At 45.0% G+C, this 144,179-nt stretch overlaps 1 protein-coding gene across 1 annotated transcript; it reads left to right on the top strand.

Annotated features, from left to right (window-relative positions):
- The first annotated feature begins 25,065 nt into the window (after positions 1–25,065).
- On the top strand, positions 25,066–73,301 carry LOC147747418 (uncharacterized). The gene is made up of 3 exons (XM_086925581.1): positions 25,066–25,217; positions 62,371–62,600; positions 72,496–73,301. Exons 1-3 carry the CDS (start codon positions 25,066–25,068, stop codon positions 73,299–73,301), a joined length of 1,188 nt encoding a protein of 395 aa, XP_086781707.1.
- Positions 73,302–144,179: the final 70,878 nt, after the last annotated feature.

The raw sequence follows: 144,179 nt of genomic DNA, 5'->3' as shown, positions 1-144,179 counted from the left end.
TGTAAAAATAATGCAATGTGTAATGCAACAATCAGGACTTTGTAATGTAAGAATAATGTAATGCATAATGCAACAATCAGGTGCTTTGTTATGCATTAATAATGCAATGCATAATACACTAATTAGGTAGTTCGTTATGCAGGAATTATGCTATGCGTAATACACTAATCAGGTTGATCATTATGAAGGAATAATGCAATGCGTAATACACTAATCAGGTAGTTCGTTATGTAGAAATGATGCAATGTGTAATATGACAATTGGGTATTTCGTATGCAGAAATAATGCAATGCGTAATACACTCCGGCACTGATCATGGTGCCTTAGGCGGCCTCTCCACTCCTCCTGCTGACTCACAGTCAGCCTCTGTCAACAGTTGCTCCCAACACGGGTCTGGTGTAACAAAAAGTGCAGCTCCCCACTACGGCCCCGGTACTGCCACTCCCTTGGAAAGTACAGGCCGCGATATGAGCCAAGGCAGAGGCTCGTGCTGCCAGAATGAGAGAGGCAGAAAGATTCTCCTGCCAGACCCACACCCCGCCTCAGGCGCCGTCATCACACGTTACTTGGGGGTGCCACCTCACTCTTCTCTCCCAGCGACTTGGGCCTCAGATGCAATCTTTGTGAGTTCTGGGCAGAGGGACTTGGCCCTCCCTCAACGAGGTTGGCTCGAGGTCCTGCTCTGGCAATGGCAGGCTCGGGCCAGCGGCTCAGCTCCTCCAGGGCTGCCGGTCCAGGCCACTACTGCTTCGAAGATCTCAGGCTTCCACAGGGCACACGCCCACAGCGTCGCTGAGACTCCCTTGAGCTTTGGGTGCACGACCATAGGGCACTCCACAGGAAGGTCTCAGGCTGCACGAAGATCACACCCACAGTGTCGCTGAGACTCACTTTAACTCCAGGTGCACGTTAACAAGGCAATCCTCATGAAGGTCTCACGTTGCAAAAAGCACATGCACACAGTGTTGATGAGACACCCTTGGACTCTGGGTGCACGATAACAAGGCAACCCTTCTGAAGGTCTCACGTTGCACAAAGCACACTTACACAGCATCAATAAGACTTACTTGGATTCCAGCTGTGCACAAGAACAAAGCAATCCTCACAAAGGTCTCACGTTGCACAAAGCACACGCACACAGCGTCGATGAGACTCACATGGATTCCGGTGCACACGATAACTGGACAATCCTCACAAAGGGGTTTAGGCTGCAAAAAGCACACACACACAGCGTCAGTAATCCTTGCTTGGACTCCAGGTGCCCATGAGCACAGGGCACAACTTACAAGGGTCGCAGGCTACAAAATGCACATGCACACAGCGCTGTTGAGACTCTCCTGGAAACCTTTGTGTTCCTGAGTTTCCACAAAAGGGAGCCAGCTCACCTATGGCCCTTGGGGATAAGTTACTCCAGGACAAAACAAAAGCAAAGTCCTTTCAAGCAGGGGGACACAGCACACAGCAAAGTCCCTTTTACCTTTCCTTGGATAATACAGCAAACTGCAGGCCAGCCCCAGAACACACAGCAAGGGTCAGTCCTTTCCTTCAGTCTTGTCAGTTGTTTCTTACTTGGCAAAGGTTCTTCTTGACCATTAAGTACTTCCAGTCTTGTTCTGTCCAGATCAAGCCATTCTCCATAGTTCAGGGGCTTCAGTTATCATAGTTATACCCCTCAATGGCTTCAAAGGATTTGTGTTCAGGGGGGCACTGACCCCTGCCTCCCAGCCAGTGACACCTTCTTCCTTTGATTAGTGGGAATCTTTATTCTCACTCACTCAGCAGGAGATGGGCCAATTGTTTTATAGCAGCAACCCAGGCCTCTTCACCTCTAGGGGCTACTCCTCCCCTACACTCCAGATGCAGGTCAGACTGTTGCTGTCTCACCTCCTCCCCGGTTCAAGACATTTCCCAGATCCTATCGCTTTCAATTCCAGACAGTCAATCCACAACCAGGCAGAGACACACAGAAATGTTAGAGCACAAAAACCCAGCCACTTCTAAAAGAGTAGATAATAAAAACATATTGCAATAACCACGTACATAAAAAAATGTGTTATTACTTTGTGAGTTCAGGCATACTAAACTTGCCCTTTCCACCTTAAGCCTTTGGGAAGATAGGCTGGAAAACATATTACACAGCCTTCTCATTCTATCCTATGGGCAAAATGGCCTTTCAACAGTGAAAAACAAAATGGAGATTATTTCACTGTCAGGACATGGTACACACCTTGGAACATGTCCTACCTTTGACATGCACTGCACCCTGCCCGGGGGTATCCTAGACCTACCATAGGGATGTCTGATGTGCATAGAAAGGGAACGGTAAGGGCCGGCAAGTGAGTGCACTTGTCAGAACAACATGGCAGTTTATCAAACTGCATGCAACCAATGCAATGGCAGGTCTGAGTTCCATTTTTAAGGATACTTGTGTGGGTGGCACAATAAGTGCTGCAGGCCCATTAGTAGCATTTGCATTACCAGCCCTGGCACACATAGTGTACTCTACTAGAGACTTTATTAATAAGGCAAACATACCAATCATAGACAACCAATTACCATTCCACGTTATACAGGGAGCACTTGCACTTTGAAACTGTTTAGCAGTGGCAAAGTGTCCAAAGCATCTAAGATGGCAACACCATGTCTGAAAAAAGGTCTAGAGGGAAAGCAAAAAGTTTAGGGAACTTTAGCCAAAAAAGGCCAAGTCCTACACAACCCCCTCCCAGCCAAAATCCAGGGTAGACCAATCAACTACCTTGATGGACTTCCCTGCATGCGGAGATAGAACACGGACGCAGGCCCGCTACCACAGAAACACCCTCCGGCTCTATGCCTTCCTGACCCCAGGGGATTCTCTTGGTCACTACTTCTTGAGCCAACTATGCCTCCCCATGGGTACTTCCAGACAGTTGGGACCTCTCTTGGGGTGTTGGTCCCTTGCCAACCCCCACCTAGAGACGTATCACAGGAAGACCCAACAGCCAGGATGATGTCCCCAGTTATACTGTCCTCCAGGTTAGACATGGGTGTACCCTGGTCACTCCTAGGAGACCCAGCCCTACTGGCTGGACACAGTCCCACTGGTTTTCCCACAGAGGGACACCTTCCTCCCTATCCTTCCATTTAGATTTCTGTGTCTGCCATTTAGGAATGGCACCCACAAACTTCAGGACCGCTGGAGCTCCCATGACAGATGCCCCACGCCCTCCTGATGCTAGGTTTTCTTCCTCGCACAGCTGGAAAGAAGGCACTAGGCCTCCTACCTGGTGCTCCTGTAAGGAACCCTCCAGTCTCTGGGGTGGGGTGGTGAACCCTTGGGGACACTGCTTACACTCCCTCCCTCTCCTTTGAGACAGGGTGCTAGCACACATGCCCCCCTACTAATCTGGGCCCAAACAGTTTTACTTAACCTCTCTTCACTCTCTCAGGCCTTATCAGGCCCTTGGACCCATACCCAGGGTTCCGGCTCTTGTGCCAGCTTCCGGTAATCAAAGAGCTCTCACCCTAAAACGGGGTGGCGCAATCCTGGAAAACAATTATTAGGCCTAGGCTCCCTAGGGGTAAGGTTGAGCAACCCCTTCAAATCATTTGCCATGCTCACCAACACCCAGTTATCCAGTGCACACTTGTACTCATATTTTATTTATTTATTATTATTTAGCAACTTGTATAGCGCCTGGTGACCCGAAGGCATCCCCGCGCTGTTAAGCTTGAGTCCTGCTGAGGGGAAGGGGTGGAGGGTTTATTTAGGAAACAGAAGGGTTTTAAGTTTTTTCCTGAACGTCAGGTGGTTGGACTCCAGTCTGAGGGAGCGTGGGAGAGAGTTCCAACCCGCAGAGGCTTTTACAGTGAAACGTCGGCCTCCAGTACGTGTTCTCTTGAATTTGGGGATGTTGGCCAGGTGCTCGTTCTCAGACCGTAGGGCCCTCGGTGCAATGTAGGGAGTGACCAAACCGCTGAGGATCGCAGGTCCCGATCCATTGATTAGTTTATGGGCCGTGCACATGGCCTTAAACTCCACCCTTTGGCGGACTGGCAGCCAGTGCAGAGCCTTGATGGCGGGTTTGGCGGACACTCTAGGAGGTAAGCTCATGATTAAGCAAGCTGCAGCATTCTGGGTTCTTTGCAGTCTTGCTAAGGTGGCTTCCGGCGCACCTAGGTAGACCAAATTGCTGTAGTCTAACCGCGACATTATGAGGCCCTGTACTAGTAGTTTCCTGGATACGGGCGGTAGGAGGGGGAGAATTTTGCGGATAGTCCGCAGAAGCCCAAGACAGGTCCCAGCGGTTTTGGCCGCTTGGGTCTTCATTGAGAGGTCGGGTTCTAGCCAGACTCCGAGGGTCTTGATTTCGTGTTTCGGGGAGGGGATTTCCCCGAACACGTCTGGCCAGATCGACGGGGGGATAGTCGCACATTGTTTGCCCATGAGCATCACCTCGGTTTTGGAACCGTTGAGTTTCAATGACGATTCACACATCCACCCGTGAATTTCATAGTCACTTGGCACTGTCTGTACGGTGCCAACATTCAAACTGGACTCTGCCTTTTTAACCTTACTGTCCAGTTCCCTCAGGCTTAACTCATGAGCAAAGAGAATTTTTTTATCTTCGAAGGCCAGAGTGTTCCTGCTCTCCTCTGCTCGCTTTTCACTTTCAATGAGCAGCTTCTTCTCTTCTGTTTGAGTTTTAAGTTTTAAAACCTCCAACTCATGCTCTCTGACTCTTCGCTTTTCCTCCAACTCCTCTGGTGTAAAACTCCTCCCTGAATGGCTACTACCAGCCCCTGAAGCTGGTCCAACCACTGGCACATCCTGTGGACCAAATCCATTCCCAGAGGCATCCTCATCTACCTCAACATCACCCACCTCCAGAGCCCCTTTAGCTTCCCAAAAGGCCCTCAAGGCACTTTGCAGCTCCTTCTTCTTGGCGCTACTTTTCATGGGACATCCCAAAGCACTGCAGAATTGCCTCAATTGATCAACTTTGTAGGTAAGCAATGCTTCAATGTCGAACTCTAAATCTGCAGCCTCACTGGCAACTTGACTGCTTCGAGATATGATGTGTGGTTTAAAGGTTGCTCAAAAATAAAACCAAAAAATCAAAAACAAAATATGTGGTTGTGTTGTGGTCTACTCTATACTTGTGAGGTACACCAATCACTGTGGGTGCATTTGCAAATACACATTCAAATCCCACACCGCTGACCTCCAAATGTTAGAACTGGGATCCCTGGTTGGCTGAAGTAGGTACCTTCGGCCAAATAGGGACCCTAGTTTCCACGTCAGAGAAAAGAAGGACAGCTTCTCAGATAGCCCCTGCTTGCCCCCTTGGTAGCTAGGCAGGAGCCACCAGGCTTATCTTTAAGGCAAATGTGTAAAGTATTTGCAACCACGCTCACAGCAACCCAGTGGTGACACCACAAATAGACTACACACGAGTTTCATAAGAACGAGTATAAATTCATATAAAAATGTATACGATCAGACCACACAATATTAATCCAACATATGCGTATTTGTCATATTCCTCCTGGCGGGTTATTAGGCCACAGAACTAAACACTTAATCGGAGGGTCCTAGGGCAAGTTTAACGACCCAAACTAGATACATACCCCAATATAAAACACTTATAACATAAATAGTATCTAGGAGTCCGATAATAATGTAACTCAACTGTGGATAAAGACCTCAACAGAATGGGAAGACACAGTGGAGACCCAAAAGTGCAACAAAGTGTGACAAGATTGAGCTAAGACTCAAGGGCATGGGTGAATATTCCCACCAACAGCAGACCCCACCGAACTCAAAAACTACCGCCCCATCTCGCTTCTTCCATTCCCGGCCGAAGTCATCGAGAAAGCCGTCAACAACCAGCTCGCCGCCTTCCTCGAAGCCAACAAATCACTCGACCCCTCACAATCTGGCTTCCGAGCCAAACACAGCACTGAGACCGCCCTCATCGCAGCAACAGACGACATTCGAACTCTACTGGACAATGGAGACACAGTCGCCCTCATCCTCCTCGACCTCTCTGCAGCCTTCGACACAGTCTGCCACAGCACCCTTTTACAACGCCTCAGAAACATCGGAATCCAAGGAAAAGCACTGGAATGGATCACCTCGTTCCTCACCGGAAGAACCCAGAGAGTCCGCCTCCCACCATTCAAGTCCGAGGCCTCTGAAATCATCTGCGGCGTACCTCAAGGATCCTCACTCAGTCCCACCCTCTTCAACGTATACATGAGCCCCCTCGCGGCCATCGCCCGCCAACACAACCTCAACATCATCTCTTACGCGGACGACACTCAACTGATCCTTTCTCTCACCAAGGACCCCAGCACCGCCAAAACTAACCTACACGAAGGAATGAAAGAAGTCGCCGAATGGATGAAACAAAGCCGCCTGAAACTGAATTCAGACAAAACAGAAGTCCTCATCTTAGGTACATCCCCCTCTGCATGGGACGACTCCTGGTGGCCGGAAGCCCTCGGAAAAGCACCCATCCCGACAGACCACGCACGGAACCTTGGCGTCATCCTGGATTCTTCACTCTCCATGAACAGACAAGTCAACGCCGTATCCTCTTCCTGCTTTAACATTCTTCGCATGCTCAGAAAAACATTTAGCTGGATCCCCTCCGAAACAAGAAAAACAGTCACCCACGCTCTAGTCACGAGCCGACTGGACTACGGAAACACCCTCTACGCAGGCACCACCGCTAAACTCCAGAAGAAACTACAACGAATCCAAAACGCCTCAGCCAGGCTCATACTAGACATCCCACGCAACGAACACATCTCTGGTCACCTTAAAGACCTCCACTGGCTACCCGTCAATAAGAGGATCACTTTCCGACTGCTTACCCACGCACACAAATCACTCTACGACATCGGACCAGATTGCCTCAACTCTCGACTGTCCTTCTACACCCCCTCCCGCCAACTTCGCTCTTCCAGCCAAGCCTTCGCCACTGTACCTCGCATCAACAAGACCACCATGGGAGGCAGATCCTTTTCATACCTGGCTGCCAAAACATGGAACTCACTCCCCGCTTACCTTCGCCTCACCCAGAATCACCTAGCGTTCAGAAAGCAGCTTAAAACGTGGATATTTGACAAATAATCCTCCTCCCCTTCCTAAGCGCCTTGAAACCCTCTGGGTATGTAGTGCGCTATACAAATTTTATGACTTGACTTGACTTGACATCAGAAGCCACTTTGTAGCGCCCTTTTTAACATCATGGGGGTTCTCCTTGCCCAGGAGACAAAGAACACAACCTACAGTTATTCTCAAGGCTGTGTTAGAACCTTAACAAAATGTGTTACCGAGAAGGGTGGTTACGTGAAGAATTTTTAATTGTAAATCGCCATTGTATAAGCAGTGCTAAAAGTGAGTGAAACAATAATATTCAGTGAAAACGAGTAACATTGGATAAACTGAGTAGATGTTTAAGTTTAATATTATCTCCCAGTTCTCCAAGTTTAAAACCTAACGTGAAATAACAGATTTAACATAATATCTGTGAGTAATAATGGTCGACATGTTTCAGCATTTAAGTGGAAATGTACCAATGCTTTCTTTAGGACCTGATGTTAACTACTGCTTAATGTGCAAATAAAAATATCAAATATCACCTGCAATTTTCAGGTTATGTACTCCACCACAGACTATCACCACATCACATTGAGGACATGGCACCCACAGGAGAAACATTAGACATAAAACAGAAAATTGACAAGATTATGTCAAATTAACAATGCATTAATGTGTTAAGTTTGTAACATCATGTTAGACTATCACTGTATATCATAATTATAGTACTACAGGATATATGTTGCCACTCACCCATTAGTTGTGGTGATTGCGCTTCACCCCACCCGACTGCAGCTCAGGTATAGAGGAGCACCGCTCTGGATTAAAAATAGAGAGTCATTCAAAAGGCTATGTCATTGTTATGTAAAGTGAGTCACATATTTGTAAAATACAGGACTCAACCAATCTCATAATCATTTCTTAAACGTTGATGGTACACCATATTTCTTACATCAATGTCACCTTGATTACATATTCTGCTACATAGTGTTATTTATACGGACCATTTGAGATTGTGTTCCTCACATCAACCCGGAACAATAACATTTAAACTTTAAACATGCTTGCTGATAAAATCTTAAGCCATTGTTTAGTTGATATGGAATGATCTTAGTATACACGCTCACTTAAAAAGGAGCTGTAATTGCGGCCCGGCTTATAGACAGACGCATGCCTACTCCTTCGTACTCGTTCAATGTTTGTCGTCTCAGCCCATTATTGTCTTGCCGCAACTTGCAACACAATTAGACAATGTTGCATGAGCTGTAATTGCGGACCGGCTTATAGACAAACGCATGCCTACTCGTTCGTGCTCATTTAATGTTTGTGATTTCAGCCCGTTATTGTCTTGCCGCAACTTATAACACAATAAGACAATATTGTATTTGCAGCCAGTTATCAGTTATCATATCCCGAGTGAAGGTGAAAACAAAAAAGTAAGTGTTTATTGTGGCTACCTTCTTTGGAAAAAGCCACACACAACTCTTCATTTTGCAGTTTTTGTAAAGCGGAACAATAAAGTTTCCATTCAAATGGCTGCCATCTTAGAAGAAAACCCCACTAGCAACCCTTATCTTATCGGCCCAGTGCAAAGCGGAACGATAAAGTTTTGTCGACAGTGATGCAAGAGTTCCACTATTGCTTCTCTTTATGCTCACGCTTAAATTAAGACCACCACGACTACATGTGTAACCCCGCACTCACCTGACCGTCGGTGTCTCCGGACTAGCGTCTGCGCTCTCTGGGGAGGCACCGAAGGGTCGGTAAAAGCCGTTTTTAATTCCTATTGGGGTAGAGACATGTGACACACAAAACCGCCATGCTGGGAATTGTGGTTTTTTGTAGTTTTCAACCAGTCGACTTACGATCACCTGGTCATGCAGGCATGCTGGGAGTTGTAGTTTCTTGTAGTTTTCAGCCAATATGCTCCATATTTGTTATTAATTTTAAAGAAATTGATCATAATATTCACGATGTATATAGAAAAGATGTAAATAGAAAAGATGTCATTACATCTTAGAGACAATAACCATTAGCAAAATTTCATGTAAAACACGCGATCATTTGGCCCTGCAGTCACACCGGGGATCATAGTTTAAGGCCAATGCCAGCATTTAAGCAATATTCTTCTTACTAATAGATGTAATTCGTGGATTTCAACCTACGAATAAGAAGAAAAATAAGAAAAATAATGACATCCCTATGCTTGGGGACTCATGGCAGGATCACATTTGTGCGGATAATGTCCATACATATTGCCAGCAGTCGCATGACCATACATACTGTGGCAAATGGTCTTCATTCTTCGTGGCTGATAATAGTTCCCAATATTTGGCTCATGTGTGTCTAGCAACAGTTCACCGAGAGATATTATGATAAGTACTGGCTGACATAACAGCACATTCGCTAAGTGTACAAGTACAATAAGTCACTCCATCTTATTTACCTCAACTCACCATATATAAGAGGTACAGGATATGTAATTATCAGAAATAATAATGTCAAAAAACAACTAGATGTTGCAAATAGTGTGCCTACAGACTCAGTCAACTCCACCAGTCTAAAAACAGAAAAAAAGCAGTAGTAGAGCATTGGAATCAAATTTCTACTGCTTAAGTCTATTGTTATTAGTGGGATTTGTCACATACTGTGGGACTGGAACCTCAGAAAAGTCACTTAGATGTTATTAAAACATAATGGGGTCATATTCCCTACAATCGTCTGACATATGGTGTATGTCTTACAGGGTCTGTAGGAGCAAAGAGGCAAAAACCCTCAGAGAGACATCCAGGGTATTGGTTCATTAAGCCCATCTTTGTCGCAGTTTAACTTGTAGACCCATTTTTGTTGCTTCTTGAACAGAAATTTGCCAACATCAGGGCAATGTTCTGATAACAGAGGCTCTTCAAGAACGGTCCAAAGGAAATCATTAGGACCGTGTCCGACCTCGAGGAAATGAGATGTCAATCTAGTTGCTTGTTTGCGGCAACGTACCGTACTTTTATGTTCCAGTATTCTTGTTCTTATTTTCCTTGTTGTCATGCCCACGTATCTTTTCTCACATGGACATGTGATTAAATAAATGAGGTTCTCACTATTGCAGTTTGTAAAACTGCGTTGTTGCCAGGGTCTAGTAGTGCCTATATCCACAGTTACTGATTTACGTGTTTGTGGGCAAACAGAACAAGTCCCGCAAGGATGATGGCCTTGTACTAGCGGTAAATCCCACAAAGTGCCTACTTGTCTGGGTCCCTTGTTTTTTGGCCTTGTATGGACTAGTTGATCTTTCAAGCTCTGTCCTCTCTTGAACGCAAACAGGGGCTGAGGGATTTCATCGCCGCCTGTATTCAAGATAGACCAGTGTCTCAGAATGATCTTTTGCACCTGATTAGACTGTGTAATAAAAGTATTCACAAATGTGATCCGATTGGACTTCTCTTTAGGTGCATTCACTCCGAGAAGGGCTTCTCGTTTGTTATTGGATGCCCGTTTTTTGGACTGGCGAATGATCTTCTCTGGGTACTTCTTTTCTCGAAGGTTCTTCTCCAAGATCTTTGAATGGACATTGAATGCTTCTTTGTTAGAACAATTTCTCTGGTCCCTGAGGAACTGACCAAAAGGCAAGTTGTTCCTCAGGGCCCTAGGATGACAGCTTTCATAGCTCAGTAAAGCATTCTTGGATATGGGCTTCCAGTAGAGCTCAGATTCTAGCCCACTTGCTGTTGCAATGATTTTGAGGTATAGAAAGGCTAATTCAGTGCTACTGTACTCCACAGTAAATTTTAAATACGCATTGCGACTGTTAAGCCATCGATGGAAGGCCAGTAAGTCATCTTCAGTCCCCCGCCATACAACAAGTATGTCGTCTATATATCGCTTCCAGATTTGAAGCGATAATAGATATGGGTTTGTCGGTGTTAGTATCTCAACTTGCTCAAAGTTGTGTACATACAGATTAGCGAGACATGGAGCGAAGACACTACCCATACTGGTCCCAGATGTTTGTAGGTAGGTAGTGTCTTTGAACCTGAAGTAGTTGTCTTTCATCGCTATTTCTGCTAAGCCCATGATGAAAGATACAGGCGTAACGGACTGGAGATCCCTCTGTTCTAATAAATGCCCCACAACTGCAAGTGTTTCCGTTTGGGGTATCGGGTACAAAGACTCCACGTCAAAGGAATCTAAAATGTCCGTTTTGTTGTCAAATTGTATTTCTGGAAGCAACCTCAAGACATCCTTGGTGTCTTGAAGAAATGTTGGCATTTCTTTGACCATCGGGTTTAAAAAGTGATCCACAAAAGTGGAAAGTGGTTCTAAAACAGAACCGATTCCAGAAATAATTGGTCGCCCCGGTGGTGGTTTCTGGGGTTTATGGACTTTGGGGAGGCAATAGAAATATGGAATGGTTGGGTGAGTGGTTTGAAGATATTGACCCTCCTGGCATGTTATCCACCCTTCAGAGGTTACCTCTTCTACCATGTGCCAAATGGTATTCTGTAGCCGTTCAGTAGGATCCTCCATGAGCGGGCGATAGGCATTCCGGTCCAGTAATTGCCTCAAACATTTGTTTCGGTAGGTATCGGTGTCCAGAATGACAATAGCACCGCCTTTGTCAGCCGGCTTGATTTTAATATTTTCATTTGATGTTAGTGTTCGGAAAGCCAACTGTTCCTTTTTTGACAAATTAAAAAAGGGCTTGTTCTCAGTCTGGTAAAGGTTGTGTATGTCATTCTCTACCACCTCTTTAAAGGTCAATACCTTAGCTGGTAGACCGATGGCAGGTGGATTGAATGTTGAGGGTTTCTTTAAACCAGTATTTTAATCCATTTCCATTTCAACACTCGTTGGTTTGGCAAAAAAATAGTGAAGCCTAACTTTCCTAAAAAATGTGGCTAATTCAATCTGTGCCAAAAACGGGTCTCCTTTTTAAATCGCTACAAAGCCTAGGCCTTTATTCAGAAACCTCATTTATTTAATCACATGTCCATGTGAGAAACGATACGTGGGCATGACAACAAGGAAAATAAGAACAAGAATACTGGAACATAAAAGTACGGTACGTTGCCGCAAACAAGCAACTAGATTGGCATCTCATTTCCTCGAGGTCAGACACGGTCCTAATGATTTCCTTTGGACCTTTCTTGAACAGCCTCTGTTACCAGAACATTGCCCTGATGTTGGCAAATTTCTGTTCAAGAAGCAACAAAAATGGGTCTACAAGTTAAACAGCGACAAAGATGGGCTTAATGAACCAATACCCTGGATGTCTCTCTGAGGGTTTTTACCTCTTTGCTCCTGCAGACCCTGTAAGACATACACCATATGTCAGACGATTGTTGGGAATATGACCCTATTATGTTTTAATGACATCTAAGTGACTTTTCTTATGTTCTAGTCCCACCGTATGTGACAAATCCCACTAATAACAATAGACTTAAGCAGTAGAAATTTGATTCCAATGCTCTACTACTGCTTTTTTCTGTTTTAGACGGCTGGAGTTGACTGAGTCTATAGGCACACTATTTGCAACATCTAGTAGTTTTTTGACATTATTATTTCTTATAATATTATATCCTGTACCTCTTATATATGGTAAGTTGAGGTAAATAAGATGGAGTCACTCCTTTTACTCGTACACTTAGCGAATGTGCTGTTAAGTGTCAGCCAGTACTTATCATAATATCTCTCTGTGAACCGTTGCTAGACACACATGAGCCAAATATTGGGAACTATTATCAGCCACCAAAAATGAAGACCATTTGCCACAGTATGTATGGTCATGCGACTGCTGGCAATATGTATTGACATTATCCGCATAAATATGATCCTGCCATGAGTCCCCAAGCGTAGGGATGTCATTATTATTCGTATTTTTCTTCTTATTCGTCCGTTGAAATCCACTAATTACATCTATTAGTAAGAAGAATATTGCTTAAATGCTGGCATTGGCCTTAAACTATGATCCCTGGTGTGACTTCAGGGCCAAATGATTGCGTGTTTTACATTAAATTTTGCTAATGGTCATTGGCTCTAAGATGTAATGAAATCTTTTCTATATACATCTTTTCGATATACATCATGAATATTATGATCTATTTCTTTAAAATTAATAACGGATATGGAGCGTATTGGCTGAAAACTACAAAAAACTACAACTCCCAGCATGCCTGCATGACCAGGTGATCGTAAGTCGACTGGTTGAAAACTACAAAGAAACACAATTCCCAGCATTCCGGTTTTGTGTGTCACATGAAAAAGGCTTTTACCGACCCTTCGGTGCCTCTCCAGAGAGCGCAGACGCTAGTCCGGAGAAACCGACGGTCAGGTGACTGCGGGGTTACACATGTAGTCGTGGCGGTCTTAATTTAAGCGTGAGCATGAAGAGAAGCGATAGTGGAACTCTTGCTCCACTGTCGACTAAACTTTATCGTTCCGCTTTGCACTTGGCCGATAAGATAAGTGTTGCTAGTGGCGTTTTCTTCTAAGATGGCAGCCATTTGAATGGAAACTTTATTGTTCCGCTTTACAAAAACTCCAAAATGAAGAGTTGTGTGTGGCTTTCTCCAAAGAATTTGTGGTATCGGGTTCCCAAGGCCTACATGCTCCGCAGATAACCCACTTACACCGAAAGAACTGTTGGCACGGAAACTGAAAAGTACAAAGGACAAGTTTATTAAGACCCCATGGGGTGGTGGTACATTCCTACAGCAGCCTTCGGCAATGCAAGAAGTATCACACCGAACGTTGGTGTGAGTCCTTCTTTTATACACTTTACAAGTAATAAAAAGATAGGCGGTACAAGGTTACAAAGTTTATGTACATATATGGTCATTTTTGGAGCACAGCCAACTCATGGGAGGGGTTACAACCCCACTGGTCAGTTTGGCGGCACATTCCTGAGGGGTGACTGGTCAGTTGGAACTGCGCATGTACAGGCTTGACCGTTACTAAAAATAGCCTGTTGCTGGGCAAACTCGAGTGGTCAGTGGTACGGACAACGGACTAAGGGGCATGCTGACCACGAGGCCGCTCATTCCCTAAAATGGCCGCCGTAATATAAAAAATGGCGTTTTCGAGTAAGGCCAAGTTAAGGGAAATAACGTGTAGCAAAGCTAAGCACTAACCCGGCCATTGTCAAATTACGACAGACGACCCTTTTAGCGTTTAGCTGAAGCTACCTCATAGTGGATGTAATCGGGATACTCATCTTCAATATCAATTAGCATTATTTGAGCTACTTCTGTATGAAGCATCATTTCTTTTTGGGCAAGAGCTCGTCTAGATGGAATACACACTGATAAACACATAGAACATAAGGAAGGGCCACATTGTATACATAAACAGACAAAGAATAGTATCCCAACTACAATACATAAAATTGTCAACAGCTTCCAACCCGATGTGCTAAGCATTGACCAGAACCACCCTGAAAGAGTCCAAGTGCCATTGTCCGGGTGTATTTCAGCAGCTATCTTGTGAAGTTTTGAAATTGCATCATAAACAGATGGCGAATTATCTGGCACGTATACGCAACAGCTACTTCCGATAATTCTACATGCCCCCCCTCGATCAGCTAGAACCACATCAAGAACCATGCGATTTTGAAGCGTAACAATTCTAGAAATTTGCAGTTCTTCTGTGATATTCCCTAGGGCAATTGCAGTGTCATTAGCTACAGCCTCAACTACACGAGTCAATCGTCGTATTTTCCGACTATTCAAGCAGCCCCCACAAAAGAGAACAATCCCAGATTAAAATCTACATACTGTTGTAAGGCAGTATCGGTCTGGTCAATATCATCCAAGACCACAGCACGCTTAACACGATTTAGTACAAAGTCATGGTAGAGCACATAATCATTATGGTACATTGGTGGGGCAATGAATACAGGGGGCAATACAAAAGATACATAACATGTGCCTAACCATCCTAAAGGGAGCTGATGATAACCTTTATTTCCACAGATAAAGTAGGTATTTCGAGATGCCACAAATGATATGCCATTCGGACTGTCAAATGTAAGTGTGGTGTTACATTCACTTTTCCCCACCAGGATTGTACCTTTATTACATATGCAGAGATCAGCCTTAGTATTAATGACATTAATAACATGTGAACTGGACATATTAATATTCCTTTGATTGCTGTAAACGCGGGGTGCAGATACATTATCGGGGTGGTACTCTTCCCATTCAAATCGAGTACCCTCAGCTCGTGGATACCCATCCCGGTCATGATAACAAATCTCGTTCAAACGGAAAAGCACCCCCCCTTTCGTTGGCCATCGTAAAGTGAATAGAAGAGTATACCAGGCGTTGCAGGAACCATTGTGTGAGAATGGGAGTGGGATGAGCGGGGTGCCCCCTTTTTTCTGATGACCAGGCAACATCCCACACACCCAACAGTTAGAAGTGTTCGTCATATTGTGAGTATGATGCAAGATTTGAATGAAGCTATTGTTCAAGTAAGTCTGTTGGTGCCGCTCTTCATGGTAGGGTAAGGTGAAGTGAAAATGTTCAGATGGAGCCGGGGTAGTCGGCAGCAAATGTTCTCGTACAGGCACCACAAGTTCTACTACCCAGGCTATTACTGCTATCACCACAATTGTCAGTACGAACAAAATGGCACCAAGAATTCTCTTGTCTCGTGATGCAGAAGAAGCCATAGTTCAAAGTTCACAATGTCTCAAATAGTCTCGAATATACAACTACAAAAATTAAAAACAAAACAGTGCTGCTGAGCTCCGAGGTAGCCGTTGTTTTCTTCTCCAGGGTCAAGACGGGTGTCGCTACTCTTGGCAGAACGGATCCCCCCCCCTTGAGATTCCCGGCTTCCATTTCACAAACCCCAGAGCGGTAACCAACCAGTCTCGCACAAAAAAAAAATCTTCTTCCTATCTCGGCCGCAGATTGTAGCGCTGTCGTCCAGAAACAGTGTGGTCCGGGAAGGCTCCCTCAGCTTCGGCCGATGTCGCAGCTGGGCTCTTTTCTTTATCCAAAATTTCTTTGTAGTTGGACAGCACGGTAGGATTTACCAGGTCCGGAGAGAAGCGACGGCAGTGAGTTGAATGCACCCACCGCTTTCTGTTGGTCACTCGCACAGCCGTTCGAGTTGCCAGGAGGACTTGCTCGGGGCCACGCCACCTCGGTTCCAAGCTATTTGCCCTCTCAAACGACTTCACCATCACAAAGTCGCCAGGACGAAGATTGTGAGCCTCTCCAATGGAATTGTCAGGGAGCGCTTCTCGAACCTGTTGATGGATAGAAAGCAAATCATTTGTTAATCGTGCCAAATAATCGTTCATCATTATACAAGGCACATCATGTATCAATCGCGGCTTAGGAACTCCCCATATGTTCATAGGCCTTCCAAACACCACTTCATATGGTGTGAGGCCAGTTCGAGCGTGGGGCACTGATCTAAGAGAAAGCAATGCTAACGGCAAGGCATCCGGCCACTTCAATGACGTGGACACCACAATCTTAGCCAGTTTCAACTTCAACGTAGCATTGTACCGCTCGACAAGACCTGCTGACTGAGGGTGGAACACAGCATGAAACTTCTGCTGGATCCCCAGCCCCTTCAGTACATACTCCACAATTTTCCCAACGAAATGGGGACCATTATCGCTCCACAAAAATTTGCAAACTCCAAATCGAGGGAAGTACTCTTTGAGCAAAACCTTAGCTGTTGTCAAAGCTGTATTATCTTTCGTGGGGAAGGCCTCGACCCATTTGCTAAAGGCACACACCACCACTAAGACATACTTAAGGTTATTGCAGCGCTCAAGCTGGATATAATCCATTTGAAGTACCTCGAATGGTGCAGAAGGTGGAACGAAACCTCCTTTCGGAGTATGCGTCCCTTTCGCAGGATTGTGTTGTAAACATATCAAACAGGTCTGCACTACTCTCTTAGCAGTATTGGCAATCTCAGGATGCTCCCAAACTCGCGTTAACAATCGAGTAATTGCGAGAGCCCCCACATGCGCTAACCCGTGTGTCATCTGAACCATCACCTGCAAGTAAGCTGCGGGCAATTTCCATCTCTCCATGTCCTTACTCCTCCAACAACCCTCGTCATCCAGTATCCCTTCGGCTGCCCATGTTACAAGTTCTGCTTCAGTCGCTGATTTTTGGATATCTAGTATCTCTGTTCTAGCATCGTGCCATCGCTCGGCCTGCGACTTCACTGCGTACATGGGGGAGTCATTTCGAGACATAGCTGTTTGTCTTGCTATACTGTCTGCAAAAGCATTGCCCTGTCCTACTTCATCAGTGATCTTTTTATGTGCACTGCATTTAATTATCGCTACTTTCTTTGGGCAAAGCAACGCATTTAGGAGATCACGCACCAATTCTCCGTGCATAATGTGAACTCCAGGAGAGGTCAAAAACCCACGTTCTCTCCAGAGTAGCCCGAAGTCATGCGCTACTCCGAAGGCGTACCGGCTGTCTGTGTAGATGTTCAAACATAGGCCAGCACTCAGTTCGCAGGCTCTTGTCAAGGCTATCAGCTCTGCTGCTTGAGCCGATTTCTGTGGTATTCGTGCTGTTTCTACCACTGTCTTAAGTGTCGTGATCGCATATGCTGCGGAAGTCGTGCCATCTGGCAGCCTCAAACACAATCCATCAACCCACAGTTCCCCATCCACATCTGGAAGTGGCATATCCTGTAAGTCGACACAACCTTTTGTCTGTTCCTCGGTCAGGAAAACACAATCATGATGTTTGTCTTCCTGCCCCTCTTCAACCAGATAGGGCAATAAAGTGGCAGGGTTCAGAGTAGCACATCTTTTTAGTGTGATATGTGGTGCCAAAAGAGTAAGCTCAAATCCTGTTAAACGTGCACTGGTAAGATATTGAGTCTTTGTCTGATTTAACAGGGCATCTACTGCATGGGAAACTAGCACCAACAGTTTGTGCGATAACACTATTCCCTCACTCTGCCGTATAGCTACTGCTGTTGCTGCAACTGCTCGAAAACACCCAGGTAATCCTCGTGCTACAGGATCAAGAATGGCTGAGAAATACGCGCATGGCCTCTGCTTATCCCTGTGTGCTTGCACTAACACTGATAACGCGCACCCATCCTTCTCGTGCACGTACAATGTGAAAATCTTTGAGTAGTCTGGTGTACCTAACACGGGTGCAGAGCCAAGGGCCTGTCTCAATTGTTCAAAAGCATTTTGACATTCATCTGTCCATTCAAGGGGCATTGGTGTAGTTTTGGACAATAATGCTAACAAAGGTTTTATAATGTGCGAACACCCCATGATCCACTGTCTACAAAAGGACGTTAATCCTATGAAGGCGCGTACATCTCTTTGAGTACGGGGGATTGGTGTGTCTAGAATTGACTGAATTCGATCTGATGTTAATGCGCGCCCCTCCTTAGACAAAAGATGACCGAGGTAGGTCACCTTGGGTCTACAATATTGAAGCTTTTTTCTAGAGACTTTATGATTGTTCTGAGCAAGAAAGGAAAGTAAAGCCAGTGTACTCTCCTCACATTGTGCATAAGTGTCTGCAGCCAACAGGAGGTCGTCAACATACTGTATAAGGGCTACACCAGATTGCAATTCGAAAGAATCAAGCTGTCTTTTTAAAGCCTGACTATAGATGCTAGGACTTTCTGTGTAACCTTGAGGAACACGACAAAATCTATACGATTTATTATTTAACGTAAAGCCAAATAAATATCTACTGTTGGGATGGATGGGAATGGAAAGGAATGCATTTTTTAAATCAATTACAGTGAAGGTCGTCGCTGTTGGGGGGACAAATGTAAGCAATGTCGTGATATCAGACACCACCGGGTATTGGGGAACGACAATGTTGTTAATTTCTCTCAAATCAATAATAAATCGATAGATTTTGTTGTCAGTATCTTTCTTAAGGATCGGAAGAATAGGGCTGTTACAAACATTGTAAGGAACTTCCTCCACTACTCCTGCAACGATCAAATCCTGAACGATATGTGTGAAGGCAATTTCACCTTCCCTAGAAATCTTATACTGTGGTACACGTGGCAAAAGTACTCCCTCCTTGACAGTAATTCGAATAGGTGGAATAAGGATCTGTCCCACATCCGTATCTGAGGTCGCCCACAACGTGTGAGGGAGAGAGGCTAATGCTTCAATTTCCTTCATGGTACAAAATCTGTCTGAATCTGGGTAATTGTCATTCAAAATAACCCGCACTCCTTCGGGAGCGCAGCGTATCGTTGCTCGAAAGTATTTAAGCAAATCAATGCCCATAATGTTATCTGGGGTGTGAGGTGACAACAAAAATGGACCAAAACTGAAAAAATTGTCTATGCAAAGTGCAAGAGGTTGTGATGCACACCGGCTCATGAGGCATTGCTACCTACTGCACAACCAACACCCCTGAAAGAGCATCACCTAATCTCCCTGTCGCCTCAGCTCCGAGAAAGGCGCAGGGAATTTTGGAACAATTCCTTCGTGCAACTGTTGCACCAACACAACCTTGCTGCAAATGCTACGAACTGCTGGATCTGCGGGTTGCTCCCGCATGCCACTGGACACTCCATCCCCTTCATCCCTTCTCCTTTCTCAGTGCACGGCTCCTGCCTCGCCTGGTTGATCCTCATGCAAGAGAGCCACAAGGACAACGCCACTTCCAGCCAGACAGTGTCGCACTTCTACTCTGGGTTCTGGTTGAACAAAACCGGAAAGACCACTGCTGCCCTGTGTCCTGCGCTCACAGGCGCCACCTTCCTTAAAGACATTCCAGCCAAAGAACGAGTCGAAGTACAGGTACTCCACAATCCAGCTAGATCCACCTTCTCTCATCTGCGAAAACAAACTACCGCCACTCTGACTGTGGCTCTGTCTGTTATCAATGTCACAGGTCTTGTGTGTCTCGAAGGCCAGGGAACACAGCTGGTGGGTCACAGTTCCTGCCGAATCACCAGAACATTGGACTCAGTTGATCCCCCTTCCTTTGTTGCTTCTCCAAATATGTACTTTGTGTGTGGCACCAAAGCTTACACCTGGCTCCCGAAAGGTTGGAAGGGTATCTGTTACATTGCCTTCGTTCTTCCCCCCACGTATGTAGCCCCTGCCAACCATCACCGGCGGAGGCGCGCAGATGACATTGGACAAGCCGACTCCACTGGAGCACAGTTCCTAGATGCAGCAAAGGGACTTGTTCCTCTGTGGGGCCCAATGGCAAACAGCCGCGCTATCCGACACCTGACCCAGGCAGTGGAAACAACGATCAACATCACGGCTGGCATCCTGGCTAACAACACAGCGGAGCTTCAGGCGGTCCGCCTTGTGACCCTTCAAAACCGCCTTGTTCTAGATGTGGTCCTAGCCGATCGAGGAGGAGCATGCCGCATCATCGGATCTAGCTGCTGCACCTACGTGCCAGATAACTCGCCTTCCGTATACAAAGCAATTGAGCACCTCCACAGACTTTCCTCGGAGGTTCACCAAGAACAAGACGGATGGTCGCTTGGGAGCTGGTTTTGGGACACTTTGAAGGACTGGGGTTGGAGGTTGTTTTCCTTCATACTGATACCTGTTGTGATACTATGTGGGTGTTGTTTAGGTATCCAATGTCTGCCATCTTTGTGCAGTTTAGTTTCTAACTATATGTGCCCAAAGACTTTGGACTTCCGAAATGAGCACATGAGTCCCCTTTATGAAGTATAAATACGTGGCCTTATGGGGATAAATCCGAACTGACAAGTTGGCGAGACATGTTAAAAGGGAGGACTGTGGAATTTTAGTTTTCGAGCTGAACATCATCTGCGCCAGCTTGTCACCCACGTACAGCGCGCACAACGGCCATTTTAGGTATCATGGTCTCCCTGTCCGCGATCTATCGCCAGCGCACCCCTCTGACCCAGCAAGCATCCTCCGCGCATCCTGGCTCCCCCTCCCTCCCTCTCATGAGCCTAACCCTTCTGCATGACCCTGTCCTTGGGAGTCACGCCTGCGCCTGACCAGCACCTCCTCTCCTCCCATGAATGCCCCTCTGTTGATAAACCTTCCCTCCGCGCTCAATTGTCCACGCGGCATGAATACCACTCCTTTGATGACCCCTTACCCCGTGCCCGACTGTCCACACAGGTCCGAGGCCATCACCTAAGCCGGGAGATACCATTTACTGCCCCTCATTGTATGGAGTCGCCCCTCTTCAAAGGACACACTGTTGATCAGGGCCTCCCCACCCCCTGGGATATGATCAGGTGCACACATCCTAAGACTTGGCGGAACACTCAGCTGCGTGATGACCCCCTCCTCTTATCAGCAGGTTGAGGACCTCTATTGTGAAGGTATATGGGGGTGGGATTGACACGAGGATTATGGGGATGTCTTTTCCCTTACTTCACAATGTTATGATTGTAATAAAGAAAGGTGACATGCCATAAACCAGTGTATAAGAGGCCAGGCCTCAGAGAGGCTGTGAGAGCACCTTGAGACGATACCTTGTTGTCTGATCTGATGTGTTCTGCTCCGTCGGAATAAAACTTCTGTTTCCTGCCTTCTGGTCTCCGGCGCCTGCCTCATTGCTTGGTAATTTGAATGGTACAAAGGCGGTTAGCGCCGGGCAAATCCTGAAAAAGGTCATAGCCCTACCTTTTTCCACAGGCAAGGGCCAAGACCTTAAAAGTAATTCTCTTAGAGACTGGGAGCCAATGCAGTCTCTTGAGTAGCTCCGAAGCTCTTGCCCTTCGCAAGAAGGGCAAGAGCTTCGGAGCTACTCAAGAGACTGCATTGGCTCCCTGTCCCTGCCAAGTTTTATATACAGGTGAGGCTGCACAGGGTACATGTGGTCCTCCTTCAGAATTGCAGAGTAGACAATTTAGCTCATGAAACGCTCTAGAAATCCATATACTCTCCCTAATATAATTGAGGAATTTTCATCAGAACCCAGGGCGATACCCTCTAAACCTCGTAGAAAGCTGGTTAACAGGGGTAAATATCAATCTTTACACATGCTAGGCAGCAAGGAAAAATCCCTAACTAGTAAACATCCCTGCACACTGAGTGATTTAAGTAAGTTAAATGCCAAATTGTATGCACTAGATGACTACTTGAGAGTTACCCTAACTAATTTTACAAGTAGAGTCTGAGCCTTGGAAGAATCTTTAACTACATGCATGGATGACTGCAAGTTAAATGTTAAGCAAGTGACATCCCTTAACAACAGTGGTAGAAGTGGGCGGGGACGGAAGGGCACGGCGTGCCCCTTTTTCTAAAAATTATTTCAGTCCGTTTCCCTACTTCTTTCTTCCAAAATATCGACCCAGGACGGCAAACGATAACTTTTTCATTCAGCTTCCAGGTGCTGCTCGCACTTCTCAGTTGAACTCCAGAGGCTGTAGCAGCCCCTCCCTGAGCTCGCACAGACGGAGGGCAGGCCTATTGTCATTGCGATTGAGGCTGATTATCTCCCTTCGAATGACAATGCGCTCGCTCTCAGCCTTTAGCATATCAAGTGCCAGTGATATTAGAGTTGGTGATTACAGATGAGCTTTCCCCAAACAGAGTACTTTGGGGAATTTGACACCTTGTGTAATTTGTCACTGTTGTGCACAGAGTGAACTGGGCAGGAGCAGTGACTGGTTAGAAGAAACGACAGGAAAGGAGAGGTACTAGGGCAGGAGAGGTGACCGGGCAGGAGAAGTGACAGGCCAGCAGAGTTGACGGGGCAGGAGAGTTGACGGGGCAGGGGAGGTGACGGGGCAGGGGAGGTGACGGGGCAGGGGAGATGACGGGGCATAAGCTAGAGCGGTAACTGGGCGGGAGCAGTAAACGGGGCAGGAGCGGTGAACGGGCCAGGAGCAGTGAGCGGGGCTGGAGCAGTGAGCAGGGCAGGAGCAGTGATTGGGGCTGGACGGTGAACGGGGCAGGAGCAGTCAGTGGGGCAGGAACAGTGAGAGGGGCCTGAGCATTGAGCGGGGCAGGAGCAGTGAGCGGTGAGAGGGACAGGAGCACTGAGCGGTGAATGGGGCAGGAGCGGTGAACGGGGCAGGATTAGTGAGTGGTGAACGGGGCAGGAGCAGTGAGCAGTGAACGGAGCAGGAGCAGTGAGTGGTGAATGGGGCTGGAGCAGTGAGCGGTGAATGGGGTAGGAGCAGCGAGCAGTGAACGGGGCAGGAGCAGTGAGCGGTGAAGGGGGCACAAGCAGTGAATAGGGCAGGAGCAGTGAACGGGCAGGAGCAGTGAACGGGGCAGGAGCAGTGAACGGTGAATGGGGCAGGAGCAGTGAACCAGCCAGGAGCAGTGAACGGGCCAGGAGAAATGAATTGCCAGGAGAAGTGAACTGCCAGGAGAAGTGAACAGCCAGGAGAAGTGAACGGCCAAGAGAAGTGAACGGCCAGGAGAAGTGACGGGCCAGAAGAAGGGAAGGGACAGGGGAATTGACGAAGCAGGAGTGTTGATCGAGCATGAGTAGGAGTACTGACTGGAGAGGAGCAGTGAAAGGGCAGGAGTAGGCGTTTCACAGGGCGACTGGAAGGGTAGGGGGCAGTTTAGTTTGGGGGTACCGGTTTTGTACAAGTGCAAGTACAGGAGTTTTAAAAACACTGCAAAGTTTTTTATATATTTTTTTATATTCAGCGGTTTTCGGTCAACAATGCAAGTGCCAAGATAATGTTGGTGATCAATGTACCTGCTGGAGAGAGAGATGGGAGCATATTTTGTCTAGTGGCTGTTTTACTCAATTAAGGTAGAGCAGAGGGTTAATATGCCTGCTGCAAAGAACATGTACCATTCATATCAAAGAGCAATATGTTATGTGCATAGTTCAGTGGGTACTGCTTTGTGTTCACTTCCTGAATGAAAGAACACTTGAATACATATGGCCTGGAAGGTCGGGCTGGACTGTTCACATTAGGTGCAGGATCAAGACTGATTTGCATATGGCTGGGTCCAAACTGGAATGGCATGGTGAGCAAAAAAACAATGGATTTAGGTCCAGATCTCTGTACTGTGGTGAATGTATGGTATTGTTCTGCATTCTTTCCACCAGTTGTTCTTTTTGTTATATTATGATTGAGCAGCTAGCTGGCTGACATGAATATGAAGGAGCCTTTGTGGGGTTCCGTGAGTCTAGATTCTCCTGAAGAGTCCCTTTCTCTTCTGAGCCCTGCTTAACACATGTGTACAGAAGGAGCCCTGTATTCATATCCTCAATGTTTGAGACAAAAAATAATCATGGATTTCTGAACAATGGGAGTAAAAGCAAGGTAGCATGTTGTTCCTGCTTATATTTCACACGCTTCACACGCTTTTTGGCGCCTAGACTACTCACCCACAAGAAAACTGACCTATAGAACTGCAATCAAAACCTACAAAGCCTGCATCAAACTAGCACAGGCAACCTATTTGGAGGAAAATATTGCCAAATCAGCCTCTAAACTCAAGGAAATTTACCGCATTGCGAAATCCCTCCTTCAACTAGCTGAGGCACCCAAAGAATACGGCGATGTCAATGCCCACTGCGACAACCTAGTTCTTTCTCCGCAAAATCGAAACAATCAACACTTCTTTCCCCCACCACTCCCCTCTGACCAATAACTCCCTAGAACCTGCCCCCCCTCCCCCAGTTACACTTGAGCACTTTCCTCCTCTAAATCCCACCAACTTAGAGTTAATTATGCATCAGGTTAAGTCTGGTTCACCAAAAGACCCCGCACCCCCGCGCATCCTTCTTCCAGTCATCCATCACATCTCACCCACCATTTTGGACCTACTCAACACCTCCCTCCACACTGGTACTGTCCCACCCCCCTAGAAGCAAGCCATGGTGAAAGCCCTTTAAAAAAAATCCAATTTAGATCAGAACAACCCCTCCAACTATCAACCCATCTCCCTACTGCCCTGGCTCAGTAAACTCCTAGAAAAACATGTCAACGCCGTATTGAGAAACTTTCTGGAGTTAAACACAAGACTGGACCCGTCCCAGACGGATTTTCGCCCCCTCCATGGGACTGAAATGGCCCTGGTTGCAGTGACCGAGGAGGCCAGAAGGATCCTGGACAATGGAGGATCGACAGCCATCATTCTCCTTGACACTGAAAACCACAACATCCTACTACACCAACTCAGCGGGATAGGAATCTCTGGAATGGCAATCACCTGGCTCAGGTACTTTCTCTCTGATCGCTCCTTCCAGGAATTTGAGAAAGAACACACCTCTCCCAGCAAACCTCTGAACTGTGGGGTACCACAGTGCTCCTCTCTAAGCCCCACCCTTTTGAATGTTTACATGAGCCCACTGGCTGAGGTCATCCACCCCTTCAGAGTAAAAAATGTCACCTACGCAGACGACACCCAGCTAGTGGTGGCTCTAGACCCCCCCTTAACTCACATCATGGCCTGAAAAATGTTTGGAAGCAGTCACCATATGGATGACATCCTCCTGCCTTAAATTAAACGGGGGAAAACGGAGCTTATGCTCCTTGGAAACACCATTGACAAGATTACAGATCCAATCTGGCCCCCCTGTCTGGTTCCCCCCCCCCACCCAGAGAATCAATCAAAAGCCTCGGCATATGGTTAGACAAGTCACTCAATTTTAATCACCAGGCGGGCAAACTATCCGCCATCTGCTTTGCTCTCCTAAGACTGCTGCGCAAAATCCTCTCTTTCCTTCCCTTTCATGCCAGACGGATTATGGTACAAGGTCTTATTCTGTCCTGCTTGGACTGTGGGAACGCCCTATACCTCGGGGCCCCCCAGTCCACCCTAAATAAGCTACAAATAATACAGAACAGCGCAGCCAGGACCCTCCTCCAAATCCCCCGGCGAATCTCAGTTAAATCCAGACTAAAAGACCTCCACTGGCTCCCATTAAAAGCGAGGATACAATTCAAGGCTATGTGCATCGCACATTGTTCTTACTGGGGAACAGGACCCATCATTAATCGCCCCCTTATAACTGCTTACCATCCCAACAGACAGCTTAGATCAGGATCCTCTTACCTCGCCAGAATACCCAGATTCAAGAGAGACAAATGCGGAGGCCGCTCGTTCTCTTACAAACTCGCTAGGCTCTGGAATGCCCTGCCTCTCACAGTCAGATCAGAGCCCAAACTACTGACTTTCCGAAAACTACTGAAAACCTGGCTCTTTAACATACCAGAGTAACTTTCTGCGGCTCTGTCCCAGGCTTGACCTCTTGCAGCGCTGGGATGCCTTGGGGTAGCCAACGCACTTTACAAATCGTCTTTTCATTTAATTTCATTTACATAAACCTGTATTCCCTAGGAGTGTTTGCTTTTTCCTGAATTAAACCTCAAATAAACATGTTTATCTATTGTTTTAATTAAATACCTTTATAATCTGTAACTGGTCAGTGAAATGCTAAACGTACTAAACGTACAAAAAATTGGTGTGTTTTGCTTTTCTAGCCACACCCCTGACTCCGCCCACTGATTCAATCTTCGGTTATTCCCGTCCCCTGATTTTCCACCCACAGTTCCCCTACTTTTTTTTCCCACTTCGACCACTGCTTAACAATCACTACCCGGTTCACCTTGAAAGCCGTAGCCAGACACACACTCGCCTCACATTTACAGCTACTTTCAATCATATAAACGCCAAGGGGGTTTACTATAATGGGGACCAACATTTGTTGACTGTAAAATCGTCAGCTATCAACTCCCCATTACCTCCAACACCCTCCAGACCTTTACGCACTAACACCTCAGCTGATTACATCACAGGGCGACTGGGGGAGGGTAACAACCCACGGGCTTACATATTGGCCAATCTAAACGCCAATAGTGCAAATTCTTCCAATCTCCCAAATGGACGCGAGCCGGAAATTACCTATTCGGATCTACCAACCAACTGCTACTCCGTATACAGTAGTTTTAGCCAATGTGCCCAGGCTTTCATCAGTGGTGATTGAGTCATGGGACACTTTGAGAAACAAGTCCCTGCTCTAGTTGGGTACAAAAACGGGATTAACAGAGATGCTTTTCGCCGAGTTTAAAATGGCCAGAAAAGTGAGCTGGATAGGTAGAGGATGCAAGAACCTACATGGCGATTGCGTGTTGTTAACTTTTAGAACTCCTCAGTTAGCCCAAACTATACTGCATAGAGCTGGATACTACTCTATTTCAAAACAGGGTATTAACCTAGTCCCTTTGGGATATTTCTACCAGCCTACGAAGACCAATCACACCATTTTAGCTAGCAGACCCATAAAGGTCACTCCCCCCCCCTTATATAATGTCCCAGTTCATAACCGTTTTGACATGCTTCCAACCTTAGAGGGAGGTTGATTGATTACCACTAGTAGGCTCTAGGGTTGCTCAGAGAAAGGAGAAAAGTCACATCCCCATACAAGTGAATTGTTTAGACATTCAGACCTTAGAAACACCTAGTATTTCAACTAACAACTCACACATCCCGCCCGGATCTCTACTATCTTTGTGTATGGTTCCTGATATCTTATCCATGCATAATGGCACTAAGGTAAACAATGATAACTTTCTATATGCCGCCCCACTTGAGATCTACAGCGCACATTCCATTGACGCAAGGGTTGAGAAGTATAAAGAGGGAAGATCGCTGGCATTTACTATGTTAAATGCCACTCAAATCACTCCACTGTATGCATTAGGAAACTTTTCAGGTTTCTTAGGTACCTAACACCTATGGCTGCTCCCTCAGATCTGCTGAAAGGCAGCCAGAGAACCACTCTTTTGCCACTCGATCCTTCCTCATGTAAAAAGGCAAAATGCAGTGACTCACACAGCAAGAGCTGAAGAAGGCTGAGCCACTGCCCCATGCAGTATGCTGTTCCAGGTGGAAACGAAATGTGAATGATAGTTATAGGATACAAATGGATGGAGAGCGAGGTCCCAAAGTCACTCTACGTATTGTCATATGTATGAATATTTCAGGGCAGTTTAAACAGCTAAACTTGTATCTACGCCACACACAAATGCAATGCAACAACATGCAAGTGTTGATTGGCCTAGGAGAGGGTGTTGCCATAGGTGCGGGGGACACAAGAGGATTGCAAAGGAAGCCAGGGGTGGCGACCACGATCGGGGGCCTCCTACTAGCTGCTCTCCTTAGCACGTTTGAAAGATGATGCGTGCCAACCACTTTGAGCAGGACAGAGTGGAACCCGCAGATTCCCAGAGTAGTCAGTGACCCAGGCAGTCTTATTGGCTGTTGCCAGGCACCAACATCTGTGTCGTAATAAAGAGTTTTAAGGGTCCTGTAAATGTACTTCAAATACAAATTATATACATATTTAGTATATGTGCATAACATGCATAGCGCTACATATTAGAAAAAGTAGAAAAAGCCAGAAGATGGCATTATGTGGTTGCTTGAGTTCTGCAGAGGTTGCATTTAATATTATTTTTTAGAATAACTGGCTAGGATTTAAGAGCTCATTTTGAACTAGGATTACTATATATTGTGGATGATTTTGTACAGTATCTTAGTTCAGTTAACTCACAGCAATGGGCACCTTGGTGTTAAGATATTAATATTAAAACCTATACTTAGAAGATCAGTCAAGGTAACTCCTTGCCTATATCACCACTGCAAACAAACTGTGCTTTTTTTACAAGGACATTAGCCTCTTAAGACGTATGATTAATTAGTGCGGTTTCGATTCTGGCTTTAATAATATTTAAGTGTGCCAATTAATTCCAATGCCAAACCCCAAATGCCTATCTCCAATCTGCAATGCGACTGCGTTAGCAGGTGGTGTTAGGAGTTCAATGCTGATTTCTTTACAAAACTGCCAGAATTTGATGGCGGACTAACCGGGGAAGTGCAGAGAGATACTTGCAATTTACACTAAAGGAATGCACCTATAATTAAATTACCGTTAAATTACAGTTAAACACAGATGGTTATTTTATAGCAGGTGTTCAGGTTTGAAACTGTATCACTCGACAGTCTTTGTACAACATGGAAAACAGCTCTTTTGGGTTTCTGGCGGTATTATATGTTTTTAATAACTATCCTAATGCAACGGTGCAGGCATAGTCTAGGCTTCCAAGTTATATTAGTAGATATGGAAATGTCATCACACTGACTACGAAGCCTAGATTAAATAAACGGGAATCTTGATCATCTGAAATGACAAATGCATTAAGTGACACTAGATGGCATTTAAAGTGCCATCAATGTGTCTGTTATTATAAGAAGTTGGGTATAGTATTGTGAATTCATCTACTATTGAGCTCTGCATAAAATGAGAAATAAATGAGGAAAATACCTTTAATAAAGTAATGTCAATGCCTCATAAAAATTCAGGAACACAAAACTTATGGTAAATAGAATTAATATCACCGGGAAAAGAAAGAGCGCACTTCGCATTGTTTGCTGGTTGAATTACCATAGGATTCAGAAAAAATATTTGTGGGTCTGTATTTACATCGGTGTTTATTTTCAAAGAAGTTACATACCTAGTTATGAATATGTTTAAAAATTACCTGCTAGTTTGAGTCACAACAGCAGCAATTTTATACATATATTAAATTCATATCGATATACATTTAAATAGTAAGATAGATAGCTAGATAGATAGATAGATAGCTAGATAGATAGAGAGAGAGAGAGAGAGAGAGAGATAGATAGATAGATAGATAGATAGATAGATAGATAGATAGATAGATAGATAGATAGATAGATAGATAGATAGATAGATAGATAGATAGATAGATAGATAGATAGATAGATAGATATTAACTTCAGGTGCCAACCAATACTGCGTCAGGAGATAAAATGTTTAGGTTTTGCTACCTCTCAAAACTAAACTGCTATGAAAACAGTAGAGCGTTGCAGGAACCAGTTGACTAATGTATTTCTGCAAATTTGCTGCATATTTATGGATTTTCCACATTCACCACATAATTTGTAAAACTATGCAGTTTTTTGCCGTCTAAATTGGATAAACAGGCCACAATATGTGGTACTTTATGACACATAATCCTAGTAACCCTCACAACGCTAAAGCTCTGCAGCCTCGTCTGAGGGCAGTCGTTAGGAACATGACGCCCTTGTTTCATAGGGATCCGTGAACTATTTGACTTATTTGAAGGTTCCCTATAAACAATGAGGGCTTTAACACCTACATTTTGTACACTTAAAACACACCACAATGTAACGGTGAGAAGATAGTATTTTAATGAAGTATTTTATTACCAATTCAGGAGATTGAGTGCGTTCACACTTGATTTCATAAAATATCCAAGTAAGTATGCAATAGAAGTAATAGTTTGTTAGACTGAATGCTTGTCGACTTATTTTCTCAATAATAACTACCACTGAAAACAAACCTAACCTAATATTGTTTAAATAAACTCTAACTCAGCAAAAAATGAACGCGTAATAGAAACATCTATCAACTTTTATGGTTTCCTTAGATCATATTGAGCAGGTATGAGAATTGATATTCTCATATTCAAATTGTTCTTTCTGCACAGCTGCTTTCAGACACGTCTTGTGTCTGTCTGTGGACCCATTTCTTTCCTATTCTGTCTCTCTACGTCTGTTATTCACTGCCATCTGTGGATGGAAATGATATCGAATTACTTCTCCCAAAATGATAAATATTTTAATGGTTATTATCACATAATATTGTTTGGCCTGCTAGTGTACGTCATTTTCTTTTAATTTACCATCTCTATTCTTTTCTTTTTTAGTCCGTGTGAAGGAAGCCCTATCGCTTCTCCGAATAATTCATTGCTCAAAAATGAATATAAAAAGGGCATCCGCCCAATGCAGTTAGATGTGCATATATTTTTGTAATAAATGTGACCCTTCCTCAGGACGTCTAGGCGTACCTTGTTTGCAGTGCTTAATTTGTAAAATAAAATAAGAGCTGGTGCCCAAGGTTTTGCTCAGAAGCCTAGGGCATCCAAGGGCAAAGTACCAAGTACCACTACTGCACAGTCTTGAGTTGATTTCATGCCTCTTGAGTCCATCACCAGACACTCCTTGCCTCTTTGTCTCACTCTTTTTTATTACTGATATTTCCTTTCGTCTCAATTCTACTGGGTTTATCTTCCACTTTTTCGTTGTTCTCTCTCTCTCTCTGGCTCAAAGTCTGTTGAGTCAAAATAGGTGCAGGTCCCCAAAAATAGGTGCCAGGTGGGCCCCACCTGCAACCACCAGCTTAAATTAAGCACTAGTTAGTTGTTTGTACAATTGTCCATGGTTAGTTACTGCACAATATACTTGCTTGTTGACTTACTGTTATTAAGTTTTCAAATACTGTGGTGCCCTTTGTAATATAAGAACCTGAAGCAAGGTTAATTTGCTACCTGCACCCCTTTTCTGTCCCTTAAATGGGTTGTGATGGGGCAAAGGCTTGCAAATAATCTCACCACTGACAATTGCTCTATTTAGCACATCAACCCATCGTTATTTTTGTCCACCATTCCACCATAGATTAAGCCCAACTATGTGCAAATCAGCCATGGTTCTGCTCCAGTAGAAATGATCAAGCTAGGACTACTGAGCCAGCTCCTCTCAGAACCAGAGAAAAAGCAACCCAAGACCAGTTACGGCCTTCCTTCTACCACCACTCACATTGATAACAGCCCTCCATAATGGGTGTTTTGCCCAGAAATAATGTAACAAGCAGCAGCAGTGGTCTAGGAACTCACTGTGGGGCACTCCTCTTGGCTTCAGCACTGTTTGTAAAGTTCAGAGCAGTGTATTAGCATGAGCAAGCTGCACGACAAAAGTGCAGAGAAATGTTACAAGTGAGATATGTAATGTTATCTAAAGATAAATTTGGTATTGTTTTGTAGTATGTAAAATGAAAAGGGAGATGGCTGGATGAGTGAAGGGGGGAGGTCAACCCTGCTTCTCTCTTATCTCGTTCCATATAAGTGGACCAGTCCTGCTTGAATCTTTACCCTTCTATGATAATGACCTGTCAAGCTCAGGGCAGGTTGGGTTGTATGTCTGTTTCTTATTGTTAGATCTGGCGGTCTCTAGTTGGCAGAGGTAGGTACATACTTCCAAATAGAGACCCTTGCTTCTAGTCAGGGTAAGGGGGATACACTCTTTAGATAACCCCTGCTCATTACCTTGGTAGCTTGACACAAGCAGACAGGCTTATCAAAGGCAATGTGTAAAGTATTTGTACCAACACTCACAGTAACACAGTGAAAACACCACAAATAGACTCCACACCAGTTTAGAAAAATAAAGTATCTTTATATAAACTACACACGACTAAAACAACAAAAATCCAACATACACAGTTCAAGAAAATGATTTTAAAAGAGTTCTAGGGTTTGCGTCAAAATAATCCACAGTTGCGTCACGTTTAGCCCAAAGTAACTGTAGATGTGATAAAAGTTCTAAATGGAAGTTGCAGCGCTGAAAAACAAGAGATGCATCACTCCTGGGACCATGGGGAGGTGATGCGACAGCCCCGCTGCATGCAGCGGACGTGTTGCCACAAATCCGGTCTGTATGGGGAGGGATGCGATACCTTGTATGGATTCCGGTGCACAGGTTGAAATTTGACCATTCGACCAGAGTGGCATTCTGGTCGTTCCATCTTTTCATTTCTTCCTGGCTAGCTTCTAGGTTCTCCTGAGTGAGCTTCCTGAAGCGCGGTGTCTGGTTGCGGAAGGCAAGCATATAGCTGAACACATCCTGGGGGTTTTTCCCCGGGGATTTCTCCCACACCTCCTTCACCCGAGTGAGAGGTCCTCTAACAGGGTGGCCATGCAAAAGTTCAAAGGGACTGAACCCTAAAGACTTCTGAGGCACATCCCTGTAGGCAAACAACAGGCATGGTAAAAAGACGTCCCACTTCCGTTGCATGGGCTCCGCAAGGCCCATTATCATACGCTTCAGAGTTCGGTTGAACCTTTCAACCAACCCGTTTCCTTGAGGATGGTAAGGAATGGTGAACTTATAAGTTACCACACACTCGTCCCACAGAGACTTCATGTACCTAGAGATGAATTTGGTACCCCGGTCGGAGACCACCTCTCTGGGGATCCCCACAAGGGAAAAGATCCCCTTCGAGGCACAGCCCACCACAGGTGCTGTGATTGTCCTGAGAGGGACAGCTTCCGGGTACTGGGTGGCATGGTCCTTGCACTTTCTACCACTTTTGCCACTTGCCTAGAAAGTCTGGCAAGTCCTACAGAACGTACCAACATGCCTCTTCATCTGGGACCAGAAGAAGTGGATGAAAAGCCTTTTGAAGGTCTTAGCTTGCCCCAGATGTCCTGCGAGAGACACGTCATGAGCCAGACCCATTCGGAAGACCCTCAAGCGCTCGGGTATCACCAGCACACGTGCTGCACCGGGCTCAGCGACCTTAGTCAAGTCAAGTCAAGTCAAGTCAAGAGATTTATATAGTGCGCTACATACCCAGAGGGTCTCAAGGCGCTAGAAGAAGGGTGGGGAATTACTTCTCGAATGTCCACGTTTTAAGTTGCTTTCTGAATGCTAGGTGGTTCTGAGTAAGGCGAAGGTGAGTGGGGAGTGAGTTCCAGGTTTTAGCTGCCAGGTAGGAGAAGGATCTCCCTCCCATGGTGGTTTTGTTGATGCGAGGTACAGTGGGAAGGGCTTGGTTTGAGGATCGTAGTTGGCGGGAGGGGGTGTAGAAGGACAGTCGTGTGTTGAGGCATTCGGGTCCAATTTCGTAAAGTGCTTTGTGTGCGTGGGTTAGGAGACGGAAAGTAATCCTCTTATTGATGGGCAGCCAGTGGAGGTTTTTCAGGTGCCCAGAGATGTGTTCTTTACGCGGGATGTCTAATATGAGCCTGGCTGAAGCGTTCTGGATGCGTTGGAGTTTTTTCTGGAGTTTTGCGGTGGTACCGGCGTATAGGGTGTTTCCGTAGTCCAGGTGGCTCGTGACCAGTGCGTGGGTGACTGTTTTTCTAGTTTCGGTGGGGATCCAACGAAATGTTTTTTTGAGCATGCGAAGAATGTTGAAGCAAGATGAAGAAACGGTGTTGACTTGTCTGTTCATCGAGAGTGAGGAATCTAGGATGACTCCCAGGTTCCGTGCGTGGTCCGTCGGGATGGGTGCTTTTCCAAGGGCCTCCGGCCACCAAGAGTCATCCCAGGCGGAGGGGGAGGTGCCTTGGATGAGGACTTCAGTTTTGTCTGAGTTCAGTTTCAGACGGCTGTACTTCATCCATTCGGCTACTTCTTTCATTCCTTCATGCAGGTTGGTTTTGGCAGTGTTAGGGTCTCTGGTGAGAGATAGGATCAGTAGAGTGTCATCGGCGTAGGGGATGATGTTGAGGTTGTGTTGGCGTGCGATGGTCGCGAGGGGGCTCATGTATACGTTGAAGAGGGTGGGGCTGAGTGAGGATCCTTGTGGTACGCCGCAGATGACTTCAGAGGCCTCTGACTTGAATGGTGGAAGGCGGACTCTTTGGGTTCTTCCGGTGAGGAACGAGGTGATCGATTCCAGTGCTTTTCCTTTGATTCCGACGTTCTTGAGGCGCTGTAGAAGGGTGCTATGACAGACTGTGTCGAAGGCAGCGGAGAGGTCGAGGAGGATGAGGGCGACTGTGTCTCCATTGTCCAGTAGAGTTTGAATGTCGTCTGTTGCTGCGATGAGGGCGGTTTCAGTGCTGTGTTTGGCTCGGAAGCCGGACTGTGAGGAGTCGAGGGATTTGTTGGTTTCGAGGAAGGCGGCGAGCTGGTTGTTGACCGCTTTCTCGATGACTTTGGCCGGGAATGGAAGGAGCGAGATAGGGCGGTAGTTTTTGAGTTCGGTGGGGTCAGCTGTGGGCTTCTTCAGAAGGGCGCTGAGTTCGGCGTGTTTCCAACTTTCCGGGAAGGTTGCGGAGTTGAGGGAGCAATTGATGACGTCTCGGAGGTGTGGTGCTATAATGGAGTCTGCTTTGTTAAAGATGTGGTGAGTGCATGGGTCTGTGGGGGATCCTGAGTGGATAGAGTTCATCAGACGGATGATGTCTTCAGTGGAGATAGGGTTCCAGTCATTGAGGGTGTTCAACGGGGGTGGGGGTCCTGCAGAGGGTTGGGTGGGTTGGTCTTCGGGTCGGTTGTCGAAGCTGTTGTGGATGTCTGCAATTTTGTTGTGGAAGAATGAGGCTAGGGAGTCGCAGAGGGCTTGAGAGGGGGTGATGTCGTTGGAGTTGGCTGAGGGGTTGGTAAATTCCTTGACGATGTTGAATAATTCCTTGCTGTTGTGGGCGTTGCTATCTAGTTGGTCCTTGAAAGCGGCTTTCTTGGCATTTCGAATCAGTTGGTGGTGTATGCGGGTGGCGTTTTTGAAGGCGTCTTTGGTGCTGGTGATTGGGTCTTTTTTCCAGGCCTTCTCAAGGGAGCGATAGAGTTTCTTGGATTTCTTAAGATCATCGTTGAACCAGGAGGCCTTCTTGCTGCCTAGTTTGATTTGTTGTTTTTTAAGTGGTGCTAGGATGTCGGCACTGTTGGATAACCATTGGGTGAAGTTAGTGGCTGCTTGGTCGGGGTTTGAGGAGTGGGCGGGGGGGTATTGAAGAAGCGATGAGGAAATCTGGTCGATGGTGACTTTGTTCCAGTTTCTTCGCAGAGTGGGTTGGGGATGGTTGTTGAATGTGGACTTGTTGTAGGTAAAGTGAACGCAGCTGTGGTCAGTCCAGAGGAGAGCTGTGGTGTGGCTGAAGGAGACATGTTTGCTGGAGGTGAAGATAGGGTCGAGTGTGTGACCTGCGATGTGGGTGGGGGTAGTGACAAGTTGTTTAAGTCCGAGGTTGGCGAGGTTGTCCAAGAGGGAGGTGGTGTTGCGGTCGTTGTTCTTTTCAAGGTGAAAGTTGAGGTCTCCCAAAAGGATGTAATCCTCGGAGGGGAGCGCGTGTGGAGTGATGAAGTCCGTGATGTCTTCACTAAATTGTGCGCGGGGTCCAGGTGGCCTGTAAAGGAGGGTGCCTCTGAGTGTGGTCTTGGGGTCGATGTGGATCTGGAAGTGAAGGTGGTCAGTGTTGGCGAGATTGACGTCTGAGCTGGTTGAGATGCGGATGGATTTCTTATGGACAATAGCGATGCCTCCTCCTGTTTGGTCGGTCCGGTCCTTACGGATGATTTTATAGCCTTCCGGGATGGCAATGGTGATGTCTGGGGCTGAGGAGGCGTTCATCCATGTTTCTGTTAGGAAGGCGACGTCCGGAGAGATGGTGTCTAGTAGATTCCAGAGGTCGATGGCGTGCCTGTGGACTGAGCGGGTGTTGAGCAGGATGCATTTTAGGTGGTTGGGGTCGGATATTTGTTGTGTGTGCGTAGATGAGGAATTGTTGTTGGTGCCGTCGAACTTGCAGGAGTTGCAAGAGAAGGGTCCATGGGTGTGTCCAGGAGCGGCTTGAACGCAGTTGGGGGAACGGCCGGGGTTAAGGGCTTGGAGGGTGGTGGCATCGTAAGTAATGCGGGAGGGGTGGGCATTACGAGGACCAGGGGATCTGGCGCTGGGCGCGGTCCAGGCGCGGACGGGCGTAGACGGGCTTACCTTTGGCGTGGCCGTAGCGCGTGGACGCTGCGCGTTGGAACATCTGACATAAATGGAGAGTGGAGGGGGGCGGAGCGTGGGCGGGTCAGCTGGGAGGCGGTAGCAGGGAGGGTAGGCGGGCCAAAGGAAGGCAAAACAAACACGAGAAAATGGCTCCTGGGAAAGTGAAACTGGGGCTGAGGAGGATGCAAATCACCACAAGCATACAAGCAGCACGAAGTAATATGCTAAAGGCGGCGGTAGCTTCAACAAAACAGCGTTTAAAGCAGCACACAATGCACAATGTTAAAGGCGGCAGCAGAATCAATTAAGCCAAAGTTGCGCTTCAAAGTGAACAGAGATCGTAATGCGAGGTTTGGCGCTATAATGCGCTATGTTCAGAGATAGGCTACGATACCACAGGGATAATCTGCCAGCTCTTGGGGTCAGGGAGCGTGGTGGGAGCAACCGCTTTCACCGAGGTCCAGACGGTCATAGCTGCAGGGAGGATATAAAGTAACCCATCTTCCCGGTAAAGGAGATGATCCTTGGACTCTCCTCCTGCTGCCTGGTCTGCAGCCTGCTGCAGCACACTAATGAGAGAAAGGCATTCCTTTTGCATCTTGCAGAACTCTTCCCTGGAGATGTCACCTTCTTGCTGCCAATGGGTCAGGTAGATCCCCCAGTTCAGCCACCAGTTCCCCTGTAGGCTCCAGGGCATCCCCCTCAGGTTCTGCTCCTTCCTGGGCTGTGGGAATGGCAGGGGCTGGATTCCCATTCCCCCTTCTCTCTCTCTTCCTGGCAGGCCCCTGGGCCAATGTTTCAGGCTCCAGGTCTGCTGAATTACCCCTACTGGCTGCCATAGACCGAGTGGTCACACAGATCCACTCAGGCAGACCCAACATCTCCATATGAGCCTGGTGTTCCACCTTCTTACATGGGGAACTCTCCAGGTCATTCACTAGCAGACAGTCTACAGGGATGGATGGACTCACAACAACCTTCAAGAGACCTGAGACCCCCCTCCCCTCAAAGGGAACCTGCACCACCTTGCAGAGGGGCACCGAGTTGTCAGCTGCAACTACTGGGTTAAGTACATTGGGAATGACCTGCTCTTGAGACGCCCACTGACACCTTACAGAGGTCACACTGACTCATGTGTCTCTCAGAGCCTCTATCTTACTCCTATTATTGGTTACCCACTGCCCGTATTTCTTAGTGTTCTTGGGCAAGTAGATTTCCTGGACCATCTCTCGGTCTCCTAAAAAGACAAGGGTGATAACTGCTGGTCCCTTCCCTTCAAGGAAATTTAAATCCTCTCCCAAAGCTACCCTCACTAAACCCCGGTTTTAAAGCCCCAGTGGTTTCTGGAGGTTTCTTGTGGCAACCAGGGGCAATGTGTCCCACCTCATTACAGTGATACCAGGTAGGGGGACCCCTGTTGTCCCGCCTGCCCCTAGGGGGCCAGGTTGGTCTAGGTTTGGGGGATTTGGGACTCCTTTTCCTGGGAACTGTTTTGGGGCCCTTGAGAGAACTCCTTTTGGTTACCCTTGTCCCCCCACTCTTCTGCTGGGGACCCTGCCCACCTTCGGCTGTGGTACCGTCAATTCCTCTGTGGACACTGGTACTGGTCCAGTGGTCTGCCTCCTTAGCAAGCTCAATGGGGTTTGTCAGCTTGCTGTCTAAAAGATGCTGGCGCAGCTCTGGAACACATAGACTACTAATTAAATGCAACAACCCCTTATAATCAGTTACTTTGCTGCCCTTCATCCAACTGTTCAGGGACACCATTTATTCTCAAATCAATCTCATACGAGGTGAACCAGGCATAGATATCCTCACTCCTATTATAATTCTGTACCAAATCCTTGGGAATGTATACTTTACCCCCATGCACTGGTTGTGCGCTGCCACCATTTGATCCGGACTCCGCCTGCCTGGCCTTGAAATCCAGTTCTCTCATGCTCAACTCATGAGCCAAAAGAAATGTCTTCTCCTCCAGGGGACGAGCATTCTTGCTCTCCGCTGCCACCCTTTTCTTTCTTTCTCTACTTCCAATTGCTTCATTTTTATCCTCATGATTTCAAATTCATGGTTTCTCACTCTTTGATTCTCCTCTAACTCTGCCGGAGTGAAACCCCTACTGGAGTTACAGCCAGGCCTTGAGCCTGGGTTTCTCACAGGCAAATCTTGGGGTTGAAAACCATCCCTTCCACTTGCATTATTTTCATCTTGGGCCTCCCACCAGGACTTCAAGGCTCTCTGCTGCTCATCCTTCCTAGAGCTGCTTTTCACAGGGCAAGCACGATCCTTGCAAAATTGTTTGAGTTGTTCAACTTTGTATGAATACAGATACTCAATGCAAAACTTCAATTCTGCTGGTTCCCTTGTTGCCTTCCCATGCTGAGAAATGATGCTTTGAAGAGTTACTCAAAAATAGAACCAACAATCAAAACACGGTATATGGTTGCATAGTGGTCTGCACTAAACTAGTGATGTACACCAATTACTTGGGTCAAGTACAAATACAAATTCAAATCCTCACAGCTGACCACCAATGTTAGATCAGGGGGTCTCTAGTTGGCGGAGGTAGGTATCAATGTCCAAATAGGGACCCTTGCTTCTAGTCAGGGTAAGGAGTATACACTCTTTAGATAACCCCTGCTCACCCCCTTGGTAGCTTGGCACGAGCAGACAGGTTTATCAAAGGCAATGTGTAAAGTTTTTGTACCAACACTCACAGTAACACAGTGAAAATACCACAAATGTACTCCACACCAGTTTAGAAAAATAAAGTATCTTTATCTAAACTACACAAGACCAGAATGATAGAAAAACAACATACACAGTTCAAGAATATGATTTTAAAAGAGTTCTAGGGTTTGCGTCAAAATAATCCACAGTTGTGTCACGTTTAGCCCAAAGTAACTGTAGATGTGATACAGATGCAGCATTGAAAAACATGCGATGCGTCACTCCTGAGACCCTGGTGAGGCGATGCGACAGCCCCGCTGCACGCAGCGGACGTGTTGCGACGAATCCGGTCTGTATGGGGAGGGATGCGATACCTTGTATGGATTCTGGTGCTCAGGTTTGGTAGGAAGCGTCTTGCACAGGCACGAGATGACAATCTACAGGACGGCACCGATCTCAGGTACGGCTGTGATGTGTAGCATCGATCTTCTCCTTTTGCGGCCCCTCGAAGCGATGGCTCTGCGATGATGTTCGCAGCAAGGTGATGCGTTCCGCAAGCAAGCGGTGAGGCGATCTCACCCAGCGAAGACATGTTCTGTGACGATACTCGCAACACCAGTAATCTTCCCGCTCTGGGGCGATGCGTCCCGCCAGTGAACGATGCGTAGGTTCTTGCAGCGGCAACAGGCACTGCGAAGATCTCGATCTTCGCGGCAGCAGGAATTTCCTCACACTATCATGGATGCGCTCCGCAAGCAAGGGATGCGTGAAAAAATCTGATTTTCTTCTTTTCTCCTTGTCCAGCTCCCCAAACAGCAGGCACAACTTCCAGAGACCCCATAATTGGATCAAGCACTCTAGGAAGGGCAGAACTCATATAGCAGAGTTCAGGGGAAAGCTGGGGTGAATTCCTTTCGTTCCTGGGACTTCTTAACAGGAGGCCAGCTCTCCTCAGGCCTTTGGAGATCTCCTCAAGCAAGGGGACAAATAAACAGCAAAGTCCTTCCCCTCTCCTTGGCAGCAAAGCAACTGTAGGTCAGCCCACAAACACACAGCAGGACAGTCCTTCCTCTTCAGTCTTCCAGGTTTCTCCTTGGCAGAGATTCCTTCCTGATTCCAGGATGATCGAATTTTCTGTAGTCTCGGTAGCCATTTTTATACCAATATTCTCTTTGTTCTCTGAGGGCAGAGAGGTCTTGGCTTTGTCAGAACCAGTTCTGGACAGTCTGGGCGCAGTTTGTTTACTTGTCTTCTTCTTTACTTTGAGAGAGAGCCCCTGTCACTCACAAACCAGACAGTCAATTCACAAACAGGCCAAGGCACTTAGAAAGGTCAGTCTAACCTAAATAGGAGCTCAGAGGGAAACATTGGACTGGGTCGCCCTCCACTCAGACATTAACCAACAACAAAAGCCCCTGTCCACAGGACGCTCATTGTGTCAGTTACTTATATAATAGAACAGTCTGTACGTACTGATAACTATTATCTTCCCCTACGTAATTTTATTCTCATAAGGGGACAATTCACTGCACCTCGCCCATAATTTTCTAATATTTGAAATAACAAGCCAATCTTCCTTGACAGTTACACAGAACACCATATAAAAAATGTCTGACACCTCTAATCAGTATCGGACATCCACACCATCAGTGTTAGACCAAATTCTACTTAGAAAAAATGTGCGAGAAACGAATGACACCTCACGGAAACACCACCAACGGGGTATCTGGTATGTATTCTCCAGACAGGCCCCTGTCTCATCATCGGTTGTCATCCGATTCTCAAAGAAAAAAGCGAAAGAATGTCCAAAACAATAAACCAAACGGTGCAGAAAACAGTGGAAGCAGAAAACATCTGCTAGTGACAAACAATTACATAAATACGTGCATAAAACACAGCATCCAATTCTCTTTAATAACTTTATTCATAGAGAAATGAATGTCTGCTGTTGAAATAAAAAGGCTGGTAGCTATTCATGCATACCATTACCTATTGCCATTGCCGACATGTTTCACTGCCACAACAATTTTGGCAGATTCATCAGGGCTGCACTATATGCTGCAACTCCACTCTTGGACACTTGTTCTGTGTTAACCAGAAACAGCCTGAATGCTCATACCGGCTGCCTGGGGATCAAATGGGATGCAGAAATACTCCTAACGTGAGTCTCCACCTTCACTTAGCTTGTATCAATCGTGAGATTGTCCGACGAGCGCCTCGTCTCGTTCGTAACTGTCTCTGTCAACTGTCTCTGTCAAAGGTCAGACAGGAAAACAGCCACTTTCTAAAAGGGCTGTTTTCAAACACAGGATTTAAAAACCACCCTTCCTAAAAGATGTGTTATTAAATTCTGAGTTCAGGGATACCAGACTTTTATTTTCTATCTTGCTCCTATGGGAAGATATGCAGGTAAACCTATACACAGCATTCCCCAATATAGCCTATGGGCAAGATAGCCTTACAATAGTGAATATCGAAAATGGATGTAATTTACTACCAGAGCATGTCACCTACACTAGTACTTTCTCTCTGCACCCTGCCCAGGGGGTATCTAGGGCCTTCCATAGGGGTGTCCAATGTATACAGAAAGGGAAGGGTTAGGCCTGACCAGTGTGGACACTGGTCAGGTCAGCATGGCAGTTGGCAACTGCACACAGGCACTGCGGTGGCAAGCCTGAGACACCATTTTAGGGCTACTCCTGTGGGTGTCACAATCAGTGCAGCAGGCCCACTAGTAGCATTTGAATCACCAGCCCTGGCACACTCAGTGCACTTTACTAGGGACCTACTGGTAAAACAAATATGCCAATCATGGATAACCAATCACAATAACAATATACCTAGGGAGTACCTGCACTTTGACACTGATCAGCAGTGACAAAGTGCCCAAAGCATCTAAACCAGAAAAAATGAAATACAGCACAGCGTCAAAATTACAGGAGGTAGAGGCAAAATGTCAGGGGAAACCACGCCAGTGATGCCAGGTCTAACACATATCAATTGCATAAGGGTGCACTAAATAAATGAAAATCATGAAACAGATTGCACCATGAAAAAAAGCGTTATGAAGAATTATTTTGACAAACCTGTTATACCTGTTGCTCAGCAGTGTGAGTGTGGTGTGGAATGTTGGTGTGTGGTGATGCAGTGGAGTGTTAGATGCAGTGGAATGTTGGATGTCTGTGTGTCTCAGTTGGAGTATTGGCTGCTCCTGGTGGGGCTCTTTACTATAGGTCTTGATCTTAACTACTTAATAGACCATCTAACCTAATCTAAACCTGGACTGCAAGACATCATTTATATTAAAATAAAACCACAGCCAGCTCATCTGGCTCTGGGAAAACAAAACAACATATACACCTCCTTGTGCCAGATGCCAACACTTCACTTTATACCCCTGAATAGGAGCTGATACATTAGCAGACTGGTAGCACTGAATCTCCATTGAGTTCTCTCAGAATCATCAGAGGAAACACCCACAGTCTTGCACTGTTTAGAGGCTGGTGGGTAACCTTTTTACAGATTCCATGCTTCAAACGACAGATGTGTACCTTTAAGACATGGGCAAGAGGTACACAGATATAGCAAAGCTCAATAGAATGTATCCTGGAGTGGCAGAGAAGCAACCCACAGTCATTCGTTGGGTAAAGTCATTCAGTATAGATCATCTAAAGTGTGAGTCCATAGGTACAACTTAAGGTCACACACACGATCAATGCAGTCATATTAAGTTATCTTTAGAAATGACCCAGGAGTGACAGAAGGGCGACCCTCTAATGATCCAAAACCATGAACTGCTGTGCAGGCCCAAACACACATGAAACATCACTGGCCCTGCTTTGAGAAAATACGATATATACTAATATACGCTGCTTGGGTCAAAGTAGCACTGGCAGGTGAGGGTAGTTAGAAGAGACATATGAGAGAGAGAGATGTGTTAATGTAGACCGAGGTCAGGGCTGTGAATAAAGATGGAGAGTAGTGCTATGAATGTAGTGCATCACTAAAGCTGCGTGAATCCTGATGTAATGAGGCTTCTTTCCAACTTGAGCGATATTGGGCTCAAACAGAGGGTCTCTGGACCAACACATAAGGCTGGCCACACTCTTGATCTTATTTTTACTAGAGCAGAACAGTTGGAAGTTTTACAGCCACGTCCTCTTGTCTGGTCGGATCACTATATGATCCAATTTTCCATCCTAATGCAATTAGAATCCATGAATAGGCCCAATTCAACATCTAAAATTGGCAAAAACACACAGCCATGGCATAATCTTACTTTGAACAGATTCAAGGAAACATTCCCATCTAATATCAAGCTGGATGATCAAGATCCTGCAGCCATGCTATCCAGCTTCAATGCCGAAAAAAGCTAAACAGGGTCTAGACTCCTTACCAGCAAGGCTAAGTCCAAATCAAACTGAGTAAACAAAACAAATGCCAATACTGGACTTACTTATCAATTAATACAAAGGCCTGTTATGAATTAAACATGACAGTCTGTGTCCACGTTTGTTTCAAATTTATTTTCAAACGTTTTAAGAAATTTTCTTATTTTCAACCAATACCTTTTAAAAGTAGATTCTCCACCAATGTTGATTAATTTACTGCAATGAGTAATGCTTGCATGAACTTTTGGTTTACGTAGAATACAATGTTTTCACTTTTTTGACACGGACCCTTACCTCAGTGGTTTTTGTTATTTGTTTTTTGTTATTTGTAATGTTATTTTTGTTAAATACTGTTTCGTATAAATGGTATGTATGAGGAATGAGAGTGGCTAGTGTGGTTGAGTTAAAATCTTCGTGTATTGTAAATATGTGTATATAATGTGTATGTTGTTGTACAATTTGTATATATCTTTGGTATGCACACATAAAAAGTATTGGTTGAAAATAAGAAAATTTCTTAAAACGTTTGAAAATAAATTTGAAACAAACGTGATCACAGACTGTCATGTTTAATTCATAACAGGCCTTTGTATTAATTGATAAGTAAGTCCAGTATTGGCATTTGTTTTGTTTACTCATCCAGCTTCAATGCGGCATTAACAGGAACATTTGACATAGTGATTCCATTAAAAAGTGGACATCTTCCATATAGACGACTTACAGCACCTTGGTATACAGGTGAATTAAAAACCCTGAAATCAAAGTGTAAAGTACAGGAAAGAAGGGGGAGGAAGGACAAGCTATCTGAAGATAGGGAAACTTATAAGGCTTCCTTAGCCCATTATCATAAAGCAATAAAACAGCTTGTTGTGCATATCTTCACTTACAAATCGAACAATTCAGGAACTCCACCAAGGCTTTGTTCGACATTGTTAAGGATTTCTCCTCCCCTCTAGCATGCAAACAAGCGCCACTTGAATCCCAATCATTATGTAATTCCATAGCTTCTTTTTTTCACGATAAAATTGCCAAAATATATGATAATTTCCCCACTAATCACTTTAACTTCTCCTGTTTAAACCTGAACAAAGTAAATCCCCCAATCTCTACCAAGGCTACTTTAAACCAGTTCAAGCCCATTTCCCTTGCAGAAATAGACAATCTACTGCTAACTGCAAAATCGGGCTCACCAAGGGATGTTTGTCCTCCGAGAGTTATGGCTCTTTTAGCTCCAATCTGTGCCCCCATCATCCAAAAGATCTTTAATTCCTCCATTTCTACAGGCCTTATTTCAACTGTCTGGAAGGAGGCTACTGTCCACCCCATCCTGAAAAAACAATCAGCAGACCCTAATGAGTTGAACAATTACAGACCAATATCTTTGCTGCCTCTTTTAGGAAAACTATTGGAATCCTCAATCAACACCCAGCTAAGTCAATATCTGGAGACCAATAACATATAGGATCCCTCCCAATCAGGATTTCGTACTGGCTTCAGTACAGAAACAGCTATCCTGGCGGTTACTGACTCATTGAGGTGCACCCTCGATGCAGGGGGTTCCACGGTCCTGATTCTTTTAGATCTCTCCGAGTGCGTTTGATACAATATCCCATCAACGCTTAGCAGAGAGACTGATTGAATGTGGCATCGGGGGGAAAGCTCTTTAGTGGCTGACCAACTTCTTAGTAGACAGATGGCAGACCATCTCACTTGGAGCATATGTTTCTAAAGGCACATTCTTATTGGACAAGGGGGTACCACAGGGCTCTTGCCTGGGCCCTACCCTCTTTAATATGTACGTAGCCCCATTGGCAAAAATTGTTCAATCTTTCGGCTTCGAGATAATCTCGTATGCCGATGACACGCAGCTGCTATTTCCCATAGGAAAAAATATCATGGACGAGAAACTGCGTTTCTCTGCTAGTATGCTAGCAGTTGCCAATTGGATGAATGAGCGGTGCCTACAACTGAATCCTGGGAAGACAGAGCTCATGCTCTTAGGAAAGGATGCTCGATCATGGACGTCGGAATGGTGGCCCCTAGAGTTAGGAGAAGCGCCTACACATGCCACTTCAGTGAAAAGTCTGGGAATCTAGCTGGATAATTCTCTAAACATGAAAAATAATGTTAAGCATATAGCTGGGACGTGCTATCATAACCTACGCCTGTTAGGTAGAATTATTCCCTATCTCCCTCTAGATCCACGCCATACCGTGGTACAGGCCATGGTAGGGAGTGGGTTTGATGACGGCAATGCCTTGCTGGCAGAAATAGGCACTACCACTCTAGCTAAACTGCAGGTTATACAGAATACCGCTGCCAGAATGGTTCTGAACGCGCCATCTGGATCCCCTTCCCTCCCCCTGCTTAGACAGTTACATTGGCTTCCTGTCCAAAAGAGATCTGTCTTTAAGGTATGCTGTCTTGCCTTTAAAGCATGCAGAGGAGAGGGACCAGCATACCTCCATAATAAACTTTTTAAACAAGTTCACGAACGAAACTTAAGATTAATGATCTAGCTCTCCTGAACATTCCACGGATTAGGCTAACCCGTACAGGCCAGAATGCCACTGCCTATGATGAGGAATGCAAACGACTCCTGGGTGACACCACCAGTTATACCATCCTCTAACAGGACCCCTCTCCTTTCCTGAAAGACGAAATTTTGGAATTAGTCACGACTGCGGAAAGGGATGGCTATATCAGAAAACAGGAAGCTGATTTTCTGACTAATTCAGAGGAGAAAATCCCTTATTTTTACACACTTCCCAAAACCCATAAAAATCGGGTTCCACCTCCGGGAAGACCAATAGTGTCGGGGATTGGTTCCCAGTTGGAGCCACTCTCCAAATATTGTGACTTTTTCTTCAAGCCATTGGTACAATCAACCAGCACCTATATCAAGGATACCAAAAGTCTTCTTTCAATGTTACTTAATGTACAACTACCAGAGGAGCCATGTTATTTGGTCTCCCTAGACATTGAAAGTTTATACACATGCATTCCGCAGGATGCAACCTTGAAGGTCCTGGCTGATGTACTTGAGCAGACCACTTGGACGTATACCACCTCCAAGCCTTTTGTCATTGATTGCGCTACTTTAGCTCTCAAACGCAATTTTTTTCAATACAAAGATACGGTATACACCCGTTACAATGCATCTTTTACTCCGCACTACCATTACAACGCGACTTTTACTCCGCATACTATTACAACGCATTGCGCTGGGGGGCGCTCTAGGATAGGGAATAAGTATAATTTACTATCCAACACCTTCCCTAGGGTCCACGGGGACTGGAGTTAGAATAGTAAATTATACTTACCACTATCCAGCACCCCAAAGCGCTATGCGTTGTAATGGTATGCGTTGTAAAAGTCGCGTTGTAACGGTATGCGGAGTAAAAGTATGCGGAGTAACATATCTGCAGAAGACTGGTACTTCAATGGGCAGTACTTTTGCCCCCAGCATTGCAGGGTGGTATGTTTACAACTTCAAGAAGACGCACATCCTGACCACCACCAACCCCTATGCTCTCAATGTTATCCTGTGGCAGAGGTACATTGATGATGTGCTTTTAATTTGGAAAGGATCTGAGGATAGTCTCCTAGCCTTCTTCGATTGGGTGAATACCTGCGACCCTCATCTCAGATTCACTCATCAACATGACACTAATTCCATCGTCTTTCTGGATGTTACTCTAACCAGAGCAGGTGATCATCTAACGAGTAAAACTTACTATAAACCTACCAGTAAAAACAACCTTCTCCATTTCTCCAGTTTTCACCGCGCCCTTTACGGGAAAACCTACCTTTCGGCCAATATCTACGAGTTCGTAGAAATTGTAGTAGTCTCAGTGATTTTAATACCCAAGCTGAAGATCTAACTACCAAGCTATCACAGAGGGGCTACCCTAAGAGAATATTACAAAAAAGCCGAAAGAGAGCGAGAAATAAAAACAGGGAGGCTCTTTTGGAAGATCACAATAAAGAGACTGAAACTGAAGTTCCACTAACCTGTGTGACGACTTACAGCAACATTTCCAATGCTGTGAGTCGCTGCATTGGGAAGCATTGGCAAATTTTGACAAGTAATGGTCGCTAATGGCAAAAAACGCTATTCTCTTACAAACGAGAAAGAAGTCTGCGTGATGCTCTTGTGCATACTTGCCCCAGAACTGATCAGACAATACATGAACAAACTGTACTGAATGTATGGGGCCTACCACCTGTCACGGGCCATTTCCCTTGTGGGGGGTGCAGTGTTTGTCACCTCACGACAACAACAAAAGTCTTACACTTGGAAGAGGGTAAAGAATGGCAACTGAGAGGTCACACCAATTGTAATTCAAGTAATGTCATCTACTTGATTACTTGTCCCTGTAGTCTCAGATATGTGGGAATGACAACCAGGAGGATTAAAATGCGTATTGGTGAACATCGCAGTAATGTGAGGTGTGGTAGGAACACTACTAAATTAACCACCCATTTCCTTGAATATGGCCACTGTCCCAATGATGTTAAGTGGGTAGAAATAGAGCAAATGAATTCTAGCAATGAAGGTACCCTCTTTGAGAAGGAACAAGGGTGGATATATCGCCTTTCGACACACACACATGGCCTCAATGATGACATTCCGTGGGGTTCGGTCATGCGGAGATAATTATGTGTTCCCTCTGAAGTTCCTTCTAATATGATAACCTCTTTCTTACAAAATGAGAATTTGGTCCTAGATTGCGTTATTCCACCAACCTGTTTTTTGCTTCCAACAATCTGTAACTATACAGCCTCCTACTTTTGGTTTGTCCTAAAGTAATAAAAATAATAAGGCTGATTCAAAGCTTTTGATTACAATTAGGTTCTAGTATCTGTGCACTTTGGGCGACCCCTTATGCATATTGATAACATCATCCCGAAGTGGGTTCGGTTGATAAACTTTTCATCAGCTTGTCAAGTTTATACACGTTTCCCTTCCTTTATGCACCATAACCCGTGAGTATCATTGCATTCCGGGTATTGATACCGATTCATGGTTTTTTTACAAACACGCAAGTAAATAGTGAGGCCCCTTTAAGATCGTGAAGAGGTTACGTTAGTCACGTGACCGCAAGCCACGTCGTTCACGTTTTTTCCGTACGTTTGTTTCCTACTTATCAACCTCTTCACACGCGATCCGCTTGCAGTTCCGGGCGGCGGATGTGGATGCTGTAGGTTGATCGGCGGGGAGCCGTCTAGAAACAAGTAAGGTTCCTTGCGCCCCGTAACCATTTTAACGACATTTACCAACACTCTGAGTCGAGAAGGGATACAATATATCAGTTTTCTGTTCTCTGACTTTTAGATTATCTGGCCGTGAAGAAATTCCCCCTGCCGCCAGCCCATGGGGCTTTAACACAAATAATTACCTGTGAGTTCTTCTTTTTTCTCTCTCTAAGTGCGATTGGCTCCACTGATCCTCCTATAATGTAAAGGTGCTTTTTAACTTCATGTTTTTCAACTTACAGTTGTTACTAATCTCTGACGAGCACTTTCTGCACAAAGGTGTATTTGCCTGATTAATAACGTGTACAGAATTTGATCACACGTTAACTATAGGCTGACAATAGTGGACATTGAATATGAATCCATGGACATTGTGACAGCCTTTAATTTGTCATTGTACATTTTCTGTAACCACATTAGAGCAAATTATGGAGTTATACAGCATGCATACACATGCATAGATGTGTTTATAACTAGATGATGTTTTGACACTCACAATGAGGGCTCATAAGTTACACATGTTTGTCTCTATTTCTACATTTCAGAGTTTTTGGTCTCCTATAATGAGGAGAGGACATTGGAAGAATTCTCCACATGAACTTTTACAGATCAGGTTGCATTAGTTTCTTTTCCCACACCATAGGTCTGGATACTTTAGTGTGTGTCCACCATGGAGTGAGAATTATTTTTCTGGTCCTGACGAATGCTGAGCTGACCTTGGGCTCTTTAGCAGAAACATGTTGACCATTTTTCTTTATTATTTCACTACTATTAGGACTTAATGGTTCAAATTAACACAACCACTTATCAGTCCATTTTTGTTTCACTGGTTTTAATAGAGTTAGAGCGACCCTCTCATTAAAATGAATTGTTTGAGGAGTAGTCCACACTCTTTTTAAGTCACTTTAAATCACTAATTCTGATTTTCCTTTCAACTATCTGGGACCCAATGAAGACAACTGGCTACCAACTTTTAGTTGGGGCCTGAGGGTCCTTTTAGTTCACACTGAGCACGTGTATCTTACCTCCTTACTAATTGGAAATCTATTCTGGTGCCAGCGATTCTATGACTTTTTGAACCTTTGGCTGTTGCTTCTGTTTCTTACATTTGTTGACACTCTTACGTTGATTGTTATATGACCCGTACATGCGGCAGAGCCTTTTCCTACATCGCCCCTAAATTTTGGAATTCTCTACCAATTGCTTTGCGGCAATCTAGTACCTATTTGATCTTCAGGAAACAATTAAAAACATTCTTATTCTAACCAAGTCATGGTATAACACGTTCTGCTCTTGTCTGCCGGATTTCTATGGGTACAGCGCTGAGATGCCCCTGGGTAAGTCATGCGCTATAAAAGAATTCAATAACATAACATAACAACATAACAAGACAGACAGAAGACCTGCCAGAGAAAGCAAACTATCCAAAGAGCTGCTGGGTGAATGCGAGCTAAAGGCGCCTCTTTGAATGAGCCGTACTGTCAGAACAGAAGTCTGTACCTGAAGTCTGAAGCCAGTCTCTTGACTGAGGCAAAAGGTCAGAGCTCTCCATTTATTGTAATTTGCTGGTGTGTTGTGTGCTTGCCTTAATGGGGAACAAGGGCTGTTAACGGAGCTGGAGTCATGTTAAAAAGAAAACTCAATTGCATTTTTGAGGTCAGAAGGCCACACAGGTTTGGAAAACTAAAACGGCGTGCCAATTGGAACTTCGTCCTCGTTTACAGTGTGTTAAGGGATTTGTTTTCAAAATATACTGTTAATACGTTTTAAAACATAATTGCAACATTTTTTACAAAGAAGACAAACTGGCTCTGAGCTACCCAACCTAGCTATCTCTCAACTTCACCCTTCGCCTCTACATAAAAGAGAAGGTTTCTTAGAAGGAAGCAATACCTTCCCTGTCCACTCCAGATGCATCCCCTTCATCAGCATCTTCATTTTCTTCATTAAAACTTTGTTATGTTTTGTTAATACCAATATTTATTTATAGAACACACAACTATAAAACTTGAAACTTGAAAGGATAGGGGCAGTGTAGTTCAGGCATTAAAGACAACACGAGGCACAGCACCATCTTAACAGTGTGGCCGTTTTGACTTTATTGCAACTGAAAAGAATGTAGATGACATACAGTGTTGAGCAAATTCAAAATGACTCCTGATAAAATCAGAGTTTAGTTTGAAATATAAGAGTATGTATTATTACCTGTATGATAAATATTACACGATGACACACAGAAAACCGGTAGAGCCCAGAACAACTTGGCGGTCTTGTCATGATTGATCAGCTAGGAGGAACAACTGGTGTACCACGTGACCAGTTGAATTATGTCTAGAAAGTTTGACTGATGTGCCAAGGAAGACCAAATTGTGGTCTAATTTGAATGGTATGTGAAAGTTAACCACTGGCACATGGTGACAAGATTTATTGAAAGGCAGAACTGTTTTAAGAGATTTTATTTGCAGGAAGCATCTACAGGGTACTTTACCAACTCGATTTAGTAGCCAATAAATATAAAAAGTTATACATAATTCTGGACGAAGCAAGCAGTGGCACATACTTGTTTGCCATGTGTTCACAGTTCAGGAGTAGCGTTTCCATTTGATGATGAGAAGCTCAGTCTCTAAAGGGTTCAGGTTTGAGACTTATGTAGCCATCCAACAATTTCTGAGAGAGACACAGTCCATCATGTTGTCTGACACATCTTCCCCCATCAGTATGTGTCGATTGTCGATTGTTACAGTCATAAGACCAATTGTAAGTCACAGGACATCTATAGATGGAAACTCTGACCAGCTGAAGCAATCTACTTGGGGGAGACACAGCGATGTTAAATAAGAGTGGAGACCGTATTGACAACTGTCAGACACTGTATATGAAACAGTTGCTGAATTCTATCCATTAACCACAACCTTAGGCTTTCAGAAATAGCGTTTGAATTACCAAGTTCAGCCTGTCATGTGATGAGAATGGAAGGAGCAAGAGTGCTGGTGGTGACAGAAAGATCTAATAACATAAGTCCTCTGACATCATAACAATCCACTTAGTTCCTCATATCTTCTAGCACTTAAAGGTGTGTTAATTCACTATTCACTAGTCTGATTTGAAACTCCGGCTGCAAAGTATGCATTGGACCATTTTTCTCTATGAACCTTTGAAGCTGAGCTTTGAAGCTGAGGAAAAGGCAGTTTTCCAATTAAGAAGAAAAGAGATGAGATCGAAATTAACCAAGATCATCAGATTTAATAGGCAATTTATTTAGAAGTGGGGTTTACGAGGGCAGTATGGAGCCCTCAATGTCAATTTGTGTCATTAAGTTGATAGTCATTCAAATAACTTCCTGTGCTTAATGGGAATAAATCTCCTAACCTTTAACTCAATCCACAATTTAACTAAGTAGCAAAAATGCTGACTGAGTTACATATGGCGCTTGCAGTTCTGAAATTGCTTTGTAAGTTTTCTGACACATTTGGCCTTCTGCAAATTCGGGTAAAAAAAGTAAAGTTTTATGACGGTGTGTCTTTTTTGTGCAGGCAGCTAGGAGACATCTTGCATAAGATTCTCGGCACCATCTTTCACATTGGTAGATTTCTAACTTGAGCCCAGCAAGATCATATGAAAACCAGCTATTGTATTAGGGTAAAGACTGAAGATCCTTTTCATTCCATTGCTGACAAAGTCATAACAAACACTTTAGTAATATTGATGTGATTGAATCCAGGATAACTGATGGGTCTCCCTCTGAATGTCTACTGAATGGTTTTGGAAGAATTCTAAATATAATTTTGCTTCTTTTCTATATTTATGTACTATTGACTCCTCTAGTGTTGTTTAGAGCTGATATGTCAATTTGAAACTGGCGACTTAGATGACCTGAGCTCACAAATGGAATTGTGTCAGTGGTCAGAGAGTGTTCTGAGAAGGTGAATATGGGTTCTAACATATGCTGAGATTGATGTTTCTGTTTATGATTGAACAAAAACAACGGTTCTGTCAGGTATACCAATTTCTTTTTTGGATTCAAAACAGTATCCGCTTGTAATCACAATCAAAAGTCTTTTGGTAAAAGAATAATGTAACACACACCGGAAATAGGTTTCAAATTATATATTTGAGATTAATATCAAATATTGAAGGCTAAAGCAATATACATATTTAGTTGCGCAAAAAGGGAATTAAGTGAGAGTGGTGACTTGTGGTGATAGGTGATACAAAAAACACACTATGTACGGTACAAAAATTGCAGTGCGTGATCAAGGGGAGAAAATTCTGGTTCGTCTTGACAATTTTGTACATATGGCCCAGAGTCAATTCAATAGTTTCCTTGTATTCATGGGCAGTGTAAAGACATATTGTGTGCGTCGACGTTTTGACCCACATTATAGCACAGTGTGTGATGCGTCTAAGTGGGTCTTCTTCAGGACAAGGGGGGGCCGAGGTATGTAGCCTGTTGGTTTCATTGGAAATAAGAGTCTGGTCAGGTGTGTGTTAAAAAACGGAACGGAAGCCAAGGTGAATTATTAAGAAATGGAGATTGGCTTGCCGAGATACAGAATGCTAAATAGTCACTGCAGAGGCGGTATAAAGGGATCACTGAAATAATATCCAGGGACAAAATATCGACAGTCAAAATATCGACTTTGTATCTACAAACAGGTAAGTACAAAAATATCGAGTACAAAATATCGTTTACAATAATATAGTTGTAAAAAATATCGACTTTATTAAAAACAGTGTTAAATTAAATTAATATTCAAATTTAATTACTAAAATATACTTAAAAATACTTAAATTAACTTATAATAATTAAATTATAAATGAAAGTAATAAAAATATTTTTTTACAATCTTATTTGTTAAAACATATATATATAGTAACATACTATAATTAAATAAGATACTATTATATTACCGTACGATACCAGAAGTCTAAAAAATACTATTCCCACTCCAAAGAGTGCAAGCGTAGGGAAAGCATTGGATAGCGTAGGGGTTAAAATTACTATTCCAACTCCAGTGGGTGCAACAGTAGGGAAAACTGGCCCTGAACCCAAAAAATACCCCTTTACCCAAGAACTGAAAACTGACCCTGAACCCTAAAAATACCCCTTTACCCAAAAACCCAAAACTGACCCTGAACCCTAAAAATACCCCCTTACCCAAAAACTGAAAACTGACCCTAAACCCTAAAAATACCCCTTTACCCAAAAACTGAAAACTGACCCTGAACCCTAAAAATACCCCTTTACCCAAAAACTGAAAACTGACCCTGAACCCTAAAAATACCCCTTTACACAAAAACTGAAAACTGACCCTGAACCCTAAAAATACCCCTTTACCCAAGAACTGAAAACTGACCCTGAACCCTAAAAATACCCCTTTACCCAAAAACCCAAAACTGACCCTGAACCCTAAAAATACCCCTTTACCCAAAAACTGAAAACTGACCCTGAACCCTAAAAATACCCCTTTACCCAAAAACTGAAAACTGACCCTGAACCCTAAAAATACCCCTTTACACAAAAACTGAAAACTGACCCTGAACCCTAAAAATACCCCTTTACCCAAGAACTGAAAACTGACCCTGAACCCTAAAAATACCCCTTTACCCAAAAACCCAAAACTGACCCTGAACCCTAAAAATACTTCTTTACCCAAAATTATTTAATATTATTCAATTACCAATTAATTATTAATTAACAATAACAATAAAGTAAATATATTAGCACATTAGCTGTAATTAATTTAATTTAATAATTAATATTATTTTTTCGCAATTAATTAATTAACAATAATTAAAAATTATATATATAAATAAATTACTCTAATAATGTAATTAACTAATTAATATTATTTAATTACCAATTGATTAATAATTAAAAATATGTACAAAATTATATTAATTAATTAACTAATTAATATTAATTAATTACCAATTATTCATTAAAAATATTTACAAACATATATTAATTAATTAATTATTATTAAATGACTCCCCACCCTTATCCCCTATTAACCCAACATCCCGCTCCTAAACATTAACTACAATTTATATTACTATTAATAAAAACAATAAAAAAATTTAACCTTTTTTCTACATATTATCGATATTTTTTACTTTGACTATTTATTGATATTTTGTCTTGTCAATTTTTTTAAGTCGATATTTTTGTACTCGATATTTTTTTATCATTATTTTATTCGATATTTTGACCAACGATATTTTTTGTTATCGATATTTTATTATTGTCGATATTTTTAACTCAATATTTTGTCCATTCGATATTTTGGAGTCGATATTTTGTCTGTGCACCGGTATAAAGGTCTGTGCAAATCAGTCCAAGTTACCTGGGGGGGTAACACGAGCTGCTTAAGTATCTAAATGCAAATTAGCTGAAGCTTTAGGTGTTGGGCAAGGGCCCAAAAGTCAACTAACCTTAATGGATTTCTTTCCTGGACGTTAGATCTCCATCAGCCGGTTGGAGTCTGTGGTCAGTCAGCGTGTGTTTACTAAAAAAATGAAAATTAATGCCTTTTGGGTTAAAGAGCATTAGCAGCGCGGTACCGCTCTGTGCGCTGGGTGCCTCATAAGTTAAAATGCCAACTGTGTGAAGGCGCGTACGTGAGGGGTTCTTAAGTTAAGCAACGTGGCAGTACAACTCGGCCAGTTAGTGCAATGTAGATAATGGGTATGACAGTTTTATACATCGGTAAAGAGATAACCATCTCTCGAGTCAGTTTGTGCAGTTACAATAAAACGTTTACGGAGTTATCGTGCCTATAGTGCGGGATTAAGAAAATAAACATGTCAAGTTAGAAAGGCATCTCTTGAGTCAGTATGTGCAATTAAATTAACAGTGTCCTGAGTTATCGTGCCAGTAACGTGGGATTTAAGGAGATAAACATCTCTAGTCAATGCATAATTGAGGAATATCCTTATGGCTACACATATTGGTTAAAGAGGCCACTAAGAACGTGTAAATTCTAGTGTGGAGGTCCGGGTCTACTTGAATTTTAGGCCACGTGACTCTTCTTTGGTTGTTGGTTGGGCTCAGCTCTATTAATTTGGAAATATGGCAATGAACATCCCTATCCAGGTCCTTACCCTTCAATTTTAAAAACAAAGAGTTATGAACGCTGTCTGTCCTTGGTTCACTAATCATATTTTCCACTAATAACCATAGTCTAACATTAACAAAAATATAATCTATGATGCTTGTGTAGGTACCCCTCTTAAAAGTGGCCTTTCTTCCTATATCTGAAGGGGTTCTCCTGTTACAGGCCCTCAGACTCCTACCAGTAGTTAACAAAGCAATCTGCAATGAAACGTTGGAATAACATAGACCATGTTTAACAGCTACCAAATTGGGGATGCCCCATATCTCGTCCTCTTTGAGTGAAGCACTTAATAGAGCGGAGGGTTCAAACGCAGCATTACAGTCCCCTGCGACTATAATATTGGAATTCACTTGATAACCTCCCACTAAATCGTATAATAGTGAAACTACTGCAGATTCACTGCTAAAAGGTTCTGACCTAGCATAAACATTTAGCAAGGTCAGGATTAGGCCAGACTGAAATGTAAACTGAACGTCCATAATGCCAGGTGAATTTATTAAAAGTTGCTTATATCTCAGGCTGTGGTGTTTTAACGAATATTAATAATCCGCCACTGGCCCTGCCTGTCGTTTTGGAGGGAGAGCATCCACAGAATATTAGGTGTAGCCTTTAATATACACTTATCTACGGCCCTAGTTTCTTGAAATACACAGATTACAGTGTTTCCCATAGAAGTAATCATTCGGACTGGGATAAGGTGATAAATCAATATGACCTATGAAGCAACCTTGGCTTTGAAATCCAGGCTTGCCAAGTCACATCCAAAGTTGATGACCTTTCACAGCCATTTTTATTGACCTTTTCCCACTAGAAGAGTTTTACTTTCATTTCAGAGATTAAGGGGCCGATTACGATGCCTGTGAGACCGCCACTGACAGCTTGTTAGTGGCGGTCTCACCGCCATCAATGACAGGATTCCAGCCCACCAAATTACAATGGTGGGCAGTGTGATGGCAGTTGGAAACCCCAATCTCCATGCATCCGACGGGCTCCTTGAGTCTGCCGGTGGGGCTGAGGGCCTCACAATCCCTGCAATGTTGGCTGTGCCTAACAGGTACTGCCATAGGTGTTATGATATACCTCCCTGCCAGCCGTTTCATAGCGGTTCACCCGCCATGGAGAGGCAGTCAGAAATCGACAATGGGGGCACGTAGCGGGCCCCCCTGGCCCTTTATTTTGGGTTTAGGGGCACATGTTGTGTCCCCCTACATATCTCTGCACCATATGGCAGGCACCACATGGTATCTAACTTTGTTAAAATGGGGTATCAACCAGCACACCTATTATAAAGAATTTGATAAAGTATGCTAAAGTGATCTATTTGTCAAAAGCCGTGCTGCTGAGGTGCTTAAGGTCCAGCCTACAGGGCCTGTGATACTAAGATATGGAAAAGGTGCGGAGAACTCCGTCCCTTTCATTCAGCACACTTCTGTGTAGCATCCCTAGGGCTTTTTCAAATGATTAAACAGTAGGAACAAAAATCTCAAGAATATCTACCATATAATCAGTAACATAGTACATTCATCCCATCCTTTACTAAATCAGTTAAACAAACATCTTCAAAGTTATTACTTCAATGGAAACATCAAGATTAGAAATCCAAATATAAATAAAAGTGTAATACAATTAATGTATAAATCACATGTTAGGCCTCTATTTAGGCTTAAGTTTTAACATAAACCCAATGCATTACGAGTACAACCCTAGATCAGGGGCATAACATTTGTGTACTTTTCAAACTGTATTCTTGAATTCTGTAGTAGACCGACTGGAACAGAGAAACAAACTATAAAAGGAATGCTCAATGAAACAATATTAGTAATACTGATATATGTGTTTGCAGTCACTATCGACAATTAAAAGTGTGTTGATCAAGCAGGTTGAAGAAAGAAACCGTGTCCCCAATAGGTACCAGAAAGTGAAGGGTGAAGTTGAACCAGACGTAATACTCACGTTGGTTACTTTGTGACCAACAGTGCTTCTCAAGATGCATGAAAGGTTAGCAATGTTTAAAGACAAATCCATGTGGAGAGAGCCCCTTGTGATCGTTATGTATATGGAACCAATCTCAGCAAGGTAAACCAAATACCCATGAATATTCATAAAATTGGCCAACAATTACCTCAAGAATTAAAGGGAAATGCCAGTAAGACCGTATCTCCCCACGAGGCATCTCTCTACCTAAGTGAACAACGAAACGATAAGTAAAAGTAAAACAACTTGTATGCAAAATTGAGAGTCTAACAAGTCCCTCAGTGTTAGTGAAAAAAGTATGTCCTATTACTGTGATAATTCAGCCAAGATTCAAATGTGGTAATCCTGCCGTACGTGATCTGTAAATAAAAATGACCGACTATTAGTCTCCAAAAGGAAGGGGGACAAACAAACCATTCGTACATGAGAGGAAATTCCCGAACTGAACTCACAGATTCTTTTCGCAGCGGAACCCTGACTTGACACCAAGACATGTGTGCTGCGTCGGAGAACGTCATGTGAGGTAAACACGTGATCGGAACGCTTAAAGTTGTATTCCACATATTTGAAATGCCTCAAAAGTCACTTAACTTTATTAAAAAAACACAAAAATAAAAAGGCTACATGCAGCATACAGTGACCATGGTTCACGTTTGAAAACAAAAGCTAAAAATATCCAGAAGTGAAAGTGCTGTTGGTTCCTGTGTATTCAGTTATTTGACCCAGCATAATTCTTGGACGAATAAGTAACACGATTACTGGTACTCTTAGTTACATTGCAGATCAATTCCGTTTCAAAATCTTCTGTGATTGTATGACACAGGTGCTGCTCAGCGCTTCTCTTGTTTGTAACTTTGCGCTAGCTTGGGCTGATTATTGCTGTTAGAGTTTACTTTAGAGAACTGAAGTTAGTTAATGCTATTGCTAGAATCTAGTCCTTCCATTGTCCTTCAATGAAATAGTGGTGGATGGATATAGGTTTACTTAGTATTAGGTCATATTTTTTTCACGGTCTGCATGACGCCTCCTCTGCCAATGAATGCTCAGTTAGTTCTTACCCCAGCCCTCCATAGAACCTTTTTGTAGTTTGGTTAGTGAGTGGCAGGCTTAGCAGCAATAGCATTGTCAGTCAGTAGCAGAACAACATATTACGCAACCAACCAACAATTTGGTGTATGCACAAATTTATGCATGTGTCCTCCATCTCATCAATGCATTTTTTCTGGCAAAAATAAACTAGAAATGCCGACTTACTGAACACTTTGCCAGTCTGGAATAGGTGGTGTAGGTCAGGTGGTACTGGCTTTGTTAGTTAGTATTCTGCAATCAGAATGATTATGGAACATTTGATTAGTGTTCTATAAGTAGACGGTCCGTGAATCCTGCAAGCCAGTAGTCATTTAGATTGGTCAATTTTATTGCAATTGCTGTTTCCTAAAATGTTTCAGCAGTTTTTTAAATTATGTATTTGTTTCACAGCACTCAATGTTTTTCTCTTTCTTTATTATTTCTTACATGATCAGCACCCAGGGGCAAGAAGATGGGGTCCGAGTCGGCGGGACAACCACCAGAGCGCTCTTCTACCAAGGATCCTGCTGCTGGCCCCAGTAAGCTCTACAGTGCTTCTAATATTAACACTTATATTTCCCTAACTTTTTAACGCACCTTATTTTTTCCAACCTATTAATTAAGCTTCCTTCCTAATTCAATTTAAACAAAAGCTTCTTCATTATGCTTTCCAAATTTTGGGTATCTATCCCTGCCTTTCAGTTCCTTCAAACTGCTTCTGCTATGACTCTCTTTGCTACTACTATTAGACTGTCTGTAGCTAAGCATGCTCTGTTGGCCACTCTTTAGTTAAGGTATTCTTTTGAATAAAGCTGTGCTAGAATAGATGTACCCACTGCGTCCACTCTTGTCTTTTGCGCTGTACTCCGTAATCTCTAGGATTTGTCAATTCCCTCCAACAAAATGCGCAACCAGATTTTTGTGTAGTATTTTTTGTTAGGTTAGTATGCTACTACTACTGCTCTTGTGGGTATTCTCTGCACAGCCACATACATAACTATGCACAAGAAAATAGGATGTTGGTGATAGGGAAGTTGGACCTTACTTACACCTCAGGCACAGAACTCAGAAGAACCCACAATTCACTGACAGACTACCTATAGTGTCTCAGTCATTAGTCATTTGTCCCACTCCCGACCCCCTACACGAAGATAGTGATACCCAATGATTTTATTACACAACCCAGAACATAAGTAACACCCTTTCGCTCTCTCACTCGTGTAAGTCCACAACACCGCAGACACTCAAACTATACCACAGAGTCTATGTGCAAGTTCAAAAGCTTTTTTTTTAAGATAACAACAAGCTTTGTAAGTTGTTCCATGAAAATACATCCAGCTCAACCATGCAACATAAAGAAGATTAAAACTATACATTTGTACAACTAGTGCACAATAGGGAACTGTGGGAATTGTGGGAGACACTGTTGAACGTATACGGGTTACACATGCATCTTTCGTAAGCTCTGCAAATCTCTGGTTCGTAGAAGGCAATCTTCTCATCTGCCTATTATGAGAAAAATGATGCACATTAGACAGTATGAAATACAACTATGCAAGCTTTTTGCAGTCATGCCAAAAGGTGTAACATTATGGATAAGCAATAGGGACTAACCAAACTCCATACAAAAACGTGCCTTGTTTTTCAACCTCTTCAGTTGTATGCAACATTCATGTGGCCTCAAAGGCGTCTTACTGCACAACAAGCTGCGAGGTAACATGCACAAAACAGCAGACATGGATCTAAAATGGTTACATGCCTCAGGCTAACTTTCCAAAGACTAGAGTAGGAGTAGAGATGAGATGAGCCTAGGGACCATATAATAAATTAATACTAAAGTCTGTCTACTGATTCTGCTGTGGTACGCAATTTGGACTAGTGATGATTTATGTTGTACTTAACTGTTTATTCAATCTTCCTTCCTGGTGAAAAAACTAGTAAAATAGGGGGAGGTTTGCAGGCATCTAAAAAGGTGTGCTTGTTTTTATAGGTGCACAACCACTACCAACAACCAGTGCTGACAGGGCCAGCGGCGATGGAAATGTTGCCAAGCAGGAGGGGGCAGGAGCTGCGGCTCCTGCAGGAGCACCAGTGGGGGAGGAAACATTAGCAGTGGGCGGCGGTAAGTTATATTCATTACTTTTTCGCATTACTAGGTGGAAGGGGAACATTTTCCTCACTGTACTCTGAGACTTATTAAGTAAGTATGAACTTGAAGGTGTACTGGACAATATACAACGGTTGAATGAGACACCCTTTACTTGGCATTACCAATGCATTAGCAATAGCATTACCAGCGTGAGTTGAGTAAACAAGGCCTCTTCTATCAGACTCCAATTCAGCTGTGAAAGTTATGGAGAGGACTAAAAGTCTGATCAGATGACCTTGATGGATGTGTTGAACAAAATGGGAAAGAAGTGAACTAGGGTGGAAGGAGGAAGGACGAAAGAGATGTAATACGACTACCATAGAAGGATACTTTGGAAGCAGCATGAAGGTGGCTGATGGGAATCCGATGCATGGATTGTTGAAGGATCGGTGGAAGGTGAAAAAAGATGCCTGCCTGGGTGGGCGACACAATATGGGTGGATAGATATAGTGGATAGCAAGAATCATCAGCGGTGTTTGTGTCAAACCCAAAGCCAATATAAAGGAAGGAGTAGCCGCATGGGTGGTTGTTGGTGAAAGTGAAACCAGCTAAGGTTTGTAGAGCGATAATAAAGAATGATAGACATTTAGGCCCTCATTTATGAAAAGTGACGCATCCTTGCGCAAGAGCAGGGATGCATCACAATTCCGTACGACGCTCTGCGTCAGAATGTTGCGCCGCGGATGCGTCAGATTAATGGAATGGCGCACCATGCCGCAAGTTACGCCGCAAGGCGGAAAAAAGTGACGCAGACGCTGCCGTCATGACGCACCGAAAAGTCACGCAAGTGCGGGAAAAGTGCCGTAAGTCGCAATCGCGGAACTGACGCAAGTGTACGCGTCGCTGCGCCACTATCACGTTGCGTCAGAATCCGGAAAACGCCAAAAATACACGCATCCATCTCCTAATTCTCCCGCAAATGGAAAAAATTGCTACCATGGAGCCTGAAGGACACAGCAGCAGTCAAGGGAACCTTCCACATGGCAGCCAGGATGCCCAGCCTGCAACACAGGGAGAAACACATGGAAAGAGAAAACGCTAAATTAATTTCAGTGCTGAGGAGAACAACATACTCATAAATGAGGTGACACCACCAGCACCAGCTTTTTGCAAGTTCCAAGTTGCCACTATCAAAAAAAGAGGCTATTTGGCAGTCCATATTGACAAAGGTCATCTGTGTGGCACAATCTAGGCGGACAGTCATTGACCTCAAGAAACGCTGGAATGACATAAAGCGCAGGACAAAAGAAAAAATGGCAAAAAACCGCAAAGAAGCTGGGGTGACAGGAGGAGGCAGCCCATCACAACAGGAAGAGCTGGTTGACCTTGAGGAGCGGGTTGCGGCAGTCATCCCAGAGGAGTTGGTGGTTGGAATTCCAGGACAGGACAGTGCACAGCATGAGGAACTGCAAGACACACAGGGTAAGTCCCTACAAGGGGAAATGTGCAAAGAAGGTAATGTTGTGCAGTGCATAAACTAAGGTGGCTGGCTCAATTACTGACGTGTTGTGGAAAGAGAAGTCATGCAATGTCATGAACTGTGAAGGGTCTTAAAAAAGTATTGTACCAGGGACATGCACATGTTACATTTGGTAAACAGCTACCCCTGTCAAAGTAAAAATATATGTCCAAAGTGAAGTCCCAGCCCACTGCTGCACCTGACAAGTGCCACACGCAAGTGCAAATATACAACTACCCTCATGAAAAACAATCACACAACATCCTGCTACAGACCAAGTTTCACACTTGTATAACTTGGACTGCTACCACTGTGCTGGCAGGATGTTAATTTGTTCAGGTAGTGGTGACACAATGTGCCACACCCACAATAATAGGCCACAGACGGCCATGTAACATAGTACAACATATCATGTCATTGCATCATTCCCACATTAAAGTGTGAGAAAGCGCAATTCCAGGGCTGTTGCTGGGGGTGTACCCAGAAACATCCATGTCCAATTAACAATGTACAATAGCAAAGTCAAACTGTAACTATCATGCTGCGCCACAAAGATATGCATACACAGGGTCTATGTAAGGCATGCACAACCTGAATAAATACTTACTCTTCCCTCTCTGATATACCCAACATATCGCTTTTGCATTCAAGTGGACACATAGAAAGCGGAAAATTCTTTTGATGACTGCATCATGCAGGAATGTGTCCCTTACTTGCACACAAACACTGATCCCCTGCACCGCTGGACCCCCTGCAACATGGTGCAAGTCTGCCTGGGTCGGCGCATGCCAAGCATTGTGCACCTGTGTCGTTGTGAAGGACAGGTGACACCAATAAAGAGACCCTACTCATAGTCACCCCATGCAGGCCCAAAATCAGTCATTGTACGACTTTGTGCATGATGGTTTCAGCCACATTATCTGCATATGTAAGGGAAAGTACTCAGGAATGTTACTCAGCATGTGAAGCCCTGTGCCACATTACACAAGCATCATGCATAACATATGCATGGTGGGTCTGCACATCCCAAAAAAAATATCAGTAGTGGTGATGTGCAATCCATCCCAAATTTGGAAATACATTAGCATCTGCCAATTGTGTCAGTACCACACACCTGCTTCATGGTAGGTATAGGGGTGAGGCAGTGTCACCGGGAGAGGCCTGCACCAAGGTTTGCTGTACTTGAATGATGCTCCTCACATGAATGCATTATTTAAGCACTGACCAGCTACATCTGGATGAATGACGTATATAACATGAATAACAACATGTATTGACATACAGTGAATACAGCACATCTATGTTGTCACGACCATGGGAATAACATAAGTGTACCAATGGTGTTCTTGCAGTGAAAGAACATCCAAAATCAATAGTGTGCAGGAATGCGCACCATCTCACCGAATGCCTCCATTCATGGTCTGTACGTATGCATGCACTGCAGCACACCTATATTGCAATGGGCGCAGTCCAGCTGCTAAACATCCAGCAAATATGCACCATAGTTAATTATACAAATGGATCATCAGCCAGTCTGCAGCGCTGTTTGTGTAGCTTAAGTGCCAAGAATGTTTCATCACATTAGTAAGCTGTTGCATACAGATGAGAGCAAATGCTCAGGAGTGATAGCAAATTCTATGCCAATGGCATTGCATCTCCCAACAAAACTATGGCAATGACATGCAAAGTAGGCGTGACGTATCCAAATAATGCCAACAAGTTCACTAACTGCACCTTGCAAGATTAGCAAGGCTGTCACAGACATGAGAGAAACAAGCAAAGTCATGCAAATGCACAATAGGTCCCGGAATGTAAAGCCACAACATACATGTCTCTAAGGAAGGTGACAAATCGTGGCACAACATATATGCATGGGAGTGGTACTGGACAGCGCTCCAAACAAGGTAACAGGGTTGCCCTGTGACAAAGATACACTCAAAAAATGTTCAACAACAACAATATTGTGTGCATTCCTATGGCGCAACCATGAAAATTGTTGCTGCAAGAAGACAGCGAGGCAACACTTCTCACCATGTCCCTCCTTGCAATAGCATGGATGTACAGTACCTACTGGACATTGCTCCATGATTCAAGCAGTGACAGATCCATTACAAATCATACTGTCAGTGTATGCACAACCATGCCGCAACTCCACCAATGCATAGTGGCAGACGATGCCAATGGCACTGCCCACATACATGGCTGCCATGAGGTAGGGGGAAAGTAGGGATGCAAGTACATTCATGAGGGGTGGAGAAATGATGGTGTCATTCGAGATCCTAACAGTGCTATTTGTGTGCTGTAGTGTCACAAGTATTTAAGCATTGGTGGACTGTCTTTGCACAAGGAGTGGATGAGACGTCATGCAGTGTCCTTGCTCCAGCTGCAAGAGGGCGCAAGGATGGCAGTGGTGATTGCTGGTCAAGTCACATATGTCATGCATTCAATGATGGTAGTGCCAGGAGAGTATAAAGTCAGACCTGAATCAGAAGTACCTGCAGCTGTACTACAGGTACTTAACCATGTCCTGTTCAGTGGTATGTTGAGGTCCCTTGATGCTTGTGTCTGATGTCAGTGAAGTTAACCTGGAGGTGTTGTTGGTCAGGTAACTTAAGCTGCTGAGGTGGAACTGGAGGTCATCGAGAGGGATGCTGTCTGTGGATGTCACACACTGGGGTGTAATGATGTCAACAATGGTGTTGGAGAATGGAGCACATGGCCTGTGTGTCCTGCACATGAGTGTGCTGCTGAGTATGGCCATGGGCCTGGTCACGATAATGTACTTGTCGTAGTACATGGTCAACCATGGCACATTAGAGTGGCTGCTCATTCTGAGTGTACCAGTGTATGGGTTAACAATGCCTCTTCCATGATTGTCGTGCTGCCACATGCAGGTGACACAGAAGTTGTCCGTGACAGTGATGGTGATGTCTGTAGCAGAGTTACGTCCTGGCAGGTGAGGTGGCGTACAGGGTTGAAGGTGAGGAGGTAGCTGACATTGTATTGTTGCAGTGTTCAAGAGGAATAAACCTTGGTTCACAGTGTGGACCTGAGCCAGTCAAACGCAAACAGCGTACAGTATGGTTGCCGTAGTCTTATGCAATGACCATTTCAATGTATGCTGCACAATGTCAACAATGCAATGCATGTGTACCAAAATATAATTTCAAAATTCATCTTTGTGACCCCAATTATGTTGTGATGTAAGTACTACATGTGGTAATGTGTGTCAGTATGAAAAAAAAGAAATTGTGACAAATCTTAAAAAGTAACAAAAATGTTGTGCATTTATGTGTCACATTAATAACAATTGGTTGTTTCATGGGGGGACATATGTCTGAACTATTATTTGTATAGATGTACATCATGAGAAATAGTGGGTCAAATTTTCCGAATAAGAACACATGCTGTGTATATAAATTTTGGCTATGAAAAATGGTGTGTGCATTACTCACTAATCTGACTCAATTGTGTGTGTCGTGGTTGTACATAAAGGTATTTAATGCTTCAGGTCTGGGTGTGTGGTGACAAAGATACTTTGTCCATGTACTCACTGAACTTTGAACAGTGTATTTAAAGTCTCCGCTGTGCAACACCTACTCTACAGTTGCAACATGCCTAGTATGAACAATTAATTCAATGGAATGTGATGACATGGCATGTTTTGGTATCATGTATGTGCCTTTTGGTACAAGAGTGTCACAGCTGCTCTCCATGGGGGCACAGTGGCAAACATAAACATTGGCAATTGGGGGGGACAGCTGTGAGTTAACAAATACAAGACAAAACAATCAATGTCTTATGGATGCAGGGATGTGTGTGTGAGTGTGTGCTGCAAAACATATTGTGGGCCATTCACAGAATGAACTGAAGACTCAATCCAAAACTTACTACTACATTGGTATTCACAGAATGCACTTACTAATTTTAGCATTCACAAAATGAACTTAATACTTTTGGTATTCACAGAAGTTAGGATTTTGTCTAAAGTTTCTCTGAAGATAGACTGAAGACAGACTAAAGGCAAAATCCTAACTTCTGTGAATACCAAAAGTACTAAGTTCATTCTGTGAATGCCAAAAGTAGTAAGTGCATTCTGTCAACACCAAAAATGTATGAAGTTTAGGATTGAGTCTTAAGTTTGTTTTGTGAATCTGGCACACATTGAAGGAAGTCTCACCTCAAAGCTGTGTCCCATTTCTCTTGAGCCTATGCAACCCTGCCTTTGTGTCACGTTAAAGGAATTCGCCAGCCAGGCTCACTACTCTGAGTCAATCACAACGCTATGAAGTGCTGGTGTGACTTGTAATTGGAAAGGGGATAATACATGCTGGAATGTCGGCCATGTTTTCCATGGAGGCTGCATACCAAACATGGAAGTGGGTATTACTGCTCTGGTCATCATGGTTGGTACCTGAGTCCTCTTGCCAATATGCACATGACCCACGTCATCTAAGATGTCCCCTACCCACCCTCCCATGCCATGATGACACATAGCATGATCACATCAGTCACTCATCCCTTGTGTCTCCATAATAAGTCAGTTCAGTGCTCTCATCTGAGCCCACACTCCACATATGGTCTATGAACTACCACTAAGGCCCCCACCCCTGTCTTCATGTGTTACGTCATCACTGAATATTGTACCTCACAATTAGCCTACTCAATGTCAGCCGCTGTGCAAGCGCACAGCAGACGCATGTACATGGTGTGCTGAAGGCATGCCTATGGGAAGTGAATGCGCACATCTGGGTCCCAAATGCAATCATTTCCAGCAGCAACTGATATACAGTCATTCACTGATGCAGCTCAGCCAGCCTCCATGCACTCATACATGTAAAACATTGGAGAATGACAACAGGCCTTTGCAAACATGACCCGCAGACATTTCACATGCCTACACTGCTGACAAACCTCAACCACCACCCTGGTCTCAAACACAGCCAACACCAGCGTTACTACAAGTGAAAGTCACACCTGGATACACAACTGCGCATACCAGACCTCCACCCTCTGCAAGCCTAACAAACACCACTACAGGGACACGGCATGGTAGAGCACTGATCTCTAAGAAGCAAGAGGCACCAGCAGATACCTTGGTAAGAACTGTATAAACACCAAGACACCTGAAATGTAAAACACATACATGGACGCAATGAGGGAGTACCACAGATAATTAATCCAACATAATGGAAAGTCCTGCTAACTCGTCAAGGTCCTGCATGAATACAACAACCTACGCTGCAAAGCTACAGACATCACCCTGGCACTACAGACCTGTGATAAGTGTCCAACAAAGTTCACCATAAACAAAAATATGTCACTACAACAACTTTGCCGTACACATGAGATGCCACAGGCAGCACCACGCAAACCTCTCCCAACACAACAGCCATACTACCATACCCACCGGGACACCAGTCACAGCTCAATGCACCCCCTCCAACATGAGATACAGCCACCTGTGGGATCACTACAGCCCTGTCCTCATTACATCAACAACAGCACCAAGATCACCCTATTCACAGCCACAGGTGACATCTGCACCCTCCGGGACCAGGAGCTGTGAGTGTGCTCTGACACAGACTAGCACCACACAGATTTGCTACACTACATGAAGCAGGATTGAAAGGAACAACGCTTAACTGGGTCACTCATCCCACCAAGAGGTCCAAGGATCAGACTGACAACCTTCGCCTTTAAAATCACGTTATTCCAATGCTGAATGCAAGAGGGACCATCTATGTGTCTGACCCTTGTCAACATCAACAGGGCTGCCTTAGCACCATTTCAAACCAAACACAGCCTCAACATTGTATCCATTGCTGATGACAGACAGCTCATACTCTCTCACACCTAAGACTACACCAACCAAATACTTGAAATACAATGAGGAATGCAGTACGTCGCAGTCTGCATGAACCACAGCTGCATGAAATCAAAATCAGAGAATACAGAAGTCTGTGTCCTTGGAACAACTCCTTCAGCATGTAAAAACACATGTTGGATCTACCACTCTGATGGGAAGGGGCTGCCGCTAACGCTCAAAGAGATAGGTCTTGATGAGTCTTCTGAATGGGAGTAGGTCCTGGGTCTGCCGTAGATGGGTCGGGAGGGTGTGCAAGGTCTTGGCGGCGAGGTAGGACAAGGAACTGCTGCTGGAGGTTGGTCATAGGATGTGGTGGACAGTGGTGAGGGGGAGGCTGGTGGAGCGGACCTGGCGTGTGGGGTTGTAGAAGCTGAGTCTGCTGCACAGGTAGGCTGGTCCGGCCTACTGGAGTGCATTGTGTGTCTGGGTCTGGAGCTTGAAGGTAATCCACTTGCTGATGAGGAACCAGTGTAGGTCTCACATTTGGGGGATGATGTTTCTGCGGTGGTGGACGTTGACAATCAATGAGCTGTAAGTGTATTGGATGCGTTGCAGTAGTTGTAGGTGTTTGTCTGGGAATCCTGCGTACAGTGCGTTGCGGTAGTCCAGTCTGCTGGTGCTCAGGGCCTGCGTCACAGTTATTTTTGTCTGGGGTGGGGATCCACTTGTGGATCCTGCATAGCATGTGGAGGCAGTTGTAGCATGAGGAGGAGATGGCGTCGACCTGCTCAGACATGGAGAGGGAGGAGTACTGGATGTATTGTAAGTTGTGTGCATGGTCAGTGGGTGTTGTTGCTGTTCCCAGTGTGGTTGCCCAACAGGAGTCGTCCCAGACCCAGGGTGTGGGTCCGAGGATGAGGACCTGTGTCATGTCCAAGTACAGTTTCAGACTGCTGCTCCTCATCCAGTTGGTGAGGAACTTCATTACCTCGTGGAGGTTTGTTCAGGGTGTGTGTGGGTCCCTGGTGATGGAGAGGATGTCCTGGGTGTTGTTGGTGTAGGAGATGATGTGGAGGCTGTGATGGCGGCCCACGTGTACGAGGGGGACATGTACATGTTGAACAGTGTTGGGCTGAGGGATGACCCCTGGGGTACGCTGCAGATGATGTTGATGGCGTCCGATTTGATGGATGGGTTTCGGACACTCTGGGTTCTGCCGGAGAGTAAGGACGTTGTCCAGTCTAGGGCCTTCAATTGGAATCATGATTCTCGGAGGTGTGTCTTCAGAGTGTGATGGCATACTGTGTCAAAGGTGGTTGACCAGTCCAGGAGGAAGAGGGCTGCTGTCTTGGTGCTGGCTAGTTGCTGCATGATTTGGTCTGTGCCGGACATGTGGACTGTCTTGCTGCTGTATGTACGTATGAATCCGGACTGGGACGGGTCAAACATGTTGGGGTCTACCAGCTCGCGGCCCAATTGCATGTTGATGATTACCTAGATGACCTTCGTTGGGAACGTGAGCAGGAAGATGGGCTGTGAGTCCTCGAGGGCATTGGGGTGTGCCTTGTGCCTCTTGAGGAGGGCATTGCTTGTGGTGTGCTTCCATATGTCATGGAATGTTGCTGCATTGAAGAAGATGTAGATGAACATGTGTAGTAGTGGTATGATTGCTTCCTCTGCTTTGTACAATAAGTGGTGTGGTGATGGTACTGCTGGTGATCTAGAGTGTATGGAGTTCATGACCCTGTCGGTTGGGTCCTTGTCGACGTAGTACCATGAGGTGCTGCGGTTGGCACTGGTGGTCCTTGCCGGGGAGGTGGAGTCTGGCATAGTTGGGGTGGTTGTGGTGGTGAAGCTGTCATCGATGTCACCAAATGTGCGCTGTGAGAAGATGAACAGTGAGTCCCACACTTCTTGTGAGGGTGGCATGTTGATAACGTTTGAGCATGGGTTTCTTTGTTCAATAACAATGCAGAATACCTCATTGCTGTTGTGTGCATTGGTATCCAGACAGGCTTGGAAGGAGGAGCTCTTTGCCAATCTGTTGAGGTGGTGATGTATACACGTGGGGTCCTTGTGAACTGTGTGGTTGTGCTGTGTGTGTCCATGGAGCCATGTTCACTCCATCTTCCGGCATGTGCGTTGGTAGGTCTGGAGGTAGTCGGTGAACCGGGTGGCTCTGTTGCAGGTGTGGCTGTTGGAGGGTGACGTGAGTGGGGCAAAGGTGTTGGTGCAGTCCTACATACACTGTCAGAGTGTTTGGGCACTGGTGACTGGGTTGGTGGGGTTGTAGTTCGGGCTGTGGCTGAGGGGTGTGACCAGCTGGTCTACCTTTACTTTTACCCAGCATTGGTGAGGCAGCAGTTGTCTGCGGTGGTGTGTGGTTGATTAATAGAAGGTAAAATTGATGCTGCGGTGGTCCGTCGAGTGCAGTTCAGTGGTGTGGTTGGAGGTGACGTGTGTGCCTGTTGAGAAGACGGGGTACAGCTTGTGGCTGGCGGCATGGATTTGGTCCTGAGTTGTCTGCAGCCGGGTCTGGTGAGGTTGTTGATCAGTATGGTGGAGTTGTCGTCGTTGTTGTCCTTGAGGTGTAAGGTCAGGTCCCACAGGAGGATGTAGTGCGTGGAGGGGAGTGCTTGGGCTCTGGCGAGGTCATTGATGGAGCTGCAGAACTGAGCACTGGGTCGGTGTGCTGTACACGAGGGTTCCCTGAGGGTGGTGTTGGGTGTCGGTGTGGATGTTCATGTGCAGGTGGTTGGCGGTGTTGATGATGTTGTCTGCATGGGTGCCGACCTTGAGGGGATACTTGTGGTCGATGGTGACCCATCCACCAAATCAGTCAGCGCAATCCCTGCGGTTGAACTTGTAGCTGTCTGGGATGTCTATGGTGATGTTGGTCGCAGAGGAGTAGTTCCACCAGGTAACGTTTAATAATCACACATCTGGGGCGGAGGTGTCAAGCAGATCCCAGAGCCACATGGGCTGTGTTCGTGTGGAGTGGGTGTTGTGGATAATGCATCGGAGGTGGCTGGGTCCACTCCATCTCGGTTTGGTGGCTCAGTTGCATGTGAAGCTGCATGTGCGACAGGAGAAGGGTCCCGTGTGTATGTTATTGTGGTGGCCTGGAAGCAAGTGTTGTATTGGGCGGCATTGAGTGCATGGAGGGTACAGGCGTAGTACTGGAGTCTGGTGTAGTCTCATTAGTGGCCACAAGGGGTCCTGGCGCTGGGCATGGTCCAGGTGCAGATGGCTGCAGCCTGGCCTGCTTAAGGTGTGCCTCTGGTGCGCAAGTAGCACAGTCGAGCAAAGTTTGGCACATATGGGGATGTGGGAGGGAGGAGCAGCTGGTATACGGGAGCAGCAAGTGTGCATGGGGTGGTGGAACAGTGGCACTGAAAACAAAATGGTGTGCAAACAGGGTGAAAACTAGTTGCACTGAGGCCACTAACGGGGCACTAATGTGGTGGTTCTGCACACCTGCCAGTGTGTACTCAGCAGCGGCAGCAGGGGCACACAGGGGGAGCTGGGTGTAGGTTGAGCAACATACCAGGAGCAATGTGGATTATCCAAATATAACGTAATTAGCATGAAGACACAGGAAACGGGCCTCACACAAAAAACACAGCCGTGATGGCTATGACAGGTGGGATGATGTGAGATGGAAAGAAATCCATGTCCCACATCCTCAGTAATTGTGGCCTGATACCTGTTGCACACATATAGAGTGCAAATTGCCACATGGACTTGCTACTGTGCTGGAATGTGTCCCCAATACACACCAACAAAACAGACATCAGGACATGCACTCAAGTAGAATGTTACTAGTGTGCAAGCACTGTCTGCCCTTGTGCCATGTTTTTGGACTAACATTTTGTATCCATCAAATGATTCATGCCATGTCATTTTAGCTAACATGAGTGATGATGTGTAGCTTGAACTTTGACATGTTGACACACATCAAAGTCAAAAAGGGTAGATGACTCAAAATTGTGCATCTGTACACCATATGTCAGACATGATCATAAACATACATCTATTTGTCATTTCAGGGCATGGTACACCTACTCATGAGCAGGAACCTATGTTTGAATCCGATGATGAGGGCGGTGAAAGTGTAACAAGTCTGGACACAGGAATCATCCAGGACCTGTTACAATCAATACAAACTCCCTCTCCCCCCACAAGAAGGCAAAGCAGCCCAGTGGGATCTCCGCTTGCCCAACATAAAAGCACTCCTATGCCACCTCCCACAACATCTGAGCCTCACCAGTCGCCAAACACGCTAAATTCCTTCGAACAACGTGTTGTGGATGTACAGGGTCAGTTGGCACAGGAGGTGCGTAAAGGGATAGAGAGCATGGCAGGCACCCTAGAGGGAGTGCTCCGTTGCCTAACATCAAATACTGGCAGTGCGCAAACTGGTAGCAGCAACGAAGCACCACCACATACTTTGTTTCACGCCATGAATGAAATTTCAGAAGTCATGCAGCAGAGGCACAGACAAATGCCTAACACAAGTGCCAGCCTTAAAGTGGCCAACAGGCTGAGGGAAATTCAGGACACCCTCAAAGAAATGAATGCTAAACAGGATGCATACCTGACAAAATTGGCTGACTACCAACGGGATGTTACAGCTGTGCTTGAAAACCACCAAGTCATGCTGAGTGCATTTATGCGGTACCTGATGGGCATGGAACATGATGCAGGTACAATCCCATCAACATCTGCAGTCCCTGATGTGTCTATGCCTCTTGTGTCGACTGCACCACTGATTACACCATCAGCTGTGACAACAAACACATCTGATGAAGAAGAATCAGAAGATTTTCCAGTCCTCCGCAGAACCATGCGTTAGCATCACACATTGTACCTGGACAATAAATATACACAGTCTGGTGCTCATAATACTGACATTGTACCCCAGTAATGACGAAAAACAAATTACTGCTAGGCAATGGATGTAAAATAAATTATCTATGGCCTCCATTCATGAGGTGAACGTATGATGTTGACATTCCCTTATCACACAATAAAAAACTACTCACTCATGCATGTCACAAATGTCATGTTTATGTATGGACTGTGCATGTACATCCTCAACCCTACTGTATGTGTCCCTTGATTATTAGAGTCCTGTCATACCTTGGTACTTGCTAAGTTGTGTCACTTACATTAATTTGCAACCACAACATGCAATTTCCAACTGGCAACATTCATAAAGTGACTAGTAACGTGTGTACAACAGCATTGCTAATGTGCAACATAACAAATGATTTAATAAGTTAGAATGACTAACACTACAAGTTTGTACAAGGAGGGGGTGAGTGGTAAAAGCAGATTTGCTTGCACGCTACCATAAATGTGGGTCAGTCCAAGGTGTATGTATGTGATGATGAAATATCTGACATACCACATGTATGTATGAAAGCCAAACATCAGTACGTGGCTGGCATATAAGGCACATCCTAAGGTAAGATAAGTAGCAGACAATTCTATTAACTTAAGCATAGGAATAGGGACATGCTTCACACCAGTGATTGCAACAACATCACTCAACACTCAAATGGTGTCTCATGTATGAAGTCCTACAAACACTTCGGTGCTGCTGCAAAGACTGTGGCCCTCATGCCTTAATGCCTTGTGGCACCGAAGCATATCGATTATCACTTTTCTAATGTCATTGAAGGCTGTCATTGATGTGGCTCAGTGTGCCAGATGTATGTTGACACACTAACGGAAAAAATTAGCTGCGGAATTAGCCATGGCAAGATGACTTACATGACATGTCAGATTAGAGATGACCTGACACATATGTGAATCTGAGCGAATGGCAAAGCCTTGCCACACCACTGATCCTTGATCACGGTTACACCTTTCATTTGGAGAAGTGAGAACGTGACCAATTTCAAGCTTGGAGTCTGTTAGAAAATCCACTCAATTGCTATGTGAAAATGAGTCAGCCACCATACTTCCACAATAAGTACTTATGTACAGGCCTGTCAAACAGATAATTGTGCTACTACACACAAGAAATGTCTTTTCCCAATTGAAATGCCCTAATACACTCGTGGTACAATCTGTAGCACTAGTACAATGTAGATTGCCAATGAGGCCATTTCCCAGTGGCACCATGGTGTGTCTGTGCCTTGTTCACTGTATTGTGCCCTTGGTGTGTGTGTCTGCTGTTCATGATAGGGCTAATTTGGCCTGTCTGTTGTGTATCCCCTGTATTTGCTCTGTTTTCACACTGACTTTTACTTGCCACTGCAGTTACCAGTCCATCCAGCACCCACACACGTCCATGCTCCAGCTACAAGCTGCTCACCCTACACACGACCCCAGCTGAATGGTGGATTATGTATATAGGTACCATTGTTGCTGTTCAGTGAACATACACAACATGCGCAAGACCAGCTGAAGTTAGCCTGGTTGTTAAAACCACCCCCACTACAAATGCAGCACTCCATGTATGCAACCTTGAAATATAATACAACTGTCTGCTCAGGACAGCGTGCAAATACCAAGCAACAGTCTCATGTTGACACTGCTGAAGCACCTTACCCCGTCTGCTGTCAATTACAGCTATGAACACCCAGCTGGATGCCAATGCACAGTGGTGCCTGAGCTGCATCCTCTTACACATATGTCCTGCGCACAGATATGGCATGTAAATGTGTGAGGCCAACTACAGCCTATGGCACAAGTTACGTTGCCTGGGTCACATCTGCAACTGGCATGATATGATATGATATGATATGATATGATATGATATTGTATTTGTAGAGCGCGACTTACACTCCATGGAGCATCTTGGCGCTAATCATACGTGTCACAGAGGAAGAAAAAAGAAAACAGAAGAGCCAAGTGAGGACTCAGTAGAAAATGATCGATCGACCGGAAGATGGAAATTTAAATTAGAGCTAAACAGGAAGTATCTGTGATCTTAAAAATCCAAGTTTTAAGAGCCTTTCGGAAGAGGTTCTCTGATGGAATTAGACGCAATTGGAGTGGGAGCTTGTTCCAGGCTCTTGCTCCTAATACTCCAAGGGATTTTCCTCCTTTTGTCGTGAGTCTGAATTTAGGGATGACAAGTAGGTTTAGATTGGAGGATCTCAGTGAGCGAGATGGTGCGTATCTTCCAAACCTTTTGGACAGATAGGTGGGGCCCAACTGATGGTAGGCTCTGTAAGTGATCAGTAACATTTTAAATAGCACCCTTTTGTGGATCGGCAGCCAGTGAAGGGTTTTAAGTGCTGCTGAGGCAGACGATTTCCTAGGCCATCTCAGCACGAGACGGGCAGTGGCGTTCTGGACCATCTGCAATTTGTGCAATACAGCTTTGCTAGAGCCTGCATAAAGACTGTTGCAGTAGTCTAAGCGAGACGTAATGAGGGCCACCGCTACCGTCTTTCTGGCTGTCAGGGGGAGAAGGTCAAAGAACCTCCTGAGGCCCTTGATTATGTTGAAGCAGGACCCCGCCACAGTACATGCTTGTTGTCTAAAGGATAGGGCTTCATCGAACCGTATCCAAAGGTTTCGGGCTGTCGTGATGGTATTCGGGGGGACTTCAGCATCCTGAGGCCACCAGGTTTTAGGGGAAAAAAGGTTTTGTTGGCCAAAAGGAAGGATTTCAGTCTTGCCTGAATTACATTTGAGATGGTGATTTCTCATCCATTCGAAAGTTGCGGTAAGACAGTGTCTCAGATTTTCCTCTGCCTTTGTGGTATTGTTATCCAAGACGAGGATGAGCTGAGTATCATCAGCATAGGATATTGTGCTAATGTGGAAGGATGTGATTAGTTCTATTAAAGGTGTCATGTAAAGGTTAAAAAGTATTGGACTCAAACTGGAGCCCTGTGGTACCCCTGTTTTTAAAGCTTTTTCGTCTGAGCAGTAGCTTCCCAAAATGGTAACTTGCTTCCTATGGCTGAGAAAGTTTTTTAGCCATTCTAGGGCAGTTCCTGCTATTCCTGATTCTGCTAGGCGGCCAATTAATACGGGATGTGAGATCGTATCAAAGGCCGCCGATAGATCTAGCAGAACCAGGACAGCCTATTTACCTTGATCCATTGCAGTCTTAAGTGTCTCCACCGTATGTAATAATGCTGACTCTGTGGAGTGTTTTGCTCTAAAACCTTCTTGGTTGGAGTGCAAGATGTCATTGTCCTCCAGATACCTGGTCAGTTGTTTATTTACTGCTGCTTCATTAATTTTGAAAAGGAGTGGGAGCAGCGAAATATGGTGGAGGTTAGAGAGCACGGTGGGGTCAGCTAAAGGTTTTTTTTGCAAGGGTTTTACCGCGGCCAGTTTCCATTCAGACGGAATGGCGGCAGTGGTCAATGAAGAATTAATGATAGCATTAATGCTTGGGTTTACGGTGTCTACTAGGGTGTGAAGCAGCAGAGGAGGGCAGGGATCAAAAGGGGAGCCTGACTTACTGGAGAGGATGGCTTGACGGGTTTCTTCCAGACTAACCAGGGAAAAGTTAGTTAACTGAATTTCACTGATCATTGGTTGTAAGTTTTCAGCAGGGGGGGACCCGGGAACGTCTGGGAAGTCTTTGGTCAGGTTAAGTATTTTCTGTTCGAAGTAGTTTGCTATGGAATTGCACAGTGGGAGTGAGGGCGGGATTTCTTGTCTAAGGGATCTGGGGTTCATGAAATTTTCAACTATTTTGAAGATATCTTTTTGTTTATTGGTGGAGGAGTTGATAGCTTTGAGGAAGTGGTCTTTTTTAGCCTTTTTTATCATTGTGTTATATTGTCTCCTCGAGATTTTATAGGCAGTAAGTTCATTAATTTCATAAGTGCAGCACCATTTTTTTTCTAGGGTTTTGACCTCTTTACGTTTTTCTTTTAGAGGGAGGGAGAACCAGGGGGCGGATTTTTTGTTCCGCTTTTTCTTTATTTTTATCGGGTTTGCTGGTCCACAGAGATCTGTGATCCATTTACAGAAGCTATTGTAGTCTGCTTCAGTATTTCCAATCATGAATGGTTTGGTGTCCTCAGCGATAAGAGCCAAGTTGGGAGAGTCTGCTAATTTTTTCCAGTCTCTCTTTGTCTGAACGTCAATTTTCATGTTGGCTGTTTTAACCTTTTTCTTATTCGTAATCAAATTGAAAGGGACCAGCCAGTGGTCAGTCCAAATTTGGCTCAGGGGGGATTCAACTATCAGGGTTTTAATGTTGGTACAAATACAGTCTAGTATATGCCCTGCCATGTGTGTGGGTTCTTTGGTTAGTATTGTCAATCCCAGGACATTGGTTAGATCTCTGAACCATATGGCGTTAGGGTCATTAGGTTTATCCAGATGGAAATTTAGGTCGCCTAATACTGTAAAGTTGGAAAATTTGAGGGTTAGGTTACTGAGTGCTTCCTCAAGACTTTCTTGGAAGTCATTCAGTGGTCCTGGAGGGCGATAAATTAGAGCACCAGCAAATGTGTTTTCTTCATTTATCTGGATGCAGAAACCCATGCTTTCTGCTCCCTTTATGTCAAGGAGTTCGAACGTGGTGCATTTGATAGAGTCCCGATGAATGATAGCCAAGCCACCTCCTCTCTGTTCCTGCCTATCTACCCTCTGGATGAGGTAGCCTTGGGGGACTGTTATAGCTATTACTGGATTGCACCAGGCTTTGAGCCAAGTTTCAGTTATGAAGAGCATATCAAGGTCGGTCTCCGTGACTAGGTCGTGAATATGTTCCCCGTTCTTGCACATTGATCTGGCATTGATCAGTCCACCTCGAAGGGAGTTCACCTGTTCCAAGTTTGGTGGCCATTTCTCAGGAGTAAGACGGGTACCACATGTATCACAGCATATTGGCCCTAACCACTTCTCAACATTGATGAGTTTGTGGCAGTATTTCGTATTATCGTTTAGGGACAAAATCTTTTCTCTAGAAAGAGATGGTATTTGAGGAGTACAAACCAGGGTTTGGACATCATGGATAGCCCTGGGCCCGGTCGCGGCACGGACGGGCACAGACGGGCTTGCCTTAGGCGTGCCCGCTGCGCCTGCCCACTGCGCGTCCGGAAGTGGCACATATTTGTAGGAAGAAAACGGCGCCTGAAGAGGGCGTGGCCTCGTCAAAGGGGGCGTGTCCGTGCTTCGTGCCGAGGACGGCAGGGAAAAGCCTAACAATGCTTTATTGTGCCCGTGCCAGCGATAATATTCGCTGCGCGGGAGTTTCAAATGGTGTGGAGAAAGGTGAGAGAGTTCCAAGTATTTTTTTTAAAAACAACAGGATAAGTGACACTCAAAAGTTAAAAGTACGCTAGCCTAGCTCCCGGCTTCCGCCTCAGGAAACACGAATGATGTCAGGGTCGCTTGTAATCAGCGGCGCCTAAATAGTGTGCTCTGGTGGGCGTGGCCTCGTCAAAGGGGGCGTGTCCGTGCTTCGTGCCGAGGACGGCGGCAAAAGCCTAACAATGCTTTATTGTGCCTGTGCCAGCGATAATATCCGCTGCGCGGGAGTTTCAAATGGTGTGGAGAAAGGTGAGCGAGTTCCAAGTATTTTTTTTAAAAACAACAGGGTAAGTGACACTTAAAAGTTAAAAGTACGCTAGCCTAGCTCCCGGCTTCCGCCTCATATGCAATCCACAACTTGTACAAGATCATGCAGACATACGGGCACAAACACCATGGAGGGATGCCTTGCCATCATCTTCAGGAACTGCCTCCAACAGACTAATGCCATTATGATCAAGTGATTGCACAGTCCTGAACATGTCCACTCCTGTATCAAAGTCAACTACAGGACAACTCCATGCTGTACCCTTGCATACAGACATCCTTGATGTGCCACAACATTTGCCAACGACAATGCAGACCGCACAACACCCTACAATACGTGGACTATGTACAGCTCAGACACCAGTATGACTCATTGACAAACTCAGCCTATTCAACCTCACCGCACTCCTAGACAACATCCCCGACATCAGATATACCCAGGTTGTCATCAACACAACTCACAAGGTGGAACACACCCGGGCACACATTGTCATCCAAGGTAACTACATTTTCCTTGGCCATCCCTCACATCCTCCCTGATCCAAGCCCCAATGCATCCTCTCATCATTCAGAAAACATACCATACACATGTCAAGGGCACAGTCCCTGTGCAGACACTGGTGCAAGATCAACACAGAGCCCCTTGCCTCAGCACTGATACACACCCCTCCATCCACCATGTGCCACACTAACTCAGATCATTACGAATTACAGATGTAGTACTACATATGCACATACATGGCTGCACACTCCCTTGACGCACAACATACAACACACCAACAATGTCACCTGTGTATCCACGGACATACAACGAACAATGCTCATGTGCAGGCTGCTGGATTTAGATTTGAGGCTCAACCAGACCCCAGGATTTGCACTCCGCCTACAGGGATAACATCACAGCTAAATGTCCAACTCATCTGATCCACACAAATGCAAAATCATGAAGGGCACAATCCTTTACACATCATGCCAATCCATGGCAAGCATCAACTCCATACCAAATTAAAAAACATGACCGAGCTCAGCCCTCACTCACTTCACGGGAATTTCATAGACACGTGGTACAGTCTCCTACCACTAGATCTGCAAAGTGAATGTCAACTTAGATGAACATAAGCAAGGCATACCACACAACACCTTAGCCCAAGTAAGCCACACTACACACCATCCTCTGGTGGCCACATGTCTACATGTTTCACACCACAAACACCGTGATGGACATACATTAAGGAGCACCAACACACACCTGCCCACAGCACATCTTCCACAGGGCTGCATCCCCCATTGCACACGAACAATGACAGTACATGGCCTCCACCATTGGAACACGCACCTCCACAGTAATTGCAAATGTTGACAGCTAAATGACATTAGCAGTTACACCCCTGCTGACCGAACAGACGTCAAGACCCACAGGCACATATTTCCACACACATTTGCAGTCAAAGTCATTAACCAGAGGGTCATCATGCACCCAGTGATGTTCATAGGAACATACAACATCCCCAATCCTGCTCCATGACAAACAACAGCATCAAGAGGTCCCTCCTACACGCCACAGCAACATCCACACAATCCTCAAAGTCGGTCACACTGCCACTCCATAGACACTATACATCGCATCATTTCAAGAAACAATGTTCCACAACACACTAGCAGCCAGAATCCACTATGGCATGAGGCAAGGTAATACACCACACTGGATTGTCTCCTCCCTTGCAGACCAGAGCAGATGATTCTGCATGATACATTTCACAGCACAACACACAGAGCACTGATGCTGAGTTCCTCAGTGACTGTCCCTCAGTACCTTTGTCTACTATGTCTACATGGCCCCACTTGCTGTGAACATCAGTGGACATGGACTCTGCATAGTACCCTACGCCTAATGCACCCAGCTCTGCCTCTCCCTCACAAAGGTACCCAACATCACTGGATATAACTAACCGCAATGGATGCAAGATGTGCCAACAAGTATGTGCCTCAGCTGTACAAATCTCCATTTGTTGTCAAAACAGGTCATCACCCTCACAACAACCACTACCACATGGGACTATACCTGGGGGTACCCTGGGCTGGATAAACAGTTCAGCACTCCTATGTGACACACAAACTGTACATTGTACAGAACACATCCCTCACCCTGTCAGTACGGATAATAGTAGTATCCTCACCATAGTTCTTCACCCTCTGCAAACTCTGCAAGAGCATCAAAATTATTGCCAACTGATGCATTGATTAGATGTGCCACACATCCATCATCATCAGCCTGTTCAATGTGAATGCCCTCAATATCAGTATCAAAAATACCCTCAGCACAAAAATGATGAATGTCCAGACAACCGTAGGTAGACGTTCCCAGTGGCTCCCATGATTATACCACTACCGCCAGCACATACAGGAGCACTACTGCATCCACACCCATACAGATATACTGACACTCAATGAGTTCACACACGCCTACACAGTCAGCCACAACCCTGGGCCAGCAAACCTCTACCAATGAATCTGCTTCTAGGCCCACAAGACATACGTCTGCAATACAAACCTAGCCATGGTCACATTTCCATGCATCTACATAGCCAGCCTGTGAACCAGCTTTCTTTTCCACTTGCAGGAAAGACGTGGGTCATACTGGCCCTCAGCATTGGGAAACACTGCAAACATTGAGCTACAGTCTCAATACCAGGTGGCCCAATTGATGACGGCCCTTGTGCCATCTGACCCTCACTTGTTGTGACGTTGTGTGACGCCTAACCGTGCCTAATAGTCATCATCCATCACCAAGGCACATGGTCATGCGATAATGCTGCATGCAACAAATCCGACCCTTGAACGCCTTGATCTGCGTTACAGGCACGTGCAATGGGTGTTGCTGGGTGCCTTCCCAGCAACATCCCTTGGCTTTTGACACTGGCCCAGATGTAATAGGAACATGAAATGTGAGGCACTGTCCAGAAGTTACACAGACCCAGGGCAGGCGTGAGGAAGGCTCAATGTTGACAAATATGAAGAAGTCTCCTTGTCTCCCCTTTTTCACACATTGCAGTAGATATAGTAAGAGGAAGAGGCCGTTGTGATGATTGATTGACTGAGAGGTGTCCGTTCCTGTACAAGTCTGATGTTCCCCGCAAGGCAGACACACTTGCCCCATTGTGCAAAGGTGCTTGCGTTAGCGATGAACAGGACATTGTGCAACAGTGCTGGTGAGAACAACAGGACTGCGCTGTATCTTGCAGACACGGCACGGTCATGCCCTTCATCCTGCAAAAGGGTAGCGCAACAGGAAGGCCTGCTGAGCTTCACTACGGAAAAACGTCATGAAAGAGGTCCCACAATCTTGACACATGATTGTTGATCACATGGGCTCACCTGAGACGCATTACCTAAAGTCCCTCAAGGGTGAGTATTGACCAGCATGAATTAGTGATAGTGTAATGAACATCTGGCTTACAATAGCTAACATGTAACGGTAATCTCAGATATGAGATCATTGTTGACATTCCTTGGCCAGCAAGGGTAAGGCTCACCCAGAGCTGATTTCACAACTTCATATGCCTACAAGTACAACTTATTGTAAATGAAAAACATATTTTATTTACAAAAATAGTTCACACTAATTAAAATCTATGCTAGACTACACTACACTTATCAAAACTTGTAATAAAATCCTACACCAAGCTAATCTAAGGCACTAACATCTACACTTATCTTGTCTAACTGTTCCTATACCTACTTCACACATACTACACAACACACAGATGACCCCCCACCCCCTATTCACCAATCACACATCTGGCATACATACACTTAATCTAAACACATACTAATTAACCTACCTAACTAAACAAGGATATATTTTTTTGTTTTAAAAAAAAAATTAACATCTTAAAAAACATTTAACATACACTATACATCAACCCCCCACCCACTCCTAATAACTTAACACTTATACTAACACTATTCCTAAGTACTACAACTATCCTAAAAACTATCTAACGATTTAAAAATGTAAACAATAACAAGGTCCGTAACTTGACAGGTGCAATTCCATGTCATGGACAACCACCACAGTTGTTCACTGTGTTCATTCCTGCTCGTCCATTTGATCAATGGTGGCCTTCATGTCGGCAACCATGGACAGCAGGGTGGCCAGCTGCAGTTGCATGCCAGCAACCTTCAATGTTAGTTCCTTTTGGACCTTTTCAACAGTTTCCATTTTGGCCTCAATATTGCCAATTTTGGCCATCAGGAGCACACCGTCTATCTCTGGGGGAGCTGCTGCATGCCCTGTTGCTGTACGTCCTACTTGCGCATAAGCCAGTTTGTGACATGGGCCCAGAATGACTCCTCAACCGCCTCTCGTTCTCAGATCCTACCGGCCACCTCCGCTCCACCAGCCTCCCACTAGCCACCATACCAAGGATTGACTGCTCCACCACTGGAGGTAGATCATCCTCCTACTTGGCCACCAAGACATGAAACACCCTTGGGGCACAACTACGACTGACCAGGACCATCTTACCTTCATTTAAGAACTGAAGACTTGCCTATTTCATGAGTAGCAGCACACCCCCTCCCTTCAGTGCCTTGAGACCCTCACACCTGAGTATGGTGCTCTATGGAGGTCTAGATGTATTGTTTGATTGTGGTCTCATTTTATGTGATGGATACTTACAGCAGCACAAGAAGTGTTACTGTGTCCCTTGCACACTGTAACACCTCATACATGTGACCCTTATATTTGAGTTCATGCATTTCCAAATGGTGCCATTGAGTCCTTGACACTTCCATGCACATGTGATGTGTAAACATGATGCAAGCAAGAATGATGCTTTTGGACTGTCTGCATACATGGCATGCATGAGGAGACATTGTAAGCATACAGACAAAGATAGTAATTGTCAGTGACGCCACCTCAGGAGTCCAGGTTTCTTCCGTCTTGTAGTTGACTAGTCCCAATACCTCCAAGGACCAACAAATGTGACAAGGATTGCAACACTTGGCACTATCTGCTGACCCCTAAAGGGACAGGGAAGTGGGGGACGGAAAGGGTAGTGGATGGGGGAAAGGAAAGCGAAAGAGAGAAACAAACAACACTGGATCTCTTCTTTGCGATGACTGTCTCTCTCTTTGAAGCACTCTGGACTTTCTCTTTACAGCCGTGATTCATAGGTTGTAGTACTGTGTTATAAAGTTTACATCAATCACTACCAACTCCTTATTGTTCTGCAGATTTCTACAACACGTACAGTAAGAAGTATTTTTGTACATACCAACTATTAGAAAGCCCAATCCTGTGCTTCTTGTGCTAGTTTATGAACATCGTTAAGCATACACCGAACTGCTTAGAAATTGTAGCACCTTTCAAAAAATAAATACACTGAGTAAATAATTGCTTTACTGTTTTTTCCAACAATTTAAAGAACTGGTTAGTTGAACTGTAAACCACACTCAACATGCAACCTTTGTCTTACCTTACACTGTTACGTGTGCATCAGTAAATGGGGTTCTGTGGAAAAGAAATAAAAGAAAGAATACAGGCCCCCTAATAACTACTGTAATGAACCATCACTTTGGTTACAACCTTACAATCAGTTTTGTGCAGTTTTAATCACTGCGTTACCACAAGATGAATGTACAGTTCTGTCACTGCTTTAAAATGTCATCCAAATTCAGTTCTAAAGATAAGAGAATAAACAATTATAATGTCCATCAAAGAGAAAATCCGACGTTTACATTTAGCCAAGGTTCGTTTTTTCAATTACAACATTGTTTTTGCCAAGGTTCGTTTTTACTTTAGCCAAGGTTTGTTTTTTCCTGGTTACTAACAATAGAATAGTCTTACTTAATCCTGTGTATTGCCGGAAGTCCGAATCCTGGGACCGGAAGGGTTGAGCAGGTCCCACTGAGAATGAGCTCCGACTCGAAAACCGGAAGTATCTTGATCTGTGCCCGACGGAGCTTGGAAACAGCCAGGGCGCTTCGAGTGTCAGGGAATCCTTCAGCTGCAAGGTTGCTCCGAGGAATGAAGCAGGCGAGTCAGGCGAGTCGCGCTGCGATCTGGAGAGCGGGCGGGGCCGGGTACTGGGAAACAAGTCCTGGAGACTCCTGAGCGACGCATAAGCTGTGAAGCGAAGCGTCTTGCCAAGGAACCGGCAAGCCTTTTATAGGCTTTTTCACACGTGTGGGGGGACGTCGGTTGAGCACACCTGCTCAACGTGCTTGCCTCATGAATATTCATAACCACCTACCGATCTTATGGAAAAAACATTGCACTGTACAAATATGATTTCCTAGGAGTATAATAATCAAGCATTGCTACCTCCAAGCACAACTTCTGCATTAACATGGTTCTTTCCTGCATTAACATGGTCCTTTCCTGAAAAATATGACCCATGCTTAAGTTTTCCTGACAGTAATGATTTCACACTCACCAGTGGCCTTAGGATTCTTGAAGGACTCCACCTCATCCCTTATGTATGGGGTGGACCACCTACAAGTGAAAGACAATATACCAGAATCTCAGCGTATGTTGCATATTTGAACACAGTACACAGATTACATGAGAGTCAGTGGTATCTTCAACATTGGCTTACGTTGCGTCCCATGAGGCAACGTGATTCATACAACAGTCTATGGCTAACTGCTTCACATGTGAAGCACACTCTACCACTGCATGTATTACACACATGTGATCCCTTGTTTGTGGTGTCACATTGAGATGGCATTTGCAAAATACCTGCACACTTGTTCCATTTAGAAACTATGTTTGCATTGTGTAGATGTATGTGATTGTGCTTTTATGGGGGACTTTGGTACAATGGTGAATGTGAACATCTGAGTATTCACAGATGTGCCAGCAGATTAATGCGTCACACACCAAAAATCGACTATCCGCCATATGTATTCAAACAATTGTAGAATTTACGTGGCCTTTTAGATAATTATGTCCTCCCCATTACACACATGGCTTATCATTTGCTTATTCACCATTCACAGATGTACTGGCACCCTTAGATGTGTCAGTGTGTCAGCTTTTCTGATATGTGCATTGTGACAAGAACTGCAAGCAACAAGCATTTACACACATACACATTGATCTGTGTGCAAGTACACCATGTACACGTGTACATGGTATTGACATTACATGCAATTTTCCAAGTCTTGTAGATGTATGCCTATTTCCCACGTGACTAAGCACAAGAGTGACGTAAAATTTAGATTGATGTTGTTGTTTCAGCACACCAAACATGTCATCGGACGTAATTTCAGCTGTATGGTGTATCCTATGTTTGGGTATGCTAACAAACCTTACTCAGCCCATGGTATGCCATCATGTATGCACATTGTTGCATAAGTGTATTGTTATTATCATGTTGTTTTCCATTCTGCACTGCATTTCACATCACAAGTAGTTAGTGTACATCCAGTCATTGTGTAGAATCCAAGTAATTAAATGTGATACTTCCTGCACACAGTCATGAAGAAGGGTTGAAGGCATTGCATGTTTTGCACTCAGTTGACACTTGTGCATCTTCGCGGCACACAGATGGTAATGTAGCACACTGTGTATATTGAAATACACATACAAACACATGTGTGGATAGATTTAGAACCACTACAAGGTTACTTGTGATGGTGGCAGACATATGCTCCTCTGAGGTGATGTCCCTGTAGAATATTACTCTATGTACAGGGCCTACAATGTGTGATGGAGGGGGGAGCATGAAGTTTGCATCCAAGTTGCTGTTGATGTTATGCAATAATTAGGATGTTTAGGCCCATTGTTAATAGGATATTGTCACTGCGTGACATATTGTATCAAGAATCCATCATGCATACATATATACCAGGATGGAACATGTTGTTCCCTTAAGCTAGCATATTTGTGCCTTTCCCTGGCCTTGACCACAAAGTGGTGTCATGCAGTAGGACAATACCTTTTGCACCCTGATGCAAGGGTGGCTGTGTTGCTTTGAAGAATTTTTTTGTACCGTATGGGATACCTTCCTGTACATCAATGGTCAGAAAGTGCATAGACATATTTCTTTGTGTGTTGCACAATGCAGCTGCACACAGGGAAATATGACATACATGGATACATGTACACTTCACTCCCTGTTGCGCCTCACTTACACCTCCCCAGGGCAGGCATGTGCTTTTTGCGCTGCCTCACACTCGTACATCTCTGGCCTTATTTTCATAGGCCTTGCGCCGCCAGAGAGTCACTTTACCACATGTTAATGAGTGATGCTGCGGCGGCACAAGGCCTTCATTACAAAGGCCCCTGGAGCAGGGACACAAGGCCATGGATGTTGGTGTGAACATGCCAAACAACACCCATTGCACGCCCATTTGACACATAACAATGCATTGAAAGTGCAGACATTTATCATGCATGATTATGCCTTAATGAGCGGCACAGTCCAGCATGATGAAGATCAGTCTTGCGTCTGCGTTACCACAACGTCAGTAGGGGCCATATGTATCAAGCCTTTTGTGAATTGCTAAGTCAGAAAATTGCAGGATTTTGCTGTTGCAGAATAGCAAACGGCCTATTTCCATGGCTTAGGATGTATGAAACATTTGTCAATTTACAAATAGCAAATTTTAGAAAATCCTTATTTTGCCATAGCATTTAGGGCATTGCAATTTTGCTATTCCTTAAATGCTATGTATGTAGTATTTTTGTGTAGCAAATTATGTTTGAGATTTTGCTAATTGACAACAACCTGTAGTTGATGGTAACTAGCATTTTTGGACAAAAATGCACAATTTCACATTTTTGAAGGTGCCAGGTGATGCACACACATGCCCATAGTGCATGTATGTGCACCATATGCACACACATATTTTTCAGGGGTGCAGCAGGGTGTCTTTGAGACACCCCTGCACCCTTGTAATAATTCACAAATAGCGATTAGCAAATAGCTGATTTGCTATTACAGTATTTTTTAAATAGTAATTCCTATGGCCCTCCTGGGCCATGGGAATGCTTTTAGAATTATCCCTTCATTACAAATTAGAAAAATGCAAAGTAGCAACTACGGAAGATTAAGGAATTCCTACAAATTAGCGGATTTTCTTCATACATACCATTTTGCTATTCATAAATAGCGATTCCATAAGAATCGCAATTTTTTATTTGGAAAAGGGTTTGTTGATAGATATGGCCCTATATCTGATGTTACAGGGGCGCAAGGGGATCATCAGTGAGGCCCCTGTGGTTTCACATTGGAATAGCTTAACCTTAGAATACAGTGGTTAATACATGAAATAAATGTATTTAGACTTACCAATTGTTCCATCAACCTCAATTCCAAGGTGGTCCAGGAGATCCTGCTCATGGTTGATGAGATCTGCCCACCGATGCTTGTACTGTCTCAGGGTCCGGTCCACTCCAAAGATTCGCAGCATCTGGTACCGGACCCTCTCCCACCTCAGCTTCCTTTCTTGGGTTGGGTAACCCAGCAGTACCCTGCCTCTACTCCCAATCATGTTCGGGAGGTAGTGGACTATCAGCCACTGTAGCCCCCCATACTCCTTCTCAGTAAGGTTCCTAGACCTGGGTGGCATTGTGACAAAGCACAAGCCACGCTGTGTGAATGCCACAAAAAATATTTTGCTTACACAGGAATCCTCCTATTACTATTAATCCAATAAACAGAACACTAATCCCCCTATTACTAACTATGAAAAACCCTAAACAGAACACTAATCCCCCTATGAAAAACTATTAAAACCCCTAAACAGACAGACACCCCTTGACACACAACACACAGTTAGACAATAAACAACACTACAGAGACTATTTGGACAGAGTTAGCAAGACACACACTGTAAAACAACTGCAGGACAGGACAAAACTCTCAAGCACTTGGCGAACACACTCCTACACCTCTCAGAGACTACAAAGGAGTGCAATAGAAAGTGAAAGTATACTATAACTTCCTGTTTGTGAGCAGGGCAGGCTGGGTACATCATTTCCTGTTCAGATGCGACTCGTTTCCGGTGATGCGTCATTTTTTGGCATGCTAATAAAACCGATTATGTTGCATCGTTAATTTGAAGCATGGTACACTGATAATACATTTTCCCTTACAGTGCGACCTGTTATCGTGGAAGCGTCATTATTGTAATGCGACTAAATCATTATTAGGTCGCATCGTTAATTTGAAGCATGGGTGACTGATGACTTTTTCCCCTGAAGGTGCGACCAGTTGTAGTAGAAGCGTCATTATTGGCATGCAAATGAAACCGAATTATGTCACATCGCTGATTTGAAGCATGGTACAGTGATGAAATACTTTCCTTTACGGTGCGACCTGTTATCGTGGAAACGTCATTATTGTAATGCGACTAAACCATTATTATGTCGCATCGTTAATTTGAAGCATGGGTGACTGATGACTTTTTCCCCCTGAAGGTGCGACCAGTTTTAGTAGAAGCGTCATTATTGGCATGCGAATAAAACCGAATTATGTTGCATCGCTGATTTGAAGCATGGTACAGTGATGAAATATTTTCCTTTACGGTGCGACCTGTTATCGTGGAAGCGTCATTATTGTCATGCGACTAAATCATTATTATGTTGCATCGTTAATTGGAAGCATGGGTGACTGATGAGATATTTCCCCCTGAAGGTGCGACCAGTTGTAGGAGATGCGTCATTATTGGCATGCGATTAAAACCTAATTATGTTGCATCGTTAATTTGAAGCATGGGTGACTGATAACATTTTCCCCTGAAGGTGCGACCAGTTGTAGGAGATGCGTCATATTGGCATGCGAATAAAACCTAATTATGTCATATCGTTAATTTGAAGCATGGGTGACTGATGACATTTTTCCCTGAAGGTGCGACCAGTTGTAGAAGATGCGTCATTATTGGCATGCGAATAAAACCTAATTATGTCGCATCGTTTATTTGTAGCATGGTATGCTACTTCCATATTTCCCCTTACGGTGCGACCAGTTATCGTAGATGCGGCATTATTGTCATGCGACCAAATCATTATTATGTGGCATGACCATCAAATTATCGGTACGCCGTGCTGAGAGGGCCTGGAGGAGAAACTATTGTCCCATCTTAAGAGCCGATTTTACCACTCTATTAGCTCAATATAAGAATGCCATCTTGGCCGCTGAAACGGCCTATTTCTCCTCCAAGATCCTCACAGCCGAGAACCAATCAAGGGAAATTTTCTCAATTGTTCAGAACCTAGCCTTCTCAGATCGTACCTCTCTTAAGCCCTCTCCTTCCCTTGCCCTCTGTCACTCTCTGAATAGCTTTTTCATTGATAAAATTGCTGCCATTAAAGCTAATATCCCTGCACCTTCCCCGTCTTTTGTTGATCCTCAGTGCCCTCCTTCCCAAGGACAATTAAACTCTCTCCCCCTTCTGACCAAGGAATCCTTCACATCCTTAATCCCCCTTGTAAAATCTGGCTCTCCCCTTGACACCTGTCCCGCTCAAATACTCCGTCACATTTACATCTCTTGCCCTGATCCTTCCCTTCACTTACTAAACAGTTCACTCTCTCAGGGGGTTGTTCCCAACCCCTTGAAATCAGCTATCATTTTACCCATTTTAAAAAAACCTGGCGCAGACCCCTCGATCCCAGCCAACTTTCGCCCCATTTCTCTCCTACCATTTCTGGCTAAGGTGCTCGAGCGCCATGTCACCAGGTCGCTGAGCACCTTTGTGGAAGAAAATGGGGTACTGGCTTCCCGCCAGGCTGGTTTTCGCCCCGCACACTCTACGGAGTCCGTAGTCCTTTCGGTCCTTGACAACCTCAGGGAGGGGAGGGACACCAATCAATTCCAAGCCCTGGTCCTCCTCGATCTCTCTGCCGCCTTCGACACGGTGGATCATACCATCTTACTCTCCCGTGTCGCGGCGGCGGGGATCGGGGGTACGGCCCTGGTTTGGTTGTCCTCCTTCCTGAGGGACCGCACCCAGGCAGTTCGCCTGGGTGACTTCACTGCGGACTTTCGGAAGGTCCTGTGCGGGGTCCCCCAAGGCTCCTCCCTTTCACCTCTTCTGTTTAATCTTTACATTTCTCCCCTCATTTTTTCTTTACAACAAATGGAGGTCACCGTATACAACTATGCGGATGACCTTCAACTTGTTTTCAATCTGTCCTCTTCTTCTGCCTCTATCTCTAATTTCCAGTCTACTATGATTTTCATCAGGGACTGGATGGATTTCAACCACCTGAAACTCAACCCTGATAAGACCGAGTTGGTGTTGACAGGTGGTTGCTCCAGTCCCTGGTCTTCACTTTTTTGGCCCCCTTCCCTTGGTCCCTCTCCGGTCCCCTCTACTTCGGTCAAAACCCTGGGTATCAAACTCAACTCTCACCTTACCCTTCACTCCCAGGTTAGTTCTGTGGTTTCTTCTTCTTTTCTGTCTCTTCGTACCATCCGCAAGGTCTCTCGATTTTTCACCTTTGAGGCCTTGAAGTTGATCGTCCTTGCGATGGTCATCTCCCGCCTGGATTATGGCAACGCCCTATATGCAGGTATACCTGCATATAGTCTCAGGCGGTTGCAGATGATCCAAAACCAGGCGGCGCGGCTGGTCTTTAACATTCCTAAATCCTCACATGTCACCCCCCTTCTGAAACTTTTACATTGGCTTCCGGTTCGGGAACGTATCCAATTCAAGCTTGCATCTATCACTTACCAGGCTCGATTGGGTACGGCCCCTGCATTTATTTCTTCGGAGATTATCCCCTACTTGCCAACTAGGGAGCTCCGATCTTCTTCTCAATCCCTCCTGATAGTTCCCCGGTTTCGCCGGAAAAAGTGGGGGGGCTCAAAATTTGCGACCCTTGCCCCAACCCTTTGGAACTCATTACCCCTTGATCTCAGATCTTTAACCCCATATTCCCAGTTTCGAAAGAAACTTAAAGCCTACTTCTTCAGCAAAATTTTCATTTAATCCTCTGTTACCCGACCTCCCTTCCTTGTCTATTGTGGAGATCTGCCAGTTACAGCGCCATGAAACCGCTGGTGTAAGAGCGCTATATAAGAATTTTTAAACTCAAACTCAAACTCATGGCTGAGTGATGACATATTTTCCCCTCAAGGTGTGACCAGTTTTAGTACATGCGACATTATTGGCATGTGTCACTATCTTCATTAATCGCGCATTGCAGTTTTTATCTGACAATGTTGTTGCATATATTTGCTGAGGTATTTTATTTTATTTTTTTACATTTTTAAAACCTTTATTTCGAAAGAGCACAGAGCTGTTCAGCCTAACATCCCGGAGGCAAAGCAGCATGGTAATAGGAGCATAATAGTGCAAAACAGGTACATCAGGACAATGCAGGTTGTTTTTAATATTTTATAACGAAGAGAAGAAGAAAAGAGAAGAAACGCCAAACGGCGCCAGAGAGTGGCAATGGGATAGAGAATGCAGCAACGTGTTGGTAGCAGGGAGGGGAGAGAGAGCAACGAATCAGTGATACAGAAGAGTGAAGGATAACAGGAGGGGATAGGAAAGACAGGATCAATCAGGTAACGTGCACAGTTGGTGTCACAGGCTACGGTGACAAACGTTCATCCAGAGAAGCAGGCTCGGGTGGCAGGCATACATCCCCCCGGTAAGAGTTCCAGGCACCCCACACTTTATTCCATTTGCGGGGTCTACCCCTGGCAACATATACCGTCTTCTCCCGGAACATACACCAATCCATGTTGGCTTTCCATTGTACCACAAGGGGAGCTGTAGTGGCACCCCACTTCTGAGCAATGTCCCGCTTGGCCACCATATTGCCTAAGGTCACCCACTGGGTCAGGGCCGTGTTATGATCAGACGGTTCCCAAATGTTGAGGAGACACCTCCGAGCCTCCGCCGTAGTCGCCACTCCAGTCACTTCACTCATAACACTGTGTATTCTTCTCCAGTAGGAGGCTATGACGGGGCATTCCCATAGGATGTGCAGGAAGGTAGCGAGGGCGCCACAGCCTCGACGACAAAGACCGTCGGGCGAGTAACCCATGTGTACAAGTCGGGGGCCAGTGACATATACCCTGTGCAAGATCTTAAATTGGACCAATCTAAGACGAGAAGAAATGGCAACCTCCTTAGGGGAGGACACTGCGCTCTGCCAATCTTCTTCGTCGATCTCCAGGCCATCTCTCACCCACTGATCACGCACTCCGAGGAGGAGGTCGGTGCAGACATTGATTAGTTTTTTGTAAGACAGCGAAATAGCACTGTCAGGCATATGGCCGTCCAACACTCTTTCCTCCAACGGAGAGCTCTCTGGAATCGCCCCCTCCGGTGGCATGGCAGAAAGCAATGCGTGCCTCAGCTGGGCATATCGGAAGAACTCCGAACCGCCCAACTGGTATTCAGTCTGCAACTGAGGGAAGGTCTTGACAACCCCTTTAGAGATCATGTCGTCCACCCTAGAGATGCCAATGAGGTCCCATTTGTCGGAGCCCTTGGTGTGCCATAACCTGCCCAAAATGTCGGAATCGTACAGAGGGGTGAATCTAGTCAGTCTGCCCTGCCATCCCTGCGCCTTGGTAATCGCCCTCCAAATGGAGACCGCCATCTTCGTTGGACCCGACATCCGCCGGTCCAGGGATCTAGAGTACAGGGCCCGGTAGTAGTTACCACCACCCAAGAGCCATCTATCCATGGCGTAGCCGGGGCTGTTCACCGGGCCATAAAACCTGTGATTGAGAGCTGCGAGCTGGGAGGCCCAGTAGTACCTACGTACATCCGGCAGAGCTTTGCCCCCCTCGTACCACGGAAGCGTGAGCTTCGTGACAGCGACACGGGGGCGACCATCCCAGAGCAAGGCTCGTTGGAGACCTTCAATCTCCCTGAAGTAGCGGGCCGGAACCGGGTCTTGGGTGTTCTGTAAGGCATAGAGAAACCTGGGCAAGGACATCATCTTGAACAGGGCCGCACGGCCGAGTAGGGAGAGCGGGAGCTTACGCCAGCTATCCACATCACGTCGGAGACGCTGGAGTGGAGGGAGCAAGTTCTGGTCGTACCGCGCCTTCGAGCTCCCAGAGATGTAGATCCCCAAGTACTTGAAACCCTGTACGGCCACCTGGATATTGCAGCCTCTGGGGAGGCGCGGTGTGTCCCCTTTCAGGACGTAAAGGGAGGACTTGGCCCAGTTGATAACCAGGCCAGAGTATCTCCCAAAAAGTCTGAGTATGTCACAAGCCACGATGAGGGACTTGAAAGGGGAAGTCAGGTAGAGCAGGATATCATCGGCATACAGGGAGATCCGGTCCTCAAAGCCAGGGGCCCAGGTGATGCCATGAAGGTCAGGGTGCGCGCGCAACATGGCCGCGAGCGGCTCGAGAGCCAGGGTAAAAAGGAGAGGCGACAGAGGACAGCCCTGTCTGGTGCCCCTGTGTAAGGCAAAGGACGACGACAGACGGCCGTTCACTAATACGTTAGCCAGTGGGCTGGCGTAGAGGAGTTTCACCCAGCTCACAAAGACCGGACCAAACCCGAGCTTAGCTAACACTGCCCAAAGGTAGTTCCACTCAAGGGAATCGAAGGCCATAGTGGCATCAAGAGAAGCTAGGACTGCCGGTTCCTCAAGGGTATGTGCCCTAGCTAGGGCACCGTGGAGTCTACGTAAGTTGAGGGCAGTGTTGCGGTGTGGAATAAAGCCCGACTGATCCATGTGCACTAAGTCGCCAATGACTCCAATCAGTCGACTGGCAAGCAGTTTGGCAAGAACCTTAGGCTCGACGTTCAGGAGAGAGATGGGGCGGTATGACCGACACACGTCCCTCGGCTTCCCTTCCTTGTGGATGACCACAATGGTGGCCAGCCTCTGGTCAAGGGGAAGAATGCCGGCGTCTCGCGCTTCCAGGAACATAGTACGCAGATACGGGGAGACTACGTCAGGTCGTATCTTGTATAGCTCGACCGGGATGCCGTTGGGACCGGGTGCCTTACCAGACCGCAACGAGCGGATCGCGAGAGCGATCTCATCGGCAGATATGTCTCTATCCAAATCGTCGCGGTCCTCCTCAGAGAGGCAGGGAAGGTCAACCGTCGAGAGAAGCTCTGTCGAGTCAGCCTCGGAGTAGTCTGATGTGGAGGTGTAGACACCCCGGAAATAGTCGGCGAAAGACTCGGCAATGGCACTGGGGTCAGTGACAGCAGTCCCATCGCCCCCCAGAATCTCCGGTACGACGCGGCTAGCCATCTCCTTCCTGTCCAACCAGGCCAGCAGCTTCCCAGCCTTGTCTCCAAGGTCATAGATACGGCCTTGTTGTTCCCTAGCCAAGGTCCGGGCGGCATTTGTGGCAAGATCTCGGTATTCCAACTGTTTGAGGGAAAGAGCATGGAGGAGGGCAGGGTCAGGTTCGGGCCCTAACTGGGAGTCAAGGTTCAGAACCTCGTCCTCGATGCGAAGTAGGTCAGCATCCCTGACCCTACCGGCCTCCGCTATCAAAGTGAAAGCCTCGCCTCTCAAAACGGTCTTAAATGCCTCCCACAGGGTCACGGCAGACCTAACCGAGCCTTCATTTTCAGAGAAATAAAGGTCGATGGCCTTGGCTAGAAGAGCGCGAGTTATAGGGTTGCGGAAATACCAGGGATTAACCGCCGCCGATCGGTCCGACAGGATGATGTCAAAGTCAAAGGAGACCCATAGCGGAGAATGGTCGGAGACGCCTCGCGCCAGAAATCGGGCCTCAGACATGGCAGACGCGTGCGCTGCCAAGGTGAGAACGTAGTCTATGCGGGAGAGACTGCCATGTGCACCGGAAAGGAAGGAGAACTGGCAAAGCGTGGGGTGCAAAAGACGCCAGCTGTCCACTAAGCCCATGGATTCTAGGAACGAGGGCAACCACAGTTGAGAGCTACGGAGATCTCTAGACGGATGTCGGTCCAGGGAGCCGGAGCAGACTGAGTTGAAGTCACCCCCCACAATCAACAAGCCATCAGGCAGAGCTAAAATGGCGCCACCAAGGTCTCAAAAAGTACTGGTCTGTAGGCCTGGGGGGACGTAAACCGAAAGTAGAGTGAGGGCACGCCCTTCCCATCGTCCAGCCACCGGGGCGTATCGCCCTCTATCATCAATCGTAGTGACGTCAATCTCAAACGGAAGGGACGTACGGACAAGGACGCCCGCCCCCCGAGAGCCTGAAGAGAACCCCGAGTGGGCCACCATCTTGTACCCCTTGCGATTGAGCGCTTTGCATGAGTTACCAAACAAGTGCGTTTCCTGTAGAAGAACAACATCAGGCATGTGGCGCTTAAGCAGTTGAAGCACAATCCCTCTCTTGATACGGTCACCCAGCCCATTAACATTCCAACTGACTACTTTTAATTTCCTACCCCCCATCATCGTGCCGCCCGCCCCGTCCAGCCCCAACAAGCCTCAGCAGACAGAAAAATGCAACAATATACACGACCCATTGCCTAAGAGAAGAAAGAAAGAAGGAACAAACAAACAAATGAATTTGTCCAAAAACACCCCCCACCCTGCACCCCTGCATCAGACTAAAAAGCCCCCCCAACCAGCAGTGTGCCTGTCGCCCCATTAACTAATCTACGAAAAGCCCCCAAAGGAGTGAGGAATCCCCACGGACACCTCCCGCCACCCTCCCTGAAGCAACAGGAGATCTGATAAATCAGCTCAGGAAAATAACGATAGTCACCAACCGCCAATGTTCTCGTAGCAGAGCCAAGTCTCACAAATCAGATCCACCAGCAGCGCCCCCTTCGTTGTCGTCTTGGCTGTCCCGGCGCTGTGGCAGAGTGTCCAGCCATTCGCTAACGTTTCCCGGGAAGTCAAAGAACAGGGCATGGCATCGTGTTCAATCCGAAGCTTGGCAGGGAACATCATCGAGTACTTTAGGCCCATGTCCCTCAATCGCCGTTTCACTCCCGCATAGCTCTGGTGCTGCCTCTGAACCGCCCTGGTAAAGTCAGGATAGAAATGCAACTCAGAGTTCTGGAACTGGAGCGGTCCCTGCCTTCTAGACGCTTGCAAGATAGCGTCCCGGTCTCGGAAGTTGAGGAGCCTGGCAATGATGGGTCTAGGCGCCACGCCCGACTTTGGCGGGCCGCCCGGTACCCGGTGTGCGCGCTCCACCGAGAAGAATTTTCTCAACCCGGGAGGAGCTAGATGAGTCTGTATCAGGTCCTCCACGAAGAGGTCCGCCGCCGCCTCTTCCGAACCTTCCGGAATTCCAATGATGCGAACATTCTGCCGCCTGGCACGACCCTCAAAATCTTCCAGCCTCCTGGAGAAATGGTCGGAAGTTAGTCGCAAAGTCCGGACCTCAGTTTGTAGGTCCGAGACGTCGGTGGTGAGGCTCGAGGTTTTGATGTCCAACGACTTCACCCGGTCATTAGTTTTACCCAGGTCGGCTCTGATAAGGGTGAGATCCACTGCCAAAGTGTCCACCTTGTGGGTTAAGACCTCATACTGTTTCTGTAGTTCGGTCCGTATGCCCGAGATGGCCCCCATAATGTCACTGAGGGTGGGCTCGGACCCTTCGGGTGAGCCCGAAGAAGGAAGGTCTTTAGTGGAGGCCCCCGCTGCACGTGAAGTGCGCGGCTGAACATATCTCTCAATTCTATTCAGTTGAGTTTGAGATTTGCCACGAACGCCTTTGTTCGACGTCTTGTCGGGCTCTCCCTTGCCCGCCATGTTGGGTCCGATGAGAGCGAAGGGGCACACCACACGAGTCCAAGCCAAAGATATCAAGAGCAGTGGTTAAGGCCAGATGTTCAGGTCAGGCCGGTGGTAGTAGACACCGCAGTCACAGGCACTTCGTCATTGGGGATCACCACCGAGTACTACGCATTCCAGTCTTGCGGAGTGGCGGAGACCGAGGAGACAATGGCGCATCCTTGGCACGGAGTCCCACTCGACGTAGCTCAGCGTAGGAATCACCAATTCAAAAGCGGGAGGCAGATCCCTCGTCAGTGACCCGTCAGCTAGTAGAATCCACCAACGTGGAACAGGATTTCGAGCAGGATTATTGCGGAGGGTCGGAGGGTCCGCGGAGCTCCGAGTTTACGCGGCCATCTTGTTTGCCCGCGAAGCTCCTCCCCCTGCTGCTGTATTTTTGACGCTGGGCAAAAGATGCGTGTTTACGCTTAGCATGGAAGTGTGTCAACATGAACAAACAATGTTAGCCTGCAAAAATTTGGTGTTTGTATATTCAGCTGAGTCAGACTATGACATATGTTGACCAAAGTCACTTTTGGGCCTTGTGTAACGTAACTTTTGTGCCTAGAGTCAGCGAAGCATGGGTCAGATTCAGACTTATGCAGACCTAACGTCTCCCATCTCCCTCCTCCCGTATTTCTCAACATTAATGGAGGACCATGTCACCCGATGTCTGTCACACTACATCGAATCCTCCTGTCACCTGGAGCCCAATCAAGGCGGCTTTAGACCTGCCCACTCAACAGAGGCAGTTATCTTGCCAGTCTTGTACACACTCAGGAGTAACGCGTACGCAGGGTCCCCCCAAGCTCTCTTACTCCTGGACCTGTCATCCGCGTTCGACACGGTGGACCATAACATCCTTCTCCACCTTGTCAAACATGCAGGCATCCAGGGCACCGCTCTTGAGTGGGTTAAGTCCTTCCTAACTGGAATAACTCAAGCGGTCCGCCTAGGACCCTATACTGCAACAAAAACCCCCACGTCCTGTGGAGTCCCACAGGGCTCCTCCCTTTCACCACTCCTGTCCAATCTATACCTCCGGCCGCTGATCCATTCTCTACAGAAATGGGACATTATTGTCTATTACTAGGCTGAAGACTTACAGATCATCCTCCCGCTCAATTAACCTCATGCCATCAACACGTTCCACGCTGTCATGATCCACATCCAATTATGGATGTACCAGAACCAATTGAAGCTTGACCCCGGGAAAACGGAGCTCCTCCTCCCTGGACTCAGTCATGGCTACTGGGGCCCTCAGTTCTAGCCCTCAGAGCTAGGTTCCCCCCCAGCCCCGGTAAAATCAGTAAAGGGTCTGAGAGTCATCATTGACGCTGAACTCTCCCTCAGGGCACAAGTGGGTGCGGTAGTTTCTTCCTGTATGTACCAGCTCCGGAAGATCGGTACAGTCAGTCACTTACTCCCTTCCACCGCACTCACCCAAGTCTTCATCTCACTCGTGCTCTCCCGCCTGGACTTCTCTAAGTCCATCTACTACAGTCTCCCACAATCCCTGCCACACCGCCTCCAAGTTGTCCAGATTCAAGCGGCCCGTCTAATTCACAAAACCCCCAGATGGCAATCAGCCAAACCTCTACTCCGCAGTCTTCACTGGCTCCCAATAGACCAGTGGCCATCTTTTAAGGTGACCTGTCTCACATTCAAAGCCCTCCACTGGTCCCGCCCCACGTTTGTCAAATATCTTATCTGCCCTCACCGCACAACACGAATCCTCCAATCAGCCCACCGTCATCTGGTAGTCACTCCCAATACTAAAACCAAGAAATTTGGCGGTCGCACAATTTCTCATCTGGCTCCTGGGCTTTGGGATCTCCTTCCTCTCTCCTTCAAATCCTCCCCTTCCCTTCTGAACTTCTGGAAATCCCTTCAAACACACCTTTTCCCTTCCCTGGGCTAAATCTCCGCCACTCACGCTTCCTTCCTCACTCACTCTGTCTTATGGCGCCAGGAAGCCTATGGTGTCAGTGCACTCTATAAATTTCACCTAAGAGAAAATAAGATCAGATCACGTCACTTTTCTGCTTCGAGTCAGGAATGCATGGGTCAGATTCTGACGTTGGCAGACCTATTGTCACTTTTGTGCGTGGAGTCAGGAATGCATGGGTCAGATTGTGACGTAGGCAGACCTAACGTCACTTTTGTGGGTTGAGTCAGGAATTCATGGGTCAGATACTGAGGTAGGCAGACCCAACGTCACTTTTGTGTGTAGAGTAATGAATGCATGGATAAGATTATGAAGTAGGATACACTAACTTCATTTATGTGCCTACCATATTTGTTGAATTATGCAAACTTGTGTGAGCACTGAAGGCTACTTTTTCATGGATGGTCATATTTTGATGCACATCCACTGTGTAACATGTTAATGATTGTAATGTTTGTCCTATTACTTATTTACTTTCAACATGACTTTGCAACATACAAGTACTTTGTTCTCATTTTTCCTGCTGTGTGATTTCATTATGTGGACTCATCTTCACCAGTGCTTTTTTTCAATTTCTGCACCACAAAATATGGATGGTAAATGTTGCTTTTTGACAATTGTGAATTTAGACCCTAATTTATGATGTTTTTGCGTAGCATATTACAGCATGCATTCCTGCGGCACTTCCCTACAGCAAGCAAATAGGGCGGGAAGGTGCTGTGTCTATGACATATGGGAGATTAATGTGCTTTTCATGTGCGCTGACGCACAATTGCCGGCCTGCCTACCTGCACTATGTATGCTGTGTTGCATGGAGGAATATTTTTGTACAGGAAGGGTCACCTTCATACACATGTGCATTCATACCCTGCACACAGAGACACATGCACTATGGTGCCAGGGTACCTGTGTTTGCCAGACACTGGTGAGTGTGGCCATTGCAGGTGAAATTGCAAGGCAGTACAATGTAAATGGATGTGTGGCCTGATGTATGTCTGATGTCAGCCTCCAGACATGAGAGTAAGTGTCATGTATTAACTCCACATATGAGATTGTCATGCAACTTGCAGTGTAACTTATTGTTAAATATTCATGCACAAGGTACAAAAGGTTGTATTATGTATATTTATTAGTGCAAACAAAAATCTAGATGCATAATGAGGATGTTATTTTTGACATTCTTAAAACAAAATACGCACTATCTCAGTACGTCTACAGATGCCTGCTGCTGTGCTTTGATTTACAGGAGCATGCGCATCGTCCTGGTCATCCTCGGGCATTTCTGGATTTAAATCAGGATCATCATCCCAGGGGACATGTGTGAGAACACAAATGTTGTGCAGTATTGCACAAGCCAAAATTATTTTGCACACTGTCTGTGGTGAATACAGGATGCGTCCACCAGACTTGTCAAGGCGCCGAAACCTGGCCTTGAGCAGACCAAATGTTCTTTCCATAATGTTCCTTGTCCTGCAATGTGCTTGGTTATACGCTACTTCCTGTGGTGTCTGTGGGTTTCCATATGGTGTCATCACCCACGGCTGTATGCCATATCCCTGGTCAGCTGTAATGGAATAAATGAGAAGGTACAATGAAAAGTTTGAAATGGTTGTGGTAAACTACAGGCCATATGTTGTGGGTAATATTTCATTTGGCAGTGTCCATTGGGCATGGATGTTGCAGAGAACACACCCAGAGACTCACATGCAAGACACCTTTGGCACATAGTTATGCTGGGCAATGGACACATATTTGGAAGGACATGCATTGACTCCCTATATGCCTCTACATGACCTTGGGCCTCATTTATGAGGGACTTGCGCCACTGGGGCGTGACCTTTTGACATTTTTGTATTTACGCACCGGCAGCGCATGACCGTAATTAATTAGGCCCCTTCTGTTGATGTCTATGTATATGCTAGTACAACATTATTACATCCATAGCCTCATTTATGCGTCATTGCAGCTATATTAGCAGTATGGTAGCATGGATGGTGCATTGTATCATACTCTTTTGCTTACCTACAAGTAGTCCATTGCCATACTGGCCATTCTTGAAGCGATCATTTATGATGCAGTTCCTGAATATGAAGGCATCATGTACACTGCCAGGGTATTTAGCCAGCACATTTGTAAATAGTCCACGGTGATCCACAATGGCCTGTACATTGATTGAATATGTATGTTTGTGATTTATGTACAAATGTGCAGTTGCTGCCGGAGTTACTAATTGCACATGCGTACAGTCCATGGCACCCAGCACATGGGGTAAGCCTGCTATGTCATAGAATCCTTGCTTGATCTCCATCTGCTGTTGTGGATTGTTGGGGAAACGGAGGTAGTGGGGTGTCAGATGGATGATGGCATCCAGGACAGTTGGTAGGAATGATGAGAAAGCTGGCTGGGATATTCCTGCCACTTTGGCAACTGTTTTCTGGAAGGAGCCCGATGCTAGCATATGCAACACAGCCAGGAGCTTTGCCTGTGGCGGTATGTTGGTAGGCCTGTTGGTTCCTACCTCTAGCCTTGGTCCAATGAGTCGCAGTAGATGTTCAATGGTCTGCTTCTTGAGGCGGAATAGACTTATGACCTCCTCATCCCTGAGGCCTCTCAGGACGCTCCTTTGACGGAATAACCGCTCCTTTCTCCGGCGTTACCTGGGGGGGGTGGATTTTGTGGGGCAGGGGGGTGTGGTGGGATTCCTGCAGCTAGTCGTCTCCGTCTTGGTATAAACAAACAGTGGTCCGAGACCTATTATTTCAAATACGTAAAAAATCACAATTTAATCAATTAAAAGGCGTATGTTATTTTGACAACCCTGATCAATCAATGAAGAAAGAGTAGAAAATAGGCAACAGCAACAAACTCAAAATATATATACAATATTTTAATCTATTGTCAAGTTTTTGAATCAAAAGCACAATTCACAGTATTAAGTACTTTTCTTTATATGCATTGTCCCGTATTCAGAACGTGCAGTCGAGCAAAAGGGGTGTCAAAAGAGAGTGAACGTGAAAAGGTGAAAGGAAAGGAGTCACACAGATTTACGAAATTATATTCCAAACACTTCAAAAGAAACACCAGCCAACGAAGGCCGGAAACATATATAACCTGGCCACTTCAATTAGTCAGCACAATTTCCCTAATTATGCCTAGGCATATGATGTAAAAAATGTCTGCACTATATCTTGGAGGGTGATATAGTTAGTGGTCCAGGTTAATTAATGAAATGTCGACGTTTCGACTCGTCTTGCGGCCTTGCGGTCGTTCTATTCCTGGGCCATGCGAGTCTTCTTCAGGACAGGTGGGACGGGACAATATAAGGATCTCATTGATGACCCTGAGAGAAATATAAAAACCCATTAGGGTTTGGGCTGTTGCCTAGTTGCTTAAAAATAAGGGCAGAATTCCAAGAATGCTTACCCTTCTAGGGAATTAATGGTCGTGATTCCCACTCCACATAGACTCAGTCCTTACTTTTCCAGGGAGGTTATCCAAGTTGTCTGGAAAATCAATAAGGAGCCCATTTGTAAAACCAAATATTAACCTAGTTTTTCACATCAGGCAGAAGATTTTTAAATAATTACCTCTGCGGTCTTGTTTAGTTTCCTATCCGATGGATATTCATGTGCCACTGTATATCTTAAAGATCTGTTCCCAATCGTAGGTATTGGAAAATTTCAATATAGTTAAAGGCGACTCCTCGCGAATTAATCAATTGGCCTGAGAAATGAAAAACCAAGGAGTGAGGGAAGCATCCCAAATTGTGGTACTATGAAGACAATCATGGGTACATAGGGTGCCAATTACCTGAATAGCTGAATTGTCTTGATTAAAGGAGGTCACTTAATCGATGCAGGCAAAGTCGGGCGTCTGAAAAGAGAAACCCCGTCATAAGTCTCGGCGTTCGATCAAGGTCTAAACTATGTAAATATAGCCTGTGGGAGAGGATCCCAAATGCGTGCTTACCGATAATTAGGCCAGAGATCTTTGGAGGAGACACGCGTCGGTCGGGAAACTCAAGGGAAATGATCGGCGAGTGAACAGGAGCGTTACCAGGCAACCCTCTTTTGTTTACTCCGGGTGCCTTACTGCTAGCGGAAAGCAAGGACGGACTACCCCGTTCCTTCCACAGGCTCCGTGTGTTTTAGTCAAAACAAGGTTAACGGGCCAGAGAACTCATTCCCTGCATCACGATGCGCATTGATGCATTTATCGGAGCTTGGGTTAATTATCGTGGTGTATTGGCATCATTATAAAGAAAAAATTATGGTGCACGATTTAAGCCTGAGTATTAATGGCTAATAAGCACAAACCACTTATGGCTAAGTAAATAACCAATTATATGTGTATGGCCCACCAGTCCCCACATTACTACCATGATTTAACCAGCATTAATAAAAACGCGGCGGCCATTTTTGTTTGGGAAGACAGATATCAAAACATTATCCCCATCAGTGTGTACATTATTTAAAAAGAAACCTTATTTACAAGAACATCTCAAACAATACTAATGTAGCAATGTTTTGCAGATTAGCTAATGTTACATAATATTTACAACATAGGACAGACAAACAAACAATTATTCAGTGTTTCATATAGTCTGTTATCCACAGTGGTTGAGGGAACCAAACATTAGAGAATTGCGACCTGTCTGTTAATCTCCTCTAACTCGTTGAGCCCCTTGTGTGCCGTGTCTATAAGATATATCCAACGACATTCTCTTCTGCTCAAAATGCTCTGTAGTTCACCCCCTCGTGGATTTACATGTACCTTTTCCACGACCCACCATCTAATACTGTCAGGTGGGTGTTGGAATGTCGTGAAGTGTTGTACGAGTGGAGCTCCCACTGTCTTACATCGTATCCGACTGACATGTTGGAGAATCCTGCACTTAACTCGCTGTATAGTTTGTCCCACATACATAAAGCCACAGGGGCACAGGATCGCATAAATTACCCCTGTGGTGTTGCAATTGCTATGTGCTTGCAGCGTGTGTGTCTGATCGTTATGCGAGAAGGTTGTGCATTCAATGGTGAGGGGACATGCTTTGCAGTTTCCGCATTTTTTATGTCCCAGTACTGGCGGTAAACCCCAAAGTGTAGTTTGGGAAGGGGCTGATGTTGTGGGGAGGAGTGATTTAATTAGGTGGTCCCTGATACTCTTCCCTTTTCTGAAGGCATGTAAGGGTGTTGGAAGTCCTCCCACTTCATTTTGTACTAGATGCCAATGTCGGTTTATGGCTTTCTTGATTTGGTTGCTTTTGGTATTAAACGTGGTGACACAGACTAATCTTTCTTCACTTTTGTCCTTGTCTTGTACCATAAGCAATTGATCCCTGTGGTTGTGCCAGGCTCGCTTACGTGCCTTCTTAAGTAGGCGTAAGGGGTAACCTCTCTCGCTTAGTCTGGCTATCAGGAGTGATGACTCGTCAAAGAAATCCTCCTTCTTGGTACAATTCCTACAGAGCCTCAGGAATTGCCCGAATGGGAGGTTTGTGCTTATTAGCCATTAATACTCAGGCTTAAATCGTGCACCATAATTTTTTCTTTATAATGATGCCAATACACCACGATAATTAACCCAAGCTCCGATAAATGCATCAATGCGCATCGTGATGCAGGGAATGAGTTCTCTGGCCCGTTAACCTTGTTTTGACTAAAACACACGGAGCCTGTGGAAGGAACGGGGTAGTCCGTCCTTGCTTTCCGCTAGCAGTAAGGCACCCGGAGTAAACAAAAGAGGGTTGCCTGGTAACGCTCCTGTTCACTCGCCGATCATTTCCCTTGAGTTTCCCGACAGACGCGTGTCTCCTCCAAAGATCTCTGGCCTAATTATCGGTAAGCACGCATTTGGGATCCTCTCCCACAGGCTATATTTACATAGTTTAGACCTTGATCGAACGCGGAGACTTATGACGGGGTTTCTCTTTTCAGACGCCCGACTTTGCCTGCATCGATTAAGTGACCTTCTTTAATCAAGACAATTCAGCTATTCAGGTAATTGGCACCCTATGTACCCATGATTGTCTTCATAGTACCATAATTTGGGATGCTTCCCTCACTCCTTGGTTTTTCATTTCTCAGGCCAATTGATTAATTCGCGAGGAGTCGCCTTTAACTATATTGAAATTTTCCAATACCTACGATTGGGAACAGATCTTTAAGATATAAAGTGGCACATGAATATCCATTGGATAGGAAACTAAACAAGACCGCAGAGGTAATTATTTAAAAATCTTCTGCCTGATGTGAAAAACTAGGTAAATATTTGGTTTTACAAATGGGCTCCTTATTGATTTTCCAGACTACTTGGATAACCTCCCTGGAAAAGTAAGGACTGAGTCTATGTGGAGTGGGAATCACGACCATTAATTCCCTAGAAGGGTAAGCATTCTTGGAATTCTGCCCTTATTTTTAAGCAACTAGGCAACAGCCCAAACCCTAATGGGTTTTTATATTTCTCTCAGGGTCATCAATGAGATCCCTATATTGTCCCGTCCCACCTGTCCTGAAGAAGACTCGCATGGCCCAGGAATAGAACGACCGCAAGGCCGCAAGACGAGTCGAAACGTCGACATTTCATTAATTAACCTGGACCACTAACTATATCACCCTCCAAGATATAGTGCAGACATTTTTTACATCATATGCCTAGGAATAATTAGGGAAATTGTGCTGACTAATTGAAGTGGCCAGGTTATATATGTTTCCGGCCTTCGTTGGCTGGTGTTTCTTTTGAAGTGTTTGGAATATAATTTCGTAAATCTGTGTGACTCCTTTCCTTTCACCTTATCACGTTCACTCTCTTTTGACACCCCTTTTGCTCGACTGCACGTTCTGAATACGGGACAATGCATATAAAGAAAAGTACTTAATACTGTGAATTGTGCTTTTGTTTCAAAAACTTGACAATAGATTAAAATATTGTATATATATTTTGAGTTTGTTGCTGTTGCCTATTTTCTACTCTTTCTTCATTGATTGATCAGGGTTGTCAAAATAACATACGCCTTTTAATTGATTAAATTGTGATTTTTTACGTATTTGAAATAATAGGTCTCGGACCACTGTTTGTTTATACCAATACGTTACCCAGGTCCAGTACCGTTTGGGTCACCCCATTTCTTTAATGAGTCGTCTCCGTCTGGCAGCTACTCGCAGCATTACGACCTCCATGGTGTGGGGATGGTTGCATCAATGTTCACTCTGGCCTCCTCTCCTCCTCTCCTCTTGCTATGTGCTGATGCGTCATTTCCTGCGCGTCCGTTTTGTAGGTGCACCAATTCTGACGCATCCGCAACGCTGCGCCATTTCCGCTAAGGATGCGTCAAAAGCGGGAAAGTTCATAAATATGGATGCGTCACTTTTGCGCATGTTTTTACGGGGTAACGCCCACCTTGCATACATTAATATTTGCGTGTCGCTGGGCATTTTGACGCAGTGGGTTTTATAGCGCAGTGGGCTGAAAGTGACGCATCGTCGGAGATGCGCTACTTCATTAATATGGCGCATGCGTTGCGCCGAAGATGCAGCATTATTTTTGACGCATTGTCGGCGCAAGCTCTTCATAAATAAGGGCCCCACTGTTTTAATGGATGGACGCCCCCTCGATGTATTGTATTCATCTTCGGTGGAGGCTGTCACTGGAAGCAGAGTCTTACTTTGAAAATAATATAAAAGGAGAAACGAAAAAGACTGTTGTTCTTTTGTGTACTGAAGTCTACCCATAGAACTCGGGCACGTATAATGCCGGAAAAAAACTCCAACAAATGTTACAGGCCGGAGAATCAGGAGGATAGATACTTAAAGTTACCACCAATTTTATGTACTGCGCTTGCTAGTGCTACTGTGCCACTGTGTTGAATTAATTTTGTGTTACTGATTTGCAAAGAGTTTCGGTTACAATTCTGTTTCTTTCTTTATAGATACTCCTTCCCAAAAACCATTCCGGAAGTAGTTGGCAGCCAGGGCCCGGCAAAGGAAACTGCAGAACATCGTGGAAGAATACCCCGGGCTGGTGGCTCAGGCCGAGGAGGAGAAGGAGGAGGCGGTGGCAGCAGCTGCTGCCTCTTCCAATGCCCCGGGACGCAGCCAGTCCCCGCCTGCAGGAATATGTTGCCATGGTCAGGCAGCCGCTCACCGCCTGCATTTCTCAACATCAGCCGCCCCCCCACATCATGGATACAAATGTAGGTGCTGTGCATTTTGGCAACAAATTCTCCTCTGGGTGACAAAGCTGGAGGATCAATTAGAGGAGCGTGTGGACAAACACCTCAAAGCCCTCCGATTTTAATGGACCCTAGTCATTTGCCCCTTTTTTAATACTTTTGTTGGTGGGTGGGAATTGGGTGTTGGGGTTTTTTCTGGGACATTCTTTGGACTTGGACATTGGTTGAGGTTAGGGAGAGGGGTAGATGAGGTGTGGGATAGGATATTTTTTATGACATGATTAAATGTTATGTATTTTAAATGTACACATATGATGTTAATGTTATGTGGTGGGGTTACTGTTTCACGAATTAATGTAAGTCACTAGGTTTACTTGCAGATGCAGGTCAGCGGCCAGTGTTTGATTTAAATAATTTATTAATTGGCCACATTTGTAACATGCAAACAGATAGATGCGGTACCCCTCACTGTGTTATATTTGTTCTATTAGTACTACCAGTCTCTCTTCCATTGTACCTCCCAGCAAACTTATCTTACCTGTGATTGATGATGATTAAGTTCGGCACCGCAAGGGCTGCATGGTTTTCCAAGACAATGGAGAAGATGCTGTGGTTGTGTGATGGTAGTAGTAGACACTGGCACTCGCATTTGCAAACAAAAACAAAGAGACAGTCATTTGCCTGAGAGACAATGTGGGAGTAGTAGAAAAGTACAGTACATAACAAGACTGACAAAAAACAATATTGCCACTGCTAAACTAAAAGAAAACAATGGTGTCAGGGACTGCCAAGTACAAGAAGATAAGAAAGAAGTTTAACTGTAGTTGTGTTGAAGGTGTCACTTAAACACAATCCTAATTTGTAAACTTTAATGCTGAAAATTAAATCCAAACAATGCCGGTAATTAATGAGATGTATTCAGTGGGTCCCTTTGGAAAATTAATTGGCTTGTACATACACAGAGCTTGGGTGGGCAAGCAGAAGAAGATCCTGGCCCTGCCTTGTTGATATTTAATTAGTGTTGCTTTCACCACATCTGCCCCAGCAAGCGTGTGATCAACTGTTGATGTAGATTTAATGTAGTCACATCACACCTCAATATAAAACCACACAGCCCGGGTGAAGAGGGTTAGGGTTTGATGTATGGATGGGAACGGGGGTTTGGAGAAAGGTTTGACAAAGAAAAACAGTACGCAAGAATACCAAAAAAGCAAAACAATGAAGAGGATGATTGATGATCCACTACCCAAAAAATCTAAAGCAAAGTTAGAAAAAGGAATGCATGCATGATGAAGATAAGTTAGAACTTGATGGTTAATAATAATGAGTGGTACTTAACTACTACTACACAATTCGACAGTACAAGGAAGTATTTCTTATATATGACATTTGCCTCGGCTGTATGCCCTAAGAGAAACCCTAATACCTGCTGTAGCGGGCTGAAAGCTAGCAAAGAAAATTAAGAAATAGTTCTAGGGAGCCATTACCAAACAAAGTCACACAAGCGTAAAATAAATGAAGAGGAAAAAGGAATCAAATAAAATACGAAAATGATACTAAAGTTACTGTATTATCCAGGTCCAAATGTGTAGTTGTATCTCGTCATTCATCTCGGTCCTCCCTTCCATGGACACTCTGAATATCATTCTTGGGTGCCACTGGCTGGATGATGAGGATTGGTAAGGTAAGTGTGAGTTGTTGCTTCAAGTATAATAGCACTGGGTAAAAGGCAGGCCTGTAAGTATTGATGGAAAAAGAAAAGGGGTATTACAAAATAACTGAATGAAAAAATAAAATTCAATTACGGTGTAGTGCAAAAAGACAAGACTCGTGAGCAAGAAGACTTTCAGACTGAGGCGGCTTGGATACATTGTGTCTAACTCTACTCAACTAATTGCACAGTATTAATCTAGCAGGATAACAAGATAGGAGCCAGCACAGAACAGGCCCACAACACCGGGCCATGAGTCTGTGACCCAAACTCCATTTACCTTAATTTTTCACAGACCCAGAAAAAAGGCATATACACCAACCTAGCATTTTCCAAATCAAGTTACTAAATCAATGCGCCATTGTCAGTCATCAATCATACCACTATTCTACTCCACCACTGCACACACATGTAGCCTAGGTCTGCTGTGGTTCTTGTTGATTGGTTTACCTTGTATTCCACTTCCTGAAACATATTCCATCAATCATCTCAGATCCAACTGACTGACAGCGTGCAAAGATAGTATGGAGGTCATCATCAGGTGTGACACTTGTACGTGTTGTCCAACAGACCAACAGCAACTCAGTCTGTAGTGAGTGACTACGATTAAGTAGGTCCAGACTGCACCTGCAGTAGTAGGAGTACAATTGGTTAATATTATTTAACAACATGGAAACATTGACTATCACTTGAGTCACAAGTACTTGGTTATTATTAAACTACTAGTATAGTTCTACTTCATACACATTTGCTCAGAGTCAGCAAGCATCCAATGCAATGCATGGCATCATTCATTTCATATACCTGTCTTGCTCTTCTCTTTGACTGTCAGATCACAGATGCTGCCGAGCCTTTTGAAAGTGATGACGAGCTTACTTTAGTTTTGGATGCCTGCTCAAGTTCTGACATTGAAGAGTTGTGTATGGCTGCAGACAGAGGTGGTAGCCTTAAGACAGTGATGAGTTTCAGATTGGAAACAAAACAGAAGATGGATATAGTCACGTACATTTCACTTGGTATGGAGGGACTGTCAGAGGCTACATTATTGTACTATTCTCCATCCAATGTATGGCAAGATGGAAATGTATTTAGGGGGAGTCAGGAAGATGGAGCAGGACTCTGAGGAGTGGAGTGGACAGTTAAATTCACAGACATGCAACTCCAATAGGTAAATAAAAATACGAGACGGTGGTGATGGATTTGTTGTGGTTTGATTTGAACCAGAAAGACAGATATACACACAAATAAAAGAAGGGAAAAAGTAACAATTTGAAAGCCTAGTTGTCAGGGAAGAGGAGCTAATCCTCAATCCTGTTGGTTCGGACAGAAGTAGGTCATGTAACCCACTAGTTATGTCTTCGGACTCGCTCTCCTCTTCCTGCTTTGATTCACGTATTTTGTGGTATGAAGTGCTGATTCATTTTGATCATGGTTAACCTCTCCACGCTTTTGGGCACGAGACTGGTCCTTTTCACAGTTACAATGGCACCAGCAGCACTGAAAACACGCTCAGAAGAGACACTTGTGACAGGGAAAGCCAGGTACTTTATTGCCAGCCTGCTGAGCATTGGCCATTGACTTACCAATACACCAATGGGCTTTGCTCCATGAACACCTCTGTTGTGTCATCCAGATAGGCCTGGACTATCTGCTCAATGTTCAGTGGTGCTCCCATTTGCTTGGCCTCTTTTGGCTTTGCGACAGCAACAAACTTACCCATCCCTTTCTGTAGAAACCAAGCAGCTATTTTTTTGGTTGTGTCTGATAAATCAGATCCTGTAGGTGCTGTTGTTGTTCTTGGTAGTGTTGGTGACTGCTGGGAAGCAAACGCACTGCTCTCATACTCTGAAGAAGAACTTGACACTGGAGGATGCCCTGTAGTACTTGCACTGTCCTCGGCTGAAACTGGCAGGCCTCTAATTGAGAGCTGTTTATTTTCTAAATCAGTGGCTTCCTCAGCTATTAAAGTTTTGTACTTGGCAACATCCCCTTCTGAAAAAGGAATTACTGCGTTACTGTTCAGAAATAATTTGTACCGTGGATCCAAAATTGTGGCAGTAATGTAATGTTGATGTGACACAGTCTTATTTTGAATCCTTGTATTGTCAGATAAGCGGACGGCTAAGGCGTTCGCCAAATAACATGCAACAAGTTTTTCTTAAAAACCTTCGTATGTTTCAAACACCTCCTTCAGCTCTTGCTCTAGCTTGTAAAACAATGGGATAGCTTGGCCCATAGTACAGTTCTCCCTGCTGACTGCATGTGTGAAGACCTCAAAAGGAAGTAGCATCTCTGTGAGGCATTTAATGAGGTTCCATTGCCACATCTCAATGGTCATGGTTTTAACAGTAGGATCCCCTAAACTTCTTGTCATGACATAAGCATTAAGTGGTATGTACTGCTCAAACAGATGATCAAGCATGTAATAAGTTGAGTTCCAACGTGTTGGGACCTCCTGGATGAGTGCTTTGACTGGCATTTTATGCTCACGTTGAATGACCCGTAGCTGCTTCCGGGCTTTTAAAGAATGGTTGACATACGTGCATATTCTTCTGCAGGTGGTCAGTAAGTTGCTGACTTTGCTTTCATTTTTCAGGAAGTCTTGAACAATAACGTTAATGCAGTGTGCAAAACATGGGACCCTGAAATAGCCATCATCTTTCATGGCCTTAACTACATTACTGCCATTGTCGGTGGCAACAAAACCAATGTTAAGGCCTCTTGGTCGCAGCCATTCAAAGACCTTGCCGTTAAACTAAGCCAAAATGTTTGCAGCAGTATGAGATTTCTCCATAGCAAACATGGCTACAGTTGCTTGTCTGCGAGTCTCATTAAAAACCTCAACAGTGTCAACGCCTGCAGATAGCTTCTCTCTAAAACCTGAAAAAGAGATCCGGTGTGCAGTGATGTACATGTAATCAGTGGCTTGGCAGCTGGTCCAAATGTCTGTTGTCAGGTGGATACTATGAACAGCACTCTGATGTAAGGCTTTTCCAAGCAATTCCAGCACGTCGTGGTGTAGTGCTGGAACAGCAACTCTGGCAAAATAGTAGTGGCTGGGAACCTCCCATTTTGGGCAGATGGTTGTCACAAATTCCTGAAAACCCACCCCTTCAACAAAAGAAAAAGGGAGAAGGTCCTGTGCTAACATTTTAGCAAGCTTAACATTGTACAAACGTGCTATTGGTTGGTTGCGCTCATACTTTCCCTCCCGCCTAAACATGCTAAAATTGATACGCTGCTTGGTATTTCTTTCGATTATGTTTTACGCAGCAGTACTCTTTGGTGTCTCCGGCTGACTCTTACTCTGGTGCCACTAAGATGTTGCTGATGTGGAGGATGTGGGCTGTACCACTGCAGTGCTGGGGACAGGGGTACTTTGTGTACCACTGCCAGATAGAATGGCTCCCTTTTTTTCTTCCTGTTCGACCGTGAGTGGACCTTGTACTACTTCCCCACCAAGATTAATGGTTCCTGCTTTTATGCTATGAAAGTGGTCCTCCCAATTGATTGCATGGTGTTTTTTCAATCGGGTCATTTGGCCTCCTGTACCATAGTTTGTACCAAACTTACCACGACTAACAGAAATGACAAATGGGGCATATAGCAATGTTGTCCTCATTTGCGCTAACCGTAAAGAAGTCCCACACTGAGGAGCTTAACTTTTGTCTCCTGCTAGAGGTGCCACTTCCAGTGCCGGATGAACTGGAGGGTGTATGTTGAATTTCACTATGTGGCTGCGCAGTAGTACCACTACCTACTTCTGCTGAGGTGGAGCTTGTGCTGGATGTAGGACGCTGCCGGCCCTCAGCTAATGTAAAAATGGAAGCTGGAGGTCTTTTTGGTGTTGCCTGTGTTGGAGGTATGCGTGCTACATCCCTACTAGTGGCAGCCATTCGGGATAGGGTCAAAATGTTTGTCTCCATGTCCTCGGGCCTGGAGTAATGCTTGTGATGACTGGGTCTGACTCATCATCATCATCTTTATCCTGCTGTTCTGCATCGACTTCCATAAGAGTAAGGCTGGCTGGAACCTTCCTTTTCCCTAGCCTGGTCTTGGGTTGTCTCTCCCTGTCATGCTCAGATTGTTGTGGATCCCAATTGAGATCTTGATCATCAGAAGGGATGCTTGGCGAAGAACTCGATGAACTAACCCTCTATTTCCTTGGTGGAGATTTGGAAGACAATATATCTCCTGCATGAGTGGCTTCCTCTTCTTCTTGCTCTGCATGAGGCTCAATTTCCTGAACTGCCCCGACTTCGGGAAGAACAACAACTATTATTGCGGGCGGTGGTTGTGGTTGTTGTTGTTGAAGATCTACTATTGCGGGCGGTGGTTTTTGTTCACCACTTTTCTGATGTGTTCCCTCTTGCATTGATTGTGTACTACTTTGAGATAGCGATAAGTTTAGGTCAGGCTCAGTATCACTGCTTTACACCATTAGGCTGGCTACCTCTTTCCCACTCATCTTCTTGGGCCTGGGCTGGTGGCTTGGCCTCACTGATGCGGAGGTGCTGGCCCCAGCTTGCACCCCGGAAACCGCCGCTGCAGGCGTACTTTTTTCCCCAAAAAAGCTTTTGGGGTCAACACCAGACTTAAGTGTCAGTTCCTTTTTCTGTTCTTCCTTCTTCTTCTCAACAACTTTCTTGGTCTTGGAGGACCTGGTACCTGCTTTCTTTAGGCCCATTTTCTCCAGATGTCAGCAGCAGCACTCAGTTGCACAAGTTGTAGAGAATTCTGGTCAGGTGAGTCACACCACACATGACGTAGAACAGAAGGACGTCAGTCTGGCAGTACAACGGGCGATGAATGATGACAGCCACCACCTCCTCCTCCTCAGTCTTTTGTGAACCTACAAGCAAAGAAGGCAGAAGAACATTAGTCAAATGTGGAATTTTTTTAACTTTAATTTGAATTACTAGTATTATTAGTACACTCAGTAAGAGTAAGAATAGCAAAGAACTAAAATACAAATGTAGTGGAAGTGGAACTTGTTTATCCTTAATTTGTGAATCATGTCGGATGGATGCAGCATCAGTGACCTGCAGCAGATAGCAATGGGGATGTAAACAACAGTAAACCAACAGGAACAATGGAAAGACACACAGGCCTACGTGTCAAAAATAAAACAGACACTACAAATACCACCACAACAACTCCAAGCCACATGGGCACTCATCACAGGCACATGGGTAAAGCCCAGAAAACAATAAACTCAAGCAGGCCTATATATCCCTATATGGCCAGAAAAAGGAGGATGCCTGTTACACATCAGAGCTTAATGCAAGAAAGAAAATCCCCATGGCTAAAAGGTTGGAAAGTTACACAACAACACATACAAAGGCATTTATTAACACACACCCAAAAAGTTAACTACATCCCAAACCCCACATTTGGAAATTCAATCCAATGCCACAAGTTTGGAGGCCTATGGCAAAAGCACGAAGGAAGGTCACACAAAATGGCCGCCACCACATGGACTGGCTACCCTCAACAACATGAAAAGAGAGAGAAGACAGACAATACATTCCTATGGCAAAAGGACAATGCTTGGCTTCACAAAATGGCCGCCCGGCACCCACATGGTCAGCCCACCCTCAAACAATAAAGTACATAGATTACAGAAACAGAAAGTGGTCCATGCTCCAAAAACTACAACCAAATGACAACCTAATGAGTTTTTTAAGCAAAATGAACAGAATCAACATTTTCGAGCAGGTTTTATGGAACTCAAGTCATATTGCTCGCGAGATTGCAAATTCGGCGTGTTTGGCAGCGCTAATTGTGCAAAACGTCGTTATCGCATGCCCGAGCACGCAGATTGAGCGCGCAAAGAAGACAAAAACTGTAAGGTCGCTTTGTCGCACTGTGCAAAGCTACCAAAACTACGCAAGCTGAATTCCTAGGGTTACCTACTGGCAGAAAGTGCCATATTATTCAACACGCACCCAAAACCTGCAATTCAACACCAAAAACACATTTTGAAAATTAATCCAAAGCCATCCATGCCATCCACGATGCTACAAATGAAAGATACACCACTAAAACAGTTGATTAACTTTCATGCACCCATGATGAATCCAGTAGTACCTCTGGGCTACTGCCAGAGTAGGCCACAAGCTTGGAGACCTATGGCAAAAGCACAGTGGCTGGAAATACAAAATGGCCACCATCACATGGCCAGGCCACCCACAGAAAGTAAATACAATGAACTCAAGCAAGCCTACACTAAATACATGAACTACTAGGGTTAGCTATTGGCTGAAAAAAGCCAAAATGTAATTACACACAAAAACTGAAATTCCACTACAACAGAGTTTGCAATTGAATCCAATGAAATCAATGATGTTTAAAAACGTGAAATTTAACAGACACCACAGAAACATGGTTGGGCCCATGGGTACCTCTAGGCCTACTGGATGAAATTTCAAAGAAATACAACTTGGCCCCTCATGAAAATACAGGCCTCCCTCAATAATATTGTTTAACAAGGATTGAAAAGCCCAGAAAATGTAGTTAAAAAAAAGCCTAAATCAAACAAACATGTACACCAATTCTCCAACTTACTTGTAAAAGAAAATCTCAAATCCCAAAGTCCTCAATAAATCCAATCAAATGCTATGAAGCAGCAGACATACACAAAAAGTGATCCTTCCAGCTCCAAATCCAAATGAAAGTGAACAGCTCATGGACAAAACAATGGGGGGAGCCTGGTAGACAGGAACAGGTAGTTGGAGACTCAGGGACACTTCCTTACTCTTGAAAAAAAGAGTAGAAACAAAAAGAGGACTCCTTGCACAACAAAATACAGCCAAATGACAATCTGAGGGGTTTTCCTGAACAAAATGATAATTTTTGAGAAGGTTTTATCATGCTCGAGAGATATTCTGTGCCAGATTGCAGTATCTGTGTGTTCGGAAACACGATCTTACCAACATGGCGTCAAAAGGAAGATCGCGCGTTCTAATGACGTGATCGCGCGCACGAATGACGTGATCGCGTTTGAACAGTCGCGTGGGATTGTGCGGCCGGATTCCAAACATCGGGGCGCACGTGACCTGGGGAGAAAACCAGAAAGGCGAACGCAGAACCACGGTAAGTCATTTCCGCGCACGCAAGAACGCTATTGAGCGCATGAGGAAGAAAAATTACTACGCTACGCTGCGAAGTAGGCGACAACTTTGCACTCACTGCACAGTGCGAAGTTGTCGCTACTTCGCAGACTCCACGGACGGAGCCTGATACAATGCCCAGGGTTAGTATATAGTAACAACAGTGTGTGCATGATTTATTAAACTCCATTTTATATGCTAATCATGTGATTGGAAGAGGTATCGAACATCCATATTGACCATAATGTGTATCTGCCAACAACATAATTGCACATCTGGTACCACTAGTGGAAAGGGTGTTAGAATAAATATTCTTAATCTTTGCCTTCAGAAATTAGCTCTGTATGAATTGATGGCTTGTAGAACTATCTAGTAAAATCATATACATCTAAAAAAGTGATGTTATTGACAATGTCATTAGTGTTGTCATATATGATCTTATAGGCAATGTCAACTATCATTTAAGATATCTTAAGCAATGACATTGATGATGCACTTGAGATGTTATCAGTGATGTCAAATGTGAGATCATGAACTGTGCATGGCTGATCATAACTGTTCAGTTTTAATGTATTTCAATGTATTTGGCTTTAGTGTATAATCATAATTTCACTTGTTTTAAGCCAAATGTCGACATTTATGTTTCATATACATTAAGGGGCTGATTATTTTGTCAGTCGGACCAACACCGTCTAGGACTCGAGACCGACTGACTTAAGGTTGCAGTTCCAACCGCATGATCACGATGCAACCAAACACTGTTTGGTCAGATTCACACTGTCCGCTATAGAGGCTTGTGTCATGGCCATGAACTGGCCATAATACAGGCTCCTAATGAGAAATGTGGGTGGGTGGTGTAAAATACTGCACCCTGTGGCGGGCACCCCAAGGTGCCTGCCCCACAGGGCTGTGTTTGACAAGGGAGTCAGAAAGGCTAGCACGAAAAGGCTGTCTGAAAATGACATCATAATCACGTCGTCGGAAATGCTGTCCATTGGGGGTTACAGTGCGGTACCTACCAGTGGGAAGACTCTGAGAGCAGAATGAGTGGCCAGTTTATGTTCCGATCGTCGACATTGTAATCGGGCAGTTGGACCGCACACCGACCAAGACAGCTGGAATGCCTCAGCCAGTCGGATGCTTACCGACCAACATCGTAATCGTGTTCTGAGCAGAGAAAAAGCACAAAGAGGCCTAGTCTCATTTTAGAGTACTGGAAGTATAACTCAAACAGTAGTACTTTATGAACTCAAATATGTATTTCCCAAATCTCTGGCTGGGTATGTCCTTCAAACAACAACAATAATTTAATTAGAGTCAAAGGGGATTTTATAGACCAAACTCTAATATGCCCCAAGCATACAATGAACGACAAGAAATATCAGAGGGTCTGAAACAACAGAGAAGTGAACGCCAGATATGAACTAACAGGGGACTATATCACCATGCCTTGTGTATAGTCTAAATAAGGTCACCCCTACACCAAACCCACACAGTGGTCAGGTAAGGATGCCCATCAGTCACCACACGGAACCGCCCTTCATCATTTGGGTTTCCTTTAAGACCACCATTAAGGGTGCCACTTGTCTTTCACGGGGAGGGCCCAGATTACAAGTAAACCCTCACCTGATCAGACAGATCTTCTGTGGTCTTACTTCTCAATTAAGAGTATGTTAGAATACCAAGGGGGGGACTGATGTCGCAGTGCAGAAAATAGTGTGTAAAAAAATAAGAAAATGTGCCTACTACCAGTACCAACTAACGGAGTAAGCCTTTTGTTCTTCCCTTTTTTTTAAAACCATGTGCTAAAATTTTCTGCATCCGATTTGAATTTTAAAAAAAAACCCTCTCTCTGAAAATCCCACGTACGAGCATTGTTCATTATCCAGCTGGTAACGTTTTTCGAGGGTTCTGATTGGCCGTCTATCCGACCAATCAGATACTGCGGTTGAAGAGCTCAGGGATCACGTGACCGGCAATCGGCGAAAGACGCGAAGCGTCATATACCACAGCCGGTGCCTGTACTTGCACCTCCCCGATCAGCTCGGACGCCGATTCAAGAAGTACCGACGGCCAGGTAGGGTGTTTGCCAAGAAAGCGCGGATGCTTTGAGATAACAAATCGCTAGGCATCAAGACAGAGGCTGCGCTTGTCTCCCACTGTTTGTAGACTTCTGCGCCTTTGGCGTGGTGGGCAGCTTGACTCGAGCGAATGCGAGTCCGAGCATTTGAGTCACCAGTCACCTTTTTTAAGTGAAGCAGTATTTGTTAACGAGTGGTGCTGATTAATTTTTGTTTAAACAAGCGATGAAGGTGCTGCATTTTCAGCTTGCTATGTCTCTGCCTCCTTCTTCTGTGGAGCGGTGCTTCCCCTTTTCTCCCTGAGCTGTGGCCAGGTGGGGTGAGGTCTGTGCATCTTCCAAGTCGGGTAAGATGTTCTCTCCTTTGGCATTTTTGACAAATCAATCCATTGTTGAGATACTAGCACGGAATAATACATTGCTATAGGTGTATTTGTTTGTTTAAACTGATTACTAGGATTGTCAAGTTCGAACCTGGTACACCATCATAAGTTTGTGAACGCGGTGTTTACTAGCAGGATATATTCTAATTCCCATGTTTTTGCTATTCCTAGAAATTTCTAATGACTTGGAAAGGAGAAAACGATGCGGACACCTAGTGGATTCAGGTGATCTCTGTATCAGTTTTACTTGATATGGTTTTGAGCACTATTTTTGTTTCACTATCACTTGGTTGCAGTAGCTATATGTATTGTTTTGGTCCTGATGAAAGCAATGACATAATGTGTCGTTAGATGCTGAAACATGTTGACCTTACAGTATATCTAGACAATCCAAGAATATTGTGATTGTCACTGACTACTTTTTAATATTGGTAGAGTGGGTAGCACCAGAATAAAAATCACTTTCAGTACCCCCTCATCCAATTTTAGCATACACTTTTTTTTATTTTTCACACACTATTTTCTGCACTGCGACATCAGTCCCCCCCTTGGTATTCTAACATCCTCTTAATTGAGAAGTAAGACCACAGAAGATTTGTCTGATCAGGTGAGGGTTTTCTTGTAATCTGGGCCCTCCCCGTGAAAGACAAATGGCACCCTTAATGGTGATCTTAAAGGAAACCCAAATGATGAAGGGCGGTTCCGTGTGGTGACTGATGGGCATCCTTACCTGACCACTGTGTGGGTTTGGTGTAGGGGTGACCTTATTCAGATTATACACGAGGCATGGTGATATAGTCCCCTGTTATTTCATATCTGGCGTTCACTTCTCTGTTGTTTCAGACACTCTAATATTTTTTGTCGTTCATCATGGGGATGTCCTTCAACACCTTGTAGTAAGACTTTTAGGTCCATTGCAAGCATCTATTTCGCAATACTTATTTGTGCCCCTTTTACGCATGAGAACTGTGTGCTTTGCAGGTTCTTTGCTGTGCTCTGAGGTTTAGTCTGCACATGATGTTCAAGGTTAAACAACAATGCGCCTTGGTATTCTGTTCTGATCTGTCCCTCGCACCTAGACATAACAGGCTTCACACGGCTGTACCTCTGGAAATTGTGTACTTTAATATTGCAAACACAAGCTGTTTTCCCACACACGGAGAGACGCCTTTCCAGAGAGAAGATCCATGTTTGTCCTGCGATGTGAACATTGCATCTAGGCCGTGAGGTATGGGGGTCTGCTGACAAAGCCCAGAAGTCTTCTGTTTTATAATAAACTATCTCTTACCACGGGGAGGGTGCTTAGGTCGTTCCGTCCTTTTCCATTGTTTTCTATGACATGACCTCCCCTTTTGTATTCTATGGAATTGTAATAATGCTGACTGCATTGTGTTTATGCATTCTGCTGCTAGTATTGGCTTGTGTACTGCACCATAGAGTGCGTTAGTTGAAATAAACATTTTAAACTATACTGCGTCTCTGATTACTCGCATTGTGGACAAGTATGAGTGGCTAAGCGAAAGTGTCTGGCTCCCGCGATTTCCAAGATAGGGTTACGTGTTATGGGTTGTGTAATTATTGGTAGCTTCGCTGTAGATTGAGAATAAATGAGACTCTATAGCTAGTCAGTAAGGGATTTTGGGTAAGGATGTGGTAGGTTGGTACACTACCTATTCACTGAGGTCCTGTTTTCCTGTGCCTAGGTCTGTTTATGCGCAGAATCCCCTCAACAACCTAGCCTATCACTTATGTATGGAGTTCTCCTCTATGAGTTTGGAGATATCTGCACACAGAGATTCGTCTTTTTATTATAAATGTGGGAAAGACAAGGTTGAGTTTTTGGCAAATGGAGAATACCTGTATATTGTCCTGCTATTTTATGGGATTTAGTATTCTTGTGCCACTCTAAACACCCTTCAAATTTCCCTTAACCCACACATGTGTTTAGAGTGGCACAATAATACTAAATCCCATGAAAGAGCAGAACAATAGCTCTTCACAAATGTATTTCCCACTCAACCCATTCCATCCAATCCTTGGAGTAAGTCAAGCAATGCACCTGTATTAATGTGACTGCAGGGTATATGTGGGTCAAATATGTGAGAATTTGGTTTGTTGCATCAAGTTTCCCTATTCATATCCATTTGGAGAGCTATGACTCTGTTGCAAAGATTTCAGCCACCGGGGCAGGAACTCCCCCAACAGACACTTGAAAGCAATTACATCGTAAATTTACTAGTATTAAATGTGTAGTTCTAACGTTTGCTGCAAGAAACTTTACTTCCTCATGTGAAGGGGTAGAGATTTTTAAATCCTACTATTACGTGTAGCGTTCCTACCAGAATTGTTGATCTTCATGTAAATGGGGGTCTCCACCTAGGCATAGACAGAAATCTATGTGTGCAAGTAATGCCACACATAGATTTATCTATCTATCTATCTATCTATCTATCTATCTATCTATCTATCTATCTATCTATCTATCTATCTATCTATCTATCTATCTATCTATCTATCTATCTATCTATCTATCTATCTATCTGTCTGTCTATCTATCTGTCTGTCTGTCTGTCTGTCTGTCTGTCTGTCTGTCTGTCTGTCTGTCTGTCTGTCTGTCTGTCTGTCTGTCTACCTATCTATCTATCTATCTATCTATCTATCTATCTATCTATCTATCTATCTATCTATCTATCTATCTATCTATCTATCTATCTATCTATCTATCTATCTATCTATCTATCTATCTATCTATCTATCTATCTATCTATCTATCTATCTATCTATCTATCTATCTATCTATCTATCTATCTATCTATCTATCTATCTATCTATCTATCTGTCTGTGTGTCTGTCTGTCTGTCTGTCTGTCTGTCTGTCTGTCTATCTATCTATCTATCTATCTATCTATCTATCTATCTATCTATCTATCTATCTATCTATTTGTTGGACAACATAAACATCAGAACTGTGTATGACTGACTCCATGCACACCATCCCGATATGTTGGCCTTAGTCCTGCTAGCTCACAGTGCACCATCTGTACCCCTAACCTGACAAAGTAGCAAATAGATTGTGTAACCTCAGAACATGAAAACCCTGATTCCACAAGGAAATCATGGTAACAGATCTAGAAACCTTTATGTTTGTTTACTAATGCACACACAAAGAGATGCACAAGAAATACATAACAAGCCATTTCAATATTTATTGAAGCATTGTGATTCTTGAGTAAAATGCGTGTGCTGTAATAATCAATAGAAGGAAAATAGAAAGAGATAGAATAATGTTACTAGCATGACGAGAATGGTCAAAGCGATAAACAGTTCAACAATTTTATCACAGAGAAGATATGCTCCCATATAGGTACTGTAAGATATTGTGCTTTTACTTGTGCTTCCTAAGTTATGGGCCTAAGGTGAGTGCATCAGCCAATTCCCTGCTGGGTGATCTAACTCCCTGGTAAGGAGGTCAGTCTTGGTGCAGAGCTGGGCATCATCCTTCGCATAAGGTAAACAGGACTCACCTGGGCTGGGATTCCTGAACGGGTTGACAACTTAGTGCCAGCAAAATGGTCCTTTGTCTAAACAAGGTAGCAATGTTGTTTATATCATTCTTGTTGCCATGCGGACTCCCAAGTCAGTCGTCTATTGTTTATTCTATTGTGATAGCTCTGTTACCGAATGAACAATAACAAATAACAATATTTTTCGTAGTGAACTTAGCTCTTGTACAGAATAGTCAAAGTATTTGAAAATGGGCCCATGCAAATGAATGTGTGTCAAATGTCATTGTGTTTAAGAAAAGAAGGCAACTTAAAAAGGTGAGCAGGTAAAATGTTGGTGCTTCTACCAGGGCCTGTAGTGTGATCACATAACACTTACATATAATAAAAGCAGTCCATTGACTTTGCTACACATGGTGAGGGCAAAGTCGAAATGGAGCAGTCTACACTGTTCATACAGTTTGGAATGGCAAGCTGACTGTCAGTAGTTTACTTGAGCCACTCAGGGTAGCACAGACCGTGCTGCAAGCCCTGGGATTCCTTTGATTACCTATGCCCTGGGTACCACTGGTACCATCAACTACAGACTTGTAAAGAGGCTAAGGTCCCTGTCAATTGTAGATGCCAATTTACACATAGCTGTTTTAGGGAGAGAACCCTGGCACTGAGGGCTGGTTAGCAGGATTCAGTGCCCTGCCAGAGTAAAAAATCAACATCTAGTAGTCCAATTGGGGCAAAAATTGGGGGGACATCAGCAAAAAGCCCTGGTTTCTTACATTCATGAACAGTGGACACATATGTAAAAATAATTGTTTAAGGGTAGTGGTGGTGGTAAGGGAAGTGGCGGTCCTAGTAGTAATACGGGTGTTACTAGTAGTTGTGATGATATTAATCCACCTGCTGCTGATATTGTTGGTAGTGAAAACAGTTGTAGCAAATTTGGTGGTGATAGCAATGTTTGTGTTGCAAGAGGTGGAGATGGTAGTAATAGAGCTGGTGGTAATGGACATGGATATATAGCGGTCTGAAAGTAGCAGTTATGGCGATGGTAATGTTGGTGGTATTGTGGTTGAAATGCTGGTGTTATTGGTGGTGGTAATGGTGGTGGTAATGGTTTTGGTAATGGTGATTTTAATGGTAGTTATTGTAATTGTAATGATCAATGTGTAGTAATGGGGCGTTTGCTGAGGTTCCACCCACCTTTGGGCACAACAGAGGGATAGAAGACATTAATGCACCCTGGAGGTTAACATTTAACCCCCCTCCTAAACCTTTTTTTAAAGCTCTCTGAAAGTTCATGAACATCAAAATAGATTTTTTTAATGAGTCAGGGTAATGATTGGTGAGGTGATTCTTTGTCCCCTCTAAATACCCCATTTCCTGATCCTATTTTTGTTTTTTTATTTTCCAAGTGTATTACAAAAATCATATAAAAGAGGTAAATAAGTGGCACAAAGAAAACCAAAACAAGGACTACTAACCATCCATGGCAAGTTTAACATCCTACTCTCTAAGAAATTTAAATATTATTTGTGGTGGGTAACAGCCCATCTCAGTGAACAATAAACCCTCTTGTCAAGATACACCCTCTTACTTACCAAATGAACCAGAATTCATCTCTCTGGTACCTATGGCACCGAACAGGCAGGCTTAACTTAGGACAATGGTAAAGGTTTTTATGTAGTACCAAAACAGTAACAATGTAAAAACATTAGGCAAAAAAATACTAAACTGAATGTAACACATAGAGTAAAATCCACTAAACAAAACAACAGCAAAATGACCAAATCCAGAATAAGGAAGATAGGATTTTTTTCAAATTAAAGGGAAAATAGCACCAAAAAGTGCAAATCACCAACTGCTGTCAATGGTCGATATAGACTGGGACATAGCCACAATTTAAGGATGACTTGAATTGGATACACCAAGTGTATTAGTACTGGTTAAAGTATGGAAGTCAAAACGTTCAACAAATGTCTAAGTCTCACTTCAGAGAATGACTTTGTTATTTTATTAAAGAAAACATTGACATTTTATCAAATTCCCAATAGAGAATGGGACTTTGTAATGTTTTTGAGAAGAAAATCCTCCCCACGTGACAACGCTGAAATTGTAGCCACTGAAGTGAAGGCCAAATACGTAATTTCTTGCTGAGTCAAAATGCTGAATGGGACTTGGGAAGATGGTCAAAGTCTTCAGCCACAATAAACATGGGCTCCGAGAGCTTGGGGTCTGGAGGAGAGTATACTATGGCAATTACTAGTGTCATCCCACATCTGGAACTAAAATCCAATTTGAAGCAAACCCTGGTCCCGCAACAAAAAACTAGACAGAGGTCTAGGAAGACATAGCAGGGTCCTTCAGCAACCAGACAGGGAATACAGAAGAATTGTGTTCTGGTCCTATGTTATCCCTTTCAACTGGACACAATGTTTATGTGTCTCAGACAGGCCTTCCAGGTAGGATATGTCATTAATGTGACAACAGGAGAGGCAGCACCACCCGCCGTGAATATCCAGCTGAGCTCAGAGGAGTAATTTCTGCATATTCAATTAGACTTGCCAATCAAGTACCCTTTTGTGTGGCTTCTGGATGGAATTTCACACCTCATTATAGGCTTAGTACAGGCCAGATAGCAATACTTACACTTTAATCTGTACTCTGGCTTCGTATATAGGCCCTGACCCAGTGAGAATATCTTTTAGGGCTTTGTCACTGTATGGAAAAGGTGATATTATGTTCTACATGTCCCACATGTAAATACCATACAGCCCACCTTATAGGTTATAAGACCTTGGCTCTAGGCAGAGGTGGCATAATATTTAAAAGTGTGGTCTTTGCCTGCCGAAAAGTGATATTTTAAAAGGTTGCACTGCAGGTTTTCAAACAGTTAGGCAACAGTTAGGCAACAATGGTAGTCCTGAAGCCAAGTTTTGTAGGCTCACTGTATATAGGACAATACATGTTGCAGTCTAAAGGTAGCATTTAAGTTTGAGGCTGTTGATGCATTTATACACCATGTACTATACAAGTTATAACCAAGATAAATTTGTCAATCAGGTGTTAGCTAATTTAATCATGATTCAAGGGGGAGCACCGGCTCTTTAAAGCCAGAAAAGCAGAGAGCATCATTGGGAGATCATCACACAAAATATGGTAATTTACCTCATCCTCTTTAATTGCTAACTGTCCAAACATTTTTGCATAATCTATCAACAATACAGATATGCTATCAACACACTGTTTACATAAGGTAGAAAAAACACTGTTTATATCAGGATTATTGTTCACAGGTGAGACAGAGTTCACTCAGTTCTTGACTTAGTTGTTGATGTCCTTGTCAAGGTTGTCTGTGAGCCTGAGGGCACCGAGACAGTCTGCATCTGTGATTTTGCTCCAGTTGGTGATTGAAGTGTTGAACCTGGTAGGGCTGTTGACTTGAGGGGTGTGGATTTGGAAGTGGATGATAGAGTAGTGGGTCCATGTGAGATGTGTTGTGTAGCTGGATTTGATGTTGTCTCTTGCGGTGAAGATGGGGTACAGGGTGTGTCCTGCTGTGCATTGTGAGTTGGTGCTTTGATGAGCTGATTAGAGCCGAATGTTGCTTAAGCTTTCGAGGACTACTGTGGAGCAGGGGTAATTTCAGTTTTCCAGGTAACAGTTGAGATCACTGACAAGAATGTAGGCTCTGGAGTTGAAGTTGAGTGGAGCAACAAAGACGGTGATGAGGGGTTGGTAAGGGTGGTTTGGGGTCTGGGTGGCCAGTACTGCTGGTGTTCCAAAAATATGGTAGCATTCTCTGTGGATGTTGTGCATTTGATGGATTCCTTGTAGATTATAGTGACTCCTCCTTTTGGCTTGTGAACGCGGTTCTGTTGACCCATCTTGTAGCCACTTGGATTGCTGTAGTGATGCTGAGAACTGATGAGTGGTTGAGCCAGGTTGCTGTGAAAAATAGGATGTCGGGTGAGCCGCAGCTCAGAAGGTCCCATATTTCGGTTGTGTGTTTGCTCAGCTAGCGTATGTTGAGAAGTGTGTATGCGGGTGGAGATTGAGGTGTAGGTACGCTACTGCATTTGGTGTAAGTTGGGAGTGTAGGCATTGTTTTTGCTTGTGTTGTGCCTGTGCTGGAGACAGCCCATTTACAGTACCGATGTGGGGTGTCTCAGTCTGCACCAGAGGCACCTACTTATAGATGTGCGTGAGTGATAATAAAATGACGGTCATTTTATTATCACTCACTCACTTTTTTCACTGCACTGCACTGTACCAGTACCGCCAGTGGCGTGGACACTTCCATCCTGTGAACCATAACAGCGTGATATCTAGCCAATTCATCTGGGCATGGATGCACCAACTTGGTTCTAGATGTCCTACATGACGAGGCTCCTCCAAAAGGGTGGGCTGATAGGATTTCTATTGTACACTTAGTGTCTATCGACCATTTGGGTCTGGTTCAGTGCAATATCAGTGCGTAGCTTTCATTGAGGACCGTGAGGACTTAGCTTCTTCTTCTTTCAGACCTTCTAGTTCTTTTTGTTCTTTGCATGTATGTGTGTCACATGTCACATGGCACAGGTGTACATGCACAGATGTGCAGGTACACTGGATTTTGTTATTTACCACAAAATATTATTTCATGGTAAATAGCGAATTCTTAAGGGCCTGTGGCACTGTTTTCAGTGCCACCTACATCTAGATTTACCGATTCGGTAAATTAACCAATTCGGTATTTTACCAAATCAGTAAATTTACAGAATCGGTAAATTTTAGCCCCCCTACATTTCAATAACCAAATACTGGTCGGTAATGGCCGAAATCGGCCGTTACCGACCGGTATTTGGTGCCCTACATCTGGCCCCTAGAGCGAAGGCCGCGGGGGCCCGATTTGGGGCTTAAGAGTGCTGCTTGTTCCGGGCCCGCTCTGGTGTTCATTGGCACTTGGCACTAGTTTCCTCCCACTGCCTTGCACAGTTGCAAGATCTCCCCCCATCGAGGCACGTGGTGTGCATTCTGCCACATCACTAGCTTGTAGCCCATGCTAAACGCTTAGTGATACACAGCTGATGCAGTGAATAAAGCAGTCAAAGACACGGAAAAGTACAAAAGAACACTGTGGTAGTGATGCTACCCTGTGTTGACCCCACATGGTCTAAGCCTCTCATTGCTATCTTGTGTTTCTACAACTACCATTTAAATGGGGAAGACAGACCTCAAACAGGTAAAACTTCAATTTGAAAATAAACGCCTCACCCAGACTAATAACGCAGGCCCTGAGATGGACTCCGACCAGAGTTCTAAAGAACACGTGGAGCGCCAGGAAGAAGACATCTGCACTATCTTGCTGGATGTGAGCTCCAGCATCAAAACAGTGGACAACAAGATAGACGCTTTGGCATTAAGTCTTTATATAGTCTAAAATGTGTAGACGCTCATGAGAGCGGACTTGACATTCTAGAAAACAGGTTTCATTTTTCTAAGACTCTAATGCAGAATCCTCAATATAGAAAAAGTAGTGACTGTGATAAAAGCTAAGAATGAAGACTTGGAGGCGCGCTCTCGGCGCAACAACCTACATAATATTGTGCTGCCGGAATCAACTGCCATCCCGAAAATGGAACCATACATTTAAGACCTACTGCATGATTTATTCGAGCGGTACTCTCACAAGTTATGATCATTGAGAGGGCATATCGCACCTTTAGTCCCCCGTCAGGACCAATGCTGCATCCAATAATTGCACACATTTTGAACTATAGGAACAGGGATGCCATTCTCAGACCAGCAAGGGACAAAACCCCCATAACTTATCAGGGAAACTCCCTTTCTTTTTTCTCTCACTACACACTTACTGTCTAAGTAGCATTGAGGGAGTTCATGCCAGCGAAAAGCATCCTACAAACTGCCTCATTTTATATGCTATGCTATATCCAACCAAGCTTAAAATCACATACGACAGAAAGTCGCAATTCTTTACAGACGCTAAATCAGCCCTTAAGTACGCCAAACACATAGGTGCAAGGAAATTTCCCTTGCATTCCTCACAACAAGCTTTTTCGGAACAAAACCTGAATCAATCAATCAATCAATCAAGAAATTTGTATAGCACGCTACTCACCCGGAGGGTCTCAAGGCGCTTAGGTGGGGGGGGAGGGGTCCGCTACTGCTTGAACAGCCAGGTCTTGAGTTGCTTCCTGAAGGAGAGGTGGTCTTGGGTAAGACGGAGGTGGATGGGGAGGGAGTTCCAGGTTTTGGCTGCCAAGTAGGAGAAGGATCTTCCTCCCATGGTGGCTCTTCGGATGCGTGGAACGGCGGCAAGGGCATGGCTGGTCGATCGAAGTTGGCGGGTGGGAGTGTAGAAGGTCAGGCGGTTGTTGAGGTACTTGGGGCCTAGGTCGTGGAGGACTTTGTGTGCGTGGGTGAGGAGGCGGAACGTGATTCATTTGCTGACGGGGAGCCAGAGCAGGTCTTTCAGGTGTCCGGAGATGTGGCTGTGGCGGGGGATGTCCAGGATGAGTTGTGCGGAGGCGTTCTGGATGCGTTGGAGTCTTTTCTGCAGTTTGGCTGTGGTTCCGGTGTAGAGGGTGTTTCCGTAGTCCAGTCGGCTGGTGACAAGTGCCTCGGTGACCATCTTCCTGGTTTTGGTGGGGATCCAACGGAAGATCTTTCGGAGCATGCGTAGGATGTTGAAACATGAAGACGAGACGGCGTTGACTTGTCTGGTCATCGACAGGGAGGAGTCCAGGATGAAGCCTAGGTTTCGTGCGTGGTCGTTGGTTTGGGTGCGCTGCCTAGAGCCGGGGGCCACCAGGAGTTGTCCCAGGCAGATGGTGATGGTCCAAGGATGAGGACTTCCATCTTGTCTGAGTTCAGTTTCAAACGGCTGTTCTTCATCCACTCGGCTACTTCTTTCATCCCTTCGTGCAGGTTGGTTCTGGCGGTGGCGGGGTCGTTGGTGAGGGAAAGGATCAGCTGGGCGTCATCGGCGTAGGAGATGATGTTGAGGTTGTGTTGGCGTGCGATGGCTGCGAGCGGGGTCATGTACACGTTGAAGAGGCTGGGGCTTAGTGATGATCCTTGTGGTACGCCGCAGATGACTTCGGTGGCCTATGATCTGAACGGGGGGAGGCGGACTCTCTGGGTCCTTCCGGTGAGGAACGAAATGATCCACTCCAGTGCCTTCTCTTGGATTCCGACGTAGCTGAGGCGTTGTACTAGGGTGCAGTGGCAGACAGTATCGAACGCTGCGGAGAGGTCCCGGAGGATGAGGGCCGCTGTTTCCCCGTTGTCGAGCAGGGTTCGGATATCATTGGTGGCTGCGATGAGGGCGGTCTCGGTGCTGTGATTGGCTCGGAAGCCGGACTGTGAGTGGTCGACGGATCCGTTCGTCTCGAGGAAGGCGGACAGCTGTCTGTTGACAGTCTTCTCGATGACTGTGGCAGGAAACGGAAGGAGCGAGATGGGGCGGTAGTTCTTGAGGTCGGTGGGGTCTGCTGATGGTTTCTTCAGGAGGGCGCTGAGTTTGGCGTGTTTCCAGCTCTCAGGGAAGGTGGCGGTGTTGAAGGAGCAGTGGATGGTGTCCCGGAGTTGAGGCGCGATGAATGAGGCGGCCTTGTTGAAGACATGGTGGGGGCATCGGTCGGTTGGCGATCCGGAGTGGATGGTGTTCATCATGCGGATGGTGTCTTCAGTGCTGGCCGGGGTCCAGTCGCGGAGGGTGGTGGTGGGGGGCGTCGGTTCTGTGGTGGGGTGCGCGGTCTGTTCGCCGAAGCTGTTGTGTATGTCTAGGATCTTGCTGTGGAAGAATGTGGCGAGTGAGTCGCAGAGGTCTTGTGAGGGAGTAATGTCGTTGTTTCCGGCACTTGGGTTGGAAAGCTCTTTGACGATGCTGAAGAGCTCCTTGCTGTTGTGTGAGTTGTTGTCTAGTCATTCCTTGAATGCTGTCTTCTTGGTGGTGTGGATCAGCTGGTGGTGTTTGCGGGTGGCGTGCTTGAGGACGGTCATGTTGTCTGTGGTCGGGTTCTTTCGCCAGGCATTCTCGAGGGTGAGGCAGTTCTTCTTGGAGTTCTTGAGGTCCTCGTTGAACCACGGGGCTTTCTTGCTTCTGGGCTTGCTGGGATGGGTTTTCAGCGGTGCGAGGTCGTCGGCGCAGTTGGTGATCCACTGTGCAAGGTTGAGGGCTGCTTGGTTGGGGTCCGTTGATCTGGCGGGAGGGTTCTGATTCAGTGATGTGGTGAGCTGGTCGGTGGTGATCTTGTTCCAGTTCTTGCGGGGAGCCTGTTGCGGGATGTGGTGAGTAGTGGTCTTTCTGAAGCTGAAGTGGACGCAGCTGTGGTCTGTCCAGTGGAGTCCGGTGGAATGGCTGAAGGAGATGTGCTTGCTGGGGGGCGAAGATTGGGTCAAGCGTGTGTCCGGTGTAGTGGGTGGGGGTGTTTACCAGTTTTGCTTGAGTCCGAGGTTGGCGAGGTTGTCCAGAAGGGTGGTGGTGTTGTTGTCGTTGTTGTTCTCCAGGTGGAAGTTGAGGTCCCCTAGGAGGATGTAGTCAGCGGAGGGGAGGGCGTGTGGGCTGATGATGTCTGCGATGTCTTTGCTAAATTGTGTGCGGGTCCTGGGGGTCGGTATATGAGGGTTCCTCTGAGAGTTGTCTTGGGGTCGGTGTGTATCTGGAAGTGGAGATGTTCGGCGGCTGTGTGGGTGTCTTCGAAGTTGGTCGTGATGCGGATGGTGTTCTTGTGGACAATGGCGATGCCTCCTCCAGTCTGGTTGACACAGTCTCTTCGGGTGATCTTGTATCCGTCCAGGATGGCGATGGCGATGTTGGGCGCTGAGGAGGCGTTCATCCAGTTCTCGTTGAGGAAGGCGATGTCCGGAGATGTGGTGTCGAGCAGGTTCCATAGTTCCACGGCGTGTCTGTGGACGGAGCGGGTGTTGAGCAGGATGCACTTCAGGTGGTTGCTGTTGGTGCTTGGCTTGGCGGGTGCGGGTGGGTTGCAGGTCCGGATGCAGGCGAACTTACAGGAGTGGCAGGTGAAGGGTCCATGGGTGCGTCTTGGGGTGGCTTGGTGGCACCCGGGGAGGCGTCCGGTGTTGAGTGCACTGAGGGTGGCGGCGTCGTATGTCTGATGGGTGGGATGGCATCTGCGAGGGCCAGGGGGTCTGGCGCTCGGCGCAGTCCAGGTGCGGTCGGGCGTAGACGGGCTTGCCATGGACGCTGCGCGCGCGAGCGGACTCTGCCATAAGTGGAGAGTGGAGGGGGCGGAGCGAGGGAGGAGCAGCTGGGAGGCAGGAGCGGGGTGGCGAGTGGGGAGGGGAGCGTGATGCTGGAGGGAGCGGGGGTGGGGCCGCGGCGGAGAAGCGGCAGGGAGCGGGGTAGGTCGGCGGTGGTGGCACAGGAGCAAGCAGGGGCACAGCAGAGGACAGATATGGCACAATAAAATCAGGGGCGCAGAGGACAGGCAAAACAGATACAGCACAATAATATCAGGGGCACAGATGACAGGCAAAACTGATACGCCACGATAATATCAGGGGCACAGAGGACAGGCAAAACAGATACGGCACTATAATATCAGCAGCACAGAGGACGATGCTAAACAACAATTACGGCACAATACTTATCAGGGGAACGGAGGACGAACTAGCAGCGGCAGTGGCGGCGGATACCGGGACCCTCGGGTGGGCCACGCGGCAGGAGGAGCGACCGGCTCTGACCAGGTCAGGTCAGGTCACAGCTCCCCGCCTCGCGGACACCACCTTTTGAGTCCAGTGGGAGGGAGAAGCAGCTGGGAGGCGGGAGCTGGGTGGCGAGTGGGGAAGGGAGCGGTGATGCTGGAGGGAGCGGGGGTGGGGCCACGGGGGAGCAGCAGCATGGAGCGGGGTGGGTCGGCGGTGGAGGCACAGGAGCAAGCAGGGGCACAGCAGAGGACAGATACGGCACAATGAAATCAGGGGCGCAGAGGACAGGCAAAACAGATACGGCACAATAATATCAGGAGCACAGAGGACAGGCAAAACAGATACGGCACGATAATATTAGGGGCAAAGAGGACAGGCAAAACAGATACGGCACAATAATATCAGGGCACAGAGGACGATGCTAAACAACAATTACGGCACAAAACTCATCAGGGGCACAGAGCACGAACTTGCAGCGGCAATGGCGGCGGATACCGGGACCCTCGGGGTGGGCCACGCGGCGGGAGGAGCGACCGGCTCTGACCAGGTCAGGTCAGTTATTAATATGCCAATAAGTAGCTCTGCATTGTATTACACAAGTTTGGTTATAATTGCATTAATCACTTCAATGCCATTAGTTATCTAGACTGTACCCAGAATGTTGTTTACCTCTCATGATTATATCTTGGTACATCTTCTCCTTTGGCAGATTACGTATCACATGCCAACGCCTGGTAACCCTGCCACATAGCAGGTTAAAGCCGATGTTCCAAGCCCTGAGGGTTCTTCGAGGGAGGGAGAGGGGGGACATAAGTCACAACCTGATTGGGAGGTTGATGTGGGTGGGGGGTGAGATGAGGGTAGCATAGTATACTCAGGTGCATGGTCCTTAACTACACAGCCTATACACAAAGTGAAAAGTCACTTGATTTCTCCTTAAGATTATTTAACTTCTATCTTTTCCTAAATGTAAAACGTGGAAATACAGTATATTTTTTAATTTATAATGTTCTATTGTGCTCTTATCCTACAGGTACACATATCATACACCTTATTTACTGAGAAATGACTGAGATCAAATTTCTTATTTGGAACATCCGTGGGCTTAATGATTTTAAGAAAGCACGGCTGATACACACATTTCTAAGTAGGCACACCATAGACGTATGTTTCCTCCAAGAAACTCATTTGAATTACGACTCTGACCCTAAACTAAAGAATAGATATTGGTGGGAAATACACTCATCCCCCTACTATAATTACGCCAGGGGAGTCTTGATATTGATCAGAGGTGGCCTTGGCTGGTTGACCACACATATACAGATAGGCCCTGAGGGAAGGTATATCATTTTAATGGGTCCCCTTATGACAACTAAATTCACCTTAATGGCAATATATGGCCCAAATGTGGACGACCCACAATTCTTTCTCACTATATGGACTAAGATAGCTGCACTGGTAGAAGACACGATCATTAGGGGAGGTGACTTTAATGTCACTCTTAACAATGACTGGGATAGAGATGGTGCCCCTCGCAACTCACATCTCAAAGGCAACCCTACAACTAAATAATATTATAATTGAGCATGGGTCTTACAGATATATGGCACAGTAGGAACCCTATCATGAGGGAGGGAACATGTATCACTTCTTACAATAATGCATGGTCAAGGATCGATGCCTTGTTGTGTCGTGGCTATGCAGCTTGATGGGAAATCGGAATGTGGTGCCCTCGTGTTCTTACCGTATTACAGTGCAATTGGACGGAGCGCAGAGCAAGCGAGCACGCCTAATAGGTTGAAATCAGAGAGTACGTTAAACAATGAATACAATGAGAAATGGAGTACAGAGGTGTGCATCTCACCACCATGTATGTGTTGTGGACCATAGACACACTACACCTTGCACGCACACTGTCTGACCATGCCCCGGTGGTGCTACGCTGGAAGATAAAGTAGTAGGCAGTCTGCGCACACCAATTCTTTAACAAGATAATCAAAGATAAATAAATTTCACAAGAGAATGCGTGCAACCCAGAAAAAAAGTAGCCAACCTAGTAACTAGTAAATTATTCTGGTGGAAAACCACCAGTATACTGGACGCAGAGCCAAAATTAATGTATTTAAACTTCATAGTATTATGGAACAAAGAATCACAAATTGTTATTATAATTTAAGCAAAACTTTTATCTAAAATATCATTTACAAGCATCAAATATGTTTTGTTGTACTAAACAAAGACTGTCTTCACATGCATCACAACATCAATTGTAGATAACAGAAATGTTATACATAATCATGAACATGAATATCGTTTAGACACTTAAAAACTGATATGTGGTTGCCCAGCCATGCCCGATGTATCAGTTTTTAAGTAACTCGTAACTCGTGGAACCAGTCAGGGATGCCCACTTTCGCCACTGCTGTTCGCAGTGACAATACAGCCCCTAGCAGCCAGAATTTTTCAGCCCCACACCGCATGGGGTCTGGGATTCACTGACAGGAGTCTTATCAAATCAATGTATGCAGACGATATACCATTATATATTCGCAAATCAGATGAAAACCTTAACCCTGTGCTGGGAGAAGTCCTCCGTTATGGAGGGATGTCAAGGCATACAGATTAAGTGGTCAAAATCCTCTAATTTGCCACTGACTGATGCCCCACCGGAAACCCACCTAGAATTCCCACGTAAATGGGCTGATTGTGCCGTTAAGTATCTAGGGGTGTGGTTTAGCTGAGACTTGCAGGAAATATGGCAAATGAAATTTGGCAAATTACTTGACTGTTTGCACCACAAGTCAAAACTTTGCCTTGCCCTGCCTCTGTCTCCGGCTGGCGGAATCGCTATCACCAAGATGATAGTTCGTCCTAAATTTATATACTTCTTCGTTAATATACCCACACCTTTAACTAGGATTTTTTTTTAATTCCCTGTGCTCAATCATAATTGCCTTAGTTTGGGCCAGTAAACAACCTTATGTGAGCTTGGACCTGCTAACACGCCCGCTACCCGGGTGGATGGATTGGGTGCACCTGACTTCGAACTCTACGCACTGTGTACGCAAGCCCAATTCCTTCACTTTTAGATACATCCATCCCATTCCAGCCGCTCGTGGGCATTGAAACAGATATGGCTGATCCCACACCTTTGCACATAGCTGTTTATAAACCATACCAGAGATAAGCAAAGGAAATAAATACAGTTGAGACCCTAAGTTGCTTATTACCTTCATTTTCCCTTCCTTAATGATAAGGGTTTCATAGCATGGGCACACAGCATGGGCATTTCTACATTAGGGGACCCTTACGCACGGGACACCTTTTTAGAGCAGCCACACCAACAGGGAGATACTCCAATACCACTCCTGAACTTATTCCTATGTTTCCAACTCCGAGCCACTTGCAAGACAATGCACTCAACTTTTCCAGCCACCAGATATAATGAAGCCACTAGAGCATCTATTAACCACACCATCACCTCGTAGATTAATTACCAGATTGTACAACCTCACAGCTGAGATGTTTATCCCCGAGCTATAATCATTTTAAATTCATACATAGGATGTATTGCCCCCACTTGCAGTTACGCAAACTGGGGTTATGTCCTGATTCGTGCTGCTGGAAATGCAGACGTGAAGCAGATGCCTTTCTACATGTTGCATGGAGTTGCCAACCCATTGCTAAATTTTGGGAAGAGGTGTATGATACTATTCAAGCTGTCACTGGAGTGTCGCTGGAATATACCCTGGTGGTAGCACTGCTGGATTATGTGGGGGAAATCCCATCTGAGAAACGCGGTTTGTTGGCCATGATGCTACTGCTTGCAAAGCGCACACTGGCCATTCACTGGGGTGCCCTAGAGCCTCCCTTATGGTCATGTGAGTGCGAGATATTGCTTACTGTCAAGAACAGCTGGCGACATTCTGGGACCTAATGCCGACAGCATCTTGCCCAAGGGATATATGGGAACCTTTCAATACCTGGTTCAAGGGACAAAATGCAGACCTCCCGGATGACTCTGGTCCAGTGCCAGTTATCTCCACGTCCAGATCGCCTCAATAGCCGCCTTTAAACTCGCCACTTTGTAGAAATGTCCTTTACACATATGGGTCCACCGAGCATGGACCACATGGTACACTCGCTCATAGCCATCCTTTCATTTCCAATTTACTGTGCCTAAAATCTTTCTTTATTTAGCCCACAGCTGACATTGTTGTTTCAGTCAACATAATTGTGAGAATTGTGATAATGTACTATACAGATGTACCTCTTTTTCTTCCAAAAGGACAAAACGCACCGGAGCAGCGAACCTAATTTTATTCAGTATTGGTATCTCAAATTATTATGATGATGTAATTCGAAATAATGCTGTGTAGTGTTTACATGTAAATTGACCTATGTTATATATGCCTGAAAAAAATTCAATAAAAATAATTAAAAAAGTATATATCTGTTTTATTTACATCAGTTGTACGTCTCAATAATACATATACTTGTATATTGCAAATAAAATTAATTATATGAATAATTTGGAGTACTAAATTCACATCTAATAAACATCTACAGAAGTACTTATCCTGTAATTTGTCAATGTTATCTCCTTTCCCTTCAACTTACAGCAACTACTTCTGATGCAATTCATCCTTTTGGCCACTAGTACACTAGCCATTCTTTTAAAAAGTTGTTAAGGTATCGGTGGGTTTTGGTGGTCTGCCAACACAGTGTTTTGAAGCTATCCTTCACTGACCCATTCTCTACTGGGCCTAATAAGCCATTGCACTCACCCATACGCTGAACTACTGCCAGACTCTTATCAACCACACACCCTTCCAGATAGGAACTCTTAAGGCAAAAGGAAAGAAAGGATGAAAACAGAAAGGAATAATTAGTTATTGAACAACCAGGACTTTTGCAGAGCTTCAAACCGTATACACGTTTGATTTTCACCAAAGATAACTATGCATGTGGAAAAAATGATTCTAGACTGAAGACTTGGGGGCAGCGCAGTTCAGACAACAAAGCTTGCAGGGCAAAGTGGGGAGATTTACAGCCTGATTCATGTAGCTAAATTGCACTCGCAAAGGGCCAGATTCTCAGAATCTGGCCCTTTGCAAGCGCAATTTTTGCATTTGGTATTCATGATACCAAATGCAAAAAACGCTATTTGAGAATTCGCATATTTGCGTGGAATGGCATTTAAGGAATCTCTAATAGAGATTCCTTAAATGCTATTCATGACACACAACAAAATAGCGATTTTGGACGTTTGGGGCCGCTATTTACCGACAGGTCAGACCTGTCGGTAAATAGCAAAAACTCCGAAAAATGCTTTTAAAAGCATTTTTCAAAGTTGCATGTAGCACACACACATGTCCTTTGGACATGTGTGTGCGCAACACCTGTCCAAAAGTGCATTTTAGGGGTGCTACAGGGCGTCCTTTGGACACCCCTGTCACCCTTAAAATCGCTATCTCAGTTGCGAGTAGCAAATTGCTACTCGCAAATCCCCATTCATTCCAATGGGCCTCTTGGCCCATAGGAATGAATGGGGAGTATTTGCGAGTAGCAAATTGCTACTCGCAAATAAAGAACATGTAGGAATCGCTATTTAAGTAGCAATTCCTACATGAATGCCGTTTTGCGTGTCCTCAATAGCGAATCGCTATGATTCGCTATTAGGGACACGCAAAACGGCCCGTACATGAATCAGGCTGTTAGAGACAGTTCAGGAAAAATAAGACCTGCTGTAAAGGAGCATGAATCTTCGGTTCCACAATCCTCATGGTGGGAGAGTGGAATGGAAGACAATGAAGACCTCATACAAATGTAAAAAGGTCATGGCTCTGACAGGTACTTCAAACTTTGAGGTTCATATTCGAAGACCAAAGCTGGAAATCATGCTTTTTATAAGTGTCAGCCAAAAGTACAACATCTATCGCGGGATCGAATGTTTAAGACTCTTGGAAAAAGAAGCGTTTTATCAAAGTTCAAAGGACAGTCGAGTAGATTCTGATGATAATATCACATCTGCTCATAAAACGATAAGGTTAAATTATTGATGACTAAGAGGGTCATCCGTTTTTACAAGGGTCGTTTTTACACTCAATAATGGTCATGAATCTGCTTTCATTTTTGCAAAACCAGTGGGTACTGTGTGTAAGAATGTTGATTATTTACTCGGGAACTGTCATGTTATCTAATGAAATCCACACATGTGACTAGCCTTTCCGTTGTCTCGACTCTTGGCTTGCCTCTTTACATTCCACCTTTTTCACACATGCTAGATTTTCCCAATTAAAGGGATTTGATACATTTCATTCACATTTTATATTTCTTTATCACTTTAATCTGGCATGTCAAATATGTTTATTTTATTGAGTATGTTTCGTACACCGAATAATTTTTGTTGTAGGTGAACTATATATTGAGGAAATTGTGGGGCATATTACCAACAACTAGCGATTATTTTTGTCTCTAACTTGTTTAGAGACAAAAATTATCGCCGCACATCGGCGATTTTTATCGCAGATAAACCTTGCTATTAACAAGGTTTATCGCAAATGCGATAAAAAACGGCCGAAATGCATGAATATCGCTGAAAAGTCAGCGATATTCATGCATTATCGAGCAAATGCTCTTAGCCATGTTATCCACCTCCCATTGGATAACATGGCTAAGAACTGCTCAGGGCATGTGTTAGCTTTTGGAGATATTCCTGCTTAGCGCGAATATCTCCAAAAGTTGGTAATAGGAGATAGCGATGTTAGCGACTGTTTTCAGTCTCTAACATCTTGGCACGCCCACTTTGCATCTCATTAGTGATAAATATCACTGACATGCAAAGTGGGGCCCAAGATGGTCGCTATCTCCTACTAGCTGTCGCTAACTGGTGTTAGCGACAGCTTGGTAATAGGGAGATAATTTTATCTCCGCTTTCTTGGCTTTTAAAGCCAAAAAAGCGGAGATAAACCCCCTTGATAATATGCCCCTGTGGCTTTTTACAAAACCTCTTGTTTCTACACTTGGCAAAGGTTGCACATTTCCACTTTTAAACTTCCCCTGTGCAAAAGACACGATCATAAATTGAATTTTAGAGCATTCAGTCCAGCACGCTAGTAGGCCTATTTACTTACTACAAAATACACATCACAAACCTATGGATGAAAATATCGACTTTCACCATCTTTTCTGTTTGGGAATCTATGCCATGGTGGTAGAACTATCTGCACACATAGACACTTTAGTAGTAAATGTAGGCACGACGTGAGGCAGTGGTGTGAAAATGTTGGGTAATGTATGCAAAATGGATGGGGGTCTAGGGAAAATTAAGGAAGGATTTAGGAAATGGATCTACTAGATCAAAACACACATCTACAATTGAGTAAAACCATTGCAATTCACAAAATAAACTTCTTAAAAATCAACAGCCCTAATAGTATAACACAGACTTAAATGTACTCTAGGCCAACCTGTAGGCCATCCATAGATTAAGTTAAGCACCACACATGGCCAGCCCCTGATAATGCAACACATTTCCCTTGTGGGAAGGAATTGAGTTAATATCATTTAGGAATTCATTTGAGCTTAACTACTTTAGTTCTACATTTTGATTACGTATATATTTAATTGTATCAGTGATAATACATTAGGTAAACATTTGATTTTTGAATAATTTTGTTTAAACCTTTTAATTTAATTAAAAAATATATATATTTTAATTAATGTAATGCAGATCATTTACCTAAGTTTACAACAAACTAAAAACAGTTGAAATATTAGTGAGGATAGGTCATTTTATTTTCGAATTATTATTTGAAACTGTAATTATAGAGTTTTTCCAAAGACAGTGGTCGCTAGACAGTAAAAGATTAAGTGTGAAAATAAATATAGACAAAATAGTTTTTATATTGTTTGACCAACCGGACAGGATTTAATATATGATACGTAATTTAGTAGTCAGTATATATACAGATTTAAGTGGGACACAACCTGTGTCCTACTTCCACATTTGAACAACATGACATACAAAGAGGGATTTGAGGCACAGGAAGAAGGTCTGCGAGCAATACATTTTTGCAGACTGATAAAACAAAAGTACACTATTACGACATTTTATACAGTGTGGTCGATGGCGTTTCGATCCCTATGTAGGGATGAAGGGATCATCCTCAGGACATTGTATTCATGCCTGTAAACATTGCATTATTACAACAGTTGCTACAGCGGAAAATAAAAGACCGTGGTAATTTAGATGAGGCATCTACCGGGATGGTTAGGCCGTTAACCACTTTCCTGGAAGTAATTTTATGTATGTGAGGAATAGCACTGTATGCTGGGGAGTGAGTTTTGGGTGCGCAAAATTCAGACCGCGTTGGTAATGTGCTTGAATTGGCGGCGAGTTCTAGGAGTTGTTGAGATCGGTGCGCTCTTGGATATAGCGGCAGCTTATTCCGACTGCCTACTAGGAGGGTAGAAGCCGTGGATGGGTTCCTTGCTCTAAGTGGAATCGATACTCAAGGTGGCCACCGACTATCAACTGGAAATGGGGCGGAGGGACAATGCAGGGACATTAAACAATGGGAAACTGGTTGAACCTTTGCTATAGTTAATTCTGGAATCCCTGCGGAGAATGTTAAATCCGATAATCGACATGCACAGTTGGCCTCAAAAAAACTCCAAGGGTCTATACGGAAGATAGGGAAAACCTGTACTGATATTTCAGAAATGCTACATATGGTTGGCACACGGACAGAAATACTTGAAAAAATGAAGTTGAAATGCTCAATGTTCAGGATACATTATCGGAGGGTACTATAAAAGATGTTATGTGGAAACTTCAGGATTATGAAAAAACCACCAGCTCCTTAACAATTTTAAGGCTGCTTGTGGTCCCTGAGAACTGTGAGGGTAGAGACATAAGCACATTTGTAATTAGAAGGGATCCCTCCCTAAACTATCCTCTTGGGATCGGGACAGTGAGGTCCAACATGTCCATTGATTCCCTTTGTCATTGTCAAGGCAGGCATCCAGGGAGCCGGCATGATCTGGTGCAATATTGGTCTAGTTTGGTAATTCTTTACTGCGTCAGGCAGTTTATGATTTAGCCAGACCTAATGTCACAAGATGTTTTGAGAGATTCCCATTCTTCTTCAGACCAGATTTTGCATGTGCCACTATGGAGAAGAGATGGAGGCTTAGACAGCTTAAAACTCCTCTTCAGTCAGCAGGAGCAGTAGTATTTTAACAAAATCATGGTCAGAATGTTAGTTTCACCTCTGAAATACAAGACCAGAAGCTCATGGATGATATTCTAGCAGGGGCCCTTGAGGGTTAAAAAGAAGTTTGAATATATGTAGGCCTCATCTTGACATTTTGCTTTCATGGGGTGATAGCATTTGTGACTGAGTATTTGAGGCAAAAAAAAATAAGAACATGGGGGGGGGAGAAATGTGAAGGGAGAGAAGGAGGGTCCAGAGGTCCTCATGCAGGCTCATGATTGAGCATGGTTGCCGATGTTGTGGTGGTCAGTGGGGGGAGAGGGTGGAGGAAGGGGATCCTAAGAAGGGTAACAAAGAGAAATGGCTTTTTTTTATAGGGGGTGTACTATGGAGGAATGGTTGTGTAGTTGTGTGGCTCCAGAGTCCGCTTAATAGGTAAGGGCAGACTTAGAGTGGTCACTATTAACATTTGTGGTCTCAACGACACTAAGAAAAGGCAGAGGGTTGCGGTGGGGCTACACTTGTTTGGTGCAACTATTATCTGTAAGCAGGAAACGCATATTGAAGGGTCACAATTGCATTCAATAAAATTATTAGGGTATAGGTTAATAAGTGCAAAAACGCAGAGGCTAGGGTAAGGGGTGTAGCCATTTTGGTCTAAGGAAGTGGTATTCAATTTGCATGTTCAAGTTCGGACAAGTGTGGCCGGTGGGTCATTACAGAGTGCCAATTAATTCGGCGCACGGGACGTCCGCCATTATGACGGACGGTCCCTTGCCACAACAGGATGGCGGACGGACAAAGTCTGTCCGCCATCCTAATTGGCCCCTAAGTTTGGGAGAGAAGCTGACACTATCCACTCCATATGGGAGTTATAGTGATGACCCCTGTGGGCTTGATACCATTTCTAATGAACTTCGCCATTGGCTACTCCCACTTATTTTATGTGGGGACTGTAATTTTAATTTACCTTGTGATTGGTCCATGGAGAAAGCGTGGGGGTATATGGGTAGGAAACCAAAGGCGTTTCAGACATTGAAGAATTTGTGCCAGTTCCATGATCTGATTAATTGCTAGCATATGCTAAAACCAAACAATTTAGGATTTACCTATTTTAATCTGCATACAAGCCACGCTACACTTGATTTATGTTTGTGTCTGCTACATTAAGCTCAAAATGTCATATAGAGAAGCTACCACAGGTTTTTTCAGACCATAACCTATGGGTCAATGACTTAGAGGTGGACCCTGGATCTCATAAGCCCCGCCGATATGACACCACCGCCCACCACTCACTCAATCCTGGAAGACACACCGACTGCAAAAGGTCCACACCGAACACCACCCACGGCCAGTTCTCCGGAAGACATGCCGAATATCATTCACCATCAACATCGCCCCCTCGATCGATGAAGGGCCACCAGATGCACGCACCACAGGAGCCCTGACTTGCATCCTCCTCAACGTGCGCTCCCTACACAGACATGCCATAGAGATCCGGGGCCTGATCGACACCCTTGCACCCGACATCTCCTTCTTCAAGGAAACCTGGTCCAACACCACCTCTGGCCCGACATCGCCACTGCCATCCCAGACGGTTACAAGATCCATAGGAAGGACCGCCCCCACCGCCAAGGAGAAGGACTCGCCATTCCACAAAACACCTTCCTCCGACTCTCCACCTCCAGCACGAACAACACAAACTCCAGCACAGAACACCTCCACTTCCAGATCCAGACCAACCCCAGGACCACGCTTTGCGGCAAACTCACCTACAGACCCCTGGGACCTCTCAACCTGGCCGCAACTACCATCACAAGCTCATCGCACCCCACACCGTCACCTCCACGGACTACATCCTACTCGGGGACCTAAACTTTAACTTCGACAACCGAAGGGACCCTGCCTCCACCACCCTCCTTGACAACCTCGCCAACCATGGACTGAAGCAGCTCATCAACACCCCCACGCACAGAGCAGGTCACACCCTCGACCCCATCTTCGCAGGATGGACCAACATCCACTTCAGCCACACCACCGAGCCCCTATGGATGGACCACCACTGCGTACACTTCACCTTCAACACCACCACCACACCTAAGCCCATCCCGTGCCCGCCATGAAGGAACTGGAGCAGGATTACAGAGGATCACCTCAACACCACCCTTCTCCTAGACCCCCCTGTGCCATGACCGATGCCTATTCCGCAGCCAAAGCACTTCACTGCTGGCTCTCCCACTGCCCGACAAGCTCGTACCCCTCCGCCAGCGTGCCAAAGAAAGCTCCTGAAGGCCACCTGGTTCACCACAGAACTACAAAAAGCCAGATGCTCCTGCAGACACCTCGAGATAGCCTGGCAAAACCGGAAAACCACGGAAGCCCTGAACAACCACAGGAGTGCCCGAAGGAATACCACCGGCGTTTAAGAGACACCAAATGGACCTTCATAAGGAACATCATCAACACCAATGCAACCAAAGCCAAAGAACTTTTCAACGTCAGACAGCATTTCACAAAACGCCCCCATGAAACCACAAATGTCACACAGTCCCAGGAAAATTGCAACAAGCTCAGCTCCTACTTACATCTGAAAATAAAGACCCTCTATGATAATTTCAGAGAACACACACCGAACACCACCACTCTCCTCACCAAAGTGAACAAGCCAACCGTCACTACCTTGAATCCTGCCACTGTCGAACACATCACCAAAACCATGGAAATTACTGAG

Source organism: Lissotriton vulgaris, chromosome 1_1, assembly GCF_964263255.1.
Source record: "Lissotriton vulgaris chromosome 1_1, aLisVul1.2, whole genome shotgun sequence".
Lineage (NCBI taxonomy): Eukaryota > Metazoa > Chordata > Amphibia > Caudata > Salamandridae > Lissotriton > Lissotriton vulgaris.
The sequence above is the reverse complement of the archived record's forward strand: the minus strand, read 5'-3'. Positions and strand labels throughout refer to the sequence as shown.

Bases quoted from the DNA above. Each gene is read 5' to 3' on its own strand.
- LOC147747418 (XM_086925581.1), top strand. From the start codon at position 25,066: ATGGCCCTGGTTGCAGTGACCGAGGAGGCCAGAAGGATCCTGGACAAT. The intron at 25,218-62,370 runs GTACTTTCTCTC...GGCACAATCTAG, and splicing joins ATGGCAATCACCTGGCTCAG to GCGGACAGTCATTGACCTCA. The intron at 62,601-72,495 runs GTAAGTCCCTAC...TTGTCATTTCAG, and splicing joins GGAACTGCAAGACACACAGG to GGCATGGTACACCTACTCAT.